The sequence below is a fragment of the Mus musculus genome, chromosome 11, assembly GCF_000001635.26.
Source record: "Mus musculus strain C57BL/6J chromosome 11, GRCm38.p6 C57BL/6J".
NCBI classification, from domain to species: Eukaryota; Metazoa; Chordata; class Mammalia; order Rodentia; family Muridae; genus Mus; species Mus musculus.
In genome coordinates this window covers 20,540,204-20,684,382 of record NC_000077.6, presented here as the reverse complement: position 1 = coordinate 20,684,382, position 144,179 = coordinate 20,540,204, and the positions used below count along the sequence as shown (strand labels likewise).

At 44.9% G+C, this 144,179-nt stretch overlaps 1 protein-coding gene and 1 pseudogene across 4 annotated transcripts; one reads left to right on the top strand and one right to left on the bottom strand.

Annotated features, from left to right (window-relative positions):
- Nucleotides 1-31,359: 31,359 nt before the first annotated feature.
- Sertad2 (SERTA domain containing 2) lies at nt 31,360-141,217 on the bottom strand. 4 transcript variants are annotated; one of them, NM_001362867.1, is made up of 3 exons: nt 140,623-141,217; nt 89,169-89,253; nt 31,360-36,581 (listed from the first exon to the last, which is right to left on the bottom strand). In NM_001362867.1, exons 2-3 carry the CDS (start codon nt 89,180-89,182, stop codon nt 35,648-35,650), a joined length of 948 nt encoding a protein of 315 aa, NP_001349796.1. In that variant the 5' UTR covers nt 89,183-89,253; nt 140,623-141,217; the 3' UTR covers nt 31,360-35,647. The 4 variants fall into 4 exon arrangements, with proteins under 4 accessions (NP_001349796.1, NP_067347.2, NP_001033714.1 ...); NM_021372.3 differs by lacking the exon at nt 89,169-89,253; NM_001038625.1 differs by lacking the exons at nt 89,169-89,253; nt 140,623-141,217 and adding an exon at nt 52,110-52,406.
- Nucleotides 109,157-109,801, top strand: Gm12035 (predicted gene 12035; annotated as a pseudogene).
- Nucleotides 141,218-144,179: the final 2,962 nt, after the last annotated feature.

Genomic DNA, 144,179 nt, shown 5'->3' with positions numbered 1-144,179 from the left:
AAATTCCTAAAACTCATTTGTGAGGTAGGTGGAGAGATGGCACAAAGGTTAAGAACACGTGTTGCACTTGAAGAGAAACAGGATTTGGTTTCCAGCAGCCACATGGTGGCTTACAAACATCTGAATCTCCAGTTCCAAGGGATCTAGCACCCTGTTCTGGCCTCTACCAGCACCAAGCACACATGAGTTGCTTATGCATATATGCAGGCAAAATAACCACACATGAAAATGTGTGAGTCTAAGACAAAAGTAATTTTAGAATATTGCCATTTTAGACATTTGCCAGAAAAAAAGTTACATGATATTTGCTAGAAATCAAGCTGTCAGCCAGTGGCCCCCTACGATACCCACTAGAATGTACTAGTGGAAGTCTTGACATCATTGATGGCTTCTTAGTTGCCAGGGAAGTATGGCCTAGAGTGACAGATGCTTCAAGTCTATATTTCAGGCATATAATAAACTGGGCTGCTGTACGGCACTGTCCCCCACCCCAGCCAGCCACCATGTCCACAAGTTCATCTGTGCCTACTTAAAACTGATCACAGCTGCACTTGCTGACTATGGACATCTCTCACAGAATGGAGACTGGGGAGTTATGGGACCCTCAACTGAGTACCCAGCCAGTTGTATGCAACTTGGTCCTAACTGCACATTGCCTTTCAGTCTCAAGAAGGGCCTACAGTGTGTAGTCTGAGGAAGATAGGCAAATTGGGCTCCATCTATACAGCCATGGGGAAGACATCATCCATACTGGGTGAAGTCATTCCAGTGTGGCTGGATCATTTATCCTCCTATGACTAGCCCCTCCCCCATGCCCTATAAATGTGCCTAATAAACTCAGTGTTTGGGAGGCAGGGGAGAGAACTGTGGTGGAATCAAACTCTGCTTTGCCTTGGGACCTTAATAGGAGGGAGGTATATGTTACATGGACTCCCCACCCAAGATGAAAATTGTCCTAACAGGAATGTGATGGCCATTTTAATTGTCAGCTTGGCTATATCTAGATTCTTGGAGCTTCCATTCATAAGCAGCCATTGTTGGATTAGCTCGATTGAAGTCTGTTGTCGTTCTAGTAAATCCCCTTTATATAGAGATTCATTCTCTTACGTTCTTCGATTCTAGAACCCTGACTAATACAAGTGGCTATAGAATCAAAAATTACGGGGGTATAGTTCAGCAGTCAAGCATATGTTTCACATACATAATGTCCTGAATTTGACCGGAAACATGTATGCTTGTAAGCCCCATACACAAAGGAAAGGAAAACTGAGGTAGAAGCTACTTTAGAGTCTTTTTTTTTTTTAGGGCTAAAAGATAAGCTGCTCAATGCTCCCCTAAACCTCTCCCAGGAACCCCCAGAGGCATCAGAGCTGGGACACATATGCAGCCAAGGGTTGTCTTACAGTAGCAACCTAGGCTAATATTGGAGCTGAATGACTACAGAAAATTCTGTTCAATAAAGGGGTTCTGTTGCTACAAAATATTAAACCAAGAATGAGTAGATTCTCATGGCTGAAGAAATGGAAGCATAAATAAGGAAATGTTTGGACTATATAGAGAGATTCAAAGGATAAAATGGCATCCATTCAGGCTTGGGGCGGCGGGGGGGGGAGGGGGAATCCACATCACCTGTGGCACACAGTAAACACTTGGCCAATAATGTTCATCATTTATCTGGGTCAGTATTCTGTCAGTAAGGATGAGGATGATGATGACAGGAGAAGAGAACGGATAACTGTCTCCTTAACAGTTCAGTGTCCTCCTCCCCTCCGGGGAGCTAAAGCCACCTTTAGCATGTGTGATAGATTTCAGTTGCCTTGAAACTCCAAATGACATATGAACTGTGCCCATAGCTCCTCACATCCCTCAATGGGACCCCAAGGTTCTCTCCCATCACTATCTCTGAGGGTCAGTAACATGGATCACCAAAGACCAAAAGGGCCAAGGCATGAGAGGGAGGACACCTCCTGCCTCCAGCCCCCATCCACCCCAGAATGGGGTTGCTGGTTACTCTAGTCTTTAACGTGAGTCTATCTCCTCCCTAGGTCCCTCAAGGGAAAGGATTCCTCCAAAAGATCAGACATGGCGTGTATGCCTCCAATTCCAGCACTCAAAAGGCAGAGGGAAGAAGATTTCAAATTTGAGACCAACCTGGACCACACAGTAAAATCCTGATTCAAAATATCAAATGAGAGAAGGAGTCCAGCCCCAGGGTTCTCGGGGGAGCCCTTTCCTGGCCCCTCCTTGGGCTACCGGTCTCTTCTGCCACTGGCCAACTTCACTGGAGGTCCAGGACTCCAGCTTTAAGCCCAATGCACCATGTCTGAATCGTCACATGCCCCATACATACTGCCCTTGCTTGGCCCCCTCTCAACTAGTGTTGTCCGTGTTCAATCTTGTCCAGTCCCCTGCCTCACCTTCAGCTTGTGGATGTAGAATCCTGTTGATTCCACTTCTTACACAACCACTTCCTCTCTCCAGGCCCACTTATCTAATGTGACCACCATTCAACCTCCTAATCTCATCTCCCCACTATGCTGGTAGAATGTTCTTTTCCTTTAGCAAGTCCTTCCTGAAGCTCCCTGAACGAAAGTCTTAGCCTTACCAGGTTGCCCATACCTGGGTTCTGCCTCTTGTCTACACGATAGCCTCTTCGTGAGCTACCAATGTCCCAACAGCTGGCTGAAACCAGTCCCTTACCCAGGAAAACGTCTCCTCATTCATTTGCCACCATCAGCAACTCTGGAAACCTCTCTGCCACCCACACTGGACAGAGCTGCCTCTTCAGCATCCCAGGGTTCTTTGCAAACCCTCTGAACACATAACACTTAAAATAAAACTAGTCACAATAAAGACTGTCGTGGTTTGAAACTGAAATAGACCATACCACACCCCAACTCATATTTGAGAAGTGCAGTGCTAACTTGGCAGGTCTGGGACCTCTGGGAAGTGTGAGAAGTAGGGCAGTAGGTCACTGAGAATGGGCCTTCAGACATTGTATCCTGGTCTCTCCCTCTCTGCTTCCTGAGCCACCGTGATTTCAATGGCCTTTAGCACACACTCCCACAGCCACAAGTACCACATCTTTCCTACATACTGAGCTTAATCCTCTGGAACCTTGAACCAAAACAATGTTTCTTCTCTTAGGTTGTTTCTGTCCAGTACTGTCACAGGGACCCCAAACCAACTAGTGCAAGAGTTCTAACCAGTGCTAGCCCCTGTCCTTGGGATGACACCAAAACTGGAACTATTCTATGACTCCCCCCTAAGGCCACCGAGCCAGAAAGGACAGTATGCTCTCCCAGATCCAGACAACCGCAGAGCCTGGCAGTCACACTGTCGGAGGAATAAGTAAGGCCACCAGCCACCTCACTTCCTGATCGACCTGTGCTGTTCTCTCTGGGCCTTTGCTCCTTGAGGACAGACAGGGTTCTGTCTGGCTCAAGTCAGTCCCCTGGACTCCACATGACACTGAACACACAGGCAGTCAGTGAAGCAGCAGTAATCTTTCTAGAAACTGTATTTTCTCTGCCTGCAAATAGTGTAGCCCTGATCTCAAGCTCTGTCTAATTCAGTCACCGACTTGATTCTCCAGGCTCTAAGACAACCCAGCTATGCCCAGCCGTTGGGCGTCAGTGCTGGTTGTTTTGGGGTTTGTATGAACAGTAGGAAAACTCTGGGTGGGGTTGGAGATCACAGCCCTTACTGACATACTGTCTCAGAGCCCACACCATCAGTTCTGCTTATAAACGCACACAGCTCCCATTGGTGTGGTGTGGTGCAGACCTAGAATAGCAGCGCTCAGGGTATGGGGGAGAAGTTGTCCTGAGACAGGAAGATCTCAAATGCTATTGGCTAGCCTGGGTTACACAGTGAGATCCTGTCCCAAGACAGTAAAACAAACATCAAGAACCCTGGATATGTTGGCTAGTTTTGTATCTACTTGACACAAACTTGTCAGCTGGGAAGAGAGAACCTCACTGGAGAAAATGCTGCTAGGCCTAGACTGGCCTATGGGCAAGCTTGTGGGGCAGTTTCTTGATTGATGATTGTTGTAAGAGGGCCCAGCCCACTGTGGGCAGTACCATCCCCTGGGCTGGTGGTCCTGGGTTCTATAAGAAGGCAGGCTGAACAAGCCATGATAAGCAAACCAGTAAGCAGCATTCTTCCATGGCCTCTGCATCAACTCCTGCCTCTAGGATCCTGTCCTGATTTCCCCAACCCCACCCCACTGATAGACTGCAAGGTAGAACTATAAGTAAAATAAACACTTTCCCCACCAAGTTGCTTTTGTTCATGGTATTTTATGACAGCAAGAGAAACCCTAGGACACCAGCTCTGTACCAGTTCTCCAGACCTGGGTACCATCCATTTAGACCTGGGTACCATCTGTTTAGACCTAGGCACCATCCGTTTAGACCTGGGTACCATCCGTTTAGACCTGGGTACCATCCGTTTAGACCTGGGTACCATCCGTTTAGACTGGTCCTCAGAGGGTGCCCTGAGGGCTACTCATGGGAAATCAGTTAGGACCCTTCTTAGTCCCTGACCAGGCCAAGCATGGCTCACAGCTATACAGTTCTTGGATCCCCAAAGCTTGGGATTCTTGAAGGTGGGCACTGGTAGACATGATAACAGAGCCATTAAACTCTAGATGACACAGATGGGTTCCCAAGGCTGACAACACAGACTGCAGAAACCCACTGGCTCCCAGCACCTTAAAGTTACTTTCCCACTCCTCTGTTACTCCAAGTGGGACTTCCTTCTGCATTTGTGCTGGCAATACAAACAAGCAGGGTGAGGGTTGACCCTGACTTTGCCATTCTGAAACTGGGGCTTCCCATCCTGACCCTAGAGTGGCTCCCCTGCCGCCAGGAGGGAGCTGCCCCATCCAGCAGCCCTTACTTGCTGTCTGTTTTTATTCTGGCTCACAGATGAGCCCAAGCCTTTCCCCACCCTCCAGCTCGTCACCCATCTATGCCCCTCTATGTATGACATCACCTTACTGAGTCCCCAGTCCTAACGGACATTGGTTAGAGCAAGGAAGACAGTGTCTTCCTTCAGTGTTGGTGGTGTAGATTTTAGAAAAAGAATGCCCCTGACTCAACTCACACTGAAATCCAGACACTTCTTTCCTGCCCCAGGTTGTGTTGTTTTGTTTTGTGGCTAAAGATTGACATCTGTGAGGCAGACAGGACTACACTGGTCCTGTGTCACAGACACCTGTTGAAAGGATACATTATACATTCAGGGTAGAAAATCTGGACACAGCCCACCAGGAACAGCTGGTATTTCAGCTTCAACCAACGGGAAAACAGGAAAAGAGTTGGCAGCCCAACACTGTTGGGGCCGAGACAGAAAAGGTAGCCTGCAAGGCTGCAGGTGCTGGCAGAGAACTGTAGTAAACCTACCTGCCCTCTACTGAAAGCGAGTATCTGCCACCATGGTACCATCTCCACAGGGCTGACTTCTTCCCAAGCGCTTCTATAAACGGTCATGTTAGCCAATCTACCAGTGTTGGATGATGAAAGAAAGAACATGAGCTATTGTTTTATAATAATCCAACATGTGGCAGGGAGGAAACTCAGAGCAGGCCTGGCTGCAACCCATCCCCACATCAGAGGCAACTGGCAGACCCTGCTACCTCAGGCTTCCCTAGGTTCTGGCCCACAAGCAGGCACCTGACCCAAGACAGAAAGGATCCTGAGCCTTCGGTAATGTGAGCATGGCCTGGATGCTGCTTCTAGAAGAGAGAGGGAAGGAGCCACATCAGAAGCCTGCCATAAACCATTGAGACCACAGACCAGTCATCAAAATGGAGCACAAAGAAAAATCACCCAAATGGCTTTCCTAGGAGGGCTCATGAGCAAGACCTCACTATCTTATGTGAAGTACCTTACAAACACACATTGGTTGTTCACAGTTCCAGAGGTGAGAATTCCAAGAGAAGTTTCCAGTGGACTCCATGTCTGGCAAAATCCACCCCTCCCTTGTAGATACTGTCTTCGTGCTGGCTCCTCACAAGCCGAAAGGCAGCAAGGGCTCCCAGGCCTCTTTCAATAGGACCCTAATCCTATCTTGATGACTCTGCCCTAACAATGTTATCCACTCCCTGAAGCCTCAGCTGCTAACAGGAGCGTGGTTTAGGTTTCTCTATGAATCTGGAAGGACATGAGCATTGGGGCCACAGAGCTCATGTCACACACGTAACATGACATTCGGAAATGCTGAGAGCTCCAGGAATGTTAGGTGTCACTGTAGAGGACACTGTTTCCATTGAGTTGACTTGACAGAAGCAAATCTGGAGGCACCAGCATGCCAGCTGCTTGTGACCAGGATGGCCTGAAGGCTCAACATATCTGGAATCCAGAGGGACTATTAAGAACACTCCTCGGCACTTCCAAACTTAATGGGCCTTGACAACAACCCAGCATTCTTAACTGTCTGATGGTGACCAATGCCTGGTAAACTTAAAGGTGGAAGAGTGTGCTCAGCCATAGACCATCCTTGGAAATGAATCCCAACAAGGCCTCCATATGTGTACTCATTCACATGTTATCAGACACCTACTATGTGTGGCAGAGCACATTCCCTATCCAAAGAGGGCATACTTCAGGGTTTGCCAAAATCTGCTGCCTGGCCAGCCCAAGAAGGCTGCCCTTCTCCTCCTGAGAGCTACATCTCAAACCTTCATTTACTTACGTGGCTGAGCTTTTCAGAATAAATTATGGTCATCATCAATCACAAACCTAACTTAGCTCCATCTCTTCCCTGATCGCACACTGTCCTTACACCTAAGAGAGGCAACAGTTCCTTCATTCCAACTGAAGTCCAATCTCCCAAGCTTGAATAGAAAGGCATCTTTTAGCAGACCTGTTATGTCTTCTGGAGGATTGTACATCCCATTTGGTTCTGTGTTTGTTTGAATCTGACCTGGTCTCCATTCCTACTCACGATCTCTTTAAGACACCAGCCAGTTGTTCTGTGGGCTAGCCCACATCTAGGATTTATCTGATTGTCTCCTTCTGGTGTCATATAGCTTGTCCTTTGGCTCCCTGTATCTCCTCTGACAGTGTTCAGCCACCTTGTCATCCAGAGACCTCTGCAGCAGGAACTGATTCTGAGGGCCATCACTCCTGCTGGACTGACTGGAAAAGCAGAGCTGGCAGCCTTCTGGAAAGCCTTCTGGTCCTGCCTCGGCCTCTCCATCCCTCCATACAGCTCTGACCCTCACCTCTTTGGACAGCCTCCCCCTGCACACTATCTAAGATGGTGCCTCCATCCTCTGGACCCCAGCTTACTGTCTCTCTCCTTTGGCTCACACTACAGTCCATGTGTCTCTATCATTTTCTTCTCTGTTCTCCTGCCAACACTATAGACATCATCAGGACAGGACCCCTGTTGCCCTGGTCACTGCCACACCCCAGTGCCTAGAACGTGCCCCACACAGGAGGAACCTGAGGAACTCGGGTGAAGGAATGGATGGTGCCTGCAGCCCCTACTCCAATGGCAAGCACACAGCTGACCCCCAGCAAACATACTGTTTGAAATCAGCCCTGACCATCTTCCCAGGAACACAGGGCAAAATTCTGAAACTATACTTAACAGACATGGGATTGGCTTAGGTTGAGAAAGAGTCACTCTGTAGCTCAGGTTGGCCTTGAACTTGCCATCACCCTCCTGCTTCACTCTTCTGTGTGCTGGGATTACTCACATGACTTAAAACTATACCTCATGTTAAGCTGGGGATACCCATAGGTTAACAATGAAGCTCCTGCCTGTGGATCCTGCCCCCTAGTCTGCCTTATCTGCCTCAGTGAGAGAAGATATGCCCACTCCTGCAGTGATCTGATGTGCCAAGGTGGGCTGATACCCGGTAGGGTGCCCCCTTTTCAAGGAGAAGGGGAGGGGAGAGGTTGTATAGGAGGAGACTGAGAAGAGAGGGGGAGGCTGCAGTCCGAATGTGAAGTGAATAAATAAATAAATAACAATAAAGTTCTCAGTATGCTGTCTGGTGCCCCAAGCACCCCGCCCTCTTCTCCCTCGTCCTCATTCCGGTGAGCCCCGACCTCTCAGCCACAGACAGCCTGTAATCCAGCTCAGAAAGAAGGTGCCTGTGAGCTGTGTGTGGAAGGGTCCTTTTGTCTGGATTTTTAAAGTTGCATTGGTGTCCCTTTCCTTTTCTTCTTTACCCTCAAATGCTGAACAGGTGTTGCGGTGCCCAGCACCTCACCAGGGACCATGACTCAGGGTAGACCCTGAGCCAGGGGACCGGCGAGGACAGACCATGTATGTGCTATCACATACTGGCAAAGGAAGGAGAAAGGCTAGCTTCTCTTTTGATGTGTGACATGTAATAGCAAAATTGGGGCTTCTCGTCATGGCTGAGTTTAGGGCGCAACCTCCTGAAACCATTGGCAATGTTTCCAGGACCTTTTTAGAGACAGGGTCTGAGGCCTCCATCCACTTCCTGACAGAGTTTGTGACAGATTTTTCCTTCTCCCCAAAAGATGATTTCAAAAGAAAAAAGGAAAAACAAACAAACAAACACCCGGACCAACAAAATCTGTGTCAGATTCCTGCTCTGGGCCACTTCACAAGCTCAGATACACGGGAGAGGGCGTGGGAGGAGGCGGGGCAGGGTCTGCTTTATTTATAAGCATGAGAATCTGAGGTGGAACAGCCAGCACATAAAAGCTGGGCATGCTGGCCACATCTATAACCTGTGTCGGGTGCGGCGATGGGTCGACCCCTGGAGCTCACTGGACAGCCAGCCTAGCTCTCCTGCCTAGTACCATGTTGGCTGGACACAAGCTAGAGTCATCTGGGAAGAAGAAACTTCAACTGAGAAACTGATCCCACCAGACTGGCTGGTGGGCAAGCCTATGGTACATTTTCTTGATTCATGATTGATGTGGGAGGGCCCAGACTACTGTGTGTGGTGATACCGCATAGGTAGGAAGAGCTGGTGATAAAAGAAGGCAGGCTGGGCAAGCATGAGGGGCAAGCCAGTAAACAGCACCCCCCACCATGCCCTCTGCATCAGCTCCTGCCTCCGGGTTCCTGCTTTGAATTCATGTCTGACTTCCCTAGATGATGTATTACAAACAGTAAGAGAAAATGAACTCTTTCCTCCCCCAGTTGCTTTGGTCATGGTGTTTCATCACAGCGATAGAAACCCTAAGATATTATATAGCCCAGACACTGAGTTCTAGGTTCTGCAAGGGACCTTGTCTCTAAGGTAGAGAAACAGATGGGGAAGATATTTGACAACCACTTTGGCCCTCCACATGTGCACACACAGATGAGCACATGTGCATGTAGCATGCACACAGACAATAAATAAATAATAAATAACTGTAATGGGGGGTGAGAGACAATATGGATGAGAATATGCCTTAGGTAGCTTGCTCAGAAGCCCATAGCAGACCTATTCAAACCAAGACCTACGCTGCCACAAGCTGTGGGCTCCCTTGAGCCTGAGCATTGTGTTATTGAATTACCCCATGCTACAGGTGAGCACACCCATGCTGGGCAGCTACAGGTGAGCACGCCCATCATGCTACAGGTGAGCACACCCATCATGCTGCAGGTGAGCACACCTGTCATGCTGCAGGTGAGCACACCCGTCATGCTGCAGGTGAGCACACCCGTCATGCTGCAGGTGAGCACACCCGTCATACTACAGGTGAGCACACCCATCATGCTGCAGGTGAGCACACCCGTCATGCTGCAGGTGAGCACACCCGTCATGCTACAGGTGAGCACACCCGTCATGCTGCAGGTGAGCACACCCATCATGCTACAGGTGAGCACACCCGTCATGCTGCAGGTGAGCACACCCATGCTGGGCAGCTTGTTATGCTTTAGTTTTCATTGAGGGCTGAATGCCTGAGAAGAGCCTGAGGAACTCAGAAGGCACAAGGTCCCTTGGGGAAGGGTGACCAGAGAAGGTCAAACAGGGAGCATTAGAAATTTGCCAGGCGCTTAAGTAGGTACCCAGGGGACAGCTTCTATGTGGACAGTGATCCCTGTTATACAGAGAGGAGTTATGTTCCCAGACATAGAGAAGGAGACCTAGACTTCAAGGCTAGAACCCACTCTTATTTCCTGCTGTGCACCAAAGTCCCTGGGGTTCCCTGAGGAAGGCATTCTGTGGGCAGAGCATCAGGACACCACCCCAAGCTCCTTGTTGGGTCTTACCCTGATTTCATGGAGTAGGCACCTGTTTCAAGTCCTGCAGCAATGGGCAAAGGAAATCCCCACAGCGTCAGGATGCGAGTCCTGAGGAGACCAAACTTACTGGGACCTACAGAGTGCTATGCTCACTTGAGCAGCCCTCAGGAAGCTGTCACTAACATTTCCTAACTGTGCTCCCCAGGGCCACAAATACTTCTCTGCACAATTCTAAGAGGTACCTCCTCAGAGTCAACTGCAAAGATGGCCTCCTGCTCTCCCCCACAAAAGCTGCAACATGCGACCATCACCACGCCGCACAATACCTTCAAATAGATCTAAAGAGCTCAAATTCCAACTGACCAGCAATTCAGAGAGGCTGCCCAGGTACCCCCAGTCCCACCTGTGGCCTGTATGTCTTGGTATACTAATTGTCTAAATTCCATCATGCTTTAGAGGAAATGGCATTTGTATTGTAGAACCATTACCAAGAAGCAGAGACTTAGCAGGGCTTCCTGAGATGTTCTGCATGCTCTGCTCATCTGTCCCCCACTTTAAGGTAACCTTTCTTCCTGGTACCCATCCATCAGATGTCCAGCCTACCTGTACTTCCCAGAGGCAGAGACCCTATTGGTAGAGACCCTTTAGGGTGGTTGAAACGTGTGTGAGTCAACCTGTAGGCATTGCAGACTGGTCCACAAGTGGGGTTTGGCCCAAGCTCCTTCAATTACAAGACCTTGATTTCAAGGTTGATTAGTGAAAGGGTGAGCCTGAAGCTTGGCTAAAGATTCTCTTGTGTAGATTTAAGACAAACAACAACAATAACAACACTTTTACATCACACTTTCGAGCAGCTGGGCAAATGTCCCATTGGTCTCAGGGCTCAATGGCATCCTTGCCCATGGTATTGGGAGTTTAACCATTACCTAGATTTTTTGAGTAAATGAGTATATACATGGGAGTATATAAGTTCTTGGTGGGGCACTTGCAGCCAGGTTTTCTAGAGTACTGTGTGAAACCATCTGCATATTTTATGGGCGTTTCCTTTTATGCAGAGGAAGTAGAGTGGGCTGGGTTCACGTTGGCCTATGGGTTAAATGTGGTAGAAGCTGTTGTCTAGCTCACAAATTAAAATACAGCCATCCCAAGCACATTGGGAAAAAAAAATCTACAGGACACTGAGTTCAAGTTGAAAATAGCATCATTGGCCCAATCTGAGGAACATATCTGTGTGCTCCCAACGCTAAAAGTCCCCAGACTTTATACTCAGGAGCCTAAAGCCCAGTGCCAGTCACCAGCCTGAGGTCCAGCAGTGAACGGTGACATAGTGGCACACATAAATCAAGCTTCAGCTTCCATCTCCGTCTCCTGTCCAGCTGGATTTTCCAGCCAAGCCTGTACATTCCTCCCTGTTCCTTCCTTCATCCTCTGGCAAACATTGCTGCCAACCCACACACTGCATAGAGAGGGATTCCTAAGGTGTCTGTGGCATCAGCCCTCGGGCCTCAGCCAGCTGCGCTTGGGGGTGGCTGGCAAAGTGTCCGTGGTGCTTATCCCTGCCCCCACAGTTACCCTTTCTCCCTTCACTGCACAGCCTCAGCCTGGCTTTGAACCTGTCTCTCCAACCTAGCCCAGACTAGTGCCACCCTCTGTCACTTACACGGGGGTATTTAAGGTGGACAGTCTAAAAACAGACTTGTGCAGTGGAAACTTCAAGGAAGGCTTGTTGGAGTTGGGAGGGGTCTCAGAAACCTTTCCCACTGAGCCCTACTGTTCAGTGGGGATACCTCACCAGAGACACAAAGGGGTGCTGGAGGTCACCCACCTGTGGGGACCTCACTGGAACAGAATCCACCTTGGTGGCTGGTCTGAGAGTTTGGCAGGAGATGGAACCATTTGGAATCTTTATCTCCTTCGAGCAAGAGCCATCCAGTTCCCTGGCAATAGAGCTGTGTAGAGGAGGAGGAGGGGCTGAGAGGCAGGAACTGGACAGCCTCTCAAGAATGAGGTGAGGGCCCCTTCCTCCTGCCTTCCTCCTGGCACAGCTAGCAGCCAGCTTTCTTGGCAGTTGGGGTGGTGCTGCCACCTTGGGTGATGGGGTCAATGCACAGTCCCCCCGCCATCCTGCCCCACTCTGCCCATCGCCTCCCTTTTTCCCAGTATGTAGTGGGATGGGTGGCAAGGGTCCCCCACTAGGCGGCAGTGCCTGGCCTCGAGTCCTGGGGCTCCTCCTGGCATGCTTCTGGCCTGGAACCTTGTCCTGGCTGTTGCTCTGATCTGCATATTCTCTTATGAGTTGTTTTGAGATCAGCAGCAGCCTTAACCTGGGGACTCCAGCCCAGCCTCCAGGGTCAGTCCTTTGGGCCTCCGATGGTTCCTGGTGTCACCCTCTGCTCTTCCCTCACAGCTGTTTGAGAGTGTAAGCAGCACAGCTTCCTGTGGATTTCTGATTATTGACTGCTGAACCTGTTCCTACAGGCAGCCCTGGGCTTAAGAGAAATGGTCTTTCTTGGATGCTAGTGATACTGAAACGGACGCAAATGTCCTCAAAGGATAGGTCCACTTAGGAGCAGTTCACATCCTGAGCTGTTCACAGTAGAGATGTCAAGTCACTGGCTCTGGTGGCCAGGGCATCTAAGGAGCTGCAGGACAGAGCTGACCATAGTCTCCAGATGTCCCCCACAGGCTGAGTGAACACTTAGCCAATGGTGTTGCTACTCATTGAAGATAGTCACTCCACAGGGAGAAGCTACTAGAAATGTGTTGACTTTAAAACAGGCAGTCTGTGACTTTCCCTCCAGAATAGCCTCTGGTTTGTGTGCTTGTCTGCTTGGCCTCACTTTTCATTAGCATATGTTATCGTACAGAGGAGAGGGATTTCGTCCGGACATTCACATACAGATCTATAACATACTTTCACCATGCCCCCTCCTATGTTTCCCTTTCCCCTTGCCACACCCTAGACATTATACATACATATAAATTAGGGAGCTGGGGCGAAGCAGTTAATTATACATGTTGCTTTGAAGGGTGGGGGTGTTAGTTCCAAGCACCCCCATGGAGACTCATAACCCATTGTTACTTCAGTTCCAGGGGATCTTACCCCCTCTTCTGGATTCTTGAGTCACAAGCATGCAGATGGTGCACAAATATTCATACACACCAGCTCCCTGGTGTGATTATAAAAATCTTTTATCAAATAATATTTTCTTGGCTTCTATCTTAGTTAGGGTTTCTGTTGCTGCCACAAAACACCATGGCTAAAAGCAAGTTGGGGAGGAAAGGACTTCTTCGGCTTACACTCCCGCACTGCTGTTCAACTACTGAAGGAAGTCAGGAACTCCATCAGGGCAGGGCGGTTGAGGCAGGAGCTGATGCAGAGGCCACGGAGGGCTGCTGCTTACTGACTTGCTCCTCATGGCTTGCTCAACCTACTTTCTTATAGAACACAGGACCACCAGACCAGGGATGGTCCCACCCACAATGGGTTGAGCCCTCCCCCACTGATCACTGATTGAGAAATAATGCCCTACAGCTGGACCTCATAGAGGCATTTCCTCAACTGAGGCTTTTTCTTCTCTGATGACTCTAGCTTGTGTCAAGTTGACACAAAACCAGCCAGCACAGCTTCCTTCCTTCTTTTCCCTCCCTCCCCTCATCTCTCTCAACTGGAGACAGTCCCCGCTGGTTTAAAACTCGATTGGATCCCCTTCCTTGGCTTCTTAAGTACTGTGGTTCTAGGCTCCTACAACCACCCCAACTCAAAATATTCTTCAAATACTAGTGTTTGCATGAAAACTTTTTTTGTTTATTTGGGTTTTTTGAGGCAGGGTTTCTCCTTGTAGCCTTGGCTGTCTTGGAACTCACTCTGTAGACCAGGCTGGCCTTGAACTCACAAGATCCATCTGTGTCTGCCTCTCAAGTGCTGGAGTTAAAGGCGTACACTCCCACCTCCCACCAACAGGAAGACTTAGTACATGTCTATCTCTATAGTGTGCCCTCTACACCACTGATAACCTAGTGACAAAGACCCAGTGGCCACATTTAGCTTGGGGCCAAATATCTCTAGCTGGCTATCTATTTTGTAGACAATAGCCTTGGAGCCATGCTGTTCTTACCCCAAGGACACAGTTCTGATGGTGGAGTCCAGATCAGACAGAGAAGAGACGTGGAGCCACTGTGGGCTCCTTAGTGTCTTTTCCCAGGACCTCCCACCTGCTTGTGCGGTAAGAAGGGCCTAGAGACAGGTCTACCTGGACAGTGTGTGTGTGGGGAGAGGGGAGTCATTGTGAGGAGGGGGCCAGTGTGGGAAGGCAGTGCGGGGAGGGTGGGCCAGTGTGGGGAAGGTGGGAGAGGGTTTAACAGAACAAGTGTTTGTTTATGGCTAACTGTGCTGTCTGCGAAGACTTGCAAAAACTTCATCTGTATCCAAACAGCCCCACCCAAGAAGAGTGAGTCCTGGAGGAGTAATCAGAAGGGCCTTCATGAGTGAGGATGGTCAGGAGAGAAGCGGCAGCCATCACTCCCCATCTGGGCCTCGTTGCTCATCCCTGACAGCCTGCTTCTAACACACACAGAACCTACAATCATGAAAGGGAACAGGGCAGGGTGCGGGGGGCTGGAGAGACAGCTCCACACTCAGCTAGGTGAGTACCCACTCTTCAGCTCCCAGCCCCTACATGGCAGCTCACAACCACTTAACTCCAGTTCCAGGGCATCCAGTGCCCTCTTGACCTCTGCGATCGCCAGGCAGTACACATACAGAAATGCAGGTAGAACAATAAGTAAATAAGTCGTTAAAATTTTTAAAGAGAAATGAAGTTACAATCTCAAAACTTCTGAGATGGGAGATTGGATTGAAAAGCAGCTTAAACATGAGGTGCAATGCCTGAGCTGCCCACGTGTGAAAAATCAGTATTATCTGTCCAAGGAAAATGTGATTTCAAAAAACATGAGTGGAGTGTGGAGCTGTGAGAAGCTGAGAGGGGGAGGGGCGCCTGAGAGAAAGGGTTTGGGGCCAGCTGGAGCAACATCTGGAGTCCAAGCTGGCTCAAAACCAAAACCAACCAACCAAAAACAAAACAAAACAAAACAAAACAAAACAAAACAAAACAAAACAAAACAAAACACCCAAGATGCATTCTGGTCCCTCTCCACTCCCCACTCACAGACAGGTAGGGAATAAGAAAACATCAGTGTGGCACTATGGGACAGGTGGGATTCAACCTAGAGCAGGAGCACAGGGCAGGAGTCCAGGAGACTGCTCTGCCACCAAACCCTGGAGGTGGAGCGGGTACACAGGTCAGCGTCTGTGATGGAAAGCTGAGGGGTTTGGCTTCCTTCACCTGAGAAACACAGGCCCACTGAGAGAGAGAGAGAAAGACAGAGAGAGACAGAGAGAGAGACAGAGAGACAGAGAGACAGAGAGACAGACAGACAAAGAGACACAGAGAGAGACAGAGACAGAGAGACAGACAGAGAGAAACAAGACAGACAGACAGAGATTGACTCAAGGTCATCTATATAGCTATATGGTAAGTTCCAAACCAGCCTGGTATACTGAGATTTATGAGATCCTTTTTCAACGATATAAGATAAAATAAATAAAAATGAAGATTCATGAATGAACAGAGCTGGAGAGATGGCTCAGTGGTTAAGAGCACTGAATGCTCTTCCAGAGGTCCTGAGTTCAATTCCCAGAAACCACATGGTGGCTCACAACCATCTGTAATGGGATCCGATGCCCTCTTCTGGTGTGTCAGAAGACAGCTACAGTGTACCCACATACATAAAATAAATAAATCAGTCTAAAAAAAAAAAAAAAAAGAATGACTCATGAGCAATTAATAGGTCAAGGAGACAGTGCTCCCTGGTATAAAGTGCTCAGTAAATAAAGATCAGGCCTGATCAGGCCCAAAGGCCTGCGGTTTGTACTGAGCAGGTGGGAGATGGGGCAGGGAAAAAGGCAGAAGACACTGTTTCTCTCGGGAGGATGGAGGAGAGTTTAGGTGGAGGTACAAATTGGTGAGGAATGAATGAGAAATCAAAAAAGGTCTGGATCCACGTTTGATGATGCGTGCCTGTCATCCCAGTATGGCTGGACCTCCACACAGCACGCCAGGCACATTATGGGATCTATAATGTGCCACCTGCTGCCTTTTTAGTCCCTTTGTCAACCTCAAATACATGCATTACTGTCTCCATTTTACAAATGGAAGATCTGAGGCATCAAAGAGGTTGACTGAGGCTATAAACTGGGCCCACCCCAGGCCCTATAGTTGCCATCCTCTGTCTTGAAGGCCTCAAGTGAGGTCCATGCTAGAATAGCACAGAGCCAGCCAGGAGGGTCCTGTGCATGAGCGGAGAGGAGAGGAGAGGACACAGTGGCAGGAAGGAGCATATCCTTTCTTTAGCTTTGAGTGAAATGAGATTGTCACAGGCCATTCAGGAGAACTGGAAGCCTTGCAGCTAAGGGGGTGTGGTTCATACCTGGGGTGGACCTGAGTGAGTGTGTATATGTGTGAGTATATGTGTGAGAGTGCATTGTGTATTGTGTGTAAGAGTGTGAATGTAACATGTTTGTGTGTGCGTGTGTAAATGTGTATGTTTATGTATGTTAGTGTATTGTCATGTGTACAAGTGTGTATGAGAATGAGTGTGTGAACGTGTGTGTGTGTGAGTGTATTATGGGAGTGTGTGTATGTGTATATGGGCGTGTGAATGTATGTGTGTGAATGTGTGTAAATGTGTATGAATGTGCATATGTGTGTGAGTGTGTGTGAGAGAAAGTGTGTTGGTGTGTGTGTGTGTGAGAGAGAGAGAGAGAGAGAGAGAGAGAGAGAGAGAAGTATGTGAGTGTGTATGCCATGGCCCACATATGGAGGTCAGAGAATAACTTCTGGAAATCTGTTTTCTCCTTTTACTACAGGATCCAGGGAAAGTGGTGGTTGCAGTTGTGTAGTGGTTAAGGACTATGGCAAAGAACCTCAGGCCCAGGATGTCATCAGGGAGTCCTTCAAATGCAAGAAATGAATAAATAAAATTTTGGCTCATTTGAAAAACAAACAAAACAAAACAGAGAGAGAGAGAGAGAGAGAGAGAGAGAGAGAGAGAGGGAGAGAGAGAGGAACCTTCAGGAGCTACAAGTACTCCAGCCCCTCCAGGGGTGACCCAGGAATGTACCCTCTCCTTCTTCCTTGGTTTTAAAAGTCAACCATGTGGTTATCCTACACTAGGCCTGAGTACTACCCATCTAAAGTTAGACATTAAAAACAACACCCAATATGAAAACGGACAAAGGTATGAACGTCAGTCACAAAGGCAGAATAAAGCAGGCTAATAGGCACATGGGAACCCATTGACCCCAATGAATAATTAAAGGACACTAAATAAAACAATAATGAGATAACATTTCATGTATCAAATTGTCAAGCTTTTTTTTCCCCTAGTGAAAGACTATTCCAGGAATCCAGGGATCATAAAGGTGTGTTTAGGCAGTTGGGTTTTGTTTGTTTATTTAAGGGGGAGGGGCTAGTCTCGAATGCCATTTATGAGAATGAATGTCCACTTTTTCACACTTTGGACAACTCACAAGGACCTAAGACAAGGTCTCAAGGAGAGGAACAAGAGTCATCATTGCTGCAGAAACAGAGCTGTCCGCCCCTGACATCTGCTGTTTAGATCAGTTCACGGGTTATGGTGGCTCGACAGACCAGAAGGCCAGTCACCGGGTAACACGTGGTTAGCAGACAGTATGAAAACTTATGTCAGCACTCAAAAAGAGCTTGGGAAATGCATGCCAAGCTTTAGCCATCCACACCTCCGATGAGAACAAATACAGTTGCATTCTTATTTTTATTTCTTTTTTTCTAGCACATTCCTACCAAAGATGTGTTCAGATTTGTCAAAAGCGAGAGCTACTGTTTTTTATTATATTAATGTCTTTTTTTTTTTTCTGGGAGGGATGATCTACATATTGGAGCAAGGAAAACCCCAAATTGTCCCTGACTAGCTCTTCACACTCTTGTACCTCATGTTTGACTAACAGATGTATGTTTCTTCATTTTCTTCATTTCATATTGCTGGGCTGTGAAGGGATGGAGTTGGAGCTAGGAAAGAGGAAGAGGATCCAGGGGTCAGAGGGATGCTCTGGCTTTGAAGTCCTGGCTCTAGTTCCACTTAGCCATGTGACTTAGGGCCACACCTCTACCATAGGCCTGTGTGCACTATGATAAAAAAAATGAGAATAATCCTGGTACTGACCCCAGGGTGGCTGTGAGATTTAGTGAGATACTGCGTAGGGGTGGGCAGATCGCACAGAGTATCTGAGTGGCAATGGCTTCCACAAGCCCACGGGGGATGGGGGTGGGGTGACGAGGCTGGGGACAGAAGCTAGACTCCAGAGTTGTGCCTCCATCAGGGCCTTCCTGGAGTCTCAGCTGACTGGAAGCTAGTTGATTGTGGCTTCTGACTCTCATGCCTTCCACATCTCTCAACCATTCCCCTGAGGTCCATCTCACTGCAGCTCATAAGGTAGGCCTTAAGATCACAGGGTAGCTCTTCTCACTGACCCCCTGAACGCCACGGCTACTCCATGCCTCCAGGGCTCTTGAAGTCAGCCCAAGGGAAAACTGCTTACCAAGATGGCCCAGCTCTAGAATACAGAGGGAGCTCTGGGGAGCAGGGAATTCCCCCAAAGCCAAATCCTTTCTTCCAAGTACCTCGATGGCCTCAGCAGCCATACAGAAGCCCTCAGACAAAACTGGAATGGAAAATAGCTATATTCTAAAAGTCAAATGTGGAAATCAGAATTGTTGGCCAAGTTGGGCTGCCTGGGGCTAGGGTCTCCAGAGCCCTGCTCCCAGCTGCTTTCCCAGGCTACAGTACACTGGGTCCCTGCAATTCTCAAACTCCTTTCCCTGAAACTAAGGGCTTGGCAGAACACATGGGCCAGCTTTGACGTTCACATCTCTGACCGAGGAGTAAATGACTGACTCTTTTTTTATAATTAGTGAAGGTAGAGAAAGAATAAAACATCCGTGAAGGTGCTGCTGCCAACCAGAACACAGATTAAGTCCAGGAACTCCACAGAGCCATCCCCACACGTCAGCCAGTGATGACGCATGCTTCGCATCGGCCGCCTGCAACTAACCCAGCAATGAGCATTGCATGCAGTTCAGCTGACTGTGAATGAATGGGTAAAAGACACTGGTGCTCTTCTCTGAAAAGGGAGGGGTGGGGAGGCAGCAGGAACCCTGAATGTTGTGTTGCCCACCCAGGAGAGTTAAAATCGCTTGTACTTGGTGTGATTTGACAACTCTGTGAGCTGTGAAGGCAAGCACCTGCAGATGGGAAGCACATTTTTAAAATGAAATTAACCAAGTAGGAGGGACACTGGCAGAGTGGGGTGTTCAATTCATACCCCAGGCCACTCTCGTAGCAATCTGGCAACTACATCAGGGCTTCTGTTCCTCTCTCTCTCTCTCTCTCTCTCTCTCTCTCTCTCTCACACACACACACACACACACACACACACATGCACGCACAGATACACATACACACACATGCACACACAGATACAAATACTCGTAGATAATACACAGATATGTGTGTGTATCTTCCTGAGCTATGCTCAGTGCTTGAGACAATTAGAATGTAGACAATAGAGCTAAAGAGAGACCACAGGGATGAAGAGATGGCTCAGCAATTAAGAGCACTTACTGCTCTTGCTGAAGACGTAAGTTCAACTCCCAGCACGAACAATGAGCAGCTCACAACTGCCTGTCATTCCATCTTCCAGGATATCAGAAGACTCAGGACTCCATGGGCTCTTGCAATCATTTGCACACATGTACATGCTCTCTCTCTCTCTCTCTCTCCCTCTCCCTCTCCCTCTCTCTCTCTCTCTCTCTCTCTCTCACACACACACACACACACACACACACACACACACACACACAATTAAAATAGTACAAAAGAATAGATGTATTTTCTGAAACCACCAACCCAAGGAATCCTAAGGCCAGAGCAGCCCTTGTATTATCTTAGTGGGAGCTACTGGATGCTTTAAAAACCTGTGTGGGCTCTGGGCTTCGACCTGGCTCCCACCTGCTTCTGTCTTCTGTGATCAGGGCAGTGCCCAGGCTGGCAGGCTTCCAGTTCACCCCAACCCTCACTCAGGGAGGTGCACCTCTGTCAGGCCCACTGAATTGGTGTTTGTCTCCTGGGAACTTGGAGGCCTGCTCGGCTCCAGCTAGTTAGGATCCCAGGAGCTTTAAGTGAACGTACGGGTTTCTCAGACCCCCCCCCCCCCAACCTCTCAATTCCCCTCAGTGGACTCCTTTTGTCCTTGCTAAATCCTATCCAATCTCCCTTCCAAGAGCTGGCAGATCCAAGTGGAATTCAACACCCAAACAGTCACACAAAGGCTAGGATTAACAGCCGGCTTTGTCTGGGCACAGATGTGTAGCAGCTTGGGAGGGGGCACAGGTCTCCTGTCACTTGAGTCAACCAGCCAGCTGGCTCTGCACTTAGGGGAGGGGATGAAGAGATTCACCTAAAGAGCAGCACACCCCACTCCTCTGGTGGTTTTGAGGGTCCCTTAGCTGGTGACTTTGAAGGTCTGTTCTGCAGAGAAGTCCCTTAGTCTACCCTCCTAGCACTTCCAACAGGCATTCCTTTTTTTTTTCTTTTTTTCAGAAAGACATCTCTTTTTAAACTTTATTTAATCTGAGTACTCTACTGCATATACATTGCCTTCCTGAAGAGGGCATCATATCCCCCTGTAGATGGTTGCAAGCCACCATGTGGTTGCTGGGAATTGAACTCAGGACCTCTGGAAGAGCAGCCTATGCTCTTAACTGCTGAGCCATCTCTCCAGCCCCTAACAGGTATTCTAGACTCAACTCCAGGTCTTCCAAAGTCTGGACTGGAGACAGGCTGCAGCAGTCTGAGCTACCCTGAGAGCCAGGCAAGTCCGCGGGGTCCTTAGGACACCTGTATTTTAGGTGGTGTAGAATGTAGAGAGGCAGGGCTTAAGCTGAGTGCCTGGGGAGGGCGCGGAAGGTTCGGAAAGAGCAGCATCTTTCAGTGGACTTCAGGAGGAGTCAGTGGGTTGACAGGGCACTGGGAACCCACGATGGCTGAATCCCAGAGTAGGACTGGAGGAGCACACGCTGCACAAGGAGGAGGGCTTTGCTGTTGCCAAGGAAACGACAAGGGGTTGCAGAGCCGGTTCCTACCCTGCCCTCTCACCTCCAACCAAATCCTTTTCCTGAACAATCAATCTATGCTACTGTTCAGCCATGTGATCATGAATGTGTAGGACACAAATATCACATCCCTTATTCTATGTGAAGTATACCAGGTCCCATTCCTAACCAAAGAGCTGGTCAGAAATACGACATTAGTCAGTATTGGGGTGAGAGTAGGTATTGTTCTCCCCTCGGGTAAGTACAGATACCTGCTCTCTGAGAGGCTTGCTGGCCTGGTTAAGATGTCTCTTGTCAGGGGCACACTCCTATGTGCCAGAGAAGAATAGAAAAGAGAACAGGAAACAAAGTAAGGATGAGAGTACTTCTGATGGCGCTAAATGCGCCAGCAGGGGTGTGGCAAGAATGTCTGCAGGGCAGGGGTGATGTAAGGAAGGGAGTGATATGCTTGTCAGAAACATCCCAGGGTCTGAGGTGGCCACAGGGACCTTGTCCTTGAGGGTGTTGTGCAGACTGTGGGAGAGGGGTTACTTGGCAGTTCCCTGCTTGGAAGAAGGTGAACAGAAAGAAGATAAGGTCTGGGAGACATGCAGAGGACACGAGTTAGACTTAGTTAATACCGCCTCAGGGGCAAGGACCCAGGCTCTCTTTCTTCTACATTCACACAGTACTGCTGATTACTGGAGGTGCAGGGTGGACCCTTGCTTCCAGCCTAGCCAGCACAAGGCTTGTGTAATAATAAGAGATGCTCCCCTCGAGTCCTCCGAGTCCTCTGTCTGCTATTCTGAAATGGTACCCTGAGGCTTTGGAGCCTTGGGTTTAGATAGTGGGGATGAGGTGGTCAGAAGTAGCATTTGAGCTAAAGGTGAGGAGGGGGTGAAACGTTGGGCGGATCCCTATACTCCCCATGGCCTTTTCTGATGTACACAAGCAGTAATTTCTGGGTCTTTGTACTGGGAATCGTCACATCTCTATGGCCAAATGCCCAGAGAAATAACATAAGAAGGAGTCCTCTGTCTCATGGTCGTGGAAGGTTTGGGACCATGACGGTGGGAAAGGCATAGTGGAGTTGTGGCATGTGACAGAGGGTCCTCTAGTAGCTCAGAAAAGTGCTGAGCACAGGAGGGAGGACGTGACACCCAGATACAGCTGTCAGAGGCTGCCCCTAGTGGCCACAATGAGTTCCTGTCTCTCAAGCAAACAAACAAGAGCAACAGAAAAGTTGGTGTTGTTTTCCTGCTTGCTTCAGTCCCTCTCTGTGCAGAAAAGTGATTTCTTCTATTTCCTGGGATGAAGTACTGCCTAATTGAAAGGTTAGATTCAGTTCTTGGGTCTAATTAAGATCTTAAAACTAGATTTTCCAGACTGAGAAGGTGGCTCCGATGGCAAGTGCTCTCCATGCAAGGAGAGTTGTATTCCCAGAACCTACAGAACAAAAATCAGTATTTCAATCCTTTACCTAGCCTGAGCTGATGTCTTTGGGCTCCTTCCTTCTGGGTGGCTGTCCTTACACCATTCCTGCTTTCTCATCGCATTTCCCTCCTCCCCCCCCCCCCCCCCCCCCCCGTCCTCACAGTGTGCCCCCCAACCTAGGCTCCGCCTCCCTCAGGAATGGACTTTTCAGTCTCCCAGAGCTGCCTCTCCTCTATCAAGTACTGATCTCAGCCCAGCTGGAAGCTAGACCACCTATCGTGGGGAAGAAGAAAACCATGGAAAGCAATGTGGCACCAAGCAGGAGGCCCTCAGACAGGCGCTGGCCAGAATCAATGTGCTTATCTAGCTATAGGGATGATTAGATAGGAGTAAACAAAACCCACCACAGCCCAGCACAGAGAGGCGGTTAGGAACCACGTACTCAACTACATGTCTTTCTGCCCTTTCCTGTGGGATGATGGAGGACAGGTCCCAGACCTGCCTAGCCCCTTGCCCGTAGCATACAGTGTCCAGGCCTCTCAGGGTCCTATACTCCTCAAGAGAGATATAAGCACTGGCTAAGCTCCGGGAGCTCCGTTATGAGGAAAAGTGGAGCTACTGAGCTGGCAGCTACCTTAGGCAGGTCCTAGGGAGGTCACTTGGGTGAAGGGAATGAGGCGATTTGCATTTGCGTTCTTGTTGAACAAGAAGAACTGCAGTAGGGCTGGGGCGGGGGCAGGAGGGAAGCGAGTGGAGTAAAGGCCAGGTGAAGGACTGGACAAGGTTGCACAGTCCACAAAGGTCATGAGAGCTCTGGCCTGGACTCCAGGGAAGCCGGGGGTGATGGGGGGAGGGGGGTGGTTCTTAGAGCACAGGAGAAGCAGAATCTAATATTTGGTTTTCAGGCCTGGGGCTGGACCAACATGGCCTAGTAAGTTTCCAGGCTTGAAGAACTCCAGAGTTCTCAAGAGTCCTCAACCACTCAAAGTTCTCTCAAGAGTCCTCAACCACTCAAAGGAGGAGCTGCAGCGACACAAATCCTTCTGGCCAGACCCCCTTCACGGCCCCTCCCTCTTTGCTGCCCCTTCCCCCCTCACTGCCCCTCATTGCCCCTCCCCTTCTCTTCCTTTCTTTGGGGCCTGGGGAGATCTCAAGCCCTCAGGCATGCTAGGCAAGCCTCTACATCACTGGGCGACACCCCCTAAACTTCACCTGTGTCCAAATAAGGTTTGGAACCAGGACTCTCCCTGGGAGGAGGAAATCTGCTGAGAGCTGCCATGCAGGGAATGGGAAGTCCACGGTGTTGCATTTCCTGGTGGGATGACGTCCTTTCACGAGTAGGGTCAGGGTAAAGATGACCCAAGAGATATGGCTTTAAGGGAATAGCAGTGCCACCTCATGCCACCTCCTACCCCTGGGAACACAAGGGGCTGAGCTTAGGGTTAGCTGAATAAATCAGCTAGACACATGTGACATATACCTGAAGTCCTGGCTCTTGGCAAGCAGAGATTGGAGGACTGCTGTAAACTCCAGGCTAGCCCGAGATTCAGAGTGAGCTCCAGGTTAGGTTAGCCTGGGCTACCATGTGAGCCCATGTCTCAAAAAAAAAAAAAAAAAAAAAAAGAAAAAGAAAAAGAAAGAAAGGAAGGAAGGAAGGAAGAAAGAAAGAAAGACGGAATGAAGAAGGAGATGGCTGCTTGCTTTTGCAGAGGACCTGGGTTCAGTTCCCAGCACCCACGTGACAGCTCACGATCATCTGCAACTCTAGTTCTACAGGATTCGGTGCTGTCCTCAGGGTTCCTCACACACTGCACACACGTGGCACACTTACATACACATGAGCAAAACACTCATACAGATAACATTAAAAAAGTAAAATAAAATAAAGCAGCCAGCATAACAAGCCTAGCACTTGGAAGGCAGAACTAGGCAAACTTGTGTTTAGGAGTTCTAGGCCAAACGTCACCCATCTTATAGAGAAGAGGGCTGGGTAGGAGGCAGAGACGGAGAGAAAGTACAAAGGAGGAAAGAGAGGGAGCAAAGAAAGCCAGCCAGGGGCAAGGCTGTGGCTGCCCAGACAGGGCTGCCCCACCTCTTCTTCCCAGTGGCCAAGCTGAGGGGCTGTCAGGTCAGGGGTACAGACACCAGGGTACAGACACTAGAACCTGTTGTACTTTGCTTCTCTGTTGCTATGTGGGGGGAAAAAAATCAGACCAAAAGCAATTATGGGGGAAAAGGATTTCTTTGGCTTATACTTCCAGATCGCAGTGCATCCTGGAGGGAAGCCAAGGCGGAATGGAAGGCAGAAAATGAAGCAGCCGCCACCAGAGGAAGGCAGCTCACTGACTGCCTTGCTTTTCCTGGCTTTCTCAGCTTCCTTTCTTATACAGCCCAGGCCATCTACCCAAAGACAGGACAACCCACAGTGGTCTGGGCTCTCCCACATCAATCAGCAATAAAAATAAAAAGTCCCACAGACATGCTCCCAGGCCTGTCTGGGGGAGTTTTTTCCCCAAATGGGATCCCCTCTTCTTAGATATGTCGTTTTATGTCAAAAAGACAAAAACCCCAGGCAGCGCTTTTGACCCCTTCTTAGCTTGACACAAAAACACGTCACTGTTAAACCATAACCTCTCCTTTCTTGTTTATCCCCAAGACCTTGCGCTACCATCACAACATAAAACATGACTTTAAGATCTTTAACAAATTCCAAAGTTAAAAGTCTCTTACCTTTGAGTTCCTGTAGAATCATAAAACAAGTTATTTTCCTGTTCCAAGAAGGAAGAACCAGGGCAGTTACAATCACATCAAAGTAAAACCAAATCTAATAGTGATGTAGTAGTGTGTAGCATATAGAACTCAGTCACTCACGATCCTTTAGGCTCCACGGGGCTTGGACAATCCCACTTCTCTGCCACCTCTGCCATACACAGCTTGTATGGTAGGCTCAGACTGGCTTCCCTCTACACCTGCTCATCCCCTCTGGTCCTGGCATCTCCCATATGCTGGGGTCTGTATTGCACCTGAGGCTGCACATTTACTGGTCTCTCTACAGGGACTCCAGCCACGCCACCTGAGGTCAAGTCTTGGCTTCCTTCCATGGCCCTTTCAGTCCCTGGGGATTCCATTACTCCCAAGGCTATGCCTTCACCAATGGCTGCTTGCTCCTAGCTTCTCACAGCTGTTCTTTATAACCCTTTATTCTGTAGCTTTCATGCAGCCAAAACCAGTTAACATTCGGGGGATTCTTACACACTACCAAGTGTGGCCGGCAGGTTGAGCCTCAGCCCTGGCGTCTTCTGCAGCTCGGCCTCTGTGCGCTGCTGACTCTGAGGAAATCCTCCCAGATTGTTACATCTCAAACCATGCTGGTTTCTTCTTAGTCGAAACTGATTCTTCCATCCCAGCTTACCAGAAACCATAGATCCTGAATTCAAATAGATCATATTCTACTGAGAGCCTTTAAGTGACTCTCAGATTTCCCTCAGAAACGTCCCAAGCCAGATCCCCACCGGTTTGCTCAAAGCATTCTTCTTTTCAAAAAATTTTAAAAAGATTTTTATTTATTCTATGTAAGTACACTGTAGCTGTCTTCAGACACTCAAGAGAGGGCGTCAGATCTCATTACGGATGGTTGTGAGCCATCATGTGGTTGCTGGGATTTGAACTCAGGACCCACAGAAGAGCAGCCGGTGCTCCTAACCGCTGAGCCATCTCTCTAGCCCTTGCTCAGCATTCTTATCTTCCAAGCTCCTACAAAACATCTCATTAAATTCTGAGCACTCACTCGATGGCTTTTCCTGCCCAAAGTTCCAAATGCCACCATAATCTCCTCAAAACGGCAGAAAAAAAAAATGTCAATACAACATCCCTCACCTGGTACCCATTTCTGTCCTACTTTGCTTTGCTGTTGTGATAAAATACAAACCAAAGCAACCAGGGGAAGAAAAGGCTAATTTGACTCCCAGATCATGTTCCATGGTCCAGGGAAGCCGGAGCAAGAACTCAAGGCAGGAACTGAAGCAGCAGCCACTGGGAAACCGGAAGGCCACTTACTGGCTTGCTTCCCCTGGTTTGCCCACAGTGGGTGGGCTCTCCCACATCGATCAAGCACTCAAGGAAATGTTCCACAGACATGGCCACAGGTCAATTTGATGGAAACAATTCAAGTCATCTAGGTTTGTGTCAAGTTGACAAAAACTAACCAGCTCAGAGACTATTCCCTCCGTCTCTTCTGAGCCAGGCTGAAGCCAGCCAGGGATTTCTGCTTGGTGACAAGTCCACAATATTGCCTTACGTGACCTGTGGCCCCTGGAAGGCAAAGCAGTGTGTTCCCAAATGTGCAGAAAGGGCCTTGCAGCACACTCAGATGTCTTCTTGAGCCAGCTGTGCTGCCTTACCTAAACCTTTCTGGACCCGGGGTTTTCCTTTTTAAAAAACCTCAGTAAGACGGTGATCTGAGACAGAAATGCTTTCCAGACATAGCTTTGCCCACCCTCGTGGTTCTGCGTTTCCGGCTGGCCGCTGGGGTATCGCAGAGATGACTCTTGGGGAGGCGGTACTCAGAGGAGCTGGTCTGCATTTCTTCCTCGCCACTGGGGTGCCCGCTGGGGTGCCGGGCTGCTCAGAGCAGGCACACACCCTGCCTCCAAAGGAACCCTAGTCCCAGCTGCTGACTGATCAGAATCCCTCCCCCATCCTGGGCCTGACCCTCTACAGAATGCAGCACCAGTGTCTCCGAGCCCAGAGCGGACGCCCAGCCGACCAGCCCCCAGACAAAGGCCCCATGATGCAGAGGACAAGCCAGAGTCTGTGTGCCAACCAAATTCAACTTCAAGTAGGCATGCAGGATGAAGGGGGGCTGACGAAGAGGAAAGAGGTGAGAGAGAGAAAGATGGGAGGACGAGGTTTCCCCTTTATCAGGACTGGTCTGGCAAGACCAAGGGTTTGGCTCCCAGTGGGCGCTGGCTCTGTGACTACATCAGTCATCCCCTCCACGGTGGGTCGGCATATGTCTGGGGCTATGGGAGGGAGATTCTCCTCGGTAGGTAGAGACGCTAGATTCGCCTCTCCCAGTGGCTTTGGTCCCTGGTGATTTCGGTTGCAGAGACTTCCTCCTATGGCCGGCTGCTGATCCCAAGGTTTTCATGGCTCAACCTCTCCAAGTCTCCCCAAGCCTTCAGCAGGGATGGGCATGACTGAAGCACCCGCTAGTGCTGCAGGCCACACACCCCCCAAATCGGCACACTCACAGCTGTCTGGAAAACACTTGGTAGCTGTGCACACATCAGAAACTGTTCTCATCTCTGGACCCTCTCCAGACCCAACTGCAAGGGGAGCATGGATCGGGCTGACTTGCCTCAGCCTGCCAAAGTGCAGGCCACATGGCTCTGTCTTCAGCCACTCAGCTGAATCCCGAGGCAGCCTTCTCCTCTGCTTGGGTGCAGAAACGGGGCGACACACTTCCCACATCTGAAAGACAAGCCTGTCGGGCCGAGGAGGGAGGGGCCTGACTCCCTAAGGTTGGGTTCCTCTCAGACTTCTCCCAGGAACACAGGCTTGTGCTAGGGGCATTGAGAGCTTCCTCAGCCTACCACCCCTCCCCCACTTTGCCTCCAGCCTTTCTCCAGCTTGTGCTCTGCAGCCATTTCTTGTCACTGCTGAACAATAAGCCTTGCAGGCAGCTGGCAGCTTGGCCCTGCCTGGGAGGCGGGGGAAGTCTGTAGCACTATGGGGCTGAGACAGCCAGACTGCTGCAGAGAGGGTTCCCAGCTCCAGGGACAATGTCACCATGTGCTGTCTGATCCTGTCGTGCACAGGACAAGCCATCCCAGATGCCTCCAAGGGTGGCACCTTAGGGCCTTCAAGAGTTTTTTTCAAATCCTTTTGGTCTGCAGTCCAAGACCAGCCCTCCCACTGTGATAACAAACAAGGAGAGGCCAGATAGCCAGCCTCATCTTGCTCCCAATAAGTTACTAACCTCAAGTCACATTGCCAAAGTAAGGGAGTCTGAGAACACCCAGAGTGCTCAGTCACAGAAAGTTCTCCCTACTGGCTAACTGCTGGTCCTACTGGCTGCTCCTCTCCATACCTTAAGGTAGTGATGTAGGTATGTCAGGAGGGGCACACCTCCCCCCAACCCATCCCAGACCCGGGGAAGAGTTTTCAGGTCTCCAAACTATAGGCAAGATATGCTGTGCTAAAAAGACTGGAGAGAAACTATAGCCTCAGCAACTCAGGTGGCCAAGACAGAAGCACTTACATGCAGGTGTTTGAGACCAGCTGGGATAACAACCGGTTTCCATACACACAAAACCAAACTTATTTAGGGCTGGAGAGAAAGAGAGGAGCAGGCTTGGGGTTGGTGACAAAGGGTCTTCTAATGAGCCAAGCTGAATGCTACTCCTCTGAAGCCATAATCAGGCTCCTTAGAGCAGAAGACCAGACCCCTCATAGGCCTAGAGCTTTCTGAAGATATCCCCCTCCTATGTGGCTTGGCTGTTAACCCTGTTCCCTCCTCTCCAGCACTCTGGTACACTGGGGCTCCCTGGACACCCAAGCCAATTAATCTCTTTAGGGGTAAACGTCCACCTTACTGAAAGCCTGTCTGCCTTGTTTGCGCCAACACTATCTTAAGGATTGTGTGGGTTGCAGTATCACTTTGGCAATGTGTCTCTGTAAAGGGCCAAATGGCAACTCCTTTGAACTAAGAGTCAGTACAACTGTACCTGCTCAGCTGTACTATGGAGTCAGACATCAGCCCTAGGGACGCATACCTAAGTAAGCACGGCCATTGTCTGGGGCCACTCTACTGCTTATTAACACTGGCAGTGTATAGTTTGTGGGGGTGTGACGTGACGACGTCTGGAGAAGACGAAATCCCAGGGTTCCTGTTCTTCAGAACTGTAGTGTTGCAAAGAAAACCTGTGTGCAGCTCAGGTGAAGCCAGGACAGAATTTGTTCTTGCAAAGTCTGGAGCCCTGAAAGAGTTGAGGACAGGATGGGCTCTTATGAGGAGGATGCGGAGACGGATTCATGGACAGGCATTTGAGGTTGGCCTTGAAATGAGGCTGTTCTGCACCAGAGTGTGGGAGCAAGGGCAGAGGCAGGGTGCTGGTGTGTCCCCGAGAGGGAGCTGTGCAGATGAGGAGCAGGAACCCCGGAGCAAGCCTTCTTTCTCATTCTGTAGTGTGAACTGCCGACCCTGCCTCTGTTTTTCTGTTTTTAAAGATAGGGGCCCTCATGTGTCCAGGGTAGAGCTCAAACCTCTCAACCTTCCCACCATTCCCCGATGCCTGCCCCTTCTCAGTGTAGACATAGTTGTGGTCCTGCCAATGGCTTCAAGGGGTTTTAGGGGCTAAGGCTGATCTTGTCCTTGTAAATCTGGAGGCTTAAATGCTTATCAAAGTTACAACACTAATCAATAGCAAATGCTCATTATGTTCGATATGAATGGGAGACCCTGGTTCCCAGCTGCCTTGAGAGGTACCCACTGAACCTCCTGATATCTGCCCTGTGGAACTTGGCCAGGCCTTCCATGGCAAAGGAACCAACCCAGGAAGCCTCAACAAGAGAAGCTAGAAATTCAAGATCAGCACAGTAGCAGGTTGTTCCACTGAAGGCTTTAAGGCAGGCTTCCTTGCTTGTGTCACAGGTAGTGGCTTGCTGGCCATCTCCGTTGTACCTTGACCTGTAGAAATGCTGTCCTCACCTCTGCACTTGTTTGTTTCCATATGGCGTCTCCATGCCTGCATGGCTCATCTCGCTTAGCTAAAGACTGTTACTTAAGGAGTCACATTCTGGGGTACTGGAATCCTCCACGTTCCAAAGCAGATTTAACAGAGGACTTATTTTCCATTCTCTCATATCCACCTCTATAGCTTCACAGGCTAGTTGTCACGGAGTGCCTGGACATCCCCACCCCAATTAGTCCCTGAAGATGGTAGGGTGGTCCTGACTGGCACAACACGTGGTACCGAAGCCACAAGGACAAGATTGGTGGCACACTGACACAAGAGGCAGTTGAGGACAAGAGGGTCTAAGTCAAGGGACGTAGAGACGGGAAGGTGTGAGAGGACAAAAATGCTAAACTGAGGGGCAGGCTTACTGCCTGGCAGCTGAGCTAAACCTGAGTGGGCCAAATGGCTGACTGGAGAAGGCCAGGTCCTATGGAAAATGGCCAGTGGAGGGGCACACTGCTATTGGACAACAAATTCTGGTAGCCCTAGAATTTCAACTAAAGCCCAACAGAGGCAGGGGCTACCACAGTTGTGATGCTGGGGGGGGGGGCAGAGCGGGGGGCGGGCATCATCTTAGGTAAGTGGTAAAAGTTCTGGGAAAATCCTGGTAAAAATGATGTGTGGAGAGAGCTTTGTCAGAGAAGGAAAAGGAAGCCAAGGGCTGGAGAAGGCTGGGAGAGCAGGAGGGGATGGTGGCTTCAGAGACTAAGAAGGCTGAGGATACCCAAGGACTAGCATGGGTGGAGCATACTGCACCCACCTTAATGGGACCCGTCATGACACGAGCTGGCGGTACTCTAGTCACAAGAAAACTGTGAGCATGTTTCATCTTTTAACTGTTTATTGTATAATATAAAACTACAAAAGACTGCTCATTTCCATGTACATTTAATCTGTCCAATTGTTTAGAATACAGCCTGAATGAATCTATATTGAACACAGCCCTCTGGGTTCTGATGTGACGTCTGTAATATTGCATAGAAAAGGCACAGCTCTCAGGTCTGTGGGGAAAGGTCACACGTCCTTCCTCAAAACCCACGCACCAACACGTCCCCATGTACACTGTCACCACTTTAGCTGTACATATGGACTACTCTTCTCTCCCAAATTCCCCAAAAGAAGTCTAAAATCTATACTGGCTTTGTCTGCAAGAGCGTTTGATCCTGGCCAAGAGCCATGTAGAGTCACCCTTGGAAGCACTGGAGACAGTTGCACACGGGCGGATGCACACCCTGCTGGCATCCAGGGGCCGGGCAGCAACAAGAACCAACCACTTACAGCTAGGACAAGTCAAATATGCTCTTTCTGCTATTTTCAGAAATGTAAAAAGGTTCAATCTGTAAGAGCAAGGTTTCACAATTAAGACAATTCAGAGAGTAGAGTAGCGATTGCTGCACAAGCAGTCTTTGTGTCTGTCATTTAAGAAGGCTGCCCTTGCAGTGTTCATAATTCATTGTTTACTGCAAAGGTGGTAAGAAATTTAGGCTTTAAAAATGATCCGTGAGTTGATACTTTGGCTCTTTGGAGCTTACGTCGTAAAGAAATTTTCCTTGATTGACCTCAGGATGGTTGGGGCTATGGCGATAGAAAGCTCAATTGCTAAAGACACTGGAGTGGTGTAGGAGGCTGTGGCCATTTCTCACCCTTTGGTATGAAGGTGGGTGCCTATGTGTTGCCCTTCTGTCATCAAGAGAAAGTGCTACTAAGAAAACTTTAAAAAATTATCAACTCTTTTATGCTTGATTTTTTTAAAAATTTGGAGGTATTAAAACATTCCTCATCCATACCTTTTTGCATATTTTAAATAGACCCATATTGGAGATGAGAGTTAAAAATGAATGTGGACTGTATCTGATGAAGAGACAGGTGGGGGCTGGCTTGGCTCCCCCTTTTAATACACACAGATCTACATCCCTACAAGAAATACATTCCTACCATACATTCTGCACCATACCACCAGGATGTTATTAGAGTGCCACAATAAAATAAATATATTTACACAGAAAAAAAAAAAGAATAAATAACTTATGGGGAAAACCATCCCTTTAAGTCTCTCAGGATTCTGCTCTCACCTTGTCACGTCATTGCACGTCATTGTCAACAAGCTTGTCAGGCCCAGGCACCCCAGGCTGTCTGCCTGGCTCGGATGCCACAAGACTGTCTTTGTGAAGGTGAGCCACTACTGCCAGGAAGCGTCTAGAAGCACATTCCCCCACTCAAACTGGGACTGGGAGCTCTCACTCTGGTTCCAAACTCTTCCCTGTTGGGACATGGCTTAGTATAAATAGGACACAAAGACAGTCTTAACTCTTGGTGGGCTTGCTCTTCCTGAAAACAGGGCCATTGGCTTCCCATGGATGTTTCAGGAATTAGCACTCTGCCTGCCGGTGTTGGGGGTGGGTGTTTTGATTTTGAAGCCCAGCCTTACAAATGCACTAGAGTTTGAGAACCAAGTTTGGGCAATGCTTCTCTGTGCTTATTTGAACTGTTGCCCAACATATGGGATTGTTTAAACACATGATTTGCTAATCCAACAAAAGTACAGTTGTTCTAAGTTACTGTAAATCAGTTTTTGACAATGGCAATCAACTGCTTTGTGCCATTTTTGCTGGGAATCATCAACACTACTGTATATGCACATGTATGCAGATGTGTGTGGCATGTGGCCAGTTCACAGGATCCTCCAGTTCTAAAACACACAGAGTACGGGCAGACCTGCTCTCTACAAGACAGACAAGTTCTTAAGATGGACAGGCACAGAGACACTTGCAAGTGTGCATGACAACCTCCCCTACGTGTGGTCCCTGCCCTACAAGAAAGGAGACACACGCGTGAAGGGGCTGGTGAAAGGCTGGAGGTGCCTGTAGGAGCACAGCTGGATCAGCCTCCCGCTGCTCCAGAGCTGACAGTCAGCCTGTCAGACACATTCCAGTGAAGAAAAGGTAAAAAGATATTAATCGCACCATCCACAAATCTTCTGCTTGGATGAGCAGTTCCTTCATCACAAATGCATTTGCTTGCCATGTGCATTATAAAAATAAATCTATTTATGGCTTGTTTTAAAGTGCCATTTATAAAATTTATCTTTTTAATTGGCCAGAAAGGCCCATTTTATCCATGGCAAGAAGTGAGCAGAGTTGGTTGGTGACTGTATATTGACAAATGACCAACAAAGACAACCAAAAACAAAAACAAAATCCCATAATTTAAGTTTTTTTAAATAAATATAAAAGTTATTTCTAAAGAAGCCATATAGGTTGTAACCTGCACTCAACAGCTCAAATACCACACTGCAAGAGCGAGCCATGAAACAGAAAGGCGGTTTCAGCAACAGGCCTGATACACTAAAACAAACGACTGCATCTCATGAGTGCACGTGTTGGGGGGATCACTAAAGAAAGAGCCGCTGGAGGGGCTAGCACATGGGGGTAGGGGAAGGCCAGAGACGTGCATAGAAATTCCTCTCTATGTATTTGGGAATAACAGCTTTGTAAAGTGTAGTTAAATTAGCAGTTAATTAAGGAAAGCAACCAGATTGGACACCATGACATAAGGCGGTGGACTGCGGCTCTAGTCACAGATGTCAGGAGAGCGAGCGAGCGCGTCCCGGCTGGCGGAGGTGCGCAGAGCTAGCTCACTGTGCTGATCAGAAAGATGCCATTTGCAGCTCTTAGCAACAGAGGGAACAAAAGCTCCAGGGAAAGGACATGGGAGAGGCAGCTCAGCAACACGATGGATGCCTTCTGGGGAACTAAGTACTGAAGTGGGGCTCACCTCCAGCAAAAGGTCAGTTGCTTGTTGTAAAATTTTGTTGTGTAAAATTGTGGTCTCGTCATAAAAGCTATGCCAAAAGACAAAGACTGGGGTTTTCATTTCAAAAATTTAAAATAAAAACAATTAAAATAGCAACTTGGCATAAATACAGTTTTGTTTTGTTTTTTATCCCCCTGTTCCCCCTCCCTCCCCACCCCCACCTTGAGACAGGGTTTTCTCACTGTATAGTTCTGGCTGGACTGGAACTCACAAAAATCTGCCTGCCCCTGCCTCCCAAATGCTGGAATTACAGGGGTGTGCCACCACACCCTGCTGAGTCCACTCTTAAATAAGATGATGCAGCCTCTGTTCAAAAGAGGGAGCTAAGGAGCCTGCCACATCAACTCCGCCCTCCCTACCCCAAGAAACACAGCCATCTCCCCGCCAACTGCTTAATGCATGTTTGATGAGCAGACAGGGCTCTGGCTTTGGAAGTCACAGTGCTGGCGGGTGACCGTGCCAGGGGCTGGTGCTTGTGAAATTTGGGTGTCAGATCACCTGGCCCTTTATGAAAGCGCTGTGTGTATTTGCAGTGGGGACATCAACTGCAGACTGACGTGATCCAGTTCTCTCTTGCACCACACACATATAAAACATTACAAGTCCTATAAAAGTACAAGTGCAACTTGTACATCTCATGTTTGCAGGAACTATGTGAGCAAATCCTATCAAAATAGCTATTTCATAGGTATAAACAGCATTTGTGTTTAGAAAAACAATATCATAAACTGCAGAATCTGTACAAAAATATAAAATAAATTTGGGCAGCAGTTTTCTAAACAGCCATGTAAATGCAACACTTACGAGTAGTTAATGCCTCTAAAAAGGCTGAATTGCCAAGTCAACTTACACAGGGCAAAACGCCAGAAAAGGTACTGAGATTATCCAAATAATATAGATATATATTCTTTTTTTTTTTTACCTCTTGCAATAAAACTTATAGAAAAAATAGACAAATATGCACATGCAATTTACAGCTTTTCCAACTTAATCCTTGTGCTTCACTTGAACTGTTCCTGTTCACCTTTCAACATTAGCAACACAGTCTTCAAATGTCTTCTCTCCTACGCCAGGGCAGCAGGGCTCTGAGGAACCCACTCAGAAGAGTGTGTTACAAGTGGGCATACTCGAATGAAGGCACTCCAACTCTGCTTGAAGAAAATACTAGTGTGATCCTTTTGTAAAATTTTCTTTTTCTCTGAAAAAGGCAAGCAAGGGTCCATGCACAGTGCGGAGAAACTGTCGGGGCTGCAAGGGTGCAGAGCCTGGCTGGGCGCAGTCACGTGGGCCCAGGTCTCAGGAGCCAACAAGCACCTCCATGATGTGGTCCAGCTCCGTGAGATCCATTTTGAAAGGCTGACTTGGGGCAACAGGCTGATTGCTGTAAGGAGCCAGGGTCTTGAGGAGGTCATCAGCTGACACAGGGGCCATCTTTGAGGCTGTCCCCGATGCAGATGTGCAGGGGTCAAAATCGTACATGGATGTATCAATGTCAGCAAACAAGATGTCATCCAGGGTCAAGTCTGTCAGGAAACCCGTGGACGTTGTTATTTCAAAATTCCCAGGCAGAGAGTCCATGAATCGTGAGTCATCTGTGCGGCCTTCCTCGGGCCCCTCAGGTTTCTGGACACTGGACTCACTGGAGGTTCCTTTCGGGCCCTCAGGGGCTGCTGTGTGGGCAGCCTCTGTGGAGGTAGATGTGGGACAGAGCTCCTCGATCTCATCCAAGGCGGAGGAGAAGCTGTCCTTCTCTGCTGGGAGGGCTGCAGAAGAGAGTCTAGTGGGAGCTGCAGGGTGCACAGCCTGCAAAGTGCAAAAAGTGTCATCGTTGTCGTCCTCGAGCAGGGAGGCAGGGGTGAGGCAGGCCTCCAAGGGTGTAGTGCTTCCGAGGTCACAGGGGTGAGGAGCAGGAGGCGGGGCCTCCTGGTAGCTGTCGCTCAGTGAGTTGCTCGGCTGGGAAGAGGGGGTGAATGCAGGCCTCAGGCTGCCTTCCTGCTTGAGTTCCTCCTGGATCCGCCTCAACATGTTGTTAATTAAGACAGTCTTCTGCAAGCTGGGCTCTGTCAGAGGCCTGTGGTTATACAGTTTCATAAGGGAAATGTTGAAGATAGTCTGGCGCTGTAAGGTGTAAGACACCCTGGATGGACCGTCGGAGGGGGACACGATTTTGCCTTCCAGCCCATCTTCATGCTCATCAAACTTCCGTTTTCCTCCTTTACCCAACATATATCTACAAAGGAGAAAGACAGAAAGTAGCATGAATCACATGAAGGCAAATTTCCACCGTGAAGATTCTGACTTAGGTTAGGGAGAGGAGCAGCAGGTGGGCTTAGTCAGGAAAACCCTGTCCACAGAGAAGTAGGATGTCCACCCTTGCATGCCTGCAGAGCAATTTTTATCACTAGGTAATCCTGGCCAATGTACTGTGTGAGTTAAGTATACAACACAACTCAGAGAAGTTAGGAGTTACCATGGAAACCATGATTTTTACTTTCTCAGCTCATGCGTTTGCATGCCTAACATTATCACACGGGTTCAATTTCCCTCCCCCAAATGGGTTTATTTTTAAAGCTTAAGAACATACAATGCATGACCTCAACAGACAGAGGTGTTATAAATTACAGCTTGAACACAACTCAAGTCAGCGAAAGCATCAAGTTAGAGAAGGAGAACACACACAATTCTGGTAGAACCGTGTGTACTCTCAAAATGTTTCTTCCTTCCTCACGTGCACAAAGCCTTCTTGCCTGTCGGGTATCCACAGAGGCTGAGCTGACACTGCCTTTCAAATGGTTCCTGGCCTGGGGTTCCGCTCGGCTTAGTTTCCCAGCCTCAGCTGTGATTGGATAAACTGCTTCAGGACAAAAGGAACCTGCTCTGATTGTAGGCCCTGCTACCGGGGCACGGGGCACATGTCATAACAAACACCTACTATGACCTCAGAGATGCCTGGGTATTTGAAAGACCTAAGGGACTCTATCTCAGACCCTGAGAAATCTGATGAGGTCCCTTTGTGAGAACTGCTGTCTGTCTGGATGGAGTTCTCTTTCAGAACAGCAATCCTCCCTAGCCTCCAGTTACTGTCCCCGTTTCGGAACTTCTGCTATGAAAACCTCTCAGAACCAGCCTTTGTCTCATGATTTCTTGTCTTTCTTCTTCTTCTTTCTTTCTTTCTTTCTTTCTTTCTTTCTTCTTCCTTTTTTTTTTTTTTTTTTTTTTTAATTTCCAGGCAGGCTTTCAATATGAATATTTGGGTTGAGTTTGTTAATGGAACCTACCAGGTGTTGGGTTTACAGCCACTCACCACCACACCCAACCAGGTTAGCCTGCTGTCTAGCCACTCAGTCAGGAAAGCTTTCCTACCACCCAGTGTGGTTCTCAGTAAGCCAGGCCCACTGCTAGCCCTGTCTGCAGCACTCACCCTAAATCCATGTGAGCCCTCTCCAAAGGAGCTGGGCAGTCTTGTTTCTTACAGTAGCACCTCTGCAACCCTCGCGAATGCTCAGTCCACATCTACAGACCACAGGAACTCCCTCCTGTGGTTCACAAGCCTTTTGAATTTCAAATCTGATCCTAAAGGGAGGCCAACACAACGAATACACTTCACAGAAGTTTCTTTTAATACCCTGTTTAAAGGGGGGCCATGTTGTCCACCCCATAAAGCAGCCAGATTCTGGCACACAATCCCATAAAGGATGTCTGACTTCCGATGGGAGAAATGAAGACAGCTGCAGCCTATCCATGCCAGTATCGGTTTGAGATCTGTTAATACTTATAAAGAATGTGGAATTACTTGTATGAAACCATTTCCCCTTATTTCATAAGCATCAACAAGATGGGTTATCATCGTTAGGACCAGAGATGTACTACCATAGTAGTTTTTCAATAATACACTGCTTTTGAAAATTCTTTTAAATTAATTTGTTAAGCTGGGCAAAGTGGCACATGCTTTGATCTCAGCACTCAGCAAGTCAGAAGTTGGAAGATCTGTGCATTCCAGGACAGACAGGGCTCCCTGGAGAGATCCTGAGCTGGTTTTGTGCATGCGTGTGCATGCGCATGTACATATGGAAGGTCAGGGGGCAACTTGATACAGTTAGTTCTATCCTCCCTCCATGGGTCAGTGAGCCATAGAGGTTCTCTCAGCAAGTACTCCTGAACCATCTTGATGGCCTAATAACATATTTCTTTAGAGATAACTGCTACTTCCATAGTGGTCACACCTAGGGGCTGGAGAGATGACTCAGGGTTCAGAGACTTGCTATTGCTGAGATTCAGGGTTCAGTCCCTAGCACTTCCATCGTGACACACATCTATCTGGCATTCAGCAGAATTCCAACAGCTGACAGCATCGCTGGAGAGAATTCCTGACTTCAACATGAGCAGCACCTAACTTCAATTAGAATGACCCACCTGGTCCGAGCTGCATGCTCACCCTGGTGCTTTAGGAAAACCTGTGGACATCTGTAATGTTGCCTTGAACAGGAGGTGAAGGGCCCCTGTGAGTAAGTCCTGTGAATAGGACTAGATAAACAAATTGAATATTGGGTGTTTTTCAAGTATATAAATAAGGACCTCTGATGGAGTATGTCTCAAAACAGGCTTACTTTCTTTCTTTTTTCTGTTTTGTATTGAAGCAAACAAAATTGGCTCCATGCAACCAATGAAATTGCAAAATGTACACAATCTAGCTAAGTCACATAGAAAAATAAAAATGCAACAAAATCAAGGCAAAGAATGCCAAAGGTAGCAGCATTGCCATTTGCCTTCAGCTCCACAGAGTGACGTGCAGCACCTCTCACTCGGGGCTTTGTATAACCCCAATCTCCTTAAGCAAGACATAATGTAAAGGCCCTTCAAGAACGCAACAGCAAACAGCAAACACTCCTTCTGGTGGATTTGAGCTTGGCTCAGGACCGACTGGGTCAGGGTGGCCAGCTCCGTGGAAGCCTTTTTCCTCAGACACTCTGAAAAAATAACCATGCTCTTTAAGCACTGTCAGAGAGGCACGTGACCTTTCCAAAGGCCTCAAAGGAGGGCAGACTGCAGAAGCAGTATCAGGAGCTCATTAAGGGATTCCTGGGAAGGTTACCCTCTGGAGTGGAAGGGCTCCAGAGTCAGGTTAGCTTGCTTCCTGGGCTACCTGGGCTTTGGAGCTCCCTCACACGCCTCCTCAGCTTTCAAAGAAGCAAGTCTTCTTTCCAGACAAAACCCTAAAGATCTTCCCAGGGCTCATGGCTGGGCTGGAGACACCTCACACAGGGAAATCAGATAGGTGACTCCTTCCTTACATCTCCTGTTACCCAAGCCTAAAAACTACCAACAACTGCTTTTCTATTGAACATCATTGGCTCTTACGATAAGATCTGAGATCAAATATGGCCTCTTCAAAATTGTTAGGAACAAAATCCTGACATTCTGGACTCAAATTGAGGTCTGGGTTCAAACTTAGCCTCACTCATGCTGGGCACATGCCCAGACACTGAGCCTAGTAGGTACTCTGTGTAATTGATCCAGTCAGCACTAACTGTAGCAAACTAAAATCTAAAAGAAAAGAACACAAACAAAAACAATCCCTGTGTGTGCCACTTCTCATCAGGCAAGGACCCTAAGGCCCCAAAGCTACATTCTGTTTAATCCTAGCACCAGGAAGGCAGAAGCAGGTGGCTCTAGACCATCACAACAACCACAACCACAGCAGCAGCAGCAGCAGCAGCAGCAGCAGCAGCAGCAGCAAAGAGACGATATTTTTTTTAGGCTGATGCCCCAAAGTAATAAATGTCAGCACAACTTTCCTCCAGAGCATCAGAAAACATTTAACCTGCTGCCCATGGTTCCACCATTCCAGGTCCTGAGTAACTAACACCTCAGGAAATGTGAGAGGACTGCAGCTTGAGTGATAGGCTTGAGACCAGGCTTGGCAGCCCCCTTTGCACGACTGTCAACTACCTCCAGACTGGAAGGCCCCTAAAGGCACAACACTGTCTTGTTCACCTCAGCACTCTCCGTTTAGGGACCCTCCCTGACACCAAATGGTCCTCAATAAATGAACAGTAAGTGGAACAAATGAAGAGACAGAGGGCCAGCATGGAAGTGTGAAGCAGAAGCGGAGAACTCTGTGTGCGGATATGGTCCTGACTGGAGAGCAGGAGAGGGAGAGAGCACTCTAGCCTGGAGACACCGCCTGTGAGCTCTCACAGTGACCTCACTCTCCCACTTAGGTGAGGACCAGCCTCAGCTGGGGGCCTGTTAAAGCACTAGGAATCTGTATTTCTGAAGTTTCCAGGGGATGCTAGACTGAGGACCTCAGAATCATGATTTCCTCTGGTCTTTGTCAGGCCATCTTACACTAAGCCAGAGCACACTGTACTCACTGTCTTGACAATGAAGGCCCCCTATTTTTCTGTTTCTAAGTGAGGAGAGTAAAAAAAAAAACAAAACAAAACAAAACAAAACAAAAACCCAAAAAACAAAAAACAAACACAAAACCAACAAAATCCCAATTGAGTAGCACTTTATGACTACAACTGACAAGTGATCTTTTATTTCCTGCTTTAAGAGATGGGTTGGTCTTGAAAACCCGGACTCAAGGATTCTCCCACCTCGGCTGTACAAGTAGTTCAAAGTGCAGGTCACCGTGACCATCTGACCTGGCCTGCTGACTCCTACACTAGCCATGGTGCACACATACTTTACGACAGCTCAATCTCAGCCAGAGAGACAAGGCTCAGCTTGCTGTCACGGGGGCTCTGGGGTCTCAAGGTGAATCTTGTGACCCTTAGTGACTAGCTGAAATGCCTCATGCCCCATGCCCAAGGTCTGAAGATTACTACAAGTTATACCTGTACACAACTTCATTGTTTTAAAAATGTCTTTATTTTTAAGGCATTTAAACTCACCTCCCCATGTAATTCAAATTTAAAAGTTACCTATAATTCTTTTCCAGCTATTAAAAAATGATATCTTCCTTTTTTTTTTTTAAATCACTGTCCTTTTAGTATTATATGGACTGCCAAAATTAAACACCTATAATCTTCATGGAACAAATAGAAAAATCTTCTTTTACAAACAACCATTTCTGTTATCTCACCACCATCAAAACCACTGCTTTTACTGCAGGCTTTTAGCACACAGCCCAGGATAGATTGACTGCACGGTGGGAGCCTTCTCCTGCCCATGAAGACTGGCAGGCTCTGTGCACGCACGTCAGAAAGAGATGTAAATAAAGTCTGTTTTAACACATCCATCCCGAACAACAGTCATTAGACCTGACAGAAGAAACACAAAAATTCCTTTACTTCTTACTCAGATGGGGTCAAAATTGACAACTGAGCACTAATTCCAAGGAAAGGAGACGATATCTTGTCCTTTGGACAAGAGGTAACAAATCTCATATCCAATTAAAGCTCAAAGAATACCTGAGAGTGAGCAGAGGCACCTGGTAATCAGACGGAGGATGGGCGGCAATGCTGCAGGACAAATGTGTACATGCTTAGCATCCGGGATGGGGTGCAGGCAGTCAACAGTCACCGTGAGACACCCCAAGGTGAACTGATGGGTGTCTGGTACACATTTCCTCTTGGACTTAGAGACTCAGTTTACATTTTCCAGGGGTATAGCACAATTAAGTGACATGTTTTCTCTTCTTTAATTTAATTAAATTAAAAAAGATTTAATTTTAATTTATGTGTATGGGTATTTTGCCTATATGTATGTCTGTGAACCACTTGCTCAACTGGTGCCCAAAGAAACTAAAAACAGGTGTCAGGTCTCCTGGAACTGGAGTTAACGGACAGCTGTGAGCTGCCATGTGGATGCTAAGAACCAAACCCAGGTCCCTTGGAAGAAAACTAGAGCTTTTAACCCTGGAATCATCTCTCCAGCCCCAACACACGATTTTTCAAAAGTCAATTACAGTGCCAAAGCAATCTATGAAGCCTTCAGGTGGACCAAAGAAGTGATAGGAGGAGCACTGGGATGTAGCTCTTGAGGGATGACCGCATACTCTGACACACCCCTTGTTTTCCTGTACAGATCCAGTGTGACCGTAGGCTGCTGAGAGACCACCGGCAATGCTGATCCCACACCAGGCCTCTACACCAACTTACTACTTTTTATTATTTTTATGGATATTTTGCTTGCATGTATGTCTGTGCACCATATGCCTGCCAGGTGCCCAAGGACACCCAGAAGAGGACCCAGATCCCTTGGAACTAGCATTATGAATGGTTGTAAGCCATCATGTGGGTGCTAGGAACTGAACCCAGGTCCTCTGGGAGAGTAGCCAATGTTCTTAACCTCTGAGCCATCTCTCCATCCATACCCACCCCAATGTACTACTTTTGAAGAAAAAAGGAGCCAAGAGGGAAGAGAAGGCTCCCAAGAGAACACCCGAGATTTCTCATCTGCATCTGGTGCTGCCAGAGGCCTAGGCTCTTGACTTGTAACAGTTTCCCTTGAGTGAGTAGCAGGGGAAAGCATGTTCCTAACTCAATCAACTGTGTGGTAGAATTCAGTCTCAGAGACAGACCGGGAGGGGCAGTAAAAGCCCAATAAGGGAAAATTCCTTCTGGCAAGTGAATATAACCTCCAGCTGAATAGAGACCTATTATCCCAGTTGTGCCTAGCCAATCACCTAGTCCTCGGACCACCTCTAGGAAAGTCAGCTCACACCTTTAATCCTAGCACTGGGCAGGCAGATCTCTATGAGTTCAAGGCCAGCCTGGTCTACATAGGGAGTTCCTAGCTGGCCAGGGTTAACTACATGGTGAGAGCCTGTCTCAAACAGCCAAAAAGATAGGTAGAAGACTCTATTTCTCTTAATGAGATACTGTACTCTTCTTTGTCATTCCTGCCCTCAGCCTAGTCCGTCCTGGCCACCACGAGATCACTGGGTCTGCTGCCATTTCTGAGGCCTAAGTCACAAAGACACTCTTCCTCTTCTCTCCCTCTCCCTCCCTCTCTCTCAGATGCTGGTCAGAAGCTAAGGATGCTCTTGTCTGATACCTGGGCTTCCTCATTCTTCCTAAAGCCTTCCTCCCTGCCTCGTGGCTCCTTGCTCTCCCGAGGAGAGGCGTTGTCCCTTCTCTCCTTTCCCCTCCTGTGGGTAGCTGTCAATGACCCCACCCTGGGGGTTTTCTTTTAACTCTAGCTGAACTCATTCTCACATTCTTTTATTAGTGAGAGTGAGACCCCTCCCAGGGGCAACCCCAGTTGCACTTTGTCAACAGTGGCTAAAGTGGGGCTGGAGAGAAATTGTGCAGAAACAATTTCTGAAATGGAATTTTCTCTGTTCCTTATCCTGCTTTTGAAGTGAGCTTCTGTCCTCGACAGAACACTAGCCTGGCCTTCCCTGCAGTATGGCAGTGAGGAAAAACCCCATCTTGCGTTAATGGGAAACCATACTGGCTTAGATAGCTTTCCACACGTAACACACCACACCCAGAAGAACACAGCACACTAAGAAACCTGCTCATGGCTAAGCTTTTAAAGCCCAACTTCCCCTCAAGGCACAAGAAAGAGACCAGAAAGACTGAACTGCTAAGGAAGTGGTGGTCAGGGATGCTGGCACAATCCTAAGGGAAGCTACAAGAAACAGAGCAGCCTCCCTGTCCTGGGCTGTCGCCAGGCAGGAAGGTACATGATGGGGGCAGGGGTTGGGGGTGGGGGTGGGGGGTGGCATCAGGCAATCTTCAGACACCAGTGGCAGTCCCTGGCCCAGGGGAGCAACAGTCCGACAGGGCGAGAAGCTCTGCCACTTACAAACAGGGAAAGACAACAGCACCCCACCCCTTTCCACCCATGCTAGTGACAGACCGTGAGGCCGTCGGGATCTGGAAGGTCTTATTTTTAAACTAAAGCCTACCCAGGGTTTCAGAGGTCTCTGCAGTAACATCCATGCTAATTGGTAAGTAAGACAAAGCCTCCCTAACAAATCAGCACAGTAATTACAAAGCCACTCTCCAGATCAGGCAGTCCCCGCGCTCACTCTGCCTGCTGTAACCTGACACCCACCGTGGCTCCACTCAGTCAGGCCCTCGGGCCAACCCTGCCCACCCAGCCAGCTGCAAACTCTCTGCCCCTCCAGAGGGCCACCATACCATCGGCCAGGATACCAGGCTCTGTGCTTATGACACAACTTTACCATGTGGGGTTGTTTTCTAATGTCTACAATCAACAAATTTTATCATTCCTCTTAGGATTTTCACTATCAGCTAAATTGGATACAATTTCTAACGCTGGCTTATCAAACATAATCGTTTCACGTGAAAACAAATGGAATTTTAACAGGCGACAACCAATTACACTGAGTAAACAAGAGTCAACTTTTAGAAGTGAATGTTTCTTTAGAATGACGAAAAGAGAGATAAGGAAGAATAAAGTATGTCTTAATTGCAAAAATCTGAAAAGCAAAAATGGCTTTTAAAGCCTGTCAGCAGTGGGATGTGTTTCTAATAGCCACTTGCTGGCTTTCTGTCCCCTGGAAATTTTAGGTTGCAACCCCAATGAATTGAGGATACCAGCCATCTTCTAAGGCTGACGATGGAACTGCTAACAAGTCCTCTATTTCACCCCAGAATTCTGGCTTAAAGCAATGTCTAAACTTACAGTTTCACAGATACAACATGATTTGAGGCCTCAATTTGGCTAGAAAACACACCAGAATGGTCATGTAGATAAAACAAAATCAACAGAATGTTGGTTCCTTTAGAGCTGGGTAATGAGCACTGCACTTTGACTTCTGAGTCTGTCTGGAATTTTCCATAAAAGTTAAACAATACATCACTATATATTAAAAAAAAAAAAGACCAAAAACAAACAAAAAAATTCTGTACACGTAAAAACCAAATGAAATAGGCACAGCAAATTTCTTACATGAGAATTACACTAACTCTATAAGCATGTTTACACAGATGAATGAGTGTTTTATGTAAACAAGCATGCCCAATGCAAATTGGAATCCTATAAACATCGGCAGCACCACATCTACCACAAGGGGGCGCCACAGAGCAGCAAGGCATCTTCCAACTCCATGTCAGTTCCTACCTACAGAGTTCTCAAAGCATTTACATTTCCAAATTCCATCTTCTATTCAGGTGTTCACATGGCAATGCTGAATGCTAGAAGCCTTACCAAGCTCCAACTAAATTATATAATGTTATGGTACAACCTTTTATTGCTTGTATATAAGTAACACCATGGTTAGGATCTCTGGAGGATTACTGAAGAGAGACACAAAACCAAGCACAAATCCAAGTCATGAAATGTGGACTCAGAGGAGGCAACAGTTCAGATCCAGATCTCCAGTGGGATTCTGAGATTGACTTCTAACCACACAGCCAACCTTCCACATTTACAACCAAAAAGTTTACTAGTATAGTCACTTTCAATAATCCTATTGCATCTTAATAACAGTAAATTACTTCCACACTGAACAATACTTCAGGCAATTATTGGAGGAAATCCTTCATCAGGAACACGGAGGAGAAGCCATTTAATTGTAAAATGTAACACAGTTTTAACCTCAGGGATATACTGAAGCAAGTTACTTTGAGACAGTTGGGATTCTCTCTGGTCAGATTACTAGCTCAGGTTATATGATGCCTGGTCAGTAATAATGCTTCTAACACATGAACTAGTTGCCTTTTTTTCCGTTTGAAAGCCAGTAATTAGAAACATATATATTATAATTATCTGCATTATGATGCTGCTTTATAATCATTTGGTGTCCAGGGTACATCTTCAGCATCCTGAGTCTAAAGTCTCATTAGCATTAAGGAATCTTCAGCTTTGACTTTCCCCAGAGGATTTCCTGCCAGGGAACCTCATCCAGCTTTGCACCTCCCCATTCCCGGGCATAATGAAAATATTTTTTCTCCTGTATTTATAATTGCTTAGATGGGATTCTAGTTTCAATCCTCTTGTAGCATCTTTTCCCCAAAGATACCTTGTTTTTCCCTCACATAAGTGATCCTTAATAAACAATGTCAAGGGAAAATAAAAGACTTAAGTAGAAACCAAAGGATTTGTCAAAAAGCATGTGTGAGTTTTTCTTTCGCTTAAAAAGGTGACCAGGTAAATAACACAGCCATACCAACACAGTAACTTTAAGGCCAATTCAGTGAAAAATCAAACTCCACTTTAGTTCAAACATTTAGTTAAAGGTGGCTTTCCATGTTAGCTAACTAGTTTATCTATAAATTAAACTGAAGAATAGAACCTAAGGATACAACTTCAAGAGATATTTTATGGGAGTGTTTCTTAAGAGTTAAAACATTAAGCTAGGAGAATGGAAGAATAGATGGTGAATCTGAGGCCCATATAAGTAACCTACATATTCAGAATATTTATTGTAATTGCCTTTATAAATTAGGTAGACAGGGGCTAGAGAGATGGCTCTGTGGTTAAGAACACTGGTTGCTCTTCCAAAGGATCTGAGTTTGATTCTCAGCATCCATATAGTGGCTCACAACCATCTGTGACTCCAGTTCCTGGGGATCTAATGTCATCTTCTGGTCTCTTTGGGTACCAGGGGCACAAGTGGTATGAATGAACAGAGCCAAACACCCATATACATAAAATAACAAAATCACTCAAAAATGAAAGAACTAGGCTGGTAAGGTTTTATAAAGTCAATTTAAATTTTGTATCCTATACTTGAATAGTTCACTCATTTGAAAAAAAATAATGAAAATACTAACTAAGCTGGGTGGTGGTGGTGCACACCATTAATCCCAGCACTCTGGAGGCATAGGCAGGAGGATCTCTGTGAGTTTGAGGCCAGCCTGGTCTACAAAAGGAGACAGCCATGACTGCTCAACACAGAGAGACCCTGTCTTAAAAAATAAGGGGCAGGGAGGGAGTCTTGGGGAGGGTAGAAAATATCAACTAAAGGGTAGTGAATACTTTGTAAATATAGTAGCCATTTTTCTAGGCTATTTTGAGATTTTAAATTTCCCCCAAGGACCTTGAATATTCGTAACTTACTGAAATTTAGGCAAAGCCATTTAGCTAAATACAATAAAAATAATTAGAGTGCCATATTAAGTGTAGTAATTATTTATTTCTAAAGAAAATACTTACTAGTTCTACTTCCACTCTCAGGATCTTGTGGAAAGCTTTCAAGCCCATCCAGCTAGCCATCCCTAAGTCTCTTGTCCCACCCGCCTCTTGCTGCTTTAACAAGTAGCAGAGAGGAAACCTCATTTTGGATTTGTAAATCAACTATTGCCACATAGCTAACAATCACTCCCAGGTGAAATACACTTTATTTTATATTTCTGGTCACAGTAAAATAATTTTTTTAAATTAGTATTTCAAGCTTATGCAAGACCCAGGTTCCATCTCCGGCATCACAAAAATCACCTAATTGTTTGCCTGGGGCTTAGCAGTAGTGCCTTCCTAGCTTGCCCAGCACTGAGGAAGAGGGCCACACACAACTTCAAAAAAGCTTCTCTCACCAGAAGAGACAGTAAACAAATCTGCTGAAGCCATAGTACCCACATTTTGTTAGAGAGATTTCTAGGAAAGCAAAGACCCACAGACAAAGGCATGTTTAAGCATAAGGGGAATCTGAAGGGCTTGTGTCAAACAGCTACCACCTGAGCATGTCACTCGTGCGGCTACAACTGTATGCAAGACCTGCTCTGGTACAGAGACGACCTTGGGACTTTGGGATTCTCAGAGTCTATCTTGGGCAATGCTTCTCAACACAGGGTGGGGTGCTCCAGCAGTCTACTCCACGCTCAGGAGCAGCATGGGCTGAAGTGATAAGCAGTTAGGCAGAGGAGAGCAAAGGGCTAGAAGGTGGCTCTGCAGTGAGGGCCTTTCATGTGGCCACCAGGTTTACCAAGCCCACTGTAATCACAGGACTGAGTCCTAGAGTCAGGACCCCTTTCCCTTCACTATTTGAAGTAAAACTCCTTAGAAGGAAAAAAAAAAGTGTGGTTTAGTGGCTTCTTCTCAGTCGGTTAATGAAGGGTTTGAAAGGTAAAAAAGAAAAGCTTCGATCAATTAGGAGACCTGCAAAGCTCCAGTTGTTTGCAGAGAGACAATGGTAGTATTGCAGATGTGAATGAGTTTAAGACCTTAAGTTTGCTGCTACTTAGAGTCACTGGAGAAACAAAGCTGCCTTTGGGCACCTTAAACTAGTCAGACTGGCTCTAGCAGTTGCACAGCTTGCTGCTGCTCCGTCCTCCATCTCCCTCCAGCCCCCACCCCCACGTACCCACAGCACAGTCCATGGGACTGCCTTGGGTGTGAGAGGCCAGGCAACTCCACTCTTAACTGAAAACTGCAATGGGGCAAAGGCAGCGTAGGTGACAGCGTTCTACAACAGAGCTATAAAACCACAGTGCTTCATCGAATGATAGCAAGTACTTTCAGTTGAGTTCAGACAGACAGAAGATTGCCCTAACAGAAATCATGCATTTTAAAAGATATTATGCTGCTTTTATCTTGAAATGTAATTTATACATTTTCCAAAGAAAATTTTTAGACAGCCAAACATGTTTTTGTCTCATGATCTTTGGGGGCGGGGGAAGCACCAACAACAAAGAGTCTATTTACTACTCAGAATAGGAATGCCGGCTTCTTTGGCTGACATATGCCATTCACAGAGTCATACAAAGAATGAACTGCTAGGCAGTGCTAATGGAGAAAGACATAGCCCCACACAATGAGTGATGGATGCGCGGGGTACTGCTCTGTTCATAAGGGTTTCCCAGTATTTGTACAGGACACAAGTTTGCCTTTAATACTACTAACTACACTGACTACTTAAGACAACATTTTTTTTTTCTTTAAAAAACAGCCCAAGTTTGGTCAGTTGTTTTTCTAAAATATCAAAATCAAATTAAATAATCAGACACTTTAAAAACAGAAGTCACAGTTTATACATTTCTACCAAATGTTTAATTAGTACTTATTAGTGGCAGGTAGAAAAATGCATTACTTGTACACATACAATGGCCACAGCACTTGTAAATTTCATGTGTGTGTTTCCAGTCAGAAAAGGGGCCTGAGAGATAGCTCAGACAGTAACAGTGCTTGCCACTCAAGCATGGAGAACCAAGTCAAATCCCCAGAGCCCATGTAAAAGCTGGAAGGAAAGCAGATTCCACAAAGTTGTCCTCTAATGCCACATGAATCCCCTCCCTCAGAAATATAACACTAAAAAATAAATCTATAAAAGGAAGGTGTGTGAAGGCTGGCACTGCTCTCAGTACCAAGCCGTTCTCACTTAAACTGAAGCTGGGCCTCTGGTATCTTCAGCATAGGTCTGACCTTTGGACTAAACAATCAGAAACTCCCCACCAATCCCTCCCCCCCTCACTGACTAGCACTGTCACTCTATACAATATGCAAAGACAATAAATAAAAACATCCACAACTGCTAAGTGTAGGAAATGCTCTAAGTGTACTCAAGTTCACCCTTCTAAATACCAGGCTTATCTAAATAATTTTGGCTAAGTGATTTTCATTTTGAAAACATGAATAAAATTAAAACTCATACTTTGGCTGAACAGTGCCCTTAATCCCAGCACATGGGAGGCAGAGGCAGGCCAATCTCTGAGTTCGAGGCCAGACTGGCCTACAGAGTGAGTTCCAGGACCGCCAGGGCTACACAGAGAAACCCTGTCTTGGAAATCCAAACTAACTGCTCATGCTTTTCCTATTGTTCTTTAATAAGAAACCACAGCAAAAGGAGGCTGTAAAATGGTGCAGATCTTACTACGGTTCTTAGTTTCTAGAGTGGAACATTTTAAGTAAGGCACGCTAGAGCTATGTAACTTTTACTTTACCATGGGAGTACTGTTTAAAATGCGCCCTCCCCCCCAATAAGGGTCAGCTATCACTGGTAAATTTAAGTGACTTAAAAACAACAAACAAAAAAAACTATGCTTGTTTGTCATGTCCACTTTGTTTAGTTGTGGTAACTGGATAAATTTCTATTTCTGTTCCTTAATTAAATTTAAAAAGCTGTTATGTAGGGTAACTCAGCAATGGGCGAGAGTTTCTAAATCTGAGTCTAACTCTTTTCTCAGTTCTTTTATCAGAAGCTGGCCTGAGCAGCTGTTACCTACCAGTCTGTGACACTTGCATGACAATAAAACTATTCCTAGGACACCTCCTGCTACACAGTGAGTTACTATAAAATGTGAGTCCCTACCTGTTGAAATAAAGTAAGGAACAGACCTGGGTGGAGAGGGAGGGAAGGTGAGCTACCAAGTCCACGAAGCATACATAACAGTTGAACGTATTTTAATTAGGAGAGGAAAGACATCATTTTAAACCCTTCCTAACCTGAACACAATCACTGGATGGCCCTGAGTTCACTGTGTAGACCAAGCTAGTCTTGAGTTCCTACAGATCCACTAGTGCTAGGATTGTAAGTGTATGCCAGCACAACCCAGGCCAGCAATGTGTATTTTCAAATAAAGGAAATTTTTATAAAATTATCAGGAAAGTAAAGATCCACAATTATTCTTGCTCATGCCAGAGTTGAAATCTTAATAACTTCACCCTCAAATCGGGATACTATGATATTAAAGGGCTCTGGTGAAGTAGCCACTGGGTAAGCAACTAACCCAGCAGCAGACCCAGGGCTCTCTGGTGTGGAGCCTTCCAGGAGGTTAAGTGGAGCCCAGGCCCACCTCATTCCTGCCAGTCACAAAAATTACAAAAAGCAATTCTGAACAGTTAGGGCCTGGGCCATCCTACTGGTGACTACAACCTCCAGGCCCTTTTCCATAGGTTCTGAACACTTCTTAACAAATACTAGGAATTCAAAAGCACGTTTCAAGAACAAAGCTTGAAAACAACGACTGTTCCTGAAAGCCAGCTAGGGTTTGACTGATTCTACTTAAATAAAATCTGCCGTTTCTGAGTCTGTCCCTGCTGACTGCCCTCCACTCAGTGCCTGCAAAACCGACTTTCTACTCCTGAAACTACCTAGATGCGAGCAAAAAGTTATTCTAAAACAGTCTCACTGCTTTGCGAAACTTACAATTCAATTTTCAACTCTACTGATTTGCTACCATTCCGGCTAAAGCTAAGACAATTTATAGTTAAGAAAAATATGAACAATTCAGTACTTTCTCTCGACGCAATGGTCCTCTGAAGTGCCCAGTGTCAATGGTACAAAGTCTACGCGTCGGGACAGCTGGCTCCCCTCAGCACCGCCCCCCCTCTGCCCCGTCATAGGCGGTTAACACCAAGATGACTTGTAGATTTCTAATTTAAAAACCAGGAAGGCATTAAGTTTAATAAACATTTGGATCCAAAATCAATTCACTTGGGCACGGAAGAAAAGAGGGTGAAGAGAACTGTTTTAACGCAAAACCACCGGGAAACTCTCGAAACACAATATAGCAAGTTGGATGCAAACCCAGACACGGAACTCAAAAGTGAAGCAGCCTCCCTGCCAGCAACCGGAATCTTTAAAAAAAAAAAAAAGTCTCGCACGTTCTCAGCACCAGAGCCACCACAGCGAGCGCGCGCGCGCGCGCACACACACACACACACACACTCACACACACACACACACACCAGCTGTGACGGCAAAAGCTCCGGGCCCCTGCCGCCCGGACCCCGCCCCAGGTCGTGACAGTCGGGGTCTCCAGGCGGCCAGCGGGTGCTCCCCAACCTGCCCGGTCCGGCCTCCGCTGCCTTGGGCTCCCGCCTGGCCCAGCCCAGCACCGCCCCTCGCCCGCCGGAGCCCAACCCCGGGGAGCCTCCAGCTCGGCCCGGAACTCACCACAAGCAGGTCCACCAGGAGCTAACGCATCGGAGGGGTTTCCGCCCACCCCTCAAGCTATGCCCGCTCCATGCGGGGCGCCCCCGCCGCGGGGCCGACGGTAGCAGGGAGCTCGGCGAGGCCGGAGCTACGACTCCGGCGTCCTCTGCTTGCGAGTCGGGAACATTATACAATGGTGGAGGCGGCGGGCAGCCTGGAGGAAGCAGGAGGCGGGCGGAGTGGACGCCCGGGCCGAGAGAGGTACAGCTCGTGCTCCAGCACTCGCCGTGCGGGAGTGACGTCCGCCTGCGAGCCTCTGGCGAGCTCCGGCCAGGCCCCGTAGGCCCCACCCCCTGCCTGGCCGGGCCCCGCCCCACCAGCCCCGCCCCTGCAGTATAGGCCCCACCCTGCCCCTCCCACCTCCTACTATAGGTCCCGCCCACCCGTGCCTTCAGGTCCAGATCTCCGTAGGCCCCGCCTCCAGCCGGTCCGGACCCGCCTCAGCTTCGCAGGGCCCGCCCCGGGCCCGCCCAAGTGCCATAAATGCAGATTCCCTCAGGGTGAACTCTCAGGAAGCGGCGGACAGACACCAAGCTTATGCAGCCTCTTCTGTGGACTGAAAGCTAAATAGGAGAGGTAGAAATGGGAGCGCCCAAGCCGGACCGCCACTACTACCACTAATGGCCCCCACATACTGGAAAACAGACATGACAGAGTGGGTGATGACAAAGACGGCAGCGCTGGCACAGTCCGCAGAGGAGCGCGACCACAAATATGACAGGCATCCGAGCTATTTGGCCACTTGGGCCGGCTGGCGGGAGGATAGGGTCCACCAATGGCCCTCGGAGATATGGGAATGGGGGGAGGGGCCAAGGGCTCCGTGTGGAGCTGACGACAGAAGTTGAAATGAGTCACCAACTAGTACCTTTGGAGTCGGTCGGACATACCAGAGTTGCATCCTTTATGGAGACCATGCAGCCAACCAGAGGGAGACCACGCTTGGAGAACACAGGGAACTGGAGGCGTGGTCCTCTGCCCACAAGTTTCACGCTGATAGCCTTATCTTTCCCATTTAAAAAACAAAAAACAAAAAACCCCAAAACAACAAAAAATCCTTAATGTTTTTAACTACTCAAACTTAGCAAGGAGCTTTATATTGTCCTTAGTATTAGCATGTGCCTAAGTGGTTCGAATTTAAGAGAACTAAGAGGCCAGGGACAGCTCAACAGGAACATTTATCATTACCTTTAAAATGGCATATGCATTCTACATAAAGATATTACAAAAGAAATTCAGGCACTTTAAAATTTTGGCTGCCACTCCAATCAATAATTTCTCTTCAGACCACTTTGCTGTTTAATGGTCCATGACACTAGTTGTATTTAAGGACAATAAAGCTTTAAGACCTAACATAAAGGTCTTAAACATCAAGACAAATTTATTCCAACTCAAACTGTTCTGTAATGATTTGTTATCAATCGAGTTGATGATCCTATCAAAATTAAATATGAGCCATCACCAGTTGTAGGACCCCTACACTAGGTAGGAAGAGGCAGGCAGATCTCTCTTAGTTCAAGGTCAGCCTGGTCTACATAGGCAGTTGTAGGCCAGCCAGGACTAAATAGTGAGAATGTGTCTCTAATAATTATAATAATTATTATTATGATGTGTGCTAAACGGTAAAGGAGACAATGTCAGGTTTTATTAATTAGAGAAGTAAAAAGGTTTTTGTTGTTGTTGCTGTTTGTTTTTAGCAAATCCTTGGCATTATCAAAATCTCATATACATGTTTCATGAGGTATAACCAATATCAGCTAATTGTATATCTCTCTGGCAAGTCATTATAATAGCACAAAATGGCATCGCATAGAGTATGAGGTCTTGCTCAGTGGCATAAACTTTCACACATTTTGCTGGAGAGCCAAGATGGTTTTCATTTCTAGAGTTCTGCATTTGGAGACAGCACTAACCCCTCCTGGCTCTAATTACCCACTCACTTAGACTTTGAGTGCTCACTTTAAGAAACCGCCATTGAAATAGTAGCTACAATAATCTTCCTGTGATGTCTTTGTGGGAGGCCAGAGGTATTTAGTTCTGTTGAATTTAAAATGAATTGAAACTGTTATTCATGAATTGAAGTTTGCAAAAAGACACAGAATTTTATGACACTTGGATATTTTTTAACAAATGGCTACCCAAATACAGTGTTCCTGCACAAAAGGAAAGCCAAAATTAAAATAACATCTTAGTGTGTCAACAGAACGAACACATGTTGTCTGAAGTCTATGTTCTATGTATGCTTACCTAAAAGTCTGAGTTCTGAGGAAAGCAGCCCAGAGTTGCTTCTGGGGTGAGATATCGCACAGTTCTATTTTTGAAGACTTAGAGGCTTATCAGTGCATGAGTTACAATTTCACTTAACCAACTTCTAGAATCTGGTATATCTGACCAATTAGTCAAAGTGTGAAGTGGCAGCGTCAACAGCTGCCAGTGTGGTCCAACATCAGGTACTTCTGTCTCCCTGCTCCTTCTCGCCAGGCACAGCAATCTAGCCAATCCTGCCTAATCTGAGACGTTTAAAGATAAAGGAAGATCGCCCTGTACTTAAAAACAAAAACAAAAACTTTACGAGTAAGGGTGTATCTGGGAACCATGTGCATGCTCTGGTCCTATGGAGGCCAGAGAGGGTGCTAGATCCTCTGGAACAGGAGTTACAGAATACTGTGAGCGCCTGTGGTGGTGGGAACCAATCTGGGGTCCTCTACAAGTGCAGTAAGTATTCTTAACTGCGGTACCATCTCTTCAGGGCACCTTCCCTGAACTTTTGAGGTATACTCAAAGACTGAAGGCTTTTACTTTGAAACAGGCTCTCTTTTCATAGCTCCATCTGTCCTGGAACTATGTAGACCAAGTTGGCCTTCCCCTGCCCCCGCAACCCGCCCCGCCCCCGCCTCCCACCTCTGCAGGGAGTAAAGGTATACACAATCAGGCTGGGCCAGATTTTTTTTTTCTTTATAGAGAAAAATAATAGTTACTTCTACAGAATGATCAATAAATGCTAAGTGAACCTGTACATTTGGTTTATACATTTTAAAAGTCCATTTAAAATAATCTTAATCTTAGGGCTTCATCAAGAATTCAGAACTTCTCCATCACAAGTTAGTAGGTCACATTTAACTATCACGAACACATCAGTTTAGGGAGAAGAGAAGCATTTCTTTTCTTCAGCACAGAACTGTGACAGCAAATTTTGAAAATTCTGAAATCATGAGCTCATCCAGAGAGGTCTCCTCACACAGCTGAGTCCTGGATACCAGTTTACAGTCCCCACTTCTCCTTTGAAATGCTATGTATGACCTACAGACTAGTAGAGTAATGCACTAACCGAAGGGTGCTTTTAGCACTTAATTAGCATGGTCAGAGAAACACAAGGAACAAGTCAGATATATGAACCATGAAACAAAGATTATTTATTTATTTATTTATTTATTTATTTATTTGTATCTATGTATGAGGTTTTGTGTGTAGAGAGGACAGGACCCAGGGTGTGGGGCTCAACTACTGAGCTATACCCACAGTCTGAAAACAAAGACAAGCTTCAAAAACTTCAATTTTTCTTTCAACCTAATTCTAGTCTAGATTTGAAGCTGAAATATTAGCAATCATCTATAAAGTCAAAAAGGACAAATGTTTCAGTTATGAAACCACTGTATAGAAAAAAAAACTGGGCTAGATAGATTTTCATGGAAAATAGGAGATATCAGCTGTAGACTTACCCTAATACCAGAAAACTTGGGATAGATTTTTAAAGTCAAATTCTGGAATTCACATCCCTTCTGTGACCAGCAGGGATTGCTGTGGATGTGAAGGCCAGCAGATGGCTAATATAGTGAGTGATGGAGAGGAAAGCCTTCCTCGTGCTCAGTGACCAAATAAACTACTGTACTCCTGCAAGCTGTGCACTGCCCTCTGTGTCAGGCCTTTTCCCTGCTCCTCCTCCACAGCTCAGTTCACACAGGCAGAGCTACAGCCCTAAGATAGGGATCGTCTTCTGAAAGGTACCACACTGTTATGAACTGAGGTCATGGCTGCCAGCCATGCTGCACACACGTCTTTCTTTTTAGTATTAGATATTAATATTAAATATTAGGCCTTTTCTTTTTCTAAAATTCTGACATTGTCTAAATCTTAGCACAGAACACAATCTTTAAAACAACATTTGAGGGAAAAAAAAAACCCTCAGCTTTCCCATTTCTCAATATAGCACTACCTGCCAGTCTCCACACACTCTCACAGGGAGGAGTCTATAAACCGCCAAATTCTTAGCAGGAACACTCTTCTCACACACTCAGAACATCTGGATTCCACAGACTGCCAACTAATGTCAGAAGGGGCCAGCCTCTAGGACTTTCTTGTCCTAGCAACCAACTAGGTGAGATGAAGATTCTTTACAAATAATTCAAAGATTTACAACGCTATTACTGATGAATTCGTGACTTAAAAGTAGTGTGTGTGTGTGTGTGTGTGAGAGAGAGAGAGAGAGAGAGAGGGAGAGGGAGAGGGAGAGAGGGAGAGGGAGAGGGAGAGAGAGAGAGAGAGAGAGAGAGAGAGAGAGAGAGAGAGAGAGAGAGAGAGAAGTATGTGAGTGTGTATGCCATGGCCCACATATGGAGGTCAGAGAATAACTTCTGGAAATCTGTTTTCTCCTTTTACTACAGGATCCAGGGATTAAACTCAGATATCTCAGGCTGGCCCAACAAATACACCCATTCACTGAGCCACCTAGCTAGCCCAATCTGTGGCTTTTGAGTCTTAATCTGTTGCTTCACAGACCTCAGATCAGCATGGGATCTAGCGAAACAAGCACTGGGTAATTGTGTTAGATCATTCTGAGCCTAGCTCCTCAGCCCCAGCACTGGGAGGCAGTATCAGACCCCTGGCATGGCTAAGCTTGCTTCTCTACCTGGCAAAAATAGTACTTTGGACTCTGGCTTCTGGAACCCTTTCTAGGAGTCTCGGAGTCTCTGAAAGGGAACTTTCCTTCTCATTAAGCTTGTGGGGAAAGTTTAGGACTGAAAATAAGACACAAATGCTTTGTAAGTTGCTCAGCTTGTCTAGAAGAATATAAAACAAATCCACCTTCACACAATTTTAAATGGAAGTAGAATTTAAATGGTAATGATGGGTTTGTTCTCTTCAATAAGACATGTCCCTCCAAACTTTTCATGGTCAGACAATCACTCAAGCCATCTTCCGGTTTCAAAGTCTAGAGAAAACAGGACATTAACCAAGGCTTCTCACATGGGCCCACCTGCCTCTCCCCATAGTGCATTGCTGGGCCACACAAAGGGCAGGTGCAGCTCTCCATGGCTCTACAAAGAGGAAAGGAACTCAGGAGGGCCCGATACTAAACTCTTCAACAAGCTGACACCCAGGCACAAAAATGACCTCACGACTGCATGGCCTACCTTTTACTCAAGATCTCTGTAAGCCAGAAGACACTTTGAGCAGGTGCTTTTTCCTCAGGAAGAAGGAGAGCCAGAGTTAGGGTGTGGGGATAGACGGAATTGAGTGTTACTGAGACCCAAACATCGACTAGGATATAGATAAAAAACAGTTCTTTCTTTTACCAAAAACTCTAACCCTGTCTGTCCTTGGCCTTTTTAACCCATATAATAAACAACCCCAAGCCACAGAACAAAAATGAAATCATATCAGCACACCCACCAGCCCTTCACTAATCTCTAATCTGCTCATAAACTAGCCTTTCTGTCTGTAACCCTATCACTGGCTTCTAGGTCAGCATGTGGCATGGAAGTGGTCATTAAGTATGTACTTCATGAGTCCTGGAGGAAGGAATGGAGAAATCACAGGGTTAACCTTTTTAAATATAAATTTATTAACAAATGAGTTGTAATATTTTACACAGCCTAGTTTCAAACTTATGGGCTCATGTATTCCTGCTACCTCTGCTGCACAAATAAGAAACTACAGACCTTGTTATGTTATGTTTCTGTTGTGTGTATGAATGTGTGTGTGTGCGCATGCACGCATGGGTATGTATTTGTGTGTGCCTGCATGTTTGTGTGTGTGTGTAACCTTAAATACTTGAGCAGTGTTTCTGAACTATCGTAACTACAGATCACTATTGTAATATTGTTTTTTGACTATTTTCTTTCTTTCTTTTTTTTTTTTTTAGCATCTCTGTACTATATAATTCAAGTTGAACCTAGTTAAAAGAACTAACTGGTGGCCCAGAACTGACCCCATGCCACAGCTCTCCAAACCTAAATATGTCCAGGAGAGAGCTGGTCTCCCAGGAGTGAGCACAGGTAAGACCACCACTTCTGCTCAAATTCCTGGCCCATGAGGGACCTGCCCAGAGACATCAGGACACAGGAACCAAGGAACAGCAGGGGACAGAATCTTTCTGGATTCCATCTGCACCCCAGAGCTGACCCTGTACCAAGCTCTCCATACCCAAATTCCTCCTGGAGAGAAATGGTCTCCCAGCAGTGCTAACACACAGGCTTACAGGAGGGACAAGGCACAGTCAGAGATAGCAAGACCAGCTAACACCAGAGATAACCAGATAGTGAGAGGCAAGGGCAAGAACCTAAGCAACAGAAACCAAGGCTACTTGGCATCATCAGAACCCAGTTCTCACACCACAGCAAGCCCTGGATACCCCAACACACCAGAAAAGCAAGACTCTGATTTAAAATCATATCTCAAGATGATGATGATAGAGGACATTAAGAAGGACATAAATAACTCCTTAAAGAAATACAGGAGAACATAGATAAAATGGTAGAAGTCCTTAAAGAAAAAATGCAAAATTCCCTTAAAGAATTACAGGAAAACACAACCAAACAGGTAAAGGAATTGAACAAAACCATCCAGGATCTGAAAATGGAAATAGAAACAATAAAGAAATCACAAAGGGCGACAGACAACACTGGAGATAGAAATCCTAGGAAAGAGATCAGGAGTCATAGATGCAAGCTTCACCAACAGAATACAAGAGATAGAAGAGAGAATCTCAAATTCAGAAGATACCATAGAAAACACTGACACAACAGTCAAAGAAAATGCAAATGCAAAAAGCTTCCAACCCAAAACATCCAGGAAATCCAGGACACAATGAGAAGACCAAACCTAAGGATAATAGGTATAAAAGAGAGCAAAGATTCCCAACTTAAAGGGCCAGTAAATATCTTCAACAAAATTATAGAAGAAAACTTCCCTAACCTAAAGAAAGAGATGCCCATAAACATACAAGAAGCCTACAGAACTCCAAATAGATTGGACCAGAAAAGAAATTCCTCCCATCACATAATAGTCAAAACGCACAAACAAGGAAAGAATATTAAATGCAGTAAGGGAAAAAGGTCAAGTAACATATAAAGGCAGACCTATCAGAATTACACCAGTCTTCTCAACAGAGACTATGAAAGCTAGAAAATCCTGGGCAGATGTCATACAGACCCTAGGAGAACACAAATGCCAGCCCAGGCTACTATACCCAACAAAACTCTCAAAGAAAAAGCAAGAAAGTAATTTTTCAACAAACCCAAAAGAAAATAGCCATACAAACATACTTCCACCTCTAACAACCAAAATAATGGAAACAACAATCACTATTCCTTAATATCTCTTAACATTTATGGACTCAATTCCCCAATAAAAAGACATAGAACAACAGACTGAATACTCCAGAGAACCAAATAATCCTATCAAAAATGGGAAACAGAGCTAAACAGGAAATTCTCAACTGAGGAAACTCGAATGGCTGACAAACACCTAAAGAAATGGTCAACATCCTTAGTCATCAGGGAAATGCAAATCAAAATAACCCTGAGATTCCACCTCACATCAGTCAAGATCAAAAACTCAGGTGACAAATGCTGGCGAGGATGTGGAGAAAGAAGAACATTCCTCCATTGCTGGTGGGGTTGCAAGCTGGTATAACCACTCTGGAAATCAGTCTGGCGATTCCTCAGAAACTTGGACATAGTGCTACCTGAGAACCCAGCTATAGCACTCCTGGGCATATATCCAGAAGATGCTCCAACATGTAATAAGGACACATGCTCCACTATATTCGTAGCAGCCATATTTATAATAGCCAGAAGCTGGGAATTGTATGAATCCCCAGATGTCCCTCGACAGAGAAATGGATACAGAAAATGTGGTACATTTACACAATGGAGTACTATTCAGGTATTAAAAACTATGACTTCAGAAAATTCACAGGCAAATGGACAGATCTAGAAAATATCATCCTGAGTGAGGTAACTCAGTCACAAAAGAACACACATGGTATATACTCACTGATAAGTGGATATTAGGCAAAGAACGTGGAATACCCATGATACAACTCACGAACCACATGAAGCTCAATAGGAAGGAAGACCAAAGAGTGGATGTTTCAATCCTACTTAGAAGGGGGAATAATATAATCAAGGGAAGTAGAGGGTGGGAGGGACTAGGGAGGAAGAGAGGAGGGGGAGTGGAAAAAGAAGGGCAGAATTAGGTATGAGAGGAGATGGAGGAGATGTACACAGGTTCACAAAATTGAACAGAGGTGTGTAGTAATGGGGGATGGGGAACTGAGGGTAGCAACCAGAAAGTCCCAGATGTCAGGAAAGCAAGAGCCTCCCAGGACCTCATAGGGATGACATTAGCTGAAATACCCCACAAAGGGGAGGGAGAGTCTGTTGAGACCATATCCAGAGGTTAGGCATGGCCCCCTTGTTGAGGGATGGGGCCACCCACCCATCTCCAAAATTTTAACCCAGAATTGCTCTTGTCTAAAGGAAATACAGGGACAAAGAGTGAAGCAGAGACTGAAGGACTGAAGGAAAGGCCATCCAGAGACTGCCCCACCTGGGGATCCATCCCACATACAGACACCAAACCCAGATACTATTGTGGATGCCAAGAAGTGCTTGCTGACAGGAGCCTGGTATAGCTGTCTCCTGAGAGGATCTGCTAGATCTTGACCAATACAAATGTGGATGCTCACAGCCAACCATCAGACTGAGCACAGGAACCCCAATGGAGGAGTTAGGGGAAGGAGTGAAGGAGCTGAAGGGGCCTTATCTGGCATCAATGGGAGGGGAGGCCCTTGGTCCTATGAAGGCTTGATGCCCCAGTGTAGAGGAATGCTAGGATGGTAAGGCTGGAGTGGGTGGATGGGGGGGGGGAAGACCCTCATAGAATCAGGGTAAGCAGGGATGGGATGGGGGTTTACAGAGGGGAAACCGGGAAAGGGGATAACATTTGAAATGTAAAAAAATAAAATATCCAATTTAAAAAAATGAGGAAAACTCAAAGCTGAGTCAGAAGGGATGATGCAGTGGTTATGGGAGGAGTTAGAAAAGGATAAAGTAAATATATTCAAAATATGAAATTATGAAAGAATTTATAGTTTGTTTTTTGAGAGAGAACGAACTGGCACTTATAAAGTGAATGCATGTGGACTTCCTATTTGAGAAATGACCTTACCAGTAATTGCCAATCAATCTATCACTTACGTCCTTATGACGATTTGTCTGTTCTGCTTACTCTAAGAAAGTGCCAATTAAGTCAGATGTAAAAATCCATCACTTGGGCTGGAGAGACGGCTCAATGGTTAAAAACATCTTCAGGATCCCCTGGGTTCAAATCTTAGCACCACATGGTGGTTCACAGTCATCAGTAACTTCAGTCCCAGAGATCCAATGCTGTTATTTGACCTCAGGAAAATACCAGGCATGCACATGGTGCACAGACATACGTGCAGACAAACCAGTCATCCACATAAAACAAAAATAAACTTCAAAAATAAATTAAATGCCAGTAATCAAACATGTTATAAAATTAGCAATCAATTTTAGGCCAGCCTGAGCTACAGAGTGAGTTCCAGGGTAGCCAGAGTTACAGTGAGACACTGTCCAAAAACAACAACAGCAACAACAACAACAACAACACTAGCAATTGATTTTGATTGCAAAGAAAACTTGCCTAAATGATAGAAAAATATTTTTGTCAAAGTCTTACTCTAATGCCAGATGTCCCTCGTGTTTCAAAATCAAGTACATATATATGACTAGCTAGACTAAATTATATTTTCTATCATATTTTTATATCCACTGAAGTAACAGCCTAGAATCCTCTTCTAAGCACCTGTGAAAGCTGGATATGAGAGGGCACATTATGGTCTTAGCCACAAGGAACCATAAAGCAGGTGGACACCTTTAGTCCAGGAATGTAAGGCAGCCTGGGCAACATAGGAAGACCCTACATCTCAACAACAAACAAATAAAAACATGTCTCTGTGAATAAAGAGAGCCTTTGAGCAAGAACCGGATGATGTTTATAAAATGATACATTCAAATGATGTTTTTAAACCATGGCTATAAAATTTTTACTTTGAGAAGTTGAAAATTCAAGACTTTAATGGACATGTCTGTGGAAAACACAAGTGTGGGAATATAGGTTTCCTCCCATTGCTATGCCTTGCATAGCAATAGACATGCATAGACAGAACCCAGGGTCGCATGCATCCTGACTAGATATGCTGCCAGCCACGAAGCTACATCCCCAGCTCAATATCACCTTCTCTTATTATTGGATGTAGAATTGTTTAAATCTGGTAGGTGGGGATGGTGGCACAGGCCTGCAGCCAGCATACACACTAACCTCAGCATCTTTTGTCCCAGAACTTGCCAGAAGGGGCAGCGGGAGCTTCTCCATGAGTTTGAGACCAGTCTCCCTGGTCTACACAGTAAACATTTAGGTTGGTTTAAGCTACATAGAGACCTTGTCTCAAAAATAACCACCACCAGAAAAATTAAACAAACAATAACAATAAAACAGTCTATTGACAGAGGTGGATCTCTGTGAGTTCAAGGCCAGCCTGATCTACAAAGCGAATCCAGGACAGCCAGGGCTGGTCACACTGAGAAACCCTGTCTCCAAACACCAACCAACCAACAAACAAACAAACAAACAAATCTATTGCCAGAATGAAGGAGACTGTTTCAAAAATTATCCAATATCTGGCCTTGGCAGCACACACCTATAATCCCAGCACTCCAGAGGCAGAAATATGATTAGGAGTTCAAAGCATCTTAAGCTATGAATTCAAGCTACATGAGACCCTGTCTCAAAAAAAAAAAAAAAAATAGCCGGGTGTGGTGGCACACGCCTTTAATCCCAGCACTCGGGAGGCAGAGGCAGGCGGATTTCTGAGTTTGAGGCCAGCTTGGTCTACAAAGTGAGTTCCAGGACAGCCAGGGTTATACAGAGAAACCCTGTCTCGAAAAACCACAATAAATAAAATAAAATAAAATAAAATAAAATAAAATAAAATAAAATAAAATGCAACCCTAGTTCTTTGCTAGAAATTAAAAGCCTTTACTTTATAATGTTTTACACATAACCGCAGCTGCTTCTATGGGGCCTTCCATCAGGCAGTCAATTCCTACTGTGTTTTCTGGAGGCTTTGCTCGAGCAACGTCATTTCCTCCCTGCTTCCACTTTGGATATATGGTCAGTAGCTGCTTCCTGTTATCCTTGGCGCTCCACATCCCAACTGTCCCTTCATTAATGTCTCCTTGGATGAGTCATTTATTTACAACTCCAAAAAAGATACTCAAAGCACAAACTACAGGTTAAACAATCAATAACTTTGGTCACACTGAAAGCTAAGTATCTGTTAAACAAAAACTCTTAAGTTAAAGGCAAGGTAAGGATTATTAAATAATATATGAGTTCTACACACTGGACAAAAGTACTTAGAATCCATAAGGAATTCTTGAATTAGCTTTCTGTTTGTTTGTTTGTTTGTTAGTCAATTTTGTTTTATTTGTGACAAAGTCTCTCTACATAGCCTGAGCTGTCCTGGGACTCCCTCAGTAGACAAGACTGGCCTTGAACTCACAGAAATCCACCTGCCTCTGCCACTTGAGTGCCAGGATTAAGGCATACACCACCATTCTCGTTGAGTTAGCTTTTGCAAATATAAAACAAACACCTTGACCAAGGCAAATCTTATAAAAACATTTAACTGGGGCTGGCTTACAGGTTCAAAGATTCAGTCCATTATCATCAAGGCAGGAACACAGCAGTCTCCAGGCAGGCATGGTTCAGGAAGAGCTAAGAGTTCTACATCTTCATCTGAAGGCTGCTAGCAGAATACTGGCTTCTAGGCACCTAGGATGAGGGTCTTAAAACCGACACCTACAGTGACACACCTACTCCAACAGGGCCATACCTTCTAATAGTGCCACTCCCTGGGCCAACCATATTCAAACCATCACACCCACACACTATAGAAAAATGAATAAAACAGAAAATAAAATGCCTAATAAGCATGTGAAAGATAAAGTCCAGTAAAATGAAAAAGCAAATTATAAAATTATATCCCATAGCTTTAAAATTGGTAAAACAAAACAAAACAAACCCTCAAACAAAACATATTCTGATAAGTGACTTTCTGACAAGCCGTGTCCAGATCCCCAAGAAGGTCTGGGATGTGCCTCTGTCCACAGCTCCAGCACTGGGGCATCTCTAGACAAGGCCAGCTCATCTAGACAAAATTGAGCTTCATGTTCAGAGTGAGAATTTATCTCAAAAAGATGGAGGAACCAGGCGTGGTGGCACACCCCCTTAATGCCAGCACTCAGAAAGCAGAGGCAGGAGGATCTCTGAGAGTTTGAGGCCAGCCTGGTCTACAGAGTGAATCCCAGGACAGCCAGGGCTACACAGAGAAACCTTGTCTCCAAAGAAAAAGAAAACTGTACCGTGGAAGGACAGGCAGGTAACTTGTGTGAGGAGAACCTGTGTCCTCCAAATCCAGAGGAAGTCTGAGCAGTGTGATAGATAGCCACCTACAATCTCAGCACTTGACGGCAGAGACCAGGAAATGCAAGGCAAGCTGGTTAAACTGGAAAGCTGAGCTGGGGTAGAGGCCCTGTCTCAATGTACAAATTAGAAAGTGACCAAGGAAAGAAGACAGTGAAAATCAACTTCAGGTTTCCACAAGTGCCCACACATGCACCCACACACGTGAAACACACAGATGAACACCACACATACACACGCAGACAAATGATTGAGGTAGAGGTGGCTGAGGACATTGCAGTGTCAACTTGGACAGATGGACACACACACATCCATTGTAAGGACTCTCATAAATCCCATAAGTCAGTAAGTGGGTTCGAAGCTGGAGGGCACTCACACCTTCACACATGCAAGCCTTTTCTTAACTAGTGTTCAACAGGGAAATAAGTCCTACAGAAAATGATTTAGGAAGCATACCCTTAGGTCTCCAGAGGATGATATAGGCCAGTGATGTTCTGGCAAGTGTTTAACTAAAGGACAAGACCATAATGGATTCCTTATGGCACCGGGGACTGATTCTCTTGAAGAATTCTTGATAGAAGGACTATGTCCAGAGTCTGGAGAAACTTGTTTTTATCACCATGTAGCCATAGAAATAACAACAATAACAACACCACCCCAACAAACAATAACCAGTACACTACTTAGAACAGCAAATACTGGAAACATCAAGGTTCCTCAAAATGAGGACAAATCTACACAACTGAAGACCACGCTTTCAAAGAACTAACACTACATATTCTCAAAAAATTGCTCAACACAATAAAGCAGTGTATAAAACACAACAATGTAACACAACTTGTATAAAATACTATAAAGCACATGCCTTTAGCACTCCCTAGCACTGGGGAGGTACAGACAGGTAGGTCTCTGAGTTCAAGGCCAGCCTGGTACACATAGTGAGTTCCAGGACAGCTAGGAATACAGTGAGACCCTGTATTATATATATGGGAGCTATACAAGCCACGGGAGAGATACTAAAGTTCATGAAAACAGCGCCCACTGTTAAGGAAAGGAGGAGGGCGGAGGTGAGGAAAGACACAGAGTCTAGAGAGCTTGATTTCTTCGAAAAATAACAAAACCATCACTGATAAGTGGATATTAGCCCAGAAACTTAGAATACCCAAGATACAAGATACAATTCGCAAAACACATGAAACTCAAGAAGAACGAAGACCAAAGTGTGGACAGTTTGCCCCTTCTTAGAATTGGGAACAAAACACCCATGGAAGGAGTTACAGAGACAAAGTTTGGAGCTGAGAAAAAAGGATGGACTATCCAGAGACTGCCCCACCCGGGGATCCATCCCATAATCAGCCTCCAAACACTGACACCATTGCATACACTAGCAAGATTTTGCTGAAAGGACCCTGATATAGCTGTCTCTTGTGAGGCTATGCCTAGCAAACACAGAAGTGGATGCTCACAGTCAGCTATTGGATGGAACACAGGGCCCCCAATGGAGAAGCTAGAGAAAGTACCCAAGGAGCTAAAGGGGTCTGCAACCCTATAGGTGGAACAACAATATGAACTAACCAGTATCCCCAGAGCTCATGTCTGTAGCTGCATATGTAGCAGAAGATGGCCTAGTCGGCCATCAGTGGAAAGAGAGGCCCATTGGTCTTGCAAACATTATATGCCTCAGTACAGGGGAACACCAGGGCCAAGAAGTAGGAGTGGGTGGGTAGGGGAGTGGGGGTGGGTATGGGGGACTTTTGGGATAACATTGGAAATGAAATGAAGAAAATACCTAATTTTAAAAAAAGGAAAAATAACAAAACCAAATAAATGTGTTACAATTTAAAAATTCTAAATTTATTGTTTCAGAATAAACAGGTAAACAATACATTTTCTTCTCTTTTTTCTTTATGAATCCCATGATGCAGAACTTATAAGGAGATTTTTATCTACAGTCTCCAATGTATGTTAAAAATAAAAACTGGACATGGGGACAGAGAGAAGCCCTGGGGTTCAGAGCACTTGTTGCTGTCATGGAAGGGCCAGGTTCAGTTCCCAGCATACATGTTATGGCCCACAATTATCTTTTAACTCCAGTTCCAGGGGGTCTGATGCTCTCTTCTGACCTCCAAAGGTACCAGGCACATATGTGTGCACAGACATACATGCAGGCAAACACTCATACACATAAAAATAAAATAATGAACACTGGACATACATATAGTAAACACTCATCTCCCATGATTTTGTAGTAATGTATCCCTCTCATTAATTTTGAGGTATTACCCTACATTAAAAGTATAATTATATTATATTATACTTTTAATACACCGAGCAGGAAGCACGTTATCATGTGTCTGTAATCTGAGTGGCTGATTATAGATACAAAGGTGCCAAGTTCAAGGTCTGGGTTACACAGTGAGACCCTGATTCAAACTAGATAAACACAAAGCTCAACTGCAATGTTAAAGCAACCTGCAGTCCTTAAGGAGAAGGATGTCTGACAGGGCTTATAGTTGTGCTTGGGCATATTTCTTGATTGCTACGTAATGTCTACCATTCCAGAAAGATCATAAGCTTTCTCTTAAAATAGGAAGGTCATTTGGCTATCTTCTCAAAACTCCAAAGAATTTATTTCTTTGGAATGTATTTATTCTTTTATCTCCTTATTTATTTTATTTTGTTGCTCTGGAGTTGGACCAAGGGCCATACAAAACTAGGCAAGCATTTTAACGCTGTGTTATATCTCTGTCATCTACTATCTTTTACATTTTAGTACGGAGACAGTCTTGCTAAGTTGTCCAGGCTGGCCTAAAATTTGCTATCCTCCTGCCTCAGACTCTAAGAGTGGCAGAGATTACAGATATCTGCCACTAGATTCAATGTGTTGTTAAATGGAAGCTAGCTCACCCATGCCCCCACTGCCACACACCCAGTATCTTTCCCAGAGAATTCAGGTAACTACTATCAGCCTCGCTCCACCTCTGAGCACACTGATACCTGCTCTTGATGTCTGTACATCGGAGTGTGTATAGTGTGACTCATTTTCAAAGAGACTGTCTTGAAACAAGCCTATGTTTTAAGTACACACTTCTCTGCAAGCTAGCAGGCATTCTGAAGCTAGGTGGTTCTAAATAAAGAACTCTAGTCAACAACAGGAAATAACTCCCACAGAATACAAACTCTCACCAGCTCTTGCACACAGTTCACAACAGCCTTTTGTTTGCCCCACAGCACGCCTGAGGTCTCTCCTCAGAGCTTGCTCAGACCTTACAGAGCCATGAAGCATTTCTCATTCTCTTGCTTGTGTCCTTGCCTTTTCCCCTCTGAGGGAGTGAACTTACAGAAATTTCTGTGAGACAGAAGAACCAGAAAGAAAACAAGGCAATATTCTATTGTAATGTTGCGCTGTCTTAAACACTTCTCATTTTTTTTTCTTTTGGCTTAAAAATTTGCTTTTCACCAGGAATGATGTTATACGCTTTCTGCTGGCTAATTTTATCTCAACTTGACACAGCTAGAGTCATCTGAGAGGAGGGAACCTCAATTGAGAAAATGCCTAAGATAGGCTGCACACATGCCCTTAGGGTGTTAATTAGTGATTTATAGGAGAGGGCCCAGCCCACTGTGGGTGGTACCATCTCTGGGCTATAGTGGTCCTGGGTTCTATAAGAAAGAAGGCTGAATAAGCCATGAGGAGCAGACCTGTAAGCAGTACCTGTCCGTGGCTTCTGCATCAGCTCCTGCCTCCAGGTTCCTGTCCTGGCTTCCTCCAATGATGGACTATGATGGAGAAGTGGAAGCCAAATAAACACTTTCCTCCCCAACCTGCCTTTTGGTCACAATGTTTCACTGCAGCAATAGAAACCATAACTAAGACAGGCTTGTGATCTTAGTGCCTGGGAAGTTGAGGCAGGAGGATCATAAATTCAGGACCAGCTAGGCCTATACAGTGAGAGAAAGTGTCTCAAAACCAACAAACAATAAAACACCTGTTTCCCATCCAATGTATATGACACTACACACTTGTTCGCGCTCATGCGCGCACACACACATTCATACACATAGACATATTCGTTCACACACACACATTTTAAAGGAATGTGCTCACCTGAAGTGTTTGTCACTTAATAAAGATGCAGTGTTTATCAGCCCATAAAAAATCTAGCTTGATGGATTATCAACATTTTATCCTTGACATTTCAACAAAGCAACGCAACCAGAAGACACATTAATATTCTTTTCAAGATGCCCATCTTGAGTCTTAAGGGAAAGAGGAAAATCTCAAGACTTCAAGCCAGTCCTTTTCTTTCTCCTTTTCTACCGGAATCAGCTGTGATGCTTGCTCCACAACACAGGCACTCCCTCCTGACAGGAAGCTGACTGCAGGATGGCATTTCTTAAGTCCCTTCAATGCTCAGTGTCACCCTCTTCTAGCAGTCAACAAACCACAGACTCAGTGGGCTCTGCCCTTAAGACAAGAGGAATTTTCTCCCACATGATGGCTGAACCATGCTGGGCACAAGTAGTTCCTCCTATCTTTACCCTTCACAGTCTCGCTCGGTCTCCTACTCCAAATCAACCGCACTGGCCAACCCAGAACAGGGTCCAGGTGTCTCGTAAACGCCATGACGCGGTGGCGGCAGTGGTGGCAGCAGCGGCAGCGGCCACTGCCTACCTCCTGCCAGCTCTTGTGTTGAGCCACCATCTCCCTGCTCTCTCTGCTCTGTCCATCCGTACTTTCCTGTTTCCTCCCCTCCAGACTTGTCAGAGTCCTGCAGCTCTAGACTTTTCCCTCCAGGCTGCCGCTCAAACTCACTTGTCATACTGGACAAGTGCTCTACCATGACCTATCTCCAGTACCTAGAATGAAAACAAAACAAAAAACGCCTTCCAATAACCTCTGGCTACAGTCTGGGGGCAGAGGAATGTGTGCACCGGGAGTGGGGGTCAGCCGCAGGGGTGGTGGGTTAGGGTGGTGGGTTAGGATACCCACACGTAAGGAAAACTCTCATAGGCAACCTCGCTCACTCTTGGGGCACCTATATACTAATGATTTCTCTCCCACCTTAGGTTTTTTTTTCTTTTTTAATATAGGCAGACACCCTAGTCCAAATCAGGGCCATTCCTGAACTATGTTTGTTAACCTGCCATAATTATTAATAGCATCCTGTTTCAATCTCCAAAGAGTGATCCTTGGAACAGTAACTGTGTAATTGGCCTGTTTATACTCCCTTTCACATCAGATATCTCCACTGGTTATCTAAAGACATGTCCAACTCACAGCACATCTAAAACTGGCCAGGGAGATGGTGAGTTGACTCTGTAGGTAAAAGGTCACCAAGCCTGATGACCTCCGTTCAAACCTTGGGATCCCTCAAGTTGTCCGCCGACCTCCACACACACCATGCATGCACCTGCCTTGTCCCCAGTTCCAAATAAAGAACTGTCAAATAAATTAAACCAGCCTAGTTATATCCTCTTCAAATGTGTGCCTCTTCTGAAGTCCCACAAATGACTAAGCCAGCTGTGCACATTTGGTGTCTGGGTTGGAAATTGGGGTTTCTGAGAATCACCCTCCCATCCTCACCCTCCCCCAAGCTTTCTCCTGCTGGTTTCCAAGCCTATCCTCTCTCACCTGCTTAGCCCTAGGCAAGCCCCTAATTCGTCTTTCACCTTAGTCACTGTGACCACTTATTTTCAAATTTCTAGTCTTAAATGTCTTCCTCTCATCCATTCATATCACAAGCTATCAGATGGTAGCATGGACGATACTAGACATACAAAATGGAGGGAGGGGCTGAGGGGATAGCAGTGGGCAAACTCTTGCCCAGTATGCCTGATCTGAGGCCTGGGGTTAACTTCCAGCAACAGAATGCACAAGAGAAGCTCCTCCGGAGGTTTCAGGAAAGACTGTCCCACTGTGATACAGTAGGCCACATGGTGGTCACAACGCCAGGACAGCGAGGAAGCAGGCACTAAGGTACTGATCAATTTTAGGGCCATCAGCCAAGGACATTAATCAAGGTCACTACAGGCACAAGGAGCACCCTGACAAAGACAGGAAGGTGAAAAAACTAAACAAGACAAAACCCCCCACAGGATACTGGCCTGACAAGTGGTTAAATTGCAGGACGGAATGGCTGTGCAGAAGATCAAAGAGATCAACAGAAGGCTAAGGGAAGTTCAGGAAGAGATTCTCCATGGAAGAATGGCAAGAGGACATTAAATCTAACCTGACACAGAATAATCTTAGAATTTATTTAGACCCAACAGAGGATATATATTCCCCGCTACCCCTAGCCAGGCAACCGTGGCTGGTCTGGAATTTGCTTTGGATCCTGCTGACGTTCAATTCTGTTGTCCTGGGGTTTTTTTGGTGGTGCTTGGAGCTAACCCCAGGCCTCAGGCACACGGGGCAAGCATTTGCCCCTGCCCCTGCCTCCCTGCCTCCCTGCCTCCCTGCCTCCCTGCCTCTCTGCCTCTGCCTCTGCCGCGTTGGCATTCAAGTTGTGCACCATTGCATCTGTTTCAAAAATAATCTTAAATGATTTTTTTTAGATTTATTATATTTTTATTTTATATGTATGAGTTTTTGGCCTGCATATATGTCTGTGCATCCCATATGATGCCTGATGCCCACAGAGGTCAAAAGAAAGCATCAAGATCCCCTAGAACTGTAGTGAGCAGTGCTTATGAACCACCATGAGGATATTGGGAATGGAACCCGAGACCTCTGCAAGAGTAACAGTGGAGTCTAAATCAGATTTTAAAACTACAATAATTAAGAATTGAGTTCTGGCATAAAAAAAAAGAATCTTTATTGAATTCTTTTACTTGAAGCAGCCCTACTAACTACAAAGGCTTAGTATTTTCAAGAAGGCGTTACTAACAGCATGTACAACAAGAGCACTGGAGGAAACTGAACATGGCCTTTTATACAACAAGCAACACACCATAGATTAAATAACATTAAAGACCATAAACATAAGAAAAGCTGACAGACAGCCGGGTGTGGTGGCGCACGCCTTTAATCCCAGCACTCGGGAGGCAGAGGCAGGCAGATTTCTGAGTTCGAGGCCAGCCTGGTCTACAAAGTGAGTTCCAGGACAGCCAGAGCTATACAGAGAAACCCTGTCTCGAAAAACCAAAAACCAAAAAAAAAAAAAAAAAAAAAAAAAAAAAAAAGAAAAGAAAAGCTGACAGACACTGTAGATGGACAGTTGATTTCAAATCGAGATAAGATCTTTCCAACTAAAAATCATAAACATAAGAAAAGCTGACAGACATTGTAGATGAATAGTTGATATTAGAACAAGATAAGATCTTTCCAAATAAGCCATCGAGAAAAGATAAAAATGTCAAACATTTTATTAAAAATGGCAAGGAAACTGAAAAAAAATACAAGCTAGGTGTAATATTTGCAATAGAGACAACAAAGCCCATTTGGATTCTACAAATTAATTTAAAAACATCAGCACTAAATTAGAAAGCCATTGAAATCAGGTTGTCATTAGAAGAATGGGCAAAAGGCAGAAGCTAATAAATACCATGAAAATTCAGTTCACATACTAAAAGTCATACAAACATAAAAGACATAGACTGTCCAGGAACCAAGCTGGTTGGGGATGTTAATAACTGTGAGTATCAAGTGGACAGGATTTTCTTGGGGTTATTGATGGGATGGATATGAATTGATTTGACCTCAGGCAGAACAGCATTTGGTCATTTGTATCCAGAACCATTCTGAATGTTTGTATCTATAATGCAGGCATCTCATTTCTAGCAATTTGTCTTACTAAATTAATCAGATCTCTGCATATACTCAACAAATATGTATTTAATGCCCACTGTATGCCCTAGGTCATAAAAGAGAAAAATAGAATAAAGCTAAACAGAGGTATCTGAGTCAGGACCTGCAGGAAGTAGGGGTATAGACTGGGCAACTCTCAGGCAGAAGGGTTAGAGGGAGGAAGAGCCACTCACTGCGAGCAGGCCTTGTGGACAGGAGGGTATGAAGTGGAGGTGAGGGGGTGTTGGGTTGGTTAATATGAGAGGAGACAGGGACTGGGAGGAGCAAGGCAAGTTGTGGAAGACCTTATGAGTCAACACAATGACTGCCTTTTATCCCACGTCAGATGTGAAGCAATGTTTGCAATAACCTGCCACCTCAATTTAGGGTCTTGTGATCCTATGACACAAACTTACACTTTAGTTCTGGAGGCCAGAAGTCTACAACCAAGGAGTCAAGAGGCTGAGTTTCTTCTATGTCCCTCCTTGTCCCTTCTATACTCCAGGGGTGCTGGGCCCCATACACTTCTTCAGCTTCAAAGCACTTTATCCCAACCACAATCTGCCCATCTCATTTCCTCTGCCTGCTCCTTATGAAGTCCCTCTCTTCAACCCTCCGACCATTGACTCTTAGGTCTACGGCACCGTTAGTTAGGTTTTCTGTAGCATGTGGGTAGAGACAATATAGTAAACCACATACTTGTCATAACAGCTCAGCTTGGTGACTCCCAGAGAGGCGGTCAATAGAAAAATGCACAAGAAGGTCTGGGAAAGTGATTTTTTCCAAAAATATCCCTTCCTGTGTCCTGCCCAGAGACATGGAATTAGGATGTTTAGGTACAGGCACTATGCCCATATGGGTGAGCAAACCTCCCTAGGAGATCTGTAACCTCTAAGATTCAACTATGCCTAAGGCTTCTTGCCTGAAGAATTTAGTAATAACTGTCCCACTAATCTCTCAGGATCATGAGAAATCAAGGTAGGTAACATGGGGAAGCATGTTACAAAGGTCATGTATGTATAACTGCTGATCATTAAAGGAAACTGAGGCAGACAGGAAATGGTAGTGGTAGACAAAACAGTTCATTCTGAGATTCCAGTTCTTCAGAATGTACAAAGCAAGGACAACTGTATTCTTGATAGAGAAGAGCATCAAAAAGCCCCACATGTTACCACAATCACTAGTACCCATTCCCTGCCCGGCCCTGCACCTCCACCTCCACCTCCACCTCCACCTCCACCTCCTCCTCCTCCTCCTCCTCCTCCTCCTCCTCCTCCTCCTCCTCCTCCTCCTCCTCCTCCTCCTCTTCTTCTTCTTCTTCTTCTTCTTCTTCTTTCTTCTTCTCCTTTTCTCCTTCTCCTTCTCCTTCTCCTTCTTCTTTTTGACAGGGTTTCTCTGTGTAGCTCTGACTGTCCTGGAACTCACTTTGTACACCAGGCTGGCCTTGAACTTAGAGATCCACATGTCTCTGCCTCCCAAGTGCTGGGATCAAAGGTGTGTGCTTCTACCACCCTGCTTTTAATTTTCAATACATTTGACTTTTCCCCCTTAAACCAAAGGCTGTAAATGGAACTTTAAAAGGGAGTATGAAATAGGCAAGAAAGAAAGAATGAATAAAAATATCTATCGGGCTGGAGAGATGGCTCAGCAGTTAAGAGCACTGACTGCTCTTCCAGAGGTCCTGAGTTCAAATCCCAACAACCACATGATAGTTCACAGCCATCTGTAATGGGATCCAATGCCCTCTTCTGGTGTGTCTGGAGACAGCTACAGTATACTTATATACATACAACAAATAAGATCTTTTAAAAAAATCTATCTTTCTATCTATCTATCTATCTATCTATCTATCTATCTATCTATCTATCTATCTATCTATCTATCTATCGGCAGGGTTTCTCTATGTAGCCCTGGCTATCCTGGAACTGTAGACCAGGCTGGCCTTGACCTCAGAGACATGCCATCCTCTACCTTCTCTTATGCTGGGACTAAAGGTATGTGCCACTACCACCCTGACAACAGTGACCTTAGATGCCCTGATTTGGGATGATTTAAAGCTCTTACTTCAACAGAACACCTTAGCATTCTAATGGTTCCCAGCCATGAGAAGAGGAAACACCAGCACTGCCCGTGGGGGGGGAAATGGTAGCACTGATAACACCAATGAAGGTATAAAGTAAAATTTTCATAGAACACACTTGTGTTAAGCAAGTCTGACACACTTAGAGATAACTTTAAGCTCTCCATAAAACTCAAGGGTATAGAATGCTAGTGTGCTATAGAAGTGAAGTTCCTGTATGAACTTCCCATGGCTGCATATCTATACATACTTGGCTGATTCAAAAGAAACTTCCCAGCACCCTAAGTACTCAATCAATTTGTGCTGCTCAGGAAACCACGGTGACACTGTCATCTCTATGGCTGCAGATGGTGATGGTCCATCTACTGTTGTGGAGTACATGACAGTAATGCCACACCTTTAACACCTGCTTTTAAGCTGTATAGCATGCACAGAGGACAGAGCACAACCTTGCAGAGTCGGCTATCACACTGTTATGTACTATGGCAAATTTGCAGTGTTACTTTGGTTAAATGTCAAATGAAGGCTCTTTGCCAAAGCACATTTCAAAAAACATTTCAGACAAAACTCTGTCTATCTACCTATCTAGCACCATGAATCAGAAAAACTTTAACATATCACTTTTTAAATACAGCCTGCCTTTTTCTTTTGAGTATGCCCACACACTAGCTAGTTTCTATAAACAGCTTTAGCTTATAGTGATTTTTACAACTGAATCTTACTATACTTAAAATAGAAAGTTGAAGTTGGTTTTCGCTACTGGAAGCATTAGCTATAGACAGAAAGCCCCGCACACAGACATGACATGTTTGTGCTCTGTGGAAGGGTGCAGGTAGTCCACTATTCATTTCATTGTAATTTATATCTCCAAAGGAAAGCTAGCATGCTTTCACACTGCTCCCGCCCACATATGCTGATGACACACGCACAGCCTAGACTGCCAGGCCGAGCCATCGGGTGGGGCATGAAGCTGCTCGGCCTAACTTTGCTCACACTCCTCGGCCCCCAGCATGCAGTGGGTGCTGCATGCGACTCCACAATCCACCCTCTCATTTAAGGCGTCATGCAATTAAAGGCCCTTGAGCCACACATCATCCTGACTCCGTGACTCTGTCAACAGAATATGACTATCAACTGTTCACTGAGTTTGGCTGCTGTTATGCTGTTATATTCTAGTTCTTTTGTAGGGAAACCATACAGAGCATTTTTAGATTATTTATAATGAAGTGCAATTTGGAGCAAGGGACTGTCAATATATTTGACATTTCTAAGGACACTGACTTGGAAGTCAAATATTCCTGGGATACATGGGGTTTCAAGCTCTAGCTTGACCCTGCACTACCCTTACTGTCCTTATCAAGGGATAGAGGCATGTGGTGGCACACTCAGGAGGCTGAGCATCATGACCTTAAAGACAAGCAAGGCCACATACCAAGACCATGCTTCAAAAAGGAGGCGGAGGGCAGGAGCCACAGGCAGAGCCTGGTACTGCTTGGAGGATCATGGGATTGGTTATGTGAGGAGTGATGTGCTTGAGAGAATGGCCCTCAATGGCGGCAGCTGCTCTAGTAATTGCAATCTAGTGTCCACTGAGCTCCCCACCCTTCTGATGATCTCTGGTGGTGGAGAACCCCGCCCCTCCCCAGCATGCCTAGTCAACTGTGCTGTGACAATGCTGCAGTGCCTCAGAGAGGTGCAGCTCCATCCTGGTATTAGGTCAGGCAGGAGGACTGAGAAAGGCGCCTTCACTGAATAAATCTTCTCAGCTGACCAGCATTCAACATGCCCTCTGCCACTTTAATTCGATATCAAACAACCCCACTATTTTTGTTTAACACTACCTGAATGCATTAATAAATGTATACAATGTACACAATGAGGTCCTAGGTAAAGCTTAAGCAAGATTGTCTCACAAATCACCAAGAGAGAAGGCCAAGTCTCTCAACTGAACTGCTGTCATTATTTTGATTTAGTTTGCAGGGAGTTGTTGGTTTTTTTGTTTTTATTTTTATTTGTTTGTTTGTTTGGTTGGTTGGTTTTTTAGTTTTTCGAGACAGGGTTTCTCTGTATAGCCCTGGCTGTCCTGGAACTCACTCTGTAGACCAGGCTGACCTCGAACTCAGAAATCTACCTGACTCTGCCTCCCGAGTGCTGGGATTAAGGGTGTGTGCCACCATTGCCCAGCAGAGTTGTTTTTAGATAAGGTCTCACAGTACATTTTACTAGGACTTTGAATTCCTGACCCACTTTCCTACATCCTCCACATGCTGGGGTTACAGGCATGCACTACCATGTCTAGTTAAATTCTGAATTACTCGTTAACAATCTTGTTCCTTTGCTTCAATTATACTCCAAAAGAAAAACACAACAAAGACTAGAAGGATCAGCTACTTTCTTCAATAGCATTCAAAATACAAGAGCTGGGCAGTAGTGATGCACACCTTGAATCCCAGCCCTGGAGAGGCAGAGGCAGGTGAATCTCTGAGTTTGAGTCCAGCTTGGTTTATACACCTAGTTTTCCAGGACAGCCATGACTACACACAGAAATTTTGCCTTGAGAAACGATCAATCAAACAAAAAAGCAACCAATCAACCAAAATGCAAGCAACAGGAGCCTGGCAAGGGAGCCCTGAGAAACAGAAGACATATAGAAAACAGAGAGCTTTAAGGCCTGCTTGGAGTGGACATACCCATCTTTCTTTATGCCACAGACATGCACACGTCTCTGAACCAGGGAGGAGAGGCTAGTGGGCTTCAGTGATACACTGATAGCCATTGGTTTAAATGACCACTCAGTTCCCTGAGTCTCACTGTAAGGCGGTTAAAGGTACATCCTCCTTTCCTTACTGCCCCAAAAAGGCTGCTAGTCATTAGGTATTTCACTCATATTCTAGGTAAGAAAAAGGGTAGATACATTGTCTTTTATGAGACTTTGTGCTTTTATTTTTTTAATGCACAATATTTTTATATGTTATATAAGTGTATATACTTATACTTATATTGTTATAAACATAAATACGTATAATTTTATATTTCTGTTATATATAAATATGTAATCTGCATTATATACATATATATATATATATATATATATATATATGTGTGTGTGTGTGTGTGTGTACACACATACACATACACACACATTCTCCTTAGGGACTCCTGCTCATACCTCTCAAGCCAGAACAGCAGGACTGTAGATAGCTCAGCTATGCAAAACTAAGACATCAGTAGCTTTTTACCTTAGCACAATCCTACCCAAATAAAATCAGGGTTTCCTTTCCCTGCAGGGAAGGCTTTGATACAGGTCAGTGGTCAAGCGCAGGCTTAACATGCGTGGGGTTCTAGGTTCAATCTCCTGTACCATAAAACAAAAACCAAACAAAAAACACATAGGGAGGAGTAGGGACAGAGACTGCACACAGGTGATAGAATTTACCAAAACTGGTTGCTTAAATTTATGGTTACACTGAGGAGGAAAATGAAAGTTTCAGAGGGAAACCGTCTTTGCATTGGCTGGTAATTAACAGTAAGGAGCACAGAGGCTACTGGGTTTAATCATGGATGCTGTTCTCTACTGCTCCATGTGTACTGTTCTCGGGACAAGAAATGCTAAGTTTCCTGAGGATTTCTGCATAAGGAAAAGACATCCAGAATGTAGAAATACCGAATGAGTCCCCTGCTGAGCTCTACATAAGATATGTGCAGCCGTCCCCCACCCTCCCCTCCCTCCAGGAGGAGGCCCTGTGAGGGACAGCTTTGCCTCGTTCTGGCCAGGGACAACTGGGAGACAAAGGAATCATGTGCTGTTCTTAGCACAGATTCAGTCTTCTCACATCTGAGGCGGAGAAGGGTCGGAGCACACACAGGTTAAAGTGTAAGTAAGAGGTAAGGTGAATATGAACACCCAAGCCCTGAGCCAGGCTGGCCAGACCTTCAGGGAGAAAGGCCATCGGGTCCCAGAGTGGCCACAGTGATGTGTGCAGCCCAACACTTTCGTGAGAGCAATCCCCTCTACCCAGCAAGTGTCTACACAGAAAGCCTTGTTGAATAGCACACACAGGCACACAGGACAACAGAAAGGTCTCAGTGGTTAGGGTCATCTAATGAGGCAGACAGTGCTAGACTCCCGGAGGAAGGGAGGGGAGCTTAGAGGAAGAAAATGGAGGAGGCGCTGATCACTATAAAGATCAGATACAATCAAACCATATCACCTAAGATATTATTCCCTTCATTTTATTTATTTTCACGTATGTGAGTATTTTCCCTGCACACTTGTCTGCACTACGTGTGTTGTGTGACTGGTTCCCTCAGAGGTCAGAAGAAGGCAGCAGATCCCCTGGAATTGGGGTTACAGATGACTGTGAACTGCCATGTGGGTGTTGGCAATCTAACCTGGGTCCTCTGGAAAAGCGTACAGGGCACTTGACTGCTGGGCCACATCTTCACTCCTAATATTATTCCTTTTGTTGTTGTTGTTGGTTTTTTTTGTTTGTTTTTTGGGTTTTTTTGTTTTTTTTTGTTTTTGTTTTTTTTTTTTTTTTTTTTGGTTTTTCGAGACAAGGTTTCTCTGTGTTCCCCTGGCTGTCCTGGAACTCACTTTGTAGACCAGGCTGGCCTTGAACTCAGAAATCCTCCTGCCTCTGCCTCCCAAGTGCTGGGATTAAAGGCGGTATTATTTCTTTTAATTTAGATATAAACCCATAAATGAGAGCTTTGCTCTGGGAAAAACTCCAGAGACTAACACAATCAGACCCAGAATGCATGCAAACTGAGGAGGGCACCCACAGTCATTCAGAAACATAGCTTATTCTTGAACGCACAGGCTTTCTAACTCAGAGTTCATTCTCAAATCTTTAGCCATATTTTAGACTACAAAAGAAATAATTATTACTAAGTTAAAACACTAAAAAAAACCTGAAGTACAATAGAAGCCATTCTTCTCCAAGAATAAATCTTGCTATTAAAAGAGTTGAGCACACACAGATCTGTAGAAAAATACTCTGTAATGTCTCAGAGCCACGATGCATAAGGCATTCCTAAGACTAAAAGAAAAGCTGGGGCTGCTACAAGGTCAGTTCTCAAATATGTACGTGTCTAACCAATTAGAAATTCTGCGTTACTTTCAATGAACAAAATTACCCTACACAAAATGGCCGCATCACTGGCACATGAGGTCACTTCTCAGAACAGCAAGGGCAGTTTAACAAGTTTTAAAAATACACTGAATAAAGGCTCCCTTCTCCAGACAACAAAATATATACACAGCAGTCAAACTTGCTGTCGGAGTTGTGTCATAATTGCTTGTGACCCCACAAGTAGAGCAACAGTTCTTTACTACAACTTTTTAAAATTCACAATGTTAGCTGGGTACATGTTTTTCAACACTAATGATGCAGATCACATGGTCTCAAAAGCACATAAGCTTTCTCTCTCTTTGTACAGAGACTTCTGTTCTATTGTTTGTTTTTGGAGAATAGATGTGACCGTGGGATAGGGTAGGAGACAACTTTAAGGCTGGGAGAGGCCCGGTAAGTTCATCTAAGACTTTCACTTAAAACAGTCATTGGTCCCATTTACCGAGGACTACCTTCCTGGCTGTGGTAACATGCCTCTTTTAGGAAGGGTGTGTGTGTCAGGGAGATTAGTGTGGTTTTTTTTTTTTTTTTAATGCAAACTACCCATATGGGTTTGGTGAACTTTTTTGGGATGGTTGTTTTAAAACTAACAAACAAAAAAGGAAAAAAAGGAAAAGTTTCTTCCCCAAGTGGACAAAGACTTGGGCCCTCTAATGCATTGTTTTTATAACCTGGAAACTGATTGGGCGACACTCAATCTCCGAGATTAAAATCACTTAGTGAATATTGTATCGCTCCGCTGCTCTCGCTCGCTCGCTCGCTCGTCCTCTTGGCATGTGGGGCCCCACACTGCTGCTTCTGCTGGCGCACTTAGCCGCTAATGAAACCTGGCCTCGGAGCAGCTGCCCGAGTCTATGTCAAACTGCATCTGGCATCCATCTATCTTCCCCCCATCGAAATTCACCTCTGAAGTCATACAAAGCAGTGAGGGCTCGCTCCCCGGGCCACAACAACACACCGGTCTTTGTTTCATCAAGACTGAGAAGTAATTGTAGACTCATGTTTTATTATTTTATTTTACATTTATTACATATTTTAGCACGGTGGCTTTTGAAAGGAATAGTGGAATGGTGTTTTTAATACAGATACCACCAAGACCTGACAACACTCTGTAAACATTTCCTCGACCAGCAGTGGCCCAGCTTTGGCTGCAGCAGAATGTCGCAGGGTATGCCAGTAGACACAATGCTGCCAACGGATCCCAGACAAAGAGGCGAGGCTGCTTACAATTCTAGAGTTGTCACGGTTGTTAAATATGCTGCACTACAAAACCTCCTAGTCCTCGGGGCTTCTCCTATCAGTTCTGTGGCATTAGCAGAAATGCTGTTTTAGCAAAAAAATTATTGATGTGCTCTCAAGACATAATTTTCAAGAACTGTTATTTGAGAATAGTGTTCCTTAGTATACACACACATTAAGTTTTAAATGTAGTGTTTAAATGATACACTCTTGTGAGCATGATAATAATGGACCACTGAAGAAGTAGAGGCAAGAATCTCTCAAGTTCAAGACCAGCCTGTGCTGTATAGCGCGATTGTGTCAAAAACAGAGATGAGCTCTTCTAACACTTTAGTTGGCTCATTTCATAATAACTGGCTCTCTCCTGGTCTTCTGATGATATGACCTGTATATACAGGGACATTACTTTCTTTAATTCTGATGACTACAACTTGAATTATAAAGGAGATAAGAAGCATCTACCAAAGAGTCTACAGGAAGCTCTCCAGTCACAGATGACGCCTAAAATAGACCCAGGTCAGAAGCAATAGAACACAGTATTTTTTGCTTATTTGTGAACTTTAATTCTAAGACAGGCAGACACATGGGAAGATATGCCGTCAATTTCCTTACACTTTTTAAATACGCACTGGGGACTGAACCCAGGTCCTTGAAGCATACTAACCAAATGCTTTACTGCTGAGCTATACCCCCAGCCCAGCCCTACAGTTTCAAAAGGCCCTGTAATAACTCTATGTACTATTTCAAGCTTTGTGTCAGTATATAATTCAGTAACAGAAACTTCTCATACACTAATGTACAACTAACGTTACAGTATCCATTTCTGAAACTGTTTTAGGAACTCAAACAGAAAATCTGGACTGACTGACTGACTGACTGACTGGCTGATATTCTCCCTCCTCTCTTGCCCTGGCCTCTGGTGGCCTGCTTTACTCTGCTGCCGCCAAGGGCTTGTGAAGCCATGGGCCTGGTTATTTTAGGCACATCACTGCCAACATGTAGCATTTGCCCTTTTATGTATGGGTTCTCTCACTTGGGGTCTGTCTTCCAGATTCATAAATGTTGTGACATTAATATGTTTTTTCTGTTTGTGTTTTGAGACAAGATTTCATTCTCTAACCCAGGCTGACCTCAAACTCCTGGTGATCCTCCTGTCTCTGTCTTCCAAAAGCTAGGATTATGAGTATACAATACCACATCTAGAAATTTCTTTCTCCCACCTAATTTTGCATTGTAGAGATATCCCACATTTTGTTTACCTACTCAATTCTGAATGAACATTTGGAAATAATAAACATTTTTTACCTTCTGATTAGTGTGAGCAATGTGGCTACAAATATTATCCACACGTATCTGTGTGAACTCCTGATCTTTCCACTTGGGGGTTAATATATGGAATGAAACTGTTGGGTTATAGATGCTTAACTTTCTCAGGACCAAATAATGGCTTTTGAAAAACAAATCTTTTGAAGCGTCATCTTGTCCTTGTAATGACCACAAGTTGCGGTCATGAGTAAAGGTCTCCCTCTGAGCTATGTGGAGGCCTCCAGATGCTTTTCTTGATAAATTAGTGGCCAGTTCTCAGAGCTCACCTACCTGAGCTGGTCTATACAGTTCCCCACTCCCTTCTTCAGGAACACTCAGTCCACATGGCTTCCAGGACAGCATAGACCTCACTTTCTTCCCTTCTGCTGGTTCATACTTCTCTCCCAGTGGCCTCTGGCCTTTCTCTGGTCTCTAAAACTCTACAGTATTGCAGTGGCATCGTCCTTGGGTCTCTTTACAAAACTCTGTTCATGTAGTTTCAACATCTTAATGCAACATTCCAGTGTGTATCTTCAGCCTGTATTCTTCCCTGTGCTCCAGATTCGAATCTCCAATTGGAAATGTGGGCATTAGAATCCAACATCCTTCCTCCATTTACCCTGAGAGCTAGACTGTTGCTTATTCCTTCCAAGCTCATGACAGCACTTATCCAAGTCCCCAGCTCCAAATGCCTTGAAGCTACCATCATCTTCCTCATCCAGTCCTGCTCTTCATCTCTCACATCCCACCCTACTCCATCCACCCACCCACTCACATACATGTGTATCCATCCAACTGTCCTTGCAGCCCAGGGCGGGATGTAGACGAGGGGTAGAGGTTTATTTAGCATGTAAAGGCCCAGGCTCCAGCCTACAACTATACACACAAAACAACAACCTGAATGTGGACAGACATAGATTAACCACAATTCCAGTACCATCAGCCCTCTCTGAATCACTGTCACCTCTTATGCTGGCACTGGCATCGCTTCGGGAGATTGTACTTTCCTTTGTCTCCTAAGATTCATTTTACTTTTAACTATGTGTATGTGTGTGGAGGTATGCACATGAATACAGATTCCCACAGATGCCAGAAGAGAGTTCAAATCCCCCATTGTTGGAATTACAGGTGGTTGTAAAGCACCCATCGTGGTTACTATGAGTCAAACTCGGGTCCTCTGCAAGACCAGTTTGCAATCTTAACTGCAGAGCCATCTCTTCAGCCTAGGTTACACTCTCTTCCTCCTTCTTACCACTGACCCTCAATCCTCTTTATTTTACTTTTTAGATTTTATGTACTTGGGTGTTTTGCCGTCATGAAGGTATGTGTAACACACACACACACACACACATGCTTGCTGCCCTTGGAGGTCAAAAGAGGGATGTAGCTGATCCCGTGAAACTGAAGTTAGGGGTAGATGTGAATCACCATGTTGTGCTGGGAACTGAATCCAAGTTGTCTGCTAGAGAAGTCAGTGCTCTTAAATGCTGAGCCATCTCTCCAGCCCCCAGCATTTAAAAATGTAGGTTGGGTCATGCCATCCTTCCACTCCAAATCCAACAATGACCTCGCACTTCAATCAGTAAAGGCTAAAAGGTTCAACACCTTCTCCACCCTCACCATCCCTGGAAGCCCAGCACAGACTGCTCTCCTTGCTCACTCTTATTCTACCAACTCTTCTGTCCCTTGTGAGTTTATGTGGACAGGTTACTTCTCCTTGGAGTGTTCTCCTTCCAGATCTACACGGCTATATTAGGGTTCCATATAAATGTGTGCGTTTGTGTGTGTGTGTGTGTGTGCGTGTGTGTGCGTGTGTGTGTGTGTGTGTGTAGTTTATTGGAAGGACATATGGGCTGCAGTCCAGCTAATCCAACAATGGCTGGCTATGAAAGAAATTCCAAGAATTGAGAAGTTGTTCAGTCCACAAGGCTGGATGCCTCTGCTAGTCTGCAGTAAATGCTAGTATCCTGAAGACATAGGCCTCTAATACCAGTGAAGGAATGGACTTGCTAGTGAGGGGAGAGCAAGCAAAGAGGAAAGCTTCCTTTGTTGTTGTTGTTTTGTTCTTTTCTTTGTTTTTTAAAGACAGAGTTTTTCTGTGTAGTCCTGGACTAGAGCTTACTCTAGCCTCAAACTTACAAATATCTACCTGCCTCTGCCTCCCAAGGGCTAGGATTAGAGGTGTGGCCACCAGGTAAAAGCTTCCTTCCTCTCTGTCCTTGTATAGGCTTCCAGCAGAAGGTGTGGCCCAGGTTAAAGGTGTGTCTTTAACCTGCTGCAAAGGTCCAGACTAGAAGCTGATTCACCCTCTTCAAACCAAGCAAAAATAATCTCACAGCTGTGCTCTTCTTTGTAGTTCCTTCCAAATGTAGCTAAGTTGACAACCCAAAACAGCCATCACAAGTCTACTCCTTGTCAACTTGACACACAATCATGTATCTCCCATGTCATGATTAATTTCCAAATGAAAACAACAATGGGTCATAATAACACCCAAATAACTATCCCACACACAATCACAAAAACATATATATTTAACCCGGTCATAATTACATCTAATGATATAACTGCCCTTCCTATAACTGCAAATGCATTAGAAATTTAGAATAGGTGGCAATGTCCCTCAGGGGACATTCCTTTAGTATCTCAAGCTTAAATATGATATCCATTAATATTCTCTGAAGTGACTGTCACATCACAATGGCTCTCGCTCACTTCAGGACTTGGTGCCAATGCTGCTGCTATATTCAAAGCCTGATCGTCATTATGTAGCCTTTAAGCAAGACTGTGTCCCTTGTCTGACACTCAAACAGGTGTAACAGAAGTAACCAAGAAGGCCATACCGGAATTCTTCTCTTAACATTTATTTTTATTATTTTTATTTACATGTATGTGTGTGTGCGTGTGCTGTGTATGTGTCTCCTAAGACTAAAAGAGGGTGTTGAATCCGTTGGAGCTAAAGTTACAGATGGTTGTGAACCACCGTGTGGGTTCTGGGAACCAATCTCAGGACCTCTGGAAGAACAGTCAGTACTCTTAACCCCTGAGCCATCTTTCCAGCCCCAGACTTGAATTCTTGATTCTCGGAAACTGAGATAACAAATGGTCATTGTTTAATTTGTTACATAGCAAAAGATACTAACACAAATATTTTACAAAAATAAGTATCAGTGGTAATAGATTACTATTTTAGAAAGGTATATATACATTTCATTTAATGAGTTTAAAAATTTTTTTAAATAAATATTGGAAACTTAGAAGTAATGTGTCTATGTGTGAAAATAGCTCAGGTGTTTGAGGCAGAAAGGTTGGAAGTTCAAGGCCCATCTGAACTACTCAGTGAGATCCTGTCTCTGAAGAATAATACATTATCTAGAGTGTGATAATAGCTTTGTATACCATTTGCTGGTATAGAAAAGTCATTTTGTTATTATGCAGTGATGAATTCTGAATGCTGTAATACAATGCAAGATGGGCAAGATGGTACAATAGTGGCCTGAAGGCTAGGAGGGTAACTAACTGCTTTCTGACTGGATTTGAGGCCTGTTCCACAGGAAGGAACTGGTGCCCAGTGTTGTAAACCTGGTGAAAAGCCATGGCTCCAGAGGTCACAGCCCTGAGAGGGAGCTTGTTACTATGCTTTCCTAGGTAAGACTTGTGATCTAAATATGCTAAACACCTCAGCCTTGCGCGGCTTCTGTAGTGAGCAGCAGGTAATGCAGAGACTCACAACTGGTCAAAGTACTGAGAATAAAAGACTGTCAAATTTAGGTTTTCCAGTTTTGTTGAGTATAGCCTTTTGTAGAAGGATCTGATGGTGTTTTGGATTTCTTCAGGATCTGTTGTTATGTCTCCCTTTTCAGTTCTGATTTTGTTAATTAGGATTTTGTCTCTGTGCCCTCTAGTGAGTCTAGCTAAGGGTTTATCTATCTTGTTGATTTTCTCAAAGAACCAACTCCTCGTTTGGTTAATTCTTTGAATAGTTCTTCTTGTTTCCACTTGGTTGATTTCACCCCTGAGTTTGATTATTTCCTGCCGTCTACTCCTCTTGGGTGAATTTGCTTCCTTTTTTTCTAGAGCTTTTAGATGTGTTGTCAAGCTGCTAGTATGTGCTCTCTCCCGTTTCTTCATGGAGGCACTCAGAGCTATGAGTTTCCCTCTTAGAAATGCTTTCATTGTGTCCCAAAGGTTTGGGTACGTTGTGGCTTCATTTTCATTAAACTCTAAAAAGTCTTTAATTTCTTTCTTTATTCCTTCCTTGACCAAGGTATCATTGAGAAGAGTGTTGTTCAGTTTCCACGTGAGTGTTGGCTTTCTGTTATTTTTTTTGTTATTGAAGATCAGCCTTAGTGCATGGTGATCTGATAGGATACATGGGACAATTTCAATATTTTTGAATCTGTTGAGGCCTGTTTTGTGACCTATTATGTGGTCAATTTTGGAGAAGGTACCATGAGGTGCTGAGAAGAAGGTATATCCTTTTGTTTTAGGATAAAATGTTCTGTAGATATCTGTCAGATCCATTTGTTTCATCACTTCTGTTAGTTTCAGTGTGTCCCTGTTTAGTTTCTGTTTCCATGATCTGTCCATTGGTGAAAGTGGTGTGTTGAAGTCTCCCACTATTATTGTGTGAGGTGCAATGTGTGCTTTGAGCTTTATTAAAGTTTCTTTAATGAATGTGGCTGCCCTTGTATTTGGCGCATAGATATTCAGAATTGAGAGTTCCTCTTGGAGGATTTTACCTTTGATGAGAACAAAGTGCCCCTCCTTGTCTTTTTTGATGACTTTGGGTTGGAAGTCAATCTTATCAGATATTAGGATGGCTACTCCAGCTTGTTTCTTCAGTCCATTTGCTTGGAAAATTGTTTTCCAGCCTTTTATTCTGAGGTAGTGTCTATCTTTTTCTCTGAGATGTGTCTCCTGTAAACAGCAAAATGTTGGGTCTTGTTTGTGTAGCCAGTTTGTTAGTCTATGTCTTTTTATTGGGGAGTTGAGACCATTGATGTTAAGAGATATTAAGGAAAAGTAATTGTTGCTTCCTGTTATTTTTGTTGTTAAAGTTGGCATTCTGTTCTTGTGGCTGTCTTCTTTTAGGTTTGTTGAGGGATTACCTTCTTGTTTTTTCTAGGGCATTGTTCCCGTTCTTGTATTGGTTTTTTTCTGTTATTACCCTTTGAAGGGCTGGATTCGTGGAGAGATAATGTGAGAATTTGGTTTTGGAGTACTACTCAGCTATTAAAAAGAATGAATTTATGAAATTCCTAGCCAAATGGATGGACCTGGAGGGCATCATCCTGAGTGAGGTAACACATTCACAAAGGAACTCACACAATATGTACTCACTGATAAGTGGATATTAGCCCAAAACCTAGGATACCCAAGATATAAGTTACAATTTCCTAAAGACATGAAACTCAAGAAAAATGAAGACTGAAGTGTGGACACTATGCCCCTCCTTAGAAGTGGGAACAAATCACCCTTGGAAGGAGTTACAGAGACAAAGTTTGGAGCTGAGATTAAAGGGTGGACCATGTAGAGACTGCCTTATCCAGGGATCCACCCCATAATCAGCATCCAAACGCTGACACCATTGCATACACTAGCAAGATTTTATCGAAAGGACCCAGATGTAGCTGTCTCTTGTGAGACTATGCCGGGGCCTAGCAAACACAGAAGTGGATGCCCACAGTCAGCTAATGGATGGATCACAGGGCTCCCAATGGAGGAGCTAGAGAAAGTACCCAAGGAGCTAAAGGGATCTGCAACCCTATAGGTGGATCAACATTATGAACTAACCAGTACCCCGGAGCTCTTGACTCTAGCTGCATATGTATCAAAAGATGGCCTAGTCGGCCATCACTGGAAAGAGAGGCCCATTGGACACACAAACTTTATATGCCCCAGAACAGGGGAACGCCAGGGCCAAAAAGGGGGAGTGGGCAGGTAGGGGAGTGGGGGTGGGTGGGTATGGGGGACTTTTGGTATAGCATTGGAAATGTAAATGAGCTAAATACCTAATAAAAAATGGAAAAAAAAAAAAAAAAAAAAAAGACTGTCAAATTTAGAGACAGCTCTAAATAGAACGTCTGTATCAACCCCCTGTAAGGCACGGGGACATCCTGAAAGCGGAGGCAGAAAGAACAGAGGAGCTAGAGATGGAAAGTGTTGCCTTCTGAACGTAACACCATCGCCTGCACAAGACACGCAGAAGAGCATGCCAACAAGATTAGCCACTATCTAGCAGGCTGCGTTAGCCGGACTCCGTGGTCTGCCTCACCCTCAACCCCACCCCAAAGAACAAGAACAGACATGAAGGTGAGAAGGTGACACGTCGGGAGGAGAGTGGAGGGGAGTGAGGGGAGAAAGTGAAGTAGATATGACTAAGAGTGTATCCGTGATCTTAAAAAGAAAATGCCTTTGCTTATACCTACAGTTTGTATATTAGCAACGGGTCTTTGAAAGTTGCTCAAATAATTAATTTTTTTTAATCCTTTGAACCAAGGATTTCATTTCAAAGTAATAGTCTATATTATACAATCATATACATTTCATACTCTCTTCAATCAAACAATGTTACTGTATTTTGATTAAGAAGAGTATGAAATCTGTGAGATTTACAAAATGCTATAATATTCATGAGCAGTATAAACAAAAACAGCCAGTCTCCTTGCAATTCCTACCTCCAAACTCTCATACACACAGAGTGACCAGTGCTCGCTCGCTCGCTTGCTTGTATGTTCTCTCTCTCTGTCTCTCTCGGTGTGTCTGTGTGTGAGAGAGAAGCATTTGTAAATAATTCCATTGAGAAAGAATTTGTATACTGTACAATCCATCCATGACTCATCCAACTCGCAGGTTTTCACATTGGCAGGGTTGAAATCTTTGCACTTGGTGTTTAGACAGGATGTAATAGGAAGAAACCAAAGTGGGGGCAGTGGGGACGGGTGTGTGTGTGTGTGTGTCTGTGTGCACACTCGAGTGTATGTGTGTTACAGAAATGCCTACCCTTTTCAGAAGTAAAAATCGGTACCTTCCAACATTAACCTGTGCAGTTTCTTTCCAAATGACTGCCCTTCAGCCCTGCACCTTCCTCAGGCCATGGAAAGAAGAACCTCTACGGCACAGACTCCCATGGAGCCTCTGTGCCATGTGCAAAGTGCTGGACGGGAAACAGGCGTGCTCAGACGGTGGCCATCAGGGCCCCCGTCAGTGGAAACTTTTGCCAGGGCCTATTCTGGGCTCCTGCTTTGGAATTTCCTGCCACTACCCTGAGGAAGCGGTGAGACCCTGTTGTGGTTTAGCTGATCCAGTGGACAAATGTTTGTCGATACCAGCCATATTCCAATTATTCTGCTAAGTGCAGAAAGCGTAAGTGCAGCTTACAGCACACAGCGCACGTGCCATCAGCTCCACCGTGCAGGCAGGTCACTGGCAATGCAAATGTACGGGCCACAGAAGGGACAGGAGACACAAGCTGTCTCTAGGAAAGGAACAGCTTTGTCGTGTAAGGGACAATTCCTACCACATTCACCCCCACATTCCAACACCAGCACAGGCTGAGCTTCCCCACCCTCCTCTTAGGCAATGTGACCGAGTAAGAGTAAACCTTTGTCTGTCTCCATAGAATTACTAAACTACAACAAAAACATGTTCTACATCATTTAGCTGCAAGGTGCAAGGGTGATGGTCACTCTCTGTGGACTCCAATAACATGAATTCCTTAGTTCAACATTAGTGCTAAAGTTAATCTCACTATTTATGGCCCAGGATGAAGAAAGGTATTTTACTAGAAATTTTTACAGATTTCACAAAATTCATTTGAACAATGCCATCAGTCAAATAAGCCTTGACCAAAAAAAAAAAAAAAAAAAAAAAAAAAAGCTCCCCCCACCCCCACAAGATGATTAGTACTTTGAAGAAAAATCCAAGACTAGTGCAGCAAGGTAGAGGTGGCAGGGGTGGGAAGGGTGAGACACATAATAAGAATGACCTGAGAAATGTGAAAATTCATTACACAAAACCAAGAAGCACGGAACTTCCACCAGTATGAATGGCTCCAAAGGGAGCAGCCAAATTGGAAGTTATGGCACCTTTCTTAAAAGATTTGTTTTTCTCATTTTTATTTATGTGTATCTGTGCATGAGTGTGTGCTAGTGCCCAAGGTAGCCAGAGGCATCAGGTCCCCCTGGACCCTTCCAGAGCTGCCACCCAACATGGGTGCCAGCAAGTGAACTCCCCTGAAACAGCTGTAGGTGCTCTTAGCCACTGGCCCATCTCTCTGTCCCAGGATCTTTAACTGCTCCTCATCAGATACAAAGTCCAATACATACTCAAGGAGAGAAGTCTACTTCTTAAAGACAGTGTAATCTGAGGACATAGTCTTCATAATTTTCTTCTTCTCCTCTTTCTCCTCTTCCTTCTTCATCATCATCACTATTCTCTCATACATTATATCCCAAGTGCACTTTTCCTCCTCTCCTCCCAGCATCTCCACCCCTGCCCCCACCCCCAATCCACTCCTCCTCCTTTTCTTCTTCAGAAAAGGGCAAGCCACCCAGGGATATTAATCAAACATGGCATATCAAGTTGCAATAAGACTAGGCACCACCCCTCATATTAAGGCTGGACAAGGCAACCCAGTGGGAGGAAAGGGTCCCAAAAGCAAGCAGAAAGCCTCACAAACAACCCCCAGTCCCACTGTTAGGAGTTCCACAAGAAGACCCAAGCTGCACAACCATAACTTATATGCAGAGGGCCTTGGTCAGACCCATGCAAGCTCTCCGATGGTTGCTTTAGTCTCTGTGAGCCCCTATGGGCCCAGGTTATTTGATTATGTGGGTTTTCTTGTGGTGTTCTTGATGCCTCTGGCTCTTCCAATCCTTCCCTCCCTTCTTCCACAGGATTCCCCAAGTTCCACCTAACATACGGCTGTGGGGCTCTTCTGCATCTGTTTCCATCAAGCACTGGATGGACCCTCTCTGATGACCATTATGCTAGGCTTGAGGACAAATTCTTAAAGAACCATAATTATTACAAGATCTCCTTTTTATACCTGGTAATATTTCTTATTCTGAATCTATTTTTTCTACACAGCTAAAGTCATCAATGTTTCTTTCTGATTAACAGGTATAGTTAATTTTTTTTCTATTCTTGTAACTTTTAGCCTGTTTATGTGATAAGCACATAAGTAACATAACTGTAGATGGCACTCGTTTGGGCCCTGCTTATAGGTAACAGATACTTGAGCCTGGCTTCGCACCTCCTATACTGGCTCCTATGAGCCAGCCATAGTTAATGTAACTTTTTGGTATGAGTTGATTCAAATCAGTATCTTGCTACTTGTTTTCTTTATTTCTTCTTTTTTGGAAGTAACAACATCAAAGTTGTCTTTTGTTTATTTTTCTTCTCTTTTGGATGAAGTATTTTTTTCATTTACATGTTATTTTTATTAGTGCTTACAATATACATTTAAAATTTTAAATTTGATTTTTTTTTTTGTATTTTGTGTGTGTATGTGAGAGAAAGAGAAAGAGAGGAGGGAGGGAGAGGGGGAGGTAGAGGGAGGGAGGGAGGGAAGGAGGGAGGGAGGGAGGGAGGGAGAGAGGGAGGGAGGGAGAGAGAATATGAATGAGAATATTATGGCATGTATATATGGGTATCCAGAAGCCAGCAGAGGGCGCTGGACCCCTAAAGGGCTGGAGTTACAGAGGCTGTAAAGCAGTTGACATGGATGCTGAGATCTGAACCCAGGGCCTCTGTAAGAGCAGGAGATGCTCCATTGCTGCATGACCCTCCCCAGGCCCACTCACTTTAAACTGAGGCCATAACGCCCAGTGCTATTGTTCTTTGTATGCATCTAAGTTTCCGTCTGGGCTCTCTCTTCAACGTGAAAACTCCCAACATGCCTCTTTACCTGCAGGTCTGCTGGCAATGAGCTCCTTCAGTTTTTGGTGTTGAAATGGTCTTGTTTTATCTTCATTTTTGAGGGGTTGCACCTGATACATAGTTTCACATTAACTCTTTTTCCTTCAGCATCTTGAACATGTAATTCTAAGGTTTCCTGCTTCATTCATGGTTCCTGCTGTGGGAGTATGTGGGTCTTTTTTCTTTTCTCTAAAGATTTATTTATTTCATGTATATGAGTACACTGTGGCTGTCTTCAGACACACCAGAAGAGGGCATCAGATCCCATTATAGATGGCTGTGAGCCACCATGTGGTTGCTGGGATTTGAACTCAGGACCTCTGGAAGAGCAGTCAGTGCTCTTACCCACTGAGCCATCTCTCCAGCCCCAGTGTATGGGTCTTACATGATGCTTTTTAAATTTTTATTTTGAAAGCAAATGTAGTTATGATAGAGTTTTGTGTTTTCTTCATTAGGTTGAAGAGTTTCTAGTTTTCACCTAATTTGGGGACTTTGAATCTTATTTTATTCCACTTGGTTTTACCCTTAGAATGTGTATTGGGTCACTTAATAAGATCTTCCCTCTCACTAAGATTCTCTGTCTATTTCTTCTAGAGTCATGATTCCTCATGCACACTGGCAAGTTCACTGATGCTCTACAAATCTCATCTACTGTGACACCCATGTGATGCTCATGTAACACCTGTGTGATACCCATGTGAAGTCCATGTGACACCTGCTAGATGCCCACATGATGCCCCTGTGCTGATGCTTTCATTTCAGATGTTGTATTTTCAGCTCTAGAAATTCAGGTATAAATAAATCTTTTATTTTAGTACTTAATATGTTCATGTCTTATCTTAATAAAACCTTGACCATATTGATAAGTGGTCTGCTAGTTAATCTTAACTCATTTCTAGTCTTCTTAACCCCTACTTCTTCACATGCCCAGTGGCTTTTAATTGGACATTTGACATTATAATTGATGAGTTATTAAGTGTCTATAGACTTCCTTTAAAATATCTGGATTTGAGGCTCACTCTACAGTAGGGTATCCATATCTACTTCTGGAAACCTTTTCAAACACTCATGGCAGGGGAGGTCAGAGGCCTAAGGAGGACATAATTCTGTTGTTTAGACAAATACACGCACACCACTCAGTAAGCTTTGTGAGAGCATGAATATGTGTATATTTGTATCCATAGACAATTATGATTCTCAATCTTATTCAGAAGTCTCTCGTTCAGATCCAAAATAAAGCATTTGTTACATCCCCACCAAACCGCAAGGAAAACTGAAGGTAGAAAGACTGTGAGAGCTGAGAGGTAGACAGAGGGCTGTAAGATGTTGTCTTCTGGAGATACAGCCACTGCCTTAAAAGCTCAATGCCTAGAGGTGCAATGTGTCTGTAAAATAATGGGCCCATTAACAGACTAAGAATGGAGGAGCACCTGGAGGAGCAACACAGGCCTCTTATCCCAGCACTGGCAAAGGCGGGTGGATCTCTTCGAGTTTGGTCAGTCTGACCAGCCAAGTAAATAAAAAGAATGAAGGAGGGGGCTGGTGAGATGGCTCAGCGGGTAAGAGCACAGACTGCTCTTCTGAAGGTCATGAGTTCCAATCACAACCACCCATAATGAGATCTAATGCCCTCTTCTGGTGTGTTTGAAGACAGCTACAGTGTACTTATGTGTAATAATAAATAAATCTTTAAAAAAAAAATGAAGGAGCCAGGTGTGGTCGCACATGCCTTTAATCCCAGCACTCGGGAGGCAGAGGCAGGCGGATTTCTGAGTTCAAGGCCAGCCTGGTCTACAAAGTGAGTTCCAGGACAGCCAGGGCTATACAGAGAAACCCTGTCTCAAAAAAAAAAAAAAAAAAAAAAAAAAAAAAAAAAAAAAAAAGGAGTAACTCAGGGCCCTATTCCTCACTGTTGAGCTTTCTAACCAGCAGATTCAGGAAACAGAGAGTCACTGCCTTTAGTTGTTGTACCCAAAGGGAGCCATACAGATCTCTAACGGGTAGTCCTAATCCAATGATTATGCTGATGGCCCTGGTTAAACCAAATAGGTCCTAAAACAAGGCCAAAAGTCACAAATCTGGGAAAGGGATATATACAGACAACAGGAGGTTGGCAGGGCTGGGAGGGAAACAGAGGGATTAGGAGGAGAGTGTAACCTTATAATACCTTATATACACATATGAAATTATCAAAGCACTAACACATTTTTTTAAGTTGACTAGCATTTTGGGGTCATCTGCAAATTAATTTGATCTTTTCCAGACTTGTTCTTAAATCTGTTAAGAGTCTAGATCAGGGCTTCTCAACTTTGGTTCTCCTGACATCTGAGGCCACACCACTCACAGGGGCTACTCTGTGGAATGCAGCTGTTTCTGCGGCATTCCTGGCTTCTGTCCCACATGTCAGCAGCAACTCCTAGTTGTGACAATATAGAATGTTTCCAGAAATTGCCACATGTCCCCTGGACAGTCTCCTAGCTCTTTGCCCAGTATGTGGAATAAAATTAACACAGCAGGATTGCCCCTAATAAAAACCCTTGCACCAAGGCTCTGGAGTGCGTTAGTAGTAGACAGCATCTTTTACATGCATGCTGTCACAACTCCTTACTAAGGAAGTTAAGTGTATCTGTATCCTGTGTGACATCACTGGGAGGGGACTCGGACAGTCTTGTGCTCCTGACTTCTCTCTACAGGCCTTTTCTCTTTGCTGAGTTTTTGCTTTGTATTCTTTCACTGTAATACATCTTAGGCTTGAGGGTGACTGTATCTAGGTTCTGTGTGTGCTCTCAGCATGCAGTCAAACTCAGGGTGATGTGGACCCAGCAGCACACTGCCATGCAAGTTAACTCAAGATGTGCCTAGCTCAGTGTTCTCCTAACTCAAGGGACCCTATGCAGATGTGTGGGGCTCTTTTTCTGCATGTTTCCTTCCTCTCAGTCTCACAAATACCACATTAATTTGCTCTTCCAGAACTGTTCTTAAATTCTACTACAGTCTACATCTCTAGCTCTTTCCTCATCGCAGGTACATTACAGATGCGCAAAAACCAGTGATCATTTCCAGACATCCGCTGTCAGACATTACGGTCCACACTGCCTGCTCTCTGGCATACAAAACAGTCCCTTCATATATTTCTGCCTGGTTTTCTAGTTATCTAAGGTATTTACTCTATAGTGATAGACAAAACAAACAAACAAACACAAAACAAAACAAATCCCTTTCATTGTAAGATATTTTGGGGCAAGTGAAAAAATGGTTCAGCAGTAGGTAAAGGCGCTTGCCACCCACACCTGATGACTTGATCCCTGGAGCCCATGTAAGGGAAGAAAGTGAGTATTGACTCTACAAAGGTGTCCTCCATGAATGTAAATACATTGACATATTAGTACATGCGTGTGATAATAAAAATTTTAAATGTTTTTAACTATTTATTTTTAATTATGTGTCTGAGTGTGGGTATGTGCATATGTGTGCTGGTACCTGAGGTGGCCAGATGTCCTGGAGCTGGGCTCACAGGTGGTTGTAACTGCCTGATGTGGGTGCTGGGACTTGAACCTGGATCTTCTGTGAAAGCATTTTTATCCTCTCTAATTCCTAAGATATAATTTTAATTTTGGTACTAACCTAATATGAGTCTATGGTCTTAACTCAGCAGTGTTCCATTAAAGAAACACCTGCACAGGACCAGCCACACCCTGGTTTTTGACCAGGATTAACCTGGTGTTACAGTCACAGCGTTTCTTCTTAGTCAATCTATTTCTTGATGATTTGGGTGTTTTTGACTTTTTAGGAGTTTTTGTTATTTATTTTTGTTTATTTTGTTCTTTGTTTTTGTTTTTTGTTTTGTTGCTGTTGTTCTAAAACAGTATTTCACTAAGTATCCCTAGCTGACTTGTAACTTGCTTTTGCTTTTTAGACCAGTATGACCATGAACTCACAGAGATCCACCTGCCTCTGCCTCCAGGGTGTGAAAGGGTGTGCACACTCTTGGCTTTATCATTTTACTTCTTACCCACACCTTTTTCAGACTTGTGTCACACAAGTCTGTACTCTCTCACAGGCCTCTTTCCCTGGATTTCATTTGTTCTAACATAGTTGCTAAGCACTTAGTAGAAGGTAGCCTGGTAGCATGGTGGTAAAGTGCCTGAGATCAAACAAGGTTCCTCCTTTTACTGGCTCTGTGACCAGAGAGAAGGTGCCTTCTCCATGCCTTGGTCTCCTGTCAATTGATGGATAAAATGGTCCTTCAATCATAGAAGCACTGTGAAGGTCTCTGAGGGCGGTGCCACTAATAAAGTTCTTGGTGTTGTGTCTGGTATACAGAAAAACCTCTAGGGTGCTCCCTACAACACTGGCATACATATTGAAGGACCTCTAGAGTGCTCCCTACAACACTGGCATACATACTGGAGGACCTCTAGAGTGCTCCCTACAACACTGGCATACATACTGGAGGATCTCTAGAGTGCTTCCTACAACACTGGCATACAGGAAGCCCTCTAAGAATAGAGGGCTCCCAAAATACTAAGAGAGTACCAAGCCCCACCATAGATGCTGGACAAGAATGAATATGACATTTTAAGATAAGACTCAAGGAGTTTTTTTTACTCAATAAGAGATTAAGAACAAATAAATCATTATATGATAACATTTATGGAGCACTAAATACCTTTACCGCTTACTTAATCTTCATAATGGTATCCTCTGGAATCAGAGAACATTACCATGTCCATTTTACAAATATGAAACCTGAGTCCTTTTTAAAAAATATTTATTTATTTCATGTATGTGAGTACACTGGTGCTGTCTTCATGCACACCAGAGGAGGGCATCAGATCCCCATTACAGATGGCTGTGAGCCACCATGTGGTTACTGGGAACTGAACTCAGGACCACTGGAAGAACAGTCCGTGCTCTTAACCACTGAACCATCTCTACCCCTAAAACCAAGCCTTTTGAAGTTTATGAAGTCAATTACCATTCACTCAGCTAGCACAGAGCTGGGATCCAGACCTGGGGAGTGTAAGTCCAGAGCAAGAGTTTTACTGGCTCACATAGCAGGGTTATTAAGGACATAAACAAAAGGAAACCTAGATGGCTGTACCTAGTAAGGCCAAGGAAGAAATAACCTTTAGACTGTGTCAATTTCACAGTGCAAAAACAGGGAGAGGCAGAGAACTGATCACCAAGACAAGGAATGAAATGGCACCGTGGTGCACTTAGACTTTTCTGATGCAAGTGTGCTTGGGAGGTGGTAGGATGCAGCCCTTTGAGTGTACCTGCTTTATTTTGCAGAGAGAAAGTTCCAAACTTCTCCATACCATGGCACAGGAAGAAAATGGAATCCACACAGTAGATTTAGTAGACAGATGGCTGGGTAAGACACCTGAGAACTAAAGGAGCCAGGACCTACCTTCCTGCATTGCAAGAGCTCAGGGGACTGGATGGGAAGATGGGAAGGAGGGAGGCTCAAGTAGGATTCCAGTTAGATGACTGAAGGGAGGAGAGAGAACTCAGGTAAAGAAGGTAGGGGCCAAGGGGAGAGAGAAGTGGGCAGGACCATGCTGAGTCACTGCCTGCCAGACCATCCCAAGACTATTTTGCAACACACTGCCTTGCTGGAGGTCTGGAGGAGGACCTATCACTTATCTGACTCATCAACCAAAATCCTTGTTTTCCTACTTCAATTAATCCTTACCTTTACAGCTGTTTTCAAGCCCAGGTAACTTTCTGGTAACTGAACAAACTTTCAAACACTCAGTCTTAAAATTTATGAAAATGGTAGATAGTTTAGAGAAATGGGCCTATTGGTCTGAGGAAAAAGCAGACAGGTCAGAAGTTAGAATGATATTTATCAAATTGTTAGAAAAAGTGACAAGAAATGCTTCTGGAGCACCCTTACAGGAGCACACCTTGGAAGGGAGCAGCTGTTACAGGTGGAAGGGAGCAGCTGTTACAGGTGGAAGGGAGCAGCTGTTACAGGTGGAAGGGAGCAGGCGCCGGTGAACACGGAGTCTGCCTGGTACTCAGGAAGGTGCAACTGTGCAACACTCAATCTGTCCAGGCCACTAGAGTCAAGTGGCTAAACGTATACAATACTTCCCATTGCCTAGAATGGGGGAAAAGTCTCTTTTCCTACGCACTAAAACAAAACTTCCATTCACACGGACTTTCAGTTCTCTTGTTACTAATTCTGAATGTGACCAATGACAAGGAAGTAGTATAAGAGAGAAAACACAATGCCGCTCTGAAAGGCAGGTACATAAGAGAAAAACTCTTTTAGTGAATGAAAGAGGTCCAGAGAATACACCAATGTTGGGATTATGTTTTCACAAGTGGACACTGAGTATCCTGTAATGATCCTGTATGGACAATGTTGAAAGAGAAGGGTGAGAGAAGGTTCTCAGAGAGAGAGATACTTGCTAATAAGTACCATAAAAGGAAGAGATGACTAAGAACAGAGAGTAGATGACTAAAAAGTCTCTCCATGTTTTTTGTTTTGTTTTTTGATTTTTTTTAACTCCCTGAATAACTAGGCATGCCAAATGTGGTCTGTCATAAAAATTATTCACTGTTAAACTCTGCACTTAGACAACAAATATATCTTGGCCCAAGGAATAAAGTCTTTGTATAAATCATTCAATTGTAAAGTGCCAAAATGATAAGACCGGTGGGTGAGAGAAAGTGCCAATCAAACCTTGCTGGTTGGGTGGGAATGGGTTAAATTCCAGGGGGTTCCTGCAGTTCAGAAGGCAGAGACACTGCATGGCTAGGGACTAGGCCCTCGGGGCCACTTTGTATGACATACACACACAGAAATCATCTTCACACCGCAAGGAACCTCAGATACTGGGAAAACCCTGGCCAGCCCACCACAGCCTACCTCTGGTCAGTCAGCCTTTTCTCCCCAGATAAGCTGACCACAGCTAGACCCACAGCTGCAGCTATCAGAAGAAACTGAGATCTGGGGCCACAGCTCAGAGCAAAGCTCTAACTTATTACCAACCAAAGCCTAGTGTTGGATGCTGGTACCTACAACTAAACAAGTAAACACACACAAACACCCTAATCCACCTTGGAAACACAACCCGGCTGCTTGGCTGGCTTTGTGGGTTTTTTGATTGTTTGTTTGTTTTTTAAACTTAACTGTCTATGATTATGCTACACTGCATGCACAAAGGCCATTCTAAGGCTATTCCTTCCTAGCAGTGACTCCAGACTATTATGATAATAGTTACATTGTTAGGTAAATATTCACCCTTAAACTCTCGGGTAGTTGCCAGTTGCCCAGCATTTCCCACAGGGAGACACATTAAGATCCAGGTTTGCTTTATGACAGTACATTGTTTTCTCTGTGTTTCCCAGATTGTTACAGGACATTACTGACATTCAAGGGAGAAAAGATGTGGAGGAGTGGTGGCTCAGACAGGAGAATGGCTTCAAGTGACTAGCTCCAGCACACACATGATTCAGGTGGGGTTTTTTCTTTTTTAAAGTGTTGTATTTTTGGCTTTGCTGGTAAATGTTACTATCTAGACCTCTAACCAAGCCTGTGTCAGATATCACACATATACAGGATTTTAGTAAGATAGACATCTCAACCATTTATGAATCTTGAATATTAAGAATCCATGTTCCCTGTGCAGAGTAAAAAGACAACTTCCTTTCATTTATTATAGCCCAGGCTGGCCTCAAACTCCTGATCCTTCTGACTTTGCATCTTCAGCATATCCTACTCATGTTGGCCACTACAACTGGCTCATTTATTATAATGGATCATAGAGAGTGAGACAATGCTTATAGGCATTTTATTGACTGATTGGTTGATATAGATTTTTTTTAAAGATGGGCTCTCTTGTAGCTTTATTGACATTTTAGTATCCTTCCTCCTAGTGACTGACGTCTAGTAAGAAAAAGACAGATTTAATGGATACATTTTAATTTTCTGAATCAATCACGGTTATAAAGTAGCACTGTGCACTGTGCACAGTGGAGTACAGGATCAATACTGCAAACATCAAAGCACACCACAGAGAACACCCAACCACTCTAGCTGCCCCTGATCCATTTCTCCAGGAAGAGCTCCCTACTGTGAAAGCCCTGCCCTTCTTTTTAATCCAGTTGCTTCCATTCTCAACACCGAGGATAGCCACATGACCCTGGCCTGACCAATCAAAGCATTTCATGCCTTGCCATACATAATCTGGATCACAGATGCTTACATGCCCCAAAATAGGTCAAGAGACTCAACATCAAGGTGTGTGTGTATACACCATTAGCTGGGATGTATCATCTTTCTACATGGAATATTAAGAGAATGAAATATTGGTTCTGGAGGGTTTGCTACCACAGCAGGAAGGCACCACAGGGTAACACACTGAGGAAAAGTGAGGCCACACATTGACCTCAACTACTATTTGAGTAGCAGCAGATTCAAGGCCCATCCCTGTTTTAGTCCTCCTCTGGTACAGGCCCACAACTTTCTGGATTCTTCATTTCCAGCTTTCTTAGCAACAGTGCTGGAGAACCCGACACCGCATCTGACTTAGTCCACTGTCAGTTTCTAGTTTTGCAACCAAGAAGCCTGGTTAGTCCAAGGGATACAAACTCTTAAGGCAGAGAAAGACAGACATGACTATGTAAACAACCAATAAAGAGTAATAAAAATGATGAATAAGTAATTTGTAAGGTTACTAGTCAATAAATACATAAAAGGTACTGTCATTAATGAAAAATAAATGAAGCTTTAAAAGTTTTTTTTTTTTTTTGGTTTTTCCAGACAAGGTTTCTCTGTATAGCCCTGGCTGTCCTGGAACTCACTTTGTAGACCAGGCTGGTCTCAAACTCAGAAATCCACTTGCCTCTATCTCCTGAGTGCTGGGATTAAAGGCGTGCACCACCACGCCCAGCAAAAGATTTTTTTAAATTTATTTTACTTTATGTATCTGAGGATTTTGTCTGTATGCATGTCTGTGTGCACATGGGCCTAGTGTTCTTGGAGACCAGAAGAGGGCACTGAATTCCCTGGAACTGGAGACCTTTGTGTGCTGCCATGTGCACACTGGGAATTGAACCTAGACCCTCTACAACAACAGCTACTATGTTTAACTTCTGAACAGTCCCTCTTTTGTTTCTTATGTGTGTTGGGGGCAGGGTATACATACCATGGTGTTGTGTGTTGGGGGCAGGGACATGCCATGGTATGTATTGGGGGCAGGGTGTACATGCCATGGTATGTGTTGGGGGCAGGGTGTACATGCCATGGTATGTATTGGGGGCAGGGTGTACATGCCATGGTGTTGTGTGTTGGGGGCAGGGTGAACATGCCATGGTATGTATTGGGGGCAGGGTGTACATGCCATGGTGTGTATTGGGGGCAGGGTGTACATGCCATGGTATGTATTGGGGGCAGGGTGTACATGCCATGGTATGTGTTGGGGGCAGGGTGTACATGCCATGGTATGTATTGGGGGCAGGGTGTACATGCCATGGTATGTATTGGGGGCAGGGTGTACATGCCATGGTATGTATTGGGGGCAGGGTGTACATGCCATGGTATGTATTGGGGGCAGGGTGTACATGCCATGGTATGTATTGGGGGCAGGGTGTACATGCCATGGTATGTATTGGGGGCAGGGTGTACATGCCATGGTATGTATTGGGGGCAGGGTGGACATGCCATGGTATGTATTGGGGGCAGGGTGGACATGCCATGGTGTGTGGAGGGGTGAGGACAAGTCTCACAAGTCTTGGTTCTCTTTTCGATCTTTGGGTCCTAGAAGCTGAACTCAGGTTGTCAGCATCTTTACCTGCTGAGTTAGCTCATCTTACAAGATTTAGCAGCAACCAAGCAAATGTAGAATGATTGCAACTTTTCAAAATAAATCCTGGCAAGGTAAAAACAAATGGAAGGAAGGAAGGGAGGGAGGGAGGGGGGGGAGGGAGGGAGGGAGGGAGGGAGGATGGATGGATGGATATCTGAATTGTTTGTCACTGAGCCTCCAATATCCAGCACAGAGGATTCAGAAAGTTACTAAAATAATGAATTAGTCAAATCAGGAAAGGTGATACTGAATAGCTGAGACAGACCAGACCATCTCATGCATTGTTAATAGAAGTATGTACCAGGGCAGTTCCTGGAGCAAACTTACATTATAAAATATTTTAACATACAGTTTGCTAGAGTTATGAAGCCCACACCTACAAATGTATCCTGTGGAAAAAACTGGAAACACATGCAAAGACAAGTGTGTGTGCTATTTCCAGAACTGTTGCTTACAACGAATGAAAGAAAAACAGCTCAAATACCTGCCAATATGGCTGAATAAAATACAGCCAATGGTAGAGAACCATTCTGCAATGGAAAACGATGGTTTTCGGCACCAGGAAAAGACCCTAATGACAGGAAGAGTTAGCAAAACCAGGAGCAGTGTCGACAGACTGACAGCACTGGCAAGCTCAGTCAGATCTTTATTTATGTGTATGTCCTAGGGGAGAAAGGAGTTTAGAAGTTGGTTAGGTTTGTTGTTTAAATCAGCATTTTGCTTATAGGTTCTCCATGAGCAGTCTGTAGGGATACACTTTAATGGCTTGGCTTTCTTGTGCAAACATGTATTATCTTTGTAAGAATGTGAATAACAAAATACACACACACACACACACACACACCAGAGAGAGAGAGAGAGAGAGAGAGAGAGAGAGAATGAATTAGTGTACTTTCCAAAGGAGTCAAATTTAATATGGAGTTGGCTAAAACAAAAGAAGTTTAATTATTCACATGATAGTGAAGACATAAAAACTTTACATCTACCAACAAGAAGCAGAAACCCATACTTTAAACCGTTGCAATTCTTGTATAGAACCAAGAGGGCCATGATTTAAATACAGCCTGGGCTGCCCGGCAGAGCCTGTTTCCAAGATAACATAAAGTCTCCTTTGCCCTTTAGAGGACAGGCCTAGAAGTAGCCGGCTTTATCTCGCTCTTCTGAACTGTGCACAGCAAGCTGAGGCAGCTGAGAAACTCTGAGGGAAGAAGCTTGCTAGCAGGCAAGGCTCCGGGGGCTGCTGCCTCCTTCCTTCCTTCCCGCCTTCTGAGCATCAGGGACATATGCAGTCTGCCTTGGTTTTAGTGTTTGCTCACGGCACCAAGGCATCTCTTTAGATTGCAACTTACCTCAGCACATATGATAAAGAGGAAGAGCTTATACTAAAAATGTCCCTACCTCTATCAGAAGCAACTGCTTTCTCTTTACAACAACAGGGACACACTTGTAACTAATCCTCTCCTGCCGGGTGGGCCCCACACCTAAGACTAGGAAGTCATCGTTCATGAACCTGTAACACACAGACAGCACACCATCTTTTGGGGTTGAAGCAATCAATCCACAGGGTAGGAATCTACTACTTTAATTACTTACCATTTGTCTTAGTCTGAAGATGGATTTGTACCCAGACAAGTGTGTTTGTTTGTTCTGAGTTTTAGGGGTGATCTCTCTTAGGTGCATTCAATCCTTTTAAAGTCACAGCTCCACTCTCTTTCAGCACATGCATCTAATCTTGGCCAGCAGCCCTTTCCTACATTGCTTGACTGGAAAGACCATAAGCCACTGTAATAAAACTCTGGTGGTGCAGTCTAACACTACATACCATCACTACAACCACAGCCATGTCCAGGGCTGTACACTGAGGCAGTACGTATTATCTTCATGCTGACTTAGAAGATGGGCAAACAGAGGAACAGACAGTGCACAACATGAACCAACAGAGCGGCGCTCATGCTGGCCCCACAGTGTCTTGTTTAGTTTGAAGATCTAGTATGCAGCTGTATTAGTTATTTCTCATTGCTGTGACAAGAGAGGAAGGACTTAGCGTGGCTCTTGGTTTAAGAGTGAAGGCATGGTGGGAGAAGATGGGCCAGATGACAACATTATGGAGAGAGACTCATTCTCTTTTCATTCAGTACAGGACCCCAGCCCACGGGAGAGTGCCACCCACCCACCCACCCACCCACCCACAATCAGGACAGATCTCTGTCAGTTAGTCCTTTTTGGAAAGCTCTCCAGACACATTCAGAGTATGCCTCACTAAGGTGCTAAGCGTTTCTCAGTACAATCAAACTGATCATTAAAATTAACAGTGACAGCAGCCCAGCTGATCTGCAAACCCTAGGCTGGACTTAAACTTAGTGCATGCTCCTGCCTCTGCCTGACAAATGTTCAAGTTAGAGGTATGCTCTACCATGTTTCAAAAACTGGGCTCTTAACTACTACACTTCAAATAATAAGTTTGTGCAAACAAAAAATACAAACACAACTCCAGATGTAATGACACATGTCTATAATCCCAGTACTCAGGAGGCAGAGGCAGAAAGAACAGAAATTCAAAGTTATCTTTGGGTATACAGCAAGGTAGAAGCTAACCTGGGCTACATGACAGGTGTGTTAAAATATACACACTATATATCACATGTGTGTGCATGCACAGACATACACACATACACACCACACACATACACACCACACACCCAACATACCAGAAATACAAATACAGTGGGTGGTTGCACTATCATGGTTTTAATTCCCAAATTCAATTATACATATATGCTCAAATTACAAAAGAAAGCTGAAAAATGACCATTTAGGTAGTACATCAAGAGGAAACCAACTCCAGTACCCAGTACTCTTCCTTAGTGCCTGGAGTATTTGTCCTTATTGACAATATTTAATTAAGCTGAATAAGGCTTTTTAGTGTGGAGTCACATTTCCCCCACTGATGTGACTGTACAAAAACCAACTGTTTCACCTTGCTGCTGCCAAGATGATGTGAGTCCCTACCATTTGCCTCCCTAAGAGATTTTAAGAGTAATTTTGACCAAATGCAATTCTTGCCTCATACAATAACTTGAAACCTGTATAACTGCTTTAGGTATCACCCCACTGCATGCGTGAGCACTGTATGTTACTTCAATAACACAGCAGTCGAACCAGATAATTACACAATGCAACTCCTGGCCATGGAGGCCATTCTGTGGCTGTGTAGTCTCTGACATTCCTTATGGCATGAGTTCATTTTCTCATGTCTCCTATGACATTTCAAAGACCTATACATAAGCTATAGCTGACAGTAACAGTCACTCTGCTAGGACACTGGAGAGCACCCAGCACCAACTGTCCCCGTTGACTTTTACTTTCACAAGACCCTGTCTGTACCCAATCTCTCCTGCTAACAAACCGAAATAAGCCAGTTCTACTGATTTACTGAAACTGTACTCTCCCAAACAGCTCTCCGGTCTGCGTCTGTCCCTCCTCCTCCATTACTACAAATCTGAAGCTCAAAGTACGAGGGACCACTGCAGCTGGGCCCCGTTCTCAGGCTCCAGAATCACGGCTGTTGAAGGGGCGTGTGGCATGTGCTTCAGGTGGCTCTGATGCACAGCCACGGTCATCAACATCAGCTTCCTTAGAAACTCATCCCTCTCCTCGGAACCTCTTGGTTGCCGCGACCTCATCCTTACTGGGTATTTCTCTTCAATAACCTCCCTCGGCCGTTCTGATGCTGCCAGTTGTCCATCTTCTCCTGCCTGCACAGCTAATCTGAGGGTTCTAGCAACCCCAAATCTCCACCTAATCTTGAGCTCGAGCCTCAGCTTCAGACCTTTGACCCCATCAACGCTGCTCTCTGGAGTTCAAATCCCACTATGGCTACAAACGCTGCTAGGACAGTACGCTTGCTCCTTTTCACTCTAGCTATTTCAAAGTCTGCCACCTTCCACAGGCTCTGTCCCTCATTTACAACAGAAATCCTTTCTTTGGGGGCAAGCAAGCTAACTTATCAAATAAAGCAGCTGCCACACGAGCCTGACAGTTGGACCTCTAAAGGAGCACATAAAGTGGCAGGGAAACCAGGGCCACAAAACGCCATCTAAACGCCAGCCACGGTTTGTTGTTGCACGCATGTCCGAACAACCCTCCTTCCCTTGCCCACCCCCAAATACTTTTAATTTCTTTTTTTTGAATCAACAAAGAAAATAGAAGCCATCACAGTCTCTTAACTCCCAAACTGACCAAGAAACCCACACACTCACTTCCTCCACAACCCTGCCCAGCTAAGGCTCCTGCTTTATCCTTCATGAAACCCAGGGCCTGTTTCCTTCACCTCTTTCATGAGAGAGAGGTTTGCTTGGGTGTTTTTTTAGTCTTGGCTTTTGGGGGGCAGGGGTCACTGGGGTGGTAGGATGGTGCTTGCTTTTGAAACAGGTTATCTCTATGTTGCCCAGACTGGTCCCAGTCTTTCAATCCTGAATCATGGGATTTAATATATGAGCTTACTATATCTAGCCAAAATTCTTAAATTGACCACAATAAGGTTTTCTGCTTCTCAGCCTCTTGGAGGCTTTACTCCCTCGGATGTTCCTTGGGCTGACTTCTGTACTGTGTCACCTAAAAGACTCTTAAAATACTCTTCCTGTGTAACTCCCAAACATCAACTGTGGACTTGGTGCTGATGGCTTGTAGGTGTATCTCTACCTAGATCTTTAATGACATTGAGAATTACAAATCCTAATGCCTGACTCTACATCTCCCTTGAGACATTATTGATATTTTAAGTTCAATGGATCCAAGGCAAAATACACTCTCCTTCTCATTGACCTAGCTTCCCAAGCCAAGAAACCCACACTGGAAGACACTGACTTCACAGTTGTCCTCTGTCCACCATATCAGTGCTATGTCACACTTATACCTACACATTACACACACACACACACACACACACACACACACACACAGTCACACACCTTTTTAAAGAGTTCCACTGCTACTTTTACTGGACTTGCATTAATCTATAGACTATTTATTGTGTGTACAGGGGTCTATTTAAAAAATATTATATTACCCCTTCAGCAAAAGTTATTTATATTTATGTATCCTATAGGATTATTGTTAAGATGCCCTTCTAAGGTAATTTAAATTTTAATTGACTAGGACTTTTAAAATCATGTTTTCAAAGTGATCCTTACTAATCTATAGGAAACTACCCAACTGTGAGCTTGGGTTACACTTGACCACTCTGCTGTGTCCTGCCTGTGCTGACAGCTAGTGCTCTAGGAGACAGAAAGTATCAGGTTCCACAGGAAAGAGAAAAAAAACAAAAACAAAAACAAAAACAAAAACAAGCAGCCAAAGGAGGTTTGTACATAGCACAATGAGGTCCATTTAAGAGAGTCTGGGCTTAAAATGACAAACCACACTTCTCAAAGATATCTTCAAAGTACACAGAAATTCAGACCTCCAGCCAGGGGAGAGAGGTCAGGGCTGGACAAGATAGTGAAATTATATGTATCAGGTAAGAGTTGAAAATGATCTTTATGGGCACAGCAGATGCCAGGATTAATTGAAAAAAAAGTTTCCTCCTCCAACATCTGCTGTGCAAAACAGACGTTTAAACTGCCTGGTGGTGTCATGTTACAGTTACAGAACCTAGACCCCTTAAATGTACTTTTCCAAAAAGAATTTCAGGAGACCAGGGTGGGGTCTCCCGACTGCAGCTCCGGTTACCCCATAACTGCCCTGGGATTCAAGTGAAGAAAAAAAAAAAAAAAAAAAACCTCCCAGTGATCAAGAGTGAGGCAGGAAACGGGTGGAGGAAAGAGGAAATGCTGAACTACAAGGTCATGGTCAGGAAACCAATTTGGCAAGGCATATGGAAAAGCAAGGCATATAGACTCAAGAGCCACATGGAGAGATGCACAGCCTAAAGCCAGCTTTGTTTCCAGTAGCAGTTCTCGAACGACAGGGTGAAGGCCAGCGCCTGACATCACAGAGGAAACCACCTCGCAACCCCCCACACCCCAGAATTTCTTTTCTTCCAGTTACTCTTCTGCCTGACACAGAATCCAAAATGGAGTTTAGGTAAAAGGCTGTGTAGGTCTTAAGGACTGTGTTACAATAAACGACAATGGTGACCATCAGCTCAGTACATAATGTCTACTTCTCTTCTCCTTCCATCCCTTTTTAATGCAGTCAAGAACAATACTTGTAATCCTTACAATGGAGTAACGTTGAGATGCAGTATGCCTAGTTGGTGTCTAACTTTGTGAACGTGCTTATTACATAAACACAAGAAGTACATTTATCAAAATGTTAAAAGTAACTATCACCAAGTAGCAAATTAAACCTACTTTTTATTTTATTTTTTTTTTAACAAATTCTTTTGCACTTTTAACTTCCTGTAATGTTTTAGTTGTTGTCCCACATCTGTGAAGAGACACCATGACCAAGGTAACTCTTACTTATTAAAGAATACATTTAGCTGGGGACTTGCCTACGGTTTTAAGGGATTAGTCCACGTCATCATGGGAAGGAAGCAGACAGGCATGGTGCCGGAACAGTGGCTGAGAGTTTTACATCCCCATCCAAAGGCAGAGACATAGAGAGACTCTGGGCCTAGCATGGGCTTTTGAAAAGTCAAAACCCACCTCTAATAATACACCTCCTCCAACAAGGCCACACCTCCTCCAACAAGGCCACACCTCCTCCAACAAGGCCACACCTCCTCCAACAAGGCCACACCTCCTCCAAGGCCACACCTCTTAATCCTTCCCAAACAGTCCTACTAACTGGTGACCAAGCATTCAAGCATATGAGCATACAGAGGACATTCTCATTCATACTACTATATATAATGAGTATATAATGAAGTGATAATGAAGAAGTGTTGTAAGAAACAACACTTAAGAGAAAGGCTTCTTTCTTTCCTCTGGTGGTAGCCATCAGTGAGCCAAGATGGGTGCATTCAAATATATCCAGGAGCTATGGAGGAGCTATGGAGGAAGAAGCAGTCCAACATGATGAGCTTTCTTCTGAGGGTCCACTGCTGGCAATACCGCCAACTCTCTGCACTGCACAGGGCTCCCCGCCCCACCCAGCCTGACAAAGCTCGAAGACTAGGGCACAAGGCTAAGCAAGGCTATGTCATTTACAGGATTTGTGTCTGCTGTGGTGGTCACAAACGCCCGGTTCCTAAGGGTGCAATTTACGGCAAGCCTGTCCACCATGGAATTAAACAGCTGAAATTTGCCCAAAGCCTTCAGTCTGTTGCTGAGGAGAGAGCTGGGCGCCATTGTGGGGCTTTGAGAGTCCTGAATTCCTACTGGGTTGGTGAAGATTACACATACAGTTTTTTTGAGATTATCCTCATTGATCCATTCCATAAATCTATCAGAAGAAATCCTGACACCCAGTGGATCACCAAACCAGTCCACAAGAACAGAGAGATGCATTGGCTGACATCTTCTGGCTGAAAGAGCCATGGCCTTGGAAAGGGCCACACGTTCCACCACACTGTTGGTGGTTCCCGCCGTGCAGCCTGGAGAAAGCGCAATATTCTCCAGAAACAACAAGAAAGAAGCAACACTCAAAATGTTAATATCAAACCAAAATAATGATCGCTATAACATAAGATTTCAGATTACTCAGGAAGAAAAATTCTGATTAAATCTCTCAATTTTATGATTATGGGTTACATAGGATGGCTGCATACCTCATCTTTTCCCTTTGAAGAATATTAAGTGGACTATCAGGGAATGAGTGTAAAAATCTAGAGAAGCCAGTGTGGTAAGACAAAAGGAGATGATGAGGGCGTATTCTCTCTTTCCCATGATGCAGCCAGGACAGAAGGAGCCTGGAGAATACAGGAGGCTTGAAAACGGCATCAGTCTCTCACATGATGATGGCCACAGCACCAGCGGTGGGGCTTCTTGCCAGCGCAGCCACACAGTAAGAGAAATAGGGATAAAGGCCAGCTCTTCCATGGCCTGGCCTCGCCCCATCAGAGCCCCTTAGATGTCTCGTACCTCCAGAGTCCTTACCAAGTCCCATGTCTCCTCAAACACAAAGACTTCTCTGAAGGCAAGGCTCCTGACGGCAGCTAAGAGGGCAAATCAAAGAACTGCAAAGTGAGGCTGGAGATGGTCTGCTCAGTAAGGTCAGATGTTAGAGGTGAGCAGCAAGTACTTGTTAGGTGCTGTAGGAATACGAAGAGTTGTCCACAGCCCTAAATGAGACAATGCTGACAAGGCAGATACTGAGGGAACGACCCAGTCAAGGACAGCATGATACAATGCAATAATGACAAGGGGGCTCTGCAGTCTCAAGACTGAGCCCCAGGTCCCCATCCTTTAGCTGTGTGACCTTGACAAGTCACTTAACTTCCCTGTGTCTTAGGTTTTTTTCTCTGGGAAACAGTATCAGTGGTACAGTTCACAGGGCAGACAGGCTGTGTAGCTAAACACAATACATACTAAATACACATTTGCTGTAACTTTGTGTGTACTATATAGCAAGGCATTGACATTCCATATCTTATATTATTAATAAAGTAGCCATATTATCATGCCTATCTGTAGATCAGGGCTGAAGAATCCAGCAACTTGGAGATGGCCTAGAAAGAGGAATGCTAGAGCACAAAGCTGCAACACTGTGACTACTCTACCTCACTGGGCCGGTCCGCCCTTCCATCCATCCTTCTGTCCATCCTTCCCTACTTTTTTCCTTCCTAGGAACAAGGTCTCACTCTGTAGTCCAGCCTGACCTTGAACCTGTGGCAGCTCTTCTGCCTCGACCTTCCACTGTTACAATTATAAGCATAAGCTACATCCAACTTATGAATTCCAAAACACGCTAAACGTGTAAGTATGACTGAGCCAACATATTACATATTGCGAAGAAAAGAAAACTTGTAATTTTACACAGATCTAAAGCTTCAATACCAGGGATCTAAACCTGAAAGTGCTGAAGAACAAGGAGGAAAATAGAATATGGTTTTATAAACATCATAAAGGTCATAGCTTATGTAGACAGTTACAAATTAGTGAACTGATTTTTTGGTTTAAATTATGAATGTAGATACATTTTTAAGACGTTAAATTTAAGGACTAGGGCTGTAGCTCAGCAGTAGAGGCCCCAGGTTCAATTCCCAGTAATGAGAAAAAGAAAAAGAAGCTAAATCAAGGCAATCGTACTTTGTCAATTAAGATTTTAAAAATAACACCAAAATTTTAGAAAAATAAGAAAACTTCATAGTTTCTAAGTGGATACCATTAAGTGTTGAGCAGATAAAGTATTTTCAGGAAAAAAAAAAAGCCTGTGACAAACAACATAAGGATATTATACCCTTTGACTCACTAAATCCACGTGTATGAATCTATTCTAGAGAAATAACTGAATAAAAGCCAGAAGGCATATGTAGAAGACATATATGGTCATGTCTAGCATCTAAAAATAAGAAATAATACCTAAGGTTAGGGATGGCTTGATTGATTGAGTTATAAGCACAATAGAAGTATTCATACCATTAACTTCTATTGTAGAAATGATCTTGAAATACAATAAGATGATTATTATAATTTCAAGTGCACATTCTGGGATAGAACATCATATTGGGTATGTTATATACACATATGAGTTGTATCTACATAAAAACACACCTGCATGAAAGAAGGCAGAGGGTCAGTGGTTAGGGGCTGGGGCTGGGCAACTTCTTCAGAGCCCTCATGTCTCTCATTGTCATTGCACTGACTTTCAATCTCCCAGGGAAAGCTACCTTCCCACCCTGATCTCACCCATCACAGCCTCTACTGTCCGGTTCTGTCTAATTGGTGTCACATACAGGGCAGCACTACTGGCTCTTCTCATCCTTAGCCTTCCACTGAATGGGAGTCACATAAATCACTATGCCTTCCCACAACTGGGACTGGGGCCAGCCAGGCAACGCACACCCACACTCTTTCTTGCCTGTCTAGAGATGCCGGTCTGGCCACTGCATGCATGGACTCATGACAAAAATTCTTCCTACTTACACATAAAGCATGCTCTGTGCTCCTACATGGAACTGTTCAGACTCTCCCAAAGGGTTCCTTTCATCTGGACTATCACAAAAAGAACTGACAATGGGAAGATGAGATTTAAAGAAGAATCCAGACTGGGAAGCATCAGGAGTTACAAGCGGACTGCAATGGCAACATCTAACCTTAACTGGCTTCTTTTGCCCTCCCCCACACACACTCCAGATGGTGATATAATCTGGCCAGCATAAATCTTGCACGGTAAAGTGGTGACATTGTGAGAATAGGTAGAATGGAATAATGAGCTTTCTGTCCTATGACCCTATTCTCTCTGTCTCTCCCCCCCCCCCCTTTAATAGTATAGAGTTTATTCAGGGCATGGGGAGGGGAGTTAAGAGGGTAGCAGAGGCAGAGAAAGGCAGAGAGAAGGAGAGAGTAGAGAAATGGGGGCCCGGCCATGGCCACGTGGAGAGGGGGGGAAGGAAATTGGGAGTAAGGGGGCAAGAGAAAGGCAAGAGAGTAATAGGGTAAGAGCCCTATGACCCTATTCTCATCCAGCGATCCACACATCACCTCAACTGCCACTGTCCGAGGCTCACCACCCCATCTCACCTTCACTGCCACTGTCCACAGCCCACCACACCCCCTACTCCTCCTTCACAGCCACTGTCTGAGGTTCACACGCACCGTGGCTCCCACACTCCATCCCACTCAACTTTCACATATCCTCTCTCCTTTAGGAAAAGTATGTACATAGAAGCCTGCTAACAGTCTTCTGCAGAAAGACACCTCCTCTGACTCCACTCATTATCATCCTCTTCTGCATCTGCACCAACTTGTCAAATTCCTTAGCATGAGCCTCAAGGCTCCCCTTACCTGGTCCACTTGTTTTGTTTAACCCCCTTTAAATTTAGAATCTCTCTACTCAACACTACCTAGAACCAATTACTTTTATCTCCTTGAAGTGATTCATCATGGTGGCTTTCTCTACCACATTCCTGCCTCTCTGATATGCCTCTCCCTTCTCATTTCTATAGCTTTAGATGCTATCTGAGACAGGGTCTCACTATGTAGTCCCAGCTAGCCTTGAACTCACTATGCAGACCAAGCTGTCCTTGAACCCAGGGAGGTTCACTTGTCTCTCTGCCTCCAGAATGCAGACATTAAGGGCATATACACCATTGCTGGGCCCTCTGTTTTGCATTAGTGTTTCAAGACAAGATCTTATCATGTAGCCCAGGCTGACCTTGAGCTTTCCAGTGCTGAAATTATAGGTATACTGCACTAAGTCTAAGAAAATCCAGCTCAACAGATATGTGCTTCCAAAGGACTTCCCTGCTGGCACTAACTACATGTCCTGCACTGGCATTCTATAAAATGTCTAGTTGGCCTGCTTGGTACCTTGGACATCTTATAGCCACTTGTGATTAAATATCTTTCCTTTAAAAGCTTTAACACTAGCATCTCTCCTGCATTCCTCGAAGATATTGGGAAGGCAGACCACACACAGGTGTTAGGGTAGGGGTGGCGTTCTATTTGTGCAGAAGTTGGAGCAGGCAAGGTCTCTGCTGACCTTCACAATAGGCTCCTCCAGCCCACACATATTTCAGAAGGCTCCCAGCCCTGACTGTTCAATAATACCACTGCTGCTGATCCTTACCAACAGAAATTCACTTGAGAAACAGAGGCAGGAGGATCAAGTTTAAGGCCTGTTTGGCTACACATTGAGTTCAAGGCTTGTCTGCTATGTGGGGCCCTATGGAGGAGGAAGAGGACGATGACTAGGAGGAGAAAATGGTTCCAACTGACAGATTAGAAGGGCCCAAACAAGAATTTGTTTTAAGCTTAATTTCTCTGGTTGATTAAATGTGCATTCAATGTGCACATACAGTGCTCATGAATAGTTCTGGTCCTAGCAACAATGAGCACAGGGCTCATTGCAGGCAAAACATCTACTTACCCCCCTCATTATAACACCCTGCCCCTCATTTCCCAGCTCTGTATGACACTCTACAGATAGATAATCTATAGATCTCCTGAGCTCCCCACGTCAGCACACCCTTCCCCCAGCATCTACATGCTACTCTTTCCTGCGGGCCAGGTGCTCCAGGGAGCAGACGCGACAGGATGCTGGAAACAAGGCACTGTGTAAGAAGGATCCACACTGCAGACATCTGTAATACATTTCCTCTAGGGTTGCAATATCCTAAGAGTTATCATCTATATAGTGAAAGTTTACTGTGTCCTTGGTATAGGATGATATGAGCTGAATGGTAATTCTGAGAGGTAGGTACAAAAATTCCTATTTTTAGAATGTAAAGAAGACTTAATTTGGAAGTTGAAGCAACCTGTCTGAAGGTCACAGGGCTAGAAAGTGGTATATCCCCAAATTCTGTCTAATGTTCTATGATATAACCTCTTTGCTGTGAGTTAAAGTCTTGTGTTAGGCTGCACACAGTAGTGTATATGCTTATAATTTCAGCACCTAGCACGCTGAGGCAGAAGGACTTGCTTGGAGTTAGAGGCCAACCTGGGCAGCACAGCAGGGCCTTGCCTCAAAAATAAAAACAAAACCCAACGACAACAAAAAAGCAAAGCTTTGTAGCTCCAAACTTGTCATTCAGCTCAGTTATGCATGTCAGTTAGCATGTGACAAGGGTGGAACACAGAACACACTCCAGTCCTGAGCAAGAGGGCAGGTCTGCACTGTGTTAGAACACAGTCCTCTCCTGAGTCCTCCCAGTAACGGGTTCACCAAGCTGTTTCCCTTCCTCCACACTCACTTTGATTCCCTGTGAGGGGCACAATGGCTTCCGCAGCTGCAGCCCAGGGCCTGGCTGGAAGGGGAAACTGGGGCAAGAGCCATGCCATTTGCAAAGAGGGGCTGCTTATAATTAGAGACTGCCCTATGGAAACACACAATTAGTAGATTCATTTAGATTTCTGTTATATTTAATTTGTGAAACACTCTGACTAAGACTGTATGCTTACAAGTAATATCATGGCTAGAGTTGATAAAGCAAGTACTCACTGAAAGTAATCTGGATGCTGGCCTCAAATGTTACTTATCCGTGGTTTTTCTGTTTGAGCATGAGACCTGTGGAAGCCAGAGCCAGTGCCAGGCGTTCGTTCTCGTAAGTAAAGCACTCGCCACCTTATGTTTTTATGGGAGTCAGTGTCTCCCACCAAATCTGGAACTCAACTTGGCTAGACTGGCTAGACGGTAAGTCCAGGGGTCCTCCTGTCTCTGCCTTCCTGGGGCTAGAATTTCAAATACTTCAAATATGCCCTGCCGTGCCTGGCTTTTTATGCAGTTGCTAGGGATCTGAACTTGGGTCCTCAAAATTACACTTTCCCCATGAAGCCAGTTTTCCAATCCCTAACAAAAGCAATTCTTCATATTAAAACAAAACAAAACTGAGTGTGGAGCCTTATATCTGTAATACTAGCACTTTGGAAGCTGAGGCAGGAAGACTGTCATGAGTTCAAGGTCAGCCTGTGCTATATAATAAAGAAGAAAACACAAAGACCGACTACACTGACCATTTCTAAGCGGCCAGCAGGGCCTTCAGGATGCACTGAGTGTGTAAGCAAAGCTTGATTCTCCGTCTCTCCAGTGCTCAGATGAGTTGACCTGTGAGGAAAGCTGTGAACTTCCTATCCTCCTGAGCTCCCAACAATATCCTCTCAGACCCAGTGGTGTCACTGGGGAGGTAAGTTCGAGGCCAGCCTGGTCTACAGAGTGAGTTCTAGGGCAGCTGAGGCTACAAAGAGAACCCTACCTTGAAATAAAGAAAAGAAAAGAAGAGAAGAGAAGAGAAGAGAAGAGAAGAGAAGAGAAGAGAAGAGAAGAGAAGAGAAGAGAAGAGAAGAGAAAAGAGAGTAGGAGAAGGAAAAGAAGGGTGGCCTCCCATCCTTTGGTGGCAGTTCACAGTTTGGGTGCAAGAGCACATGTACTAAAAGAATTATCTCAGTGTAGCTGTAAGCTAAGCAAGGGTGCTGGGCTTTGCTGGGTGAGGAGTGGTGGCCTAGAGCTCACTGGTTTAGTTTGTGTGGGCAGGCTTCACCAAGAATCCCTAATAACACAGCGAGAAAATTTTAAAAAATGAGTAAAATTCTTTTATAGTTTGCTTATTCCAAATCATGTTTCTTACATGAAAAAAAAAAAAAAAACCCAAACCCACAGAGTATCACCAGAACCCTAAGATGTGCCCTCCGGCATGTATGGGGTCCTGCATGCACCCACCCCAGGCACAGCAGCTGCGCAGGTTCGTGGGCAGTAGTTCTCAAAGCAGTGTCCTGAGGGTAAGACAGCCCCTGTGGCTCCCTAGACTCTTTCAAGGGGTACACAGTCAAGACTGTGACCACAATTCTGATGCATTACTCTTTCAAAGTTAGAACTTTGAGTAGGTAAAAGGGCTGGAGCCTCACACAAGCAAAGGCCAAAGAACCACAATAGTACATCCTGTATGTCCATGTCAGTGACTGTCAAATGTCCAGGTAAGGACAAGTGTTATTGTATTAGTCCTCCCTCCAAGCACAAATCCTAACTGTTGTGTACGGTAAACAGGAGCACACACAGCAAGCACTGGAGTCACCCAGGTCCACAGGCCTGAAAAGTGCCCCGCCCGGGTCAGCTCTGAGCACAAGGTCTCTATCAAGCATGGGTCACCTCTGCTCACCAGCACAGCAGTCATACACACAGTGCTTAGTCAGACTTGAAAGGAAGGCAGATAGTTTGAGTGGCAGCAATACAATTGAGGCCTGCAAGTGTAAATGAGAATTTGGGACAATTTGTATTTGCCACCCTGAGCATGACACCTCAGTGGAGAAGTTAACAATGTGATTTTTTTTTTAATGCTGTGCAATGAAAAATGTCAGCTGTGGGAAACTCTGCATAACTTACTAAATCAGTATTTTCCAAATAATCAATGGATGCTATTCCCTAGTCATTCATAAGTAAAACCCCATTCAATATTCAAGAGAAGCCACACCTAATATAACAAATAATTAAAGAGTTCAGGGACCTCGTTTCAGGTCTTATGCTGCAGCAACCTTTCAAGTTTTAATTGAGTATAAAAGAACATCCATAATTATCTGAAAAGGTTATTTAAATACTCCTCCTCCTTCTCCCAACTACATATCCGTGTGAATCCACACTTTCATCTTGTTCTTCAACCCAAAGAACTGCCTGAATAGAAAAGCGGGTATGATTATCTAGCTGTCCTCTATGAAGGAGACATTAAACGGATTTGCCATAGTAAAACGACATTGATTCTCACAGCAATGGTGGGTGGCACACACTTAATTACAGCACTCAGAGGCAAAGGCGGGTGAATCTCTGTGAGTTCCAGGCTGGCCAAGGCTATATAGTAAGTAAGATTCTATCTGAGGCGGCGGAGGTCGGGGGGGGGGGGGGGTTGATTGTTTATCCATTAATATTTCTATCTTGGTAAAGCTTAGTTATTTCTTGTAAAAAACAAAACTGCAAAAAACCATGTCATTTGGATGTGGCTCTGTAGTAGAGTATGCACCTAATATGCTCAAAGTCCCGGGCTGCAGCTTAAGTATACCAAACAAGACAAAACGTTGTTTGCATCAACGTCTTATTTTCTTGGTGATGGTTCTTAGTTGGTTTTTCCTTAACAGGCACTGAACCCATGCTGGGCAAGCCTTTCTGTATGCTACGTCCCTAGACTCACAATTTTTTAATGAAAAAATATTTACCTTTTTTATTTGTTAAAATGGTAGGTAGCAGATATAATCCACGCTTGAGTTCTTTGAGGTCCACAGTAATAGATTTTAAGTGTGAAATGAGATCAGAGGGCAAGAGGAACTGAAGCGTAAGGATCAGAAGAGTATGCCAGCCAACCTTTCTCCACACGTGGCGAGGACACGCCCATCTGTAGTTCTTTAGATATTGTGAATCGCAAGCTGCTTATTATATGGGTACTAAATACTTCCCCCAATCTGTTTTTCAATGAATAAAAATTAATCAATACTGGTCACATTATCAATCTTTCCTGTTCTGATCAATACTTACTATGTTTTGCCCAGGAAACCTTTCCCTCCTCCTAACTGCATTACTGAGACAGTCTAAACGCTTCAGCTAGATCCACAGGCTCCGACTGTGAGCAGCAAGAGACTACCTCCCCTTCTGCACCCTCCTCTTCCTCCCGGCACTCTCCTCCTTCCCTTCCTCTTCCTCCTCTTTCCCTTCCTCTTCCTCCTCCTCCTCCTCTCCTCCTCCTCTTCTTCCTCCTCCTCCCCGTCCTCCTCCTCCCCGTCCCTGCAGCCTCTGCTCCTACAGTCATGACTGCCAAGCTTGCATTTCAGTCTGTCAGTGCAGCTAAAGAGATGGAAGGAAGGTTATGGATCCAAATGCTTCCACAGAAGAAAGGCTAGAGACCCAGCCTCTTCTCACAGCACAGTTGTGGTCAGACAGGCTGCCTATCACTCTTGCTGCCATTTCAAGAAAGCTGTGCCGGAACAGAGAGCAGGCCAGGGGTGGGGGGAGGTGTATGGCACCTCTGATTCTTAATAAGTGGGGAGGGGAGGCTGGAAGCAGGACACTTGTTTAGGGCAGAGGGGATGGAAAGAACACTTGCTGCTCATATACAGGACTGGAATTTGGTTCCCAACACACACATGGTGACTCACAAGTGTCTGTGACCCCAGTTCTAGAAAATTCGATGCCCTCTTTTGGCCTCCTCTGAGGGCGCCAGTACATATACATGCAGACAAAATGCCCAAAACATAAAAGTGAAATCTTAGAAAAAAAAAAAGGTTAGAGGATAACTTCCTCAGTAGGAAAGGTACTATCAGTCACATCCACTACAGAAACTCGGAAGGACAGCTGTGTCACGCATCACTCTCTGACAAGAGAGCACCTCTTCAGAACAGTCATTTCTTCACCTCAGAAATGCCCACAACAAAGTACCAGTTGACATGAGCTTAGTTTCTACTCATAATGCCTAGCACAGGCTTTTTCAAATTACAGACCATTATCCATAAATGAGTTGTGATCAGTAGGGTAGGTTACAATTAACACTATTTTTAATGACCACCATGGAAGACTATCAACGAAGACCACAAAGCCTAGAACACACTGAATGAGTAATGATTCACAGGTTTTTTTTTTCCTCTTCAGCCAAACTTGCCCCAATGCAAAATACACTATTTACTACAAGTCTCTGTTTAGACATCTGAAAGGCACTAGAACTTACCAAGTTGTTTTAATATATATGGAGGGAGATTCCCTCCCAGACACCACTTATCTACGGAAACGCCTCTCTCACTTAATAGTCATATGGTTGCAAACACATATTGCCATGGTTTGGCAAAACTCTCACATCTCGGTAGCCTTCCTACTGCTGAGACCCTTTAATACAGCTCATGTGTGGTGACTTCATAACTGTAATGCTACTGTTATGAATCATAATGTAAGTATCTGAGATGCACCATATCTGATCTGCCACTCTCCAAGGGGACACGACCCAGAGGCTGAGAACCACTGCCCTAGGCCTTGATGAATGACTTACAAGGAATGGGCATTTGCCCATGCTGCTCTCAAGTTCCTTGCCCATCATTGTTTAACTTGGTGCATAGGACATCTGAGTGACAGAGCTACAGAGCAGACTGCTGGTGGCCATGTTTCCAGGCACAGAAGGAAATGGTCTACCATAAGGAATGAAACAAACATGGGGAAAGAGGCAAAGATGAAGTTCAGGAAATATCGGCCGTATTGAGGTGGCTATGTTATTTCCCACTGTTTTAGTAACTGTCCTAATGCTGTGAAGAGACACCTTAACCAAGGCAACTCGTATACTAATTGCTTACAGTTTTAAGAGGGTTAGTTCATCATCACCCCCATCCTCACCATCACCATCATTAATGGTGGGGAGCAGGGCAGAACACAGGCAAACAGTAACTCAGAGCTACATCCTGATTGGTAGACAGACAGAGACTAGGCCTCACATGGGCTTTCTGAAACCTCAAAGCTCACCTCCAGTGACACACTTCCTCCAACAAGGCCATACCTACTAATCCTTCTAATCCTTTCAAACAGTTCTAATCCCTGGTGACTGAGCATTCAAGAATATGAGCCTATGGTACCATTCCTATTCACTCTACTCTTGTATAGGATGGAAGTCTGATTCTCAGTACCCCACTTGGTACCTCACAATTGTCTATAACTTGTTCTACGGGATCTCACACTCTCTTCTGGTCTCTGCTGGCACTGCATGCTTGTGGTGCCCATATATGTAGGCAAAACACCCATACATATAAAATTAAAAATAAATCTTTAAAAAAATATGGTATTGAAATGTGTGGTAGTTTGAATAAAATGGCGCCCATAGGTCCACAGGGAGTGGCACTATTAGGTGGTATGGACTTGTTAGAGTAGGTGTGGCCTTGTTAGAGGAAGTGTGTCACTGTGGGTGGGCTTTGAGGTCTTAAAAGCTCTAGTCTGGCCAGTGTGTCTTGTTCTTCCTTCTGCTGCCTGCCAATCCAGATGTAGAACTCTCAGCCCCTTCTTACACAGCCTGCCTGCCTGCTGCCATGCTTTCTACCATGATGACAATGGACTGACCCTCTGAAACTGTAAGCCAGCCCCAACTAGATGTTGTCATTTATGAGGTTCCTTGGTCACAGTGTCTCTTCACAGCAACAGAAACCCTAACCAAATTCTATTTTGGCCTTCACTAATAAAATGAAATAAAAGACATCTGAGGGTAAATTTGGTAAGTGAAGGCAGGAACTTTAAAGTTTCTTCAGCAAAGTTCAAGTATGCATCCACCATTTATAATAGTCTTTTTCTGTCTCTATACTGACTAGAATCATGCGATACAGGGTAGCAAAAGAGTAATAGTGAGACCATTGTCAAAGAATAGCTGAGGTTTTGTTTTTTAAGTAAACCCTAAAACACTCTGTCCAGTTCTTCAATCCTGCAGACCTTGGTGAGGGCAGGGTCCCTGGACAATACCTGGATGCTGCTGAGGTGTTTGCAGTTGAGCATACTCTACACCAGGCCAGGCAACGGAGCACTGGTTTCTAGACTAAAGAGAAGTCCTCTTCTTCTAAGCATATACCAAGTATCCTCCATATGTCCTATTGGATGCTAGGATGAGGCTTTTCTGTATATCTGAACGTGTCCTGCAGTATAGTGCACTGACCTTTTACACAATATTGTTGGCTCCACTCTGGAAGAATCTACCAAGCAACACAGGTTTCCTCATACTCTATCAAGTTGGTGCACCTTGGAGACCACCCAAACGATTAGCAGCACACCTAGAGAGGCTCCAGAGTTCACTGCTCACCTGACATTAGTTCTTTAAAGTGTATTCCCAGGAGTTAAAGGCTAGTATCAGAAGTGTCATTTTTCTCACTTAAAATATTGAAAGCCAGGAATGGCAGCACTCACCTGGAATCATAGTGCCCAGGAGGTAGAGGAAAGGTCAGAGGTTCAAGGCTAGCTAGGCTCTGCTGCAGAGTCAATTCCAGGAGTTGCTATCCTAAAACTCACTAGGTGACCCAAACTGACCTCAAACTCAAGATCTTCCTGCCTCAGCTTCCCCGGTGCCAGAATTAGACCACCACACTTAGCAAAATGGGCTGCCTCCTATGCGTCTTCTGAGGCTTTCAAATGATGGAACACTTAGCACTAGGGCCACTCCCACAATATCTAAACTCAACACAGCAGGCTGCTCATGGTTCACAGGGATGCCTGTGGAAAGCTCAAGTGAAATTAGCTCCCAGGACAAGAAGTGCAGTCTCTACTAAATGACCCCTTTACAAAAAAGGTTATGCACCTTGGTCTAAGGGAGTGGGACCACCAGAGCCCATGTACTTAACTGTGGTATCTACACACACACACACACACACACACACACACACACGTACACACTCAAGCACTTAAAAATAAATCAGGCTAAAGAGATGGCTCAATGCTTTGATCCCAGCAACCATAGAGTAACTCACAACTGTTTATAACTCTAATTCCAGGGGATCCTACAACCTCTTCTGGCTTTTGTAAGTACCAGGCATGTATGTGGTGCACAGACAAAACACGCACATAAAATAAAAATAAATGTTAAAAAAAAACCACCTTCTTTCGGCCAAGGGTGGTGTGAATGAGGACTAACAGTAGAATGCTTGCCTAACAGGCCTTAGGTTCATGTCTACTGCTGAACTCAGGATCTCTGGAAGAGCAGCCAGTGCTCTTAACTGCTGAGCCATCTCTCCAGCCCCTTAAGATGATATCTTAATTAAGAATTAAAATGAACATTTTCTGTGTTCTACTGTGGATAGGACAGCATGGTCATTTGCTTTACTCATTACAGTAGAAGCACCATTTGGTTCCTGACTGCAGTTATCTAACTTGGCCTCCGCCCAGAACTATTTGTTTACAATTATAACAATTGCACGCACAGCTGAAATGTCCACTGCTATAAAATGATAAACTGGGACACTTTAGGAATTGGGTTTTTTTTCCCACTTTGTCTTAAAGAAAAAAACTAAAGCTGGCTGGGATGGATCATGGCTGCTGGTCCTGTGAGCACAAATGTCAATTCTTCCACCCGTGCAAGGTGGGATCCAGCACAAAGCGCCAGGCTGCTCTTAGCTGCGTGGCCACGCCCTTCACAGCAACTCAGGCCCCGCCCCACCCCGCGCAGCGCCCCTCCCTCACTATGCAAGCCAGCCCGCAGCAGCCGCACACTGTTACATGGTCTCCGCAGAAATGACTCTAGCTGGCAGCTGTTACTTGCTCCTTTTCTTTGTCATTCAGAGAAAGAAGTGGAAGATGGTGTGCAGTGACTTGTGTTCTTTGTCTGGGCCGGGTTTGTGTACTTCACCTCTATTCTTTCAGCAGGCTACCGATTTACAAACTGGTAGTGTCATCTGTCAGAGCACAACTTCCCACCCCCCCTTAAGTGAAATAAAATGCAGAATAAACAATCCTTTTGGTTATGGTAAAGTTATTCAGTAAGATATGTTTCTTTTACTACAAAATGTGTTTGGATACTGTTTAATTTTACAGATTCTAGTTGAGATTGCTAATAAATTATGAGCGTTATTTAAATGTATTTTTTATTGCCTACAGGGTGTCAAGGTTAACTTCTTAAAGTAATGTATAAATTAATAATTTTGGCATTTTTTTTTCTTTTGTGAGAAAGGCTCCTAGCCAAGGTTGGTTATGCACCTTGAACTTCTAATCCTCCTGCCTCCAGCTCCCTAGTGCTGTGATTCTGAGCATGTGTTACCAGACCCTGTTTTATGTGGAAATAAGGACAGAGCCCAGGGCTTGGTATATGTTAGAAAAACACTTTTTAACAACAGATCCCTATATTTGTATTTTTAATGGGTAAGATTTTAAAACATCTTGTTAAGGATAAGTGAAAATCAACATTACTTTATATTCCCTAAACATACACTTCAAAATCAAGTAAGCTGGGGTCCTGGCTTTCTCCTTCTGATCTGCACAGTTTACTGTGGTTAATCAACACCTTTCAAAACGCTTCTTTGGTTTACTCTTTGTTTTTGTTTTCGGTTTTGTTTTTCTGAGCCAGGGTCTGTCCCTGGTCTGGAACTCATCAGGAGGCCTGTGCAGGCGGGCAGACTGTGAGCTCCAGGAATCCACCTATCTCCCCTCTCCTGGCACTGAGACTGCAGTGTGGGCTCTGCTCCGGGGTGTGGTTGGAGCCATTACTGCTCTTCCACAGAGTTCCAAGCATTCACACCCAGCAGCTCACACGTGTCTGAAAAGCCTCTTCTATGGGTTCAAACACCCTCTGAGCCCTTTGGTTACCTGCCTGCACATGGTGCACATAAACTCATGTAGGCACACACGCACACACAAAAAGTAATTTTAAAAAAGAAAGCAAACAAAATGTGGGTTCTGGGGATCTGAACCCAGGTCCTCTTGCTTGCCAGCAAGCACTTTACCGACTGATTGTACTATCACCCCAGCCCCAACAAGTCCCATCTTTATCAGTGCCCTTCAGCTTCCTCCTCCCAGAGTGAAATGCTGACTTCTAAACCTTAGTTTTGTCTCCACCAGTTAGCAAGAAATTAAGTTCACCCTCTCAATTTTCCGTAGCTTTCAGAGGCAACGTGGGCAATAAGGTCGTTGTGTTAATGAATCTTTCTAACTACCTGGTGCATACAGACTTACTCTCCATGCTTCAGAACACTCAGTAGCAAAGAGCAGGCTAGCTCCATGTCTACAGGTTCTTGCTGATTTTAATGCACAGAAGTCTTGACAGGGGCACAGGGGGTGTGGGAGACGGTGGGGAGGGGGGCTGCCAATTTCCACCAAACCCAAGATGGCAATGGCCAGCCTCCCTGGACTCTTTATGTGGCATGAGTTCATGCACACTTAGTCATATTCAGGAGCACTAAAACAATAAAAGCTCTTGGTGTGTGTGCACCACACTTAACTTCTTATGTGTCACTGAGATTGAGCAAACTGATCAAAACACACTTTCACTTTGTTACTCAAAAGTAGACAGACGGTCACACAAACTTCATCCTTTATTTAATCTTGGGGAAACATCTTAAAGCAGACGTTCTGGTCTTTACAGAACCCTCCTCCAAGTGCTGCAAATATTCACTAACAAGAATTATGGACAAACTTCAAAGCACGTATATATTTTGGTCTAGTGATCATGTTTTATAACAACTTCGTTTGAAGAGTTGCTAGGGCTACGTTTATATACGATTCAGGAAGCAATCACTCACGTACTACCACACTCTAACTGAGTCCACTGGGGAGAGATTTTGTTACATTTTTCACTATAAAGGAAAAATATGGCTTATGAACATTCGCCCATTCGTGAAATTCCCTGACAGAAAGCAATCTGTGCTTCCAGTTAGAAAGGCAAAGGAAAACGGGCCAGGTCCATAACTTCCTTCAATCACCCCATACATACACATACACACACACACACACACACACACACACACACTGCTGGGGCAACATCTGATCAAGACCACGAAGCAGATGATGCTCACACCTGGGATGTGCCTGCTTCAGAGGCTCACCTAAATCCTAACACTGACACATTTAAGAGACAAGGGGATGCTGTCAGTGCTTGGAGCACACTTTCTGGTCCTCTAACGATATCTAAACAGAGGAGAAAGCATGGCTCAGCAACAAGAGGAACCCAGGGAGTCCCACGTTTCTTCTCTGTCTCTGGCTAACTGGAACAAAACCCAGGCCAAATACTTAACTGAGATGGGCTTTATTTTCAGTATCTGAGAAATGGAAGTGGAAACAGCAAATGCTAGTTTACAGTTTGCAGAAGAGCACAATAAAGAAGCTAATAGGTGGAAGTTGTATATAGCGTTACATGACAGGAATTGCAAACAGAAGCAGGCTGGGGTACTGTCTGATACTGGCCAACTCCTCTGAATGCCAGGGAGGAAAATCTGCTAAATAAGTAGGAAGTGTTATTAGCACTTCCTTCATTTTATAGTTAAACACAACAGCAGTAGCACAGAAAACATGGCAGCACTTCAGGTGTGCCGGCCGGGGTCGCTTCCAACAAGTAGCCACTATTCTAAAACCTCAAGGAACCTAATGGCCACCCGAGTTCCTCCTGAAGATGAACCCCAGAGACTGAGGCCAAAACCTTCACAGAAATATACAGACATGGTTTTAAAATGGCTGTAACCAGTTTCACAGCTTCACATAGTCATCAATGACACAAAGCGCAGATGACAGCATGGTGTAAGGAGAGACGGGAATGCCACGAACAAAGCAATGACCACAGAAGAGAGACTCATCTGCAGCAGCAGTGCCAAGTCCATGCATTTGGTCACAGTTACCTAGTTAGACAGGAAATTACACATGCTAGGCAAGCACTCTAGCTATGAGCCACGTACCAGCCATTCATAGATTTTGTTAAAAGGAAACAATTTTTTTTACATAAGGTCAACTTGCCATTGACAACAACAGATATAGTAATAGTAACACAACACAAACCAAACTAACGGAGACTCTCACTCATTCTTTTATTACTATTGCTATTATTATTTATCTATTTACTCTACATCCCGATTGCATCTCACTCATTCTTTCTTTTGTTTAGATTTGTTTTGTTTTTTGAGACAGGGTTTCTCTGTATAGCCCTGGCTGTCCTGGAACTCACTCTGTAGACCAGGCTGACCTCGAACTCAGAAATCCACCTGCCTCTGCCTCCCAAGTGCTGGGATTAAAGGCGTGCACCACCACTGCCCGGCCTTAAACATTTTTAAATTAGGGAAAGGGAACTATTAAGAATGAGTGAGATGTAGCCAGGCGTCCCAGCCAGCCAGCCTGGCCCACACATGAGCTCCAGGTCAGTGAGAGACTCTTGTCACAAAAAAATAAAGTGGAGAGAGACCATTAGGAAAGAAACCAAGAATCATGCTCTGGCCTCCACTTGTATGCACTCATACATGCACATGCACACACATGTACACACACACACATTCACATGTATGTACTCATACATGCACATGCACTCACATGCTCACACACACAAATTCTAAAATTGACTATTTGACCTTTTGTTTCCTTTATGTTTAACGATCTGACATTCTCATTATAAAGCAATTAGAGATACACACAAAAAGACTACGGACATCGGAAGCACGGAAATTATAATCAGATTGACCAAGTGTATGGTTTCTGCTCGACATGCCAGGGTTGAATTACTTCAGCATGCCAGACTATCACCTGCTATCTAAGCACACTGCTTAGGAAGTCACAGCACATATACTCCATGACTGCTACCTGTGGAGCACTGCTACCTGCAGAGCGCGAAGGATTCCAGGAACAAGCTGCATTCATGCCCACAGGTGACTAAATCATTTCAACTTCAAAGACATAGCTACTAAAAGACTCGGTTCCAGTCCAGTGGCTGACTGAACAGAGGATTCCTTATTCAAGCCTTCATCCTGGTCATAAGAGAACAAATATTCAAAGTGCATCTTACTTTGTACCTGAAGAGGTGAGATACTGCTAGCTGGAATGCCAACAATTTACAGTGAAAAACAATTTGAAAGGTTTGAAAGAGCAATACTTACAGCAGTGACACCCATCACCACAGAAATGACCGACACAAGACAAAAAAAAAAATCAAGTGCAGTAGTACTGCAGGCCTGTAGGCCGGAGGCTTAGTCAGGAGCGCCTCTCCACCATCTCAGCCAGGTCCTCTGTCCACCTCCGCTTCATCATCATGGACGGGCAGACAGTAGTGTGCTTACACAGGAGAATGCCCTCGTTCTCAGGGGCTGCACTAAGAAACTGACTATAGAGTTGGCATGTCTGAACACAAGGACGATGTGAACCTGCAGAGAGAGTGCAGAGAGCAAGGCAAAAAGCAAATATGGCCAAAGGTTCATAACCACCAAATCTAGGGAGACGTGCAGAGGTGTTTGCTGAGTCATCCTTTCAGGTTTGCTCCACGTTTGAAAAGTGTAGTTCTGGTTATGAGGATGGCATACACTGTAACCCCAGCACTCAGGAGGCCAGCCTGATCTACATAGTCAGATCCAGGCTGGCCAGGGTTACACAGTGCTGTCTCATTAAAAAAAAAGAAAAGAAAAGAAGAGAAAAGAAAAGTTGGTATGCAGGGAAACAGAGCAGAGACAACACTATAGAGTGTGTCTGTACATTCACATCACCTAGGGACTTCCAAAAGCACCAAGGCCTGGGTCTCACTCCTGGGGTGTGTCTTGCAAAGGGTAATTCTGCACATGTTCTGTTAATATGGTAGAAAGTGCTTGAGTTGATAAGCCACTGCTTATCAACACTCTGACAGCCCAAATGCCTGAGTCAAAATTCTGATCATTTTTTCTTGACTTTTTTTAATCAATGAGAAGTTAACCATGTTTTCAAACTCGATGTAGGCATTTAAATGCAACAATAAAGAAATGTCCCCGGAACACACACAGATAATGTAAGAACTACCAAATTAAATGCATCAGGGAGGAAGGCATTTCCTAAGCTTGTACCAGGCCTTCTGTGCTCTGCACTTGCTTAGCAGTGGGACGACCCTTGGCTCCATACTTGTACCACAGACAAACAAACAAACAAACAAACAACAACAACAAAACACAACCTTGGAGTAGAAGAATAGGATGGACTTATTCTCCTTTAAACAAATCTAGAGAGTTTATAGCCCAGCATGCACAATTCAATTTAGGGAAGTGAAAAGGGGAGGGACTCTATTTAAGAGACACTAAGTATAAAAAGAGCAGGGGCTTTGGTGATGGCTCCATGGATAAAGTGCTGGCCGTGTAAGCTGACTTGAATTCAGATCCCCAGCACCCATAAGAGGCGGGCCCAGGCTGTGTCTTTCAGAACCCCAGTGTGGACAGGGAGATCTAGAGGGAGGGAGGGGGCTAACCAGGCCATCTAGCATAGAAAGCAAGCTCAGTGAAAGAACCTGGGGGGGGGGGGGCGGAAAGGGAGGGAGAGAGGGGAATGCATGGGCATATGTACCCATGCACAGAAAGGCATAAGCCCCCCCCCCACTCTCCCAACACATACTTTTTCAAAAGATGGTTTTACTTTACGTTTATGAGTGCTCTGCCTGCATTTATGAATGTGTACCACATGCCTGCCTGGTGCTCACAGAATCAGAAAAGGGCATCGGATCCTTTAGAACTGGGGTTACAGGCAGTTGTGAGCCTCCATATGGGTTCTGGGAACCCCACACCTCTGGAAGAGCAACCAGTGCCCTCAACTGCTGAACCATCTCTCCAACCTCCCACAGAATTCTTAGTATAAAAATAAAAAGAACAGAGAAGCCTTACTAAAATTACATCCGTATCTCCGTGTCAAAGATGAATCATGATCAGCAAACCTGTAGAGAAAGGATCCCTGGGAGGCACATAACTTCCAGTCTCCAAATCCAAATTTGTGCCGATTCTTTAAAGACACTCCAGTGAGTCTTATATATGAAGAGAAGCCCTCCAAGGTCCATCTGATACAGGAATTTGAAGCACGCGTTCCTCTGTGCCTCCTCAGTTCCATTTGTTTTTCTTATTTTAAATGTGTTTGTGTGGCAAGGTAGGAAACACACATGACTAAAAGTTACATAAGAGAGAAACGATTAAGTCACAAACTCAAACCCTGCTTCACGGACAGGGGTGGTTGTTCTCATGTTACCCAGCACTTGGGAAGCTAAGGAAGGAGGACACCTAGAACTCAAGGCTAGCCTGGGCTACATACTGAGTCCCAGGACAGCCTGGGCTATATACAGTAAGACCCTATCTCCTCACTTGATCTTAGCCAAAAGAGTGAGAAGCAATGAGATCTTGTTAGGGAAGGAAAGAAACAGAACAAAAATTCTGATAATAGAGATTGTCATAAAAATGTACCTTACAACCTAGGTGGCTTTAAAAACGGTTTTATTGATTATACATTTAGAACATGTTTTTAAAATACTGAATTTGGAAATGTTTATTTCGATATAGGGTGTCTGCTGTCTTTCCTAGGTTGTTGTTTTTTTTTTTTTTTAACTCAATCCTCTCATCTCAGACATTCAAGTAACATGGATTACAGGCATGGACCATGGGAATCAATTTGGTAAACTCCCTCTCTCTCAAGCTCACTCTCTCCCTTCTCCCTCCCTCCCTCCCTGGCCAGTCTCTCTGTCTTTAGAGATGGGTACTGCCGGGGATCCAACCCAGGACTTCACACATGCTAGGCACATGTTCTACTACTGACCCCCATGGCAGCTTGTTGCTTTTGGTATTGAAACAGTGCTTCACACAGTCCAGGCTAGTCTCAAACTCACTATGTAACTGAGGATGGCTTCGAACTCCTGATCCTTCTGCCTTCACCTCCTAAGTGCTAGGATTACAGCCATCATACAACATCATGTTAGGCTACACACTGTGCACACACACACATCCTTGAATTCATTTACAACAGATAATGCACATAACTATTCTAGATGGGGGGTTTCAATCAGACATAAGAGGGACAATAAACTCTGCAGGAAGAGAAACTCTTTAAGGGTTATTTTAAGTCTCCACAAAAGTGTCTAAAAACTTTCATTAACAGATAAACTGTGAGATTTTGTACTTTTATCCCCAAATTTAAATCTAAGAGACAGGAATGCATTATATTATCCTATCTTAGACATAGTTCCAAATAAAGAAACATATGTGATCTAAAAATAATGTTAGCATTTCAAAACACTCAGAAAAAAATTCAACAAACCCACGGTTCACACAGTATTGTGTTTGAATTTAAATCGAAGGCTAGAACCCTGCTGGGTGGAAGTGCTTGCCTAGCATGCATAAGGCCTTCGGTCCAGTTCCAGCACTAAATAACAACGTTAAAAAAAAAAAAGTAACAGGCCTGTCTGCTAAATTTCAAAGCAAAATAATTTAGAAAGATTACTTATAAATTATAGCAATATACTCAGACTTCTTAAGTTAGCCAAATTAGGTGTAGACATACCCACCTGGCAGACAGGACTATTCTAGGCAAAGCTGGAGAGAAGGCACTTTAGTAGCTGGCAAAAGGCTGCCTGTTCACCCTTCTTCAGGGAACTCCCCTTGACTACAGCACCTTCACTGATGTTTCAAGGGTTCCCAGCCTCGGGCCTTTCATGTATTTACTTTTGACTCAGGAACCTAAAATACATTCAAACTGTGTCTAAAACCTCTGTTCACAGGTGCAATTTCTGCTTCCCTTGGGGACAGTGAGGCCTGCTCCATTTTTCACTGCTTCCCTACTGAGAGTCTGTGTGGTAGCTGCAGAAGAAACTATTCTTTGTTCAAGACACAAAAGCCTTCTAACCAATGTTACTTAGACTTAAAGGAAGGCTGGATTCCAGAGAAGGCTACCCAGAACTTCTAGAGGGCGGGTCCCTTTGATCTAGGACTTGTGTTACCGCTGCAGCACACACCAACCAGACTTTGCACTATGCTACGTCACATACGGCCAAACATAAAGGACTAATTTCATTGCAGGGCTCTTTTGTCTCTAGTGCACTATAGGCATCACTGGGAAGACGCTGTGTCTTACTATACTCCCAAGAACCTAGGACAAATACTAAATATTCATAAACATGAAACTAACTCACGATGATCACTGCATGTAATGCTACTTTATAGAACATAGATATATTCACTTTGTTATTCGAGATGAAACTGACACTATCAGTTTCATTTGTGCAGGAAATGACAAAACTGCAGTCACTGAGACTGCAGCCTTAGCTCCCACTGTAAGCAGGCAAAGCAAACTCAAGGTTCTCTTGTTAACTGTTTAATATTGCTGGGACAACTAAGTGGCTACATTCCCATTGTGAAACATTCATTGTTACCAATTTTTATTTTTATTTTTTTAATTTTTGGCTTGGTCACAAAGGAAACAAAGGGACAGGAGAAAACAACTTAAAAAGTCCAATTAAAAAAAAAAATCTAGGAAACACTCCAGACCATGGTCATCATAAAGTTTTCCAGGGTTAATAAATAAGGAAGATTCATGATTTCTGGGAGAAACTGACATTGTTATGTTTTGAAGTCCCAACTCAAATTCAAATACAAATTGCTTACTCAAATGGATTTTGTGGTCGGAATCGGGATTCTCTTTATACAAAAACAAAGGACATGAAATCTACATTAAGATTCTTTCCTGTTATCATTGCATCAGTGTGCAAAGGTTAATTGTGGCTGCTACCAAGCTCTGACTTCCCCCAAACCCTCTGGAACCTGTTCTAGAGTGGGAATATGCCTGTCCTTTCCGCTCTGCAACCCCACCCTGCCTAGCTGGTCCACATTAGGGACTCCAGAATACAATGTGTCTAATTTTATTTGCATTAAATAAAATGTACAACAGGAACTAGAAAGATGACTCAGCAGTTAAGAGCACTGGTTGCTCTTCCAGAGGACCTGTGTCAAATCCGCAGCACTGACAGGGTGGCTCACAACCACCTATAACTCCAACTCCAAAGGATTTGATGCTTTCTTATGGCTTCCACAGGCACCAGACATTCAGGCTGCACAGATGGACATGCAGACAAAATGCCTATACACATAAAATTAAATTAAGTTAAAGATGAATTAAATTACATTTTAAAAATAGCAACAGACTGTTTTCTAAGTCAGAGCCAGGCAGTCTTGCTGGTGCACATCTGTGATTCCTGCATTCACTGAGAGGGTTGACACAGGAGTCCCAGGTCAGCCTGACTAAAAGCAAGTTCAAGGCCAGCCTGGGCAACATAATGTGTTTGAGATCCAGTCTCAAAAGGAAGACCTATTTATTTTATTTAATGGGACTAAGGACTTCTGACTTGTGATGTCTGAATAATGTCAAGAAGTTTGAGAAATCAGTAAATATTCCTACCAAGTCAAAGACTGTGGTCCTTGGGATTTTTTTTTTTTTCCTCACAAGATTTTTATGGACATAGTACTTTGAAATACATATTTGGGTCTGGAGGTATAGCTCGGTGGTAGGGCATCTGCTGTTTATGCTTATGGGCTGGTTTTCAGCATCACAAAGAAAGAAAAAAGCATTCACTTTTATGTTCTGATTTTTCTAGGTAAAAAAAATCCAAACAACAGTTAACCCAAAGGGGACATTTCATTTGAATTAAAGCCAATGAAGACAGTAATGCCGATATGACTTCAACAGGGACATTAATCATGCAACAACGTGAGTCTGGAAAACTTCACTGTGGCTGAGGTCTGATGTCCCAACACCATTTCAAGAGTTTAAAAACAAAACAAAAGGAGCTGTTGCTTCCCGTGCTGTGACTTTCTCAGGAAAGTCGCCCTCAATGTGGTTGGGACAGTCACCACTTAGAAAAGAAAGCTCCTTATAAATTCAGCAATCACTTGGCATGGAGCAAAACAAAGTCCATGTCTGAGACACTTTACAGTGACATCAACAGAGGGGGAAAAAAAAGGCTGTACCACACACACACCCCCCAAAAATATTCAGTAAATAATAAAGATGTTAATATTTTTTCTGTTGCCGTCTCTCTCGAGTACTTTGAGCCATGTCTTAGGTTTACAGTGTGGTCTTTAAACTTTAGGTAAACTGCAGGTGAGATGATCAATGCTTATCTTTCTATAAAACAAAGAAAATCTTTCTATAGAAAAGGCTTCTCCATTGGTCCAATATAGCAGTCTAAAATAAGAGAAAGCTTTATCTCTACATGGTCTACATCGGCAAACGCACAGAGCGCTGAAGGAAAAATTAATATGGTCAAGAAAAAAACTCAGAAAGATGTCACAAGCACATGCATATGCACACATGCACATGTATGTACACGCACACACATGCACACACACACAAATGAGTGTAATCATTCAGAAATAGTAAGAAAATTGAAAACAACTTTTCAACAAAGACTTGTGGGAAACCATACTTAAAAGGTGGGATATTTTGATTATTTGATATATTAAAAGTAAGCATTCAGTGTTAAAGGCTTACTCACACTATCACACAAATCATCCTAAAAAAATTCAAAAGCAGGGAATGAATCAAGCTGCTGTTTCAGTTCAGTGGCGACTGAACAAACAGGTAAGTCGTTGGGTGTTTTGTTTTGTTTTTTAAGTTGATTCCTGGGAGCAGGCTGGAGAGACGGCTCAACAGTTCAGAACAAATAAGTTCCCAGTACCGTGTCAATCAGTTCCTAACCACCTGAACTCCAGCTCCAGGCTTCTAGCCTCCGTGCACACACCTAAAGTAACACACATGGTAATTAAAAATAAATCCTAAAACAAAAAGAGTTGCTTCTTTTGTGGGGGGTGGGGGCTGTAGTTCAGTGGCAGCGCCTGTGTTGAGCATGCGCAGAGTACATAGTTCAGTCCCAGCAGTCAGAAAAGCATTTATGCATAAAAAAACTCACACTCGAGAGATCAGTACTCTCTATCTTCAAAACTGATTAGACATTTCTGTGTAGGATTCATTTGTTTAAATAGGTCCTATTATGAGGCCACCAACATTTCAGGTTCGCATTGAAAGTTGAACATTATCATAAGGCTGCCATAATTGCTAATAATTAAAGAAAGAGTAAGGCTGAATTCTAACAAATTTATATAACAGGCAAACTCTGAGCCTATTTTTTGGGACAGACTCTCTTGAGGCCCAGACCGACCTTGAACACACCAGGTAACTGAACTTTTCATCCTCCTCCCTCCCCTTGCCAAGGCTAGGTCTGAAGACACATGCCACCACACCTAGCCACCTTCTAATGTATTTATTTTATTTGTTTCTTTGTTTGACCTGTGTAGCCCTGGCTGTCCTAGAACTCTCTCTGTAGACCAGCCTGGCCTCAAACTCAGAGATCCACCTGCCTCTGGCCCCCAAGTGCCGGGTTTTACCTTCTAATTTTTAAAGGTTCTTAAATCCTATAGTCCTGCAATCCTAAGGTGGCAGGAGGATCAAGAGTTCAAGGCCAAACTGGATCACATGAGACACAGTCTTAAAGCAAAACACAAAGAAAACCAACAACAAAGACAATGGTGAAGGCTCACTGTTCATTTTTAGAGGCCATGAAGGGTGATCTTTAAAGTATAGCCTTTCAGTACACACCCTTGTCCATCTCCCTAAATAAAAGGAAGTAAATGGGATAAAGCCAATCCTTCAAGCCACGCTACTCTGAGTGAGTATATTCTACTGCATTCAGACACTACAACATGAATGACTACAAAAGAGGGTCCCAAAGCCAAGCTCCCTTTAAAAGGAAATAATGCATGAATTTTTCTTTGACTTTCTTTTTAAGTTTTTCTCTGCTTTTGTTTGTTTTGACAAGAAATCTTAAGCCTGGCTCTGTGTATGTGTGTTTGTGTGTATATAATTTATTTTTACTATATGTTTATTAATGTTTTTGCCTGAACGTATGTTTGTGTGAGAGTGTCAGATGCCCTGGAACCAGAGTTATAGACGGGAATGAGCTGCCATGTGAGTGTTGAGAACTGAACCTCAGCTACTCTGGAAGAGCAGTCAGTCCTCTTAACTGCTGAGCCATGTCTCCCCACCAAGCCTGGGTCTACTGTTACAGTTTGTTTGTTTGTTTGTTTTTCTTTTTTGGGTAAGGAGTGATATTAGGGATTGAATGGGGCTCAATACTTTTTTTTAAGATTTATTTTTTTATTTTATGTGACTGTTTTGCCTGCACATTTACCTGTGTGCTTGCATGAACAAAGGCAATTAGACGACGACTACGGATCCCTGAGAATTGAAGATATGGATGGTTGTGAGCCATCTTGTCAGTGCCAGGAATTGAACTCAGGTCCTGTAGAAGAGCAACTAGTGTTCTTAATCACTGAGCCATCTCTCCAACCCTTAAAAACATATTTTAAAGCCAGGCAGGATACCACACACCTTTAATCTCAGTACTTGAGAGGCAGAGACAGATGAATCTCTGAGTTTGATGCCAGCATGGTCTTCAGAAAGAAACCCCATCTCAAAAAGAAACAAAACATAACAAAACGATATTTCAAAGTCAGACACAGTGGCCCATGCTTGTAACCAGAGCATTTTAAAGGATAAAACAAGAAGAACTGCCATTAGCTCAAGATAGGTGTGGTCCACAGTGTAAGTACCAGGCCACCCAAGGCTACACAAAGAAGTAAAAGAAAAACTACACAAACAGCAAGACGTGGCCACTTGGCCATGATCCACACTCAGAAGGCCAAAGCAGGAGGCCACAGGTTTCAGCGCTGCCTGGCCCATGAGAACTGGTTCTGTCTATAAAGAAGGACATTTTCTAAAATTTGATTATTTTAGTCAATGAAAATGCTATATGGCCAACAAAACCACGTAGCATCATTTGATCAAACAAGGGATCGTATACACGGACTTAGCTGGTTACAGGAGCTACCTCGTGAGCTTAGACCTCAAGAAGGCTTTACGTTATAAAACTCAGCCACACTCCTGATTTTGTAAATGAAGATGCTTCTTTTAATTCATGCATTTTATAACTTCAGAGGGCTCAGTAACCAAGCTACATTGTACTGACAAGTAAAATAACCAGTTTCCGTAAACGATGCAGGCAGTGGCCCGTACAGTGTGTTTGTTTAAAAGTAACAGGGTTCCCAATTGTGTAACGTCTATGAAAATGTGGGAAAGTCTGAAAATCATCTCATTTACTGATTCCACATACCTACCACATACCTGCTGTAGCTACTTCAGCAGCAAATTATTATTACGACTGTTCAAGAGAAAGAGTTTTATTCCTGAATGGAAACAGAAGCAAAGCTTCAGTCCTTGAGGAAGTGGCACCATGGAAGACTCACACATTCTCTTTATTAATTCTGAAGCAGAGAATTATATCCGATTACCATTTGACACATTCAAGATCTAATTTGTACGGTTCACATTAATGAAGAATAGCATTCAACTTAGTGACAGAAAGCTTACAAGTTAGAAAAGGCTATGATTAAGACCTGGACATGTCAGGTAACAGAGGAAGATATCAGATGTGCCTTTTCAGAGTACTTTAGTATAGTCTTCAAAATAAAAACCACTAATAGAAAATAAATTATAAATTTTACTTACTCTCTAAGCACCAAAATAAAGTTAAAAAAAAAAAAAAACCCACCTACCCCCAAGTGCTGGGATTAAAGGTGTGAGCCACTATAGGACAAATAAAATGAAAATTCAGTTCAAAAGTAACAGCAGTCTCTACAGTATCAGACTTAACTGTACATTCAGCTATTTATAAACAACTTGAAAACCCTGTTTAATCACTTGCACATGGTTATTCGCTCCTTTCTATGCCATGTGCTCTGCTAGGCACCAGGCGATGGACTCAGGAATGAAACGCTACTGTTACAAAGCCTTCTGTTTAGCCAGGAGAAAGCCACCAGAGGCAACAATCATGCCATTTTTATAACAATTTTGTAATTGAGGCAGGCACGTGATACTGTGCAAATTTAAATGAAAGAAAGCCAAAAATGGTGCCTCACACTTGAAATCCTAGCACTCAGGAGGCTAAGCATGTTTGACACTAACTAGCCTGGACCAGAGTGAGAGTTTATCTCAAAAAGAAACAAAAGTGACAGAGTGTAGACAACTCAACTCATCCAATGAAGCAAAGCCATTTTTCAAAAACAATGTCGCACTATATAGTCCCTCTAGCCCTTAAATTCTGATCATTTGGCCTCAGCTTCCTGAGTACCAAGGTTACAGGTATATACAGTATGTCTTGCCCAATAACTGAGTTTCCTTCCTTTGTGTGTGTGTGTGCATATTCCTGTGTGCAGGTGAGCATGAACATGTGTGTGCATATATGCAGAAATCAGAGACAACCTCAAGTATCATTGCTTAGGCACTATCTACTTTGTTTTTGAGACAATGCCTCCCACTGGGCTGGAACTTGCCAAGTAGGCTAAGCTGGCTGGCCAGAGAACAGCAGCCTGTTGCTGCTTCTGCAGTACTATGACTGCACGTGTACTCACCAGAACCAGCTTTTTAATGAGAGCTCTGGAGCTGGAGAGATGGCTCAGCAGTTAAGAGCACCGACTGCTCTTCCAGAGGTCCTGAGTTCAATTCCCAGCAACCACATGGTGGCTCATAACCATCTGTAATGGGATCCAATGCCTTCTTCCAGTGTGTCTGAAGACAGCTACAATATACTCGTATACATAAAATAAGGAAATATTAATGTGGGGTCTGGGGATCAAATTCAGGTCCTCATGCTTATAAGTGATTTAACAACTGAGCTATATGTAGCCTTTTTGAAGAGATTTTGAGAAAAAGGCTTATTATGAAGTCCTGGCTGCCATAGAACCTTATATGTAGACCAAGATGGCCTTAAACTTGCAGGAATCCTCCTGTTTCTACCTCTGGATTACTGGTGGCTTACAGGTGTGTGCCACCATATCTGGCTTCTAATAATAGAATTTCTTTAAAGCTTTATATAAACTCTATTTCAAACATCAGGAATATTTATAAAAGTCTTCTTTTATTAACAGCAATGATTATTACCTTCATTAAAAAATATACTACTGAGGCTAAGAATACAGCTCAGTGGTGGAGTACTTACTTTTACATAGGCAAGGTCCTAGATTTGATTTCCTAGTGCAATAAGGAAAACAAAACAAACACACTTCTTTTAAAAAGTCACCTGTATACAAGAAACAAAAAACGAGCTAAACTCGGGAAGATATCCCAAACACTTCAGAACCTCTGCACATATGAGCTTATCTGCTCTCATCATAACAACATGGAGTAGGTGCTGCTACTGTCCTCCTTTTCTAGATGAAATAACTAACGGTAACTTGGTCAAGGACACACAAATGGCAAAAGAAAATACTAAGACTTGAACCTACAGAACCTGATTTGAAAACTCTCTCTTTGCATTTTGTTTTGAGTTTAGTTTGGTTGGTTGGTTGGTTGGTTGGTTTTTGAGCCTCCCTGGCAGACGGGCACCTGATGGGCACTAGCAGCCTGATTCTGGAGGGAGCTGTACTCCTTGTCCTGTGTGTACGGCAAGTGGATGTTTATTAGTATTCCTGTATCTTTGCACGTGCATGTGCACGTACACAGAGAGGTTAGAGGTTGGCATCAAGTATCTGCTGCATTCTTTCTCCATCTTTTATTGAGATAGGGTCTCTTGCTTGAATCCAGTGCTTGCCAATTTGGCTAGTCTAACTAGCTAGTTTGCCCCAACAGTCCTTGTCTCCACTGCCTCACCCCCACCCCACCCCACCGTGCTGACATTACAGGAAGGCTGCCACATTTTTGTGGGTACTGAGAATCTGAGTTCAGAAAATGGACAACCAACTGAGCAATCTCTTCAGCCCCTGTGACTTCACTCTGAAAGTCTATGCAGATACCTGTCTTCCAGCAGTGATGGCGAGCATTCTATTCATCTTTGGGGGAGGGGAGGTCTTTTAAAGAGGAGCCTTTCTGGAGAAACAACTGGAGAAAACCACTACGGTCCAGATTATTTTAAACTTGTCCAAGGTCACAGAGCCAGTGAGGGAAAGATACTGGCAAAATTCAAATTCAGACAGCAGGATGCCCTGTGCTCTGAGGCTTCAGCCTCATGAAAAAAGTCACATGCAAATTTATTAAACAACTCAAAAAGGCTCTGTGTAGGTCTTCCTGAAATATACTGAAAGGTCTTGAAGCTGGTGACAAGTGCTTCTTTAAAGCAACATTTACATATAAGTCACTTTTAAACTTCACCACTTTGGACTGATCATAACCACATTTCTGCTCTTTAAAAAGAAATCTTTCTGTAGCAACTTGGCAGATTTCAGTACAGGAACAGTCTATTCTTTAAAATTAAATTTAGTAACAACTTATTCTGGTTAGTCTGAAAGAGAAGTAGAAAATGAACTACTAAGAGGTCTTTGCTGTACTTTAATATTTCAAAATATGTTTGGTTTGGCCTAATTTAAATCTTGTGGACAACTACTGCAGAACTCCATTTCAAGAGGGTAATAGCGACTTAAAACTAATGAATTCTAAACAGCAACCCTGGAAGCCAACTCGGAGTAACCATTTCTTATCATTCTTTCACCTCAAAATAAATACTAAAGATCCATACAGCAAGACTCTCGTGACACAGGTAGTGGTGGGTATTCGTAGTCCGGAGGCATTTAAGATGGAGAAACCAAATTAAAAACTGAAGAAATTCTGTAGAATAATGTTGCTTAAAGAGTAGTCAAGAACACAAAATTTGTATACCCAAAGAAACAACCTCTAAGCTGTTCTGTGCATAAAGACGAAGACAGAATTCTGCGTTGCAATGCCTCCCTAGAGCAAGAGAAAACCGAAGTGGACATACCATGCTGGAGTCCCTTCTCACCTGCTCTCTTCCAACAGGTTTAGACTTCAGAACCTTTAATACTGAATTCACATTTTTTTTCACAAGAAAACCTATAAAATTGCTTCAAAATAAAAACTAAGCCATTAGGCAACCAGTATTCTCCTCTATCACCATGCACTCAAATTACAAACACCTTTTGCTTTGCCTTTATTGAATGAAAGTTAACTTCGATTTAGAGGAAAATGTGCCCCCATTAGGCATTTTTACACTTTCTGCGGGGCACTCAGTCTATCAGATCACATCGCAGACTATTACTGCTCACTTAGGCATTCAAAAGACAGAGAGCATGCCAGCACCAATTATTTCACAGGCGGCATAATGCCCCGCTGGTGGAAGTCTGGCAATACCTACATGTACAGCAAGACAGGAGAAGGAGGGTGTCAAGGGCGGGGAGGGGGGGTGGAGAGGGGGAGCGAGAGAGGGAAGGAGGGAGTCACCTCCTCATCCACGCCGACCGGGAACCTCCAGCCACAACCTGATCCCTGCCCTGCCCAAAAGTGGCCCGGCCACCACATTTTTTTTTATTTATTTTTTCAGACCACCCCACCCCAAACCCCACTCGGTACTCACCTTCCGCGAAGAAGTGGGCGCCGGGTCCAGCCCCCGGGCGGGTCGTACGGCCGCGGGGAGAGGACGTCGGTCGGCGCGTCCCTAGGTGTGGGACGGGGATCCCGACGAGTGAGAGCGCGGAGGAGCGGGAGGAGGAGCGGGGTGGGGGCTCCCGCTCCTACGGAGCCCGCTGGTCCTCCACCGCTGCCCCGCGGAGGAAAGCCGACCGAGGGATGGACTGACTGTCGGGGAAACGGCGGGGATGGGCGAGACAGGCTAAAGGGGCGATACCGCACACGGACTGGACGGGAGACGGCAAGAAGCGGCTCGGGGTCTAGCCCATGCCGTGGCGGCCTGGGGGCAGAGGCTAGCTGAAGGGAAGTTGCCGAGGCTGGCGAGATGCGGGAAGAGGGCGCACCGGGAGGAATACAGCCAGCCAGCCATGGATAGCGGGGCGCCGAGAGCAGGGGCGGCCGGCGGCGGGGAGCACCGCCCGCTCGGCTCGCTCAAGACATTTAATTGGATTGATAGGTTGTGCAGTGACTCACAGACTTTAAAGAGTCCTAGGGCAGTCCCCGCCCAGCTGGACCGGGAAGGAGCGGCGAGGCGGGCGGGGTAGGGGGCTGGGGAGAGCCGCGAGGGAGGCGGCGGGCGGGGCGGGAGCGCAGCGAGGCTGCCCAGTGGCAGGGCGTACCGCCGTGACGGGCGTGATCATAGACCAATGGCAGTGAGGCTCGCTAGGTGGCTGGCTTCGCCCCTGGCCCAATGAGTCTTCTAAGGACACTGTAGAGCACCGGGCGGGGGAAGTGATGGGGGTGGGGAGAGGTGGGTGGACGTTGAGCAGGAGGAGGAGAAAAGGAGCCGCGGGAGACCCGCGGAGTCACTCTGCCCTCCTCGTTCTAGAAGTGCGCTTTCCGCCAATCCGAGCGCCACCTGGGGGTGATGGACGCCGGCCTGTGGCCAATGAGGAGGAGAGGCTGGCGGTGAGGAGCGGGCGGGCCCGCGCTCTGGCTCCCTCCTCCCGCGCGGTCCTCCAGCCCGCCCGGCCCGAGTCAGTCACGCAAGTAACCGTGTGAGAGCCGGGCCGCGCGGGGCGGGGCGGGGCGGGGCGGGGCGGGGCGGGGCGGGGCGGGGCGGGGCACCGCAGCTGGCGGCGTAACCCTGGACCGGCTGGAGGGGCGCGCGGGCGGGCCCCTTGCGAAACCTGCCAGTGGACCTGCCGGCCAAGCCCACTCTCAGGGCGGACCGATTCGGAGTGGATACGATCCAAACTTGATCCGCGTCCATAGTGTCCACTGCTAAAACAGCCCCTGTGGGCACGTGCTCTGGGATTTCAGGAGCCAAAGACGCAAGGCGTGGCAATCACTTTGGCCCAGGATTTGCCCGTTTTGTGGGGGAAGTCGCCTAGGGTGTAGACAGGTTGAAACAGCTCCTCAGAACACATGTTCTTTTATTGGGTTTCTGGAAAAGGCACTTCTTAAACTGGTGTGAACGACTCTGTTCGGGCTTTGCAGTACGCGTGTATCTTAGCTTTCTCCAAACGTCCCTCTGCACTCTCCCACTCCCTCACCTTGAACCCTAAGGCAGTGCCAGAGTGCACCTACTCAGTACTCATTCCCAGGAGCTATGGCGTGCCTCGATATTTTGGCTGTTGTCCAGTAATCACTTCACAGACTTTAACCCATTGTTATGCATTAGGATTTGAAAGAAATCCCCCCCAAAAAGCAAACACGCTGGCAAAACCCATCTTCTTACCTACAAAATGCATTGTTCGTTTCTGGTGTTGTTAAGACAGAGTCTCGATACTTGATCCTGGCTGTCCTAGTGTTTGCTGTGTAGCGCAGGCTGGCCCTTAAACCTGTTTCATCCCTACTGCCTTGACTTCTTGGCTTCCTGGATTCAGAGGTGTTTTCCTGGGGCTTAAAACAGTTGCATTCATATTCAAATATACTGGAATACCCAACACCCACTTTTGAAATAAGTCAAGTACTGGTGAGACAATGTTGCTTTAGGGTCTTGAAGTGGGTGAGACTCCCCCACCTCCACCCTCATCCCGAGATAACCGAAATCCACAGTGCTCTAAAAATGGGAAAAAGATAAAAATGAAGACAAATGTTTACTCTGGTCACATTGGGGCTTTCCTTAACTGTGCTCACCTTAGGACCCAGACCTTTCTGGAGCTTAATTGTGACACAGCTTGACTCCGTGATTACCTTCTGGTCCAGAATCTACTAATGAAAATGAACTATGCCAGCAACTTCTTGCAACACACATCTCATTTATGCATTTTCTCTTCGTGTGTTGAAACTACACTGGAGCTATACAGGGCAGGGGACCTAGTGTTCTCACTGTCAGCCTAGTGATTCGTACAAGGTGAACAATGTTAGCTGGATCCCTCACTGTGGCAAAAACAAACAAAACACTCCACTACTCCTAATCTGGGTTACTGTACTACATTTTATTTTATGCAGATGAGTGTTTGCTTGTATTTATTATTTATGTGTACTATGTTAGTGCCTGGTGCCCATAAAGGCCAAAAGAAGGCATTGGATCCCCTGGAGTCAAAGAAAGCTGCTCTCACAGCTGTGTGTGTGCTGGGAACCAAACCTGGGTCCTCTGCAAGGGCAGCAAAGTGCTCTTAACTTCAGAGCCATCTCTCCAGAAGCTAGATATATATATATATATATATATATATATATATATATATATATATATATATATATATATATATTCTTCTATGAGGTCATTTTATAGATAGGTAAATGTAGTGAATTATTGTATATACCATAATGGTACTAAGAACAGATTTTGACTCTGAAAGATCTCCAAATAAGGGTTAGCAATCTCGTGGTGGAAGAGCTATGGCTTGCCTCCAATCCTTACCATGTGTCACTTTAGAATTCTGTGCCCTCCTTATTCCAATATTTCTTAAAGTGTGGAAGGCCTGCTAGATTCCTGGGTCTCCCCTCAGGTCTATCGGTTATTTGCTGCTTAAGCAATAGTTCAGGTGATTTGAGTATTGACACACTAACCACTTCATTAGACACCTCTCTTTCTTCCTGTCCTTATTCTTTTTTCCTCTCACATCTATTTCTCTCCTGGCTTCTACTTTATGATCGTTTTGTGATCACTTGCGTATTTGCTGTGCATAAGTCTGAGTAGAAAGTGCTGTGTGCTGCTGTTCTTGGGGAGACAGAAACAAATGTCTGATTACCCAGGGCAAAGCTAAGTATCACAAAGGGCCAACTTACTGAATCAATGAATTTCCTGGGGTTACTTACAGAACATGGACTACTCATTTGCAGTCATGCCACAGAAAGTCCACCCCAATATGGGTGACAACTCACCAAAGCTGAAATACTGGAGCTTTTCCCATGGTTTGCTTGCAGCTCCTTAAATGAAAGAGTCTCTCTCTTCCCCAGACTTTACTGCTTTCATAACCTTGGGGAGGGAGAAGTCTTGTGAATCTGGTGTGTTTCAGGGATTTCTGAGATTTATGAGTTGTTTACTTCCTGTCTTGTTTTTTTTTTTGAGACAGGATTTCTCTGTGTACCCCTGGCTGTCCTGAAACTCACTCT